Here is a 130,981-nt window from a genome sequence, read left to right as displayed (position 1 = left end):
ACATTGGCAGAGGGAGAACCAGGTTCCCTGCGGGGAGCCCAATGCAAGACTCAATTCCAGGACCCTGGGATCATGACCTGAGTCAAAGGCAGATGCTAAACCACTGAGCCGCCCAGGTGCCCCTGTATCTCTCCTTTTCACAGTCAAGTTTCTAAAAAGGGTTCTGTTCATTCACTGTCCCTATTCTTTCCTTTCTACCCCTAACATTCCAGTGACTAAGTTCACCAGTGACTTAGTAACTACTAAATCCCTCCCAAATGTATTAGTTATGTGACATATTGGTAGAATCTGACATTTTCTCTTCTTTGTAGGCTCTCTATTGTTAGTCAATAATTATCTATCTCTCCCGCGAGTATGATCACTCACTTTATTTTCTCTGTGGGCTTTGCATCTTAAAAATATTGATCCAACCAGAGTTCTATCATTTTGCTTCTTTTCTTTGGCTTCAAATATAGTAGGAGTTCTAACATGATCTGATGAATAGATTAATTCTAATTTGTTCATCCTATTTGTCAGAATAACATAAGCAAGCATTTATTGAGCACTAATTACATGCCAGACACCTTACTGAGTGCTTTAAATACATTCTCATTTAATTTAATTCTTTCTTGGCTTATGGGAAATATTTTTAACATTGCTTTTCAGATTTAGACAACTTGAGGAAGTCAGTGAGAGAAAAATTGGATTCAAAGCTGGTTATTTTGACAGATAGCTTATACCCTTAACCGTGATACTTTTAATGCCCATGACTTTTTACTGTCATCTTTTTTTTTTTTAAGATTTTATTTATTTATTCATGAGAGACACAGAGAGAGGCAGAGACATAGGCAGAGGGAGGAGAAGCAGGCTCCATGAAGGAGCCCAATGTGGGACTTGATCTTGGAACTCCAGGATCACATCCTGAACCAAAGGCAGATGCTCAACCGCTGAGCCACCCAGGCATCCCTTTACTGTCATCTTTGTGATTCTTATATATCTCTCCAGACTTTTCTCCTGAGTCCCAGACCTGTAGCTTCAACTTACCAGCTCCTCCAAGTCACCATGCACAAATCTGAACTCATAATCTTTGCTACAAGTCTTTCCTCTTTAGGTGTTCCCTATCTTTGTGAATAGCACTGTCATATACTCTTCCCCAATCAGAAACTTCAAAATCATCTGCCCTTCTATCCCTCACACTGTCTCTGTCCTCTAAACTTCACTCACCATATCATGTCAATTTTACCTCCTTTAAGCTCTCTGTCCATCACCGCTTTCATCTCTCCTGCCTTTGCCCCAAATCAGGCCATTCATGACTGCCTTTATAGTCTCCCTGTGTTTAGCCTCACTGCCCTGCCCCCAATTCATCCTGCACATTATTGCCAGCAAGCACATAAGAAGCTCATCGTGCTACCCTCCCTATTAAAAATACTTCAGAGGTTCCTCATTGCTTACAGAGTAAGATTTAAGTTCCTTGCTCAGATGTCTGAGGCCCTTCAGTAGCTCTCTCTACCCACCTATTTGGCCTCCTGCTCTGATGGCTCCTCCTTCCCATCCTTCCTCCCTTTTTCCTCTCCCCACTCCTCCCTCTCTTCCTCCTCCCCTTACACCGCATGCTTCATTAGTATTACAATGGCCTAAACAGGCCACATTTCTTATACCTTATTCCCTCTGATTGGAATGTCCTCTCTCCTTTTCTTTGTTTGTGTGACCACCTTTCCTTCAACAACCAGGTCAAGTATTGACCACTTTTGTGAAGCCTTTACTGAATTTCCCAGGGTAGGTGTCCCTTGCTCCTCTGTGCCCAGTTGCAATTTGCATGCAATTCCACCATAGCTTAAAATGAATTAAACGTGTTTGTACTTACTTGTTTCCTCATTTGATTCTAAAGAGATGGATCCTGTATTTTTACATGCATATTGTAGATTTTTCTTATACATGCTTCCCCTACTGCCTGGCACAGAGTCTCAATAAATATTTCTTGATTAACAATTGACAATTTCATAAACAAAGAAAACAAAACTTTCTTTTGAAAATGACTCTTGGGACGCCTGGGTGATTCAGTGGTTGAGCATCTGCTTTTGGCTCAGAGGGATCCAGTCTGGGACTGGGATCCAGTCCAATATCTGGCTCCCCACAGGGAGCTTGTTTCTCCCTCTGCCTATTTCTCTGCCTCTCTCTGTGTGTCTTTTATGAGTAAATAAATAAAATCTTTAAAAAAAAAGAAAATGACTTTTAATGACCAAAACACATTCAATAATAGAACTAGATTGAGCAGGAATCATATATTTATATAATTTGAATATATTTCCACTGCAAAAAAATGCAACATCATAGACTTAGAAGCTAATCATTTTGAACATTTTATTCATCATTCAAAATATATATTAGTCAAAACACTTGTCAATGTCCAGAGAAAATTTTTGTATCTTATTTCTTTTGTATTAACAAAGTCACAAGTGGTAAATAAAGAAAATGAGTTGTCACTCTGAAGGTGAATAAAGATGATAACCAAGTGGTGATGCTGCCTAGATAGAACAATCTTCTTGCTTTCTAAGCAAGTTGGGGCAGGGGTAGGGAAGAAAGACCAGGTCCGTATAGGTAAAGAGAGAAATTGACAGTATACAATTGTCAGGGATAAATATGTTAGGCATTTTTGCAAGTCAAGGGTTTAAAACATAATCATTATGTGGAGAAATCACTGTTCTTAACATACGACAGTACTGGGTATCTGTTAATTCTATGGGGAACATGGTAAGAAAGGGACTTAAAGTCCTTTTCCCTAAATTTTGCCCTTGATACCCTTCTCAGTTTTCATAAATTTCTCAAAAGCAATAACTGCTAAAGAAATAGTTTGTCTTTTCAAAATTAATCCATTAGGTGGCAAATATTTATGTGGGTAGAAGAAAACATAACTTTTCAATATTGAAATGCTCAAAAACTAAGACTGAGAAGAATAACCACTTTTGCTGTTCCTCTTTCTGGAGTCAGCATTTCTTCAGCTAATTTGCTACCAAAATAGTGCAGGTCTTTATCTTCATCTTCATATTTCTTTAAACCAAGGCTACAACTGAAGCAAACAATATGCTCTTCCTGCTTCCTTAGTGTAGCAAAACATTGTTCCAAGGAGGTTTCTTCTCTGGGCATGCTCTGTCACTCTCTCCTGTGAGGTCAGGTTTCATTTTTTTATCATTCTCCTTTTCCTTTAGCTATTTTCATTTCCTTCCAAAGATATGTTTTCCAAGGCCAACTCCTGATATTTCTCTCATTTGCCTGTTGCTGTTGTTCCATGATATTATTCACTCTTTTTTCGACAAATGGGTTCTTAATTTTCTCACTCTCCAGTTCTTGTTCCTATAGTTCCTGGTTCACAGCATCTACTAAATTTGAATTAATAATAACTCCTATTCTGTTCTGAAAGACATTATGTTGATATTTTACCTATTATGAAAAGGATCCTAGTTGTAGTTGCTACAGAACTCTTCGTGTTACAAAAAGTCTTTTCTTTTTGTCATCAATAATAGTTGCCTCTGTTCTCTTGATTTTAAAGACATGTGAGTCTGCCCTTAATTAGAAATATAGGACATCAATACTCCAAAACCACCTCAGGCAGCAAAACCATAATTTTTTGCTACTCAGCTACTCTCAAACCCAGTAAGAAATGTGAAATTTAGAAAAGTTTTCAATGGAAATGCTCCCCATTGAAACCCCTAGGTAACCTAACTTTTATTTTGGCATGAAATTAGATCCCTGGAAGGCTACAGAGTTGTACCACATTAACTTAAACCACTTGTGGGATCAGAATACACTAAGTTATAGTTCCAAAAGCACTATGTTATAGTTTAAAAACTATTGACTTCAATAGAGGATTGTTATAACAAAAACTATTATGAATTCACTTTCATATTGATTATAAAATTATTGTTTGGGATGTTTTCCTTAAGTACTATGAGTTTAACAGGCTCTCTTTAAAAGTGCTTACTGAGAAATTTCATTTAGAATTTAGTTGCAGAAAATAGGCTCCCCAAAAGTGTTGACATAATTGCTCTTTTCTGATAATAGCTGTAAAATAATGTATTTCTACCCTATCCCCCAAAGCCCCACCTGCTCCACTCAGGCTAGTAGGATACTCAGAGGAAAATTTGATATCATATGAACACTCAGTGTTTTCAAAATTTCCAACATTTGCCTGATACCTTTGAGATGTTTGCCATCTCCTTACCCTCCCACAAGAATTTATAATCTCACTTTAATCAGATCTTCTTTTTTTCTTTTGCTTTAACAAATGTATTTTAAAAGAACACTTGGGTTTGATACACTAGCTATCACACTAAAATATTAAGCTGTTACAATAAAAAGTTACTCTATGCATCATGCTTAAAATCATCTCACACACTACTGGTGGTATAATTTTATCCATTGGAAAACATTGAACTGCTTTAACTTTTAGGATTGGCTTATTTTGGTTCTGATTTTCTATTAATAACCTCATTGTATATATTTTTTGCTGCCTCAAAATAACTTGCTAAAAGGGACCCAACTGCAAGTGATAGAATTCTAAGTGCAACGGGCTCATGCAAAAAAAAAAAAAAAAAAAAAAAGAGAGAGAGAGAGAAAAGATTGGATTTATTGGTTCTCATAATTGAAAAGATCAAGACAGACTTCTTTTTTTTTATTTTTTATTTTTTTTTTTAATTTTTATTTATTTATGATAGTTACAGAGAGAGAGAGAGGCAGAGACACAGGCAGAGGGAGAAGCAGGCTCCATGCACCGGGAGCCTGACGTGGGATTCGATCCCGGGTCTCCAGGATCGCGCCCTGGGCCAAAGGCAGGCACCAAACCGCTGCGCCACCCAGGGATCCCAAGACAGACTTCTTAAGGTGTAGGTGGATTTAGAGCTCATTGATGACGGTAGGTCCCAGCCCTTCATTCTCCACATTTCATCTTTATTCTATGTAGCTACAGTTCCTGGGCAGGTTCTATCCATGTGTTGGCTCACCGAAGCTCTAGGACTTAGCACCTACCGGCTTAGCAATTTAAGAAAATCTGCACTGCTCTTTTCCCCCAATCTGAGCAAAAGTCTTCAGTCTGTCTCTCATTGTCCCCATGGTCACATGTTCCTTACTTACCACTGTGGCATGCAGTGTGCAGTGTTCTAACAGGGAAAGGTTGGATCATGCACCTAGGGAGACGGATCAGTTCCACCCACACCACATATGCTTGTAGCAAGGTAGATAGTTTCTAAAGTAAAAGAGGGGTAGTGGTAAAAGAGCTGCTATGGACTCCATGTTTGTGTTGGCTTATCCCAAGAAACTTTAGAGCTAAAATGGCCTTGTAGAATATTTCCAAGATGATGTCAAAGAGTCACAGGATGTGACAAAAAGTCCATGATTTTGAGTGAGGTGGCTCTTTATATTTGGAGCAATCCCTTTAGAGGCCGGCAGCTGAAAGCTGTTGGCCAATAGCCCTTCCAGGAGCTGGGGTAACAAGTCCTCCTGAGATGGGGACCAGAGTGACTCATCACAATGTCCACCACAGTTAACCATCTCAAAGTTATAAGATGCAAATATCTGTCTACTTCATAATTTATATAGTCCTTTTGCAAATAATCTCATGGTGTATAACAGCTATCACAAAACCACAAGGGAATGAGATTTGAAGGGAAAAAGGTGACCATTTACTAATATAAGATAAAGTGACATAGGCAGATTTTTGGATTTCATAGACCAATGAAATTGCCCTTAAAAATTGAGATGACAAACATAAGGTTACCAGATTTTATATTTGCCAAGTAAGAATTTTTTTTTAATATGATCACTAAAGAAACAGTGTATTTTAAACTAAAAGTTAGGATGGACACAATACCAGAATAAAGGACTACTTAAGTTTAAATAAATATACCTTCATAAAAATGTACTGTATTGTTTTTTGTCTTATCATGGACAGGAGAAAAGTATGTCACCAATAGTGTGACTGTGAACTGGTATTAGGAATCATTACCATACATGACATAAAACAATCAGACAAAATGAACAACCAACTTCAGAAGTTCCATGTAGGATACCAGGAAAAACTTTGTAGGAAAGGTGACATTTAAATCTGGACAGTTCTGGAAAGCTATGTAGCATGATGAATCAGGGAAGAGGTTTCAAGTTAAGTGAAGAATGTAGGCAAAGACATGGAGATTGAAAAGATAGGGTGTAATCACATAATGAAATGTAGTAATCCTGCTCAGGAGGGACATTAGTCATATAGAAGAGTGTTGAGCAATGAAACTAAAGTATGTTGGGACTTGATTATTCAGTAAGCAATAGAGAAATATTAGAGGTTTTTGAGCTAGGAATGTACATGATTATATTTGTGCCTTAAGAAAAATAACTTCTTAGTAAATAGCTTTTATTCATGAAATATGCTTAAAATGGATTATATGGTGGAGATTCTGTGTCTTGTTATAAAGCTATTGTTGTAGTCGGCGAAAGGTAAAAGGAAGCCACAGATTAGGAATGTGGCATTGAGAATATTAAGAAGGAAATGGATGTGGAAATAGAATAGAAACGGAATCAACAGGATTTGGCCATGTATTGAATATAAGAGCCTAACGAGAAGGAAGAGAAAGATAGTGGGTAGTTCCATTAATGGAAAAATGAAAGTGGGCAAGAGACAGATTTTGAAAAAAGATAAAACGTTCAGTTGCAGGCATCATGAACTTAAATAATTTGCTTTAGGAAGAGTAGGCTGGAGAGAAAGTCTATTTCTAAAAATGCTTTTTCTTGTTTGCTATTATACTGTGAATTGTTTGGCTTCACCCAACAACTAAATAAAGGTAGTCTTTGCTGTGATATGAATCTTGTTCGTATCAGAACCATTTCCTCACTCCTCACTGAGATCAAATCTCAGTCAACATGGTACCATGCAAAATGAGAGCTGCCTGTAGGTAGATTTCAATAACTATATCAGGGTTGCTGTACCTCAGCACTTGGTGTTTTGAACTGGATAATTCTTTTCTTGGAGGGCTATCCTATACATATCTTTTGTATGATGTTTGGCAGCATCCATGTCCTCTACCCACTGAATGCCAGTAGCATCCTCCATTGTGACAGTCAAAAAATATTCCCAGATATTGCTAAATATTGCCTTCTGAGTAAAAATAGCCCTAATGGAGAACCACTGTGATACATGCACAAGTAGGTATAGATGTACAAATATAAATTGACCTTTATAGTGAGAGATGAACCTCCTTATTTTTGATCCATGTTGTAATTGATGGTAAAATGCCCAGTTGACAGTATGACGACCACTCCATGACAACATTTCTGTCCTCATTACGTCTACACAAAGACTAAACTTTGTTGAACGACCACTGATGAAATGTATTGAATTTATTGCTCATACTTCTGTGTCTTTACTCATGGATTCATCGGTATTTGCTCTAAAAAGGAGAGAAACCAATGTTTTTGAACATCAGGAGGATCTGTCAGCTGCTCCTCTCACAAACACTTCTACAGCCATTACTTATATTTGAAATTGTATTTGATTTCAGTCTACCCAAGTTGCTATTCTCTTTACCTCATCGTCCATGGATGTTTGTAATCCTGTATTTTTCCCCCATATAAATTCAAGAGTTAGGCTATAATGCTTCACCTTTCTGCTAGTATAGTAGTTGCAATTTAGAAACCTTTGGTTGTTATAATACTTTGGCATTTCTGTTATGGGTACTTTGTACGTGATACCAATTACTTGGATTTGGAGAGAAGTCGCTAAGACCAGAAGCAGAGTGGTTAGTAGGTACAATCCATGGTAACAGCAACATCCAGTTAGAGGTCAGGCAACAGTGGGTACCAACATCTAAAAGTGGGGCATCTCGATGGGTGGCAAGAACATAATCAGATATGTGATACTCTGACATCTAGATGCAGTTGCCATTTGAGAGGCTGATGCACAAATAATACACCTTCCAACCATTATAATGTTGTTTCTGGTACAAAATTTCGAACCCAGAGGCTGAAGTGGTGGAAATGAGCAACTAGGCAAAACAATGGGACTGAAACTAAGAATTTCAGTGGTTTGAACTATATGGTAAAAACTGTCATTTACGGAATGGTAAATGAAACCAGAAGTACGATATCTTTGGAACAAAATTATAGAAGATTGGCTTAAAACCAAGCTTAGCCTTATGAAAATTGTTCACTGCCTAAAATCAGAAGAAAGTGCCATGGGGTGGGCAGATCAAAGGGCCCAGAGGACTATCTATCAACTGATGACCCACAGAAGCTGATTAGCTGATATTACAGTTAAAAAACTAGATTAGACAGCAAGCTACACAACACCCATGAAAAAAGAATGAATTCCAACTATTGGTGACACACCATGATGTCTCCTAAGATTCACTGGTTGTCTTGATTTGGTTTTCTTTTTTTCTATGACATTAAAACCTATATTCTCTCAGTAAAATATTTTTATGATGGATTAAATCTATTCTTAACTATGGAAGCTACTGGACATCTTTAGTCTTTTTTCCTGATTCTTGCTTAGACTTATTCTTTGTTTCTTCAGATTTTATAATCAATTAAGAAGTTTTTGCTGTTAATAGAAAAAATGGCCCATGTGCTCTTCTTGGATGAGTTTCTCTTTGTTAGGAAAGAACTATGAAAAGAACTATGCAAATTGTGATTTATCAGATTTCAGTCTAGTTTTACATTTTGAAAAATTAGATATTTACTATTTTAGTAATTTAGTAATTGTATTTAGGAATAATAAGTTTGCTTTGTTATTCTTTTTAATTCTTTCCCTCTTTTTTTAAAATTTTATTTATTTATTCACGAGAGACACAGAGAGAGAGAGAGGGAGGCAGAGACACAGGCAGAGGGAGAAGCAGGCTCCATGCAGGGAGCCCGACGTGAGACTCGATCCTGGGACTCCAGGATCGCGCCCCAGGTCAAAGGCAGGCGCTAAACCGCTGAGCCACCCAGGGATCCCCTCTTTCCCTCTTTTTAATGGAAAATTAAGATACATATAACCTGATCACTACATGAGATTACATTATTGGTTTATAAATTTCATATAATTTGTATTAGTTCAATTTTATACTAGTTCAAAAAAAAAAAAAGGATAACCACAGTGGATGTTATATGCTCTTGGGGTAAATTTCATCACAGAGAATGTTTTTAGGTAGCATGCATTTCTCTCATGGTATTAGCTTTCAACAACTCAGTTTTACCAGTGTATATGTGTTCTTTATATCAACCAACTCATTGTTTGAGTCAGATCTTTATTGTTTGCTTTAAGTCCCTCAAGCTTGTGATTCAGAGTTCACAGAAATCTTAATCTAGATGAGAATTTTTAATTGTTCAAATTGAATTTCCTTCTTTTTTAGCAATATTCATTCTTTGTTTTAACCTCTCCCCTCAAGTTCTCTGCTTTTTCAAAAAATTTATTCATGAAGGACACAGAGAGAGAGGCAGAGACATAGGCAGAGGGAGAAGCAGGCTCCCTCCAGGGAGCCTGAGGCAAGACTTGATCCCGGGACTTGATCCCAGGATCATGCTCTGAGCCAAAGGTAGATGCTCAACCACTGAGTCACCCAGGTGCCCCCCTCTGCTTTTTATTAATGAATTCATTTAGTCAATCAATAAATCTAAATTCATCCATCCATTCATCAAACACTTGTCTCACCCTGTGTCATGCATGGCAGTTAGCTAGGCAGAGGACAATCAAGGGGAATGAGACATGGCCTCGCAAGCCGGATTCTTGCCCCTCTGCTTTGCTTGCTCGGTGGCTTGCCCTTCAATTGGTGAGCAAATTCTGTCAATTCTGCCACTTTTCCTGCTAAATCTGTCCCTTGTTGCTCCTACCAGTCTCCATTAACATCACCCTCGATCAGGTGTCTTTATCATTTCTCATCGGGAGAAACGCAACGGCTAATTACTGAAAACGCTCTTTCTCTGATTCATATTCAACTCTGCAGTCCTAGGATCTTCCTGAAATGCCAGTCAGATCTTGTCACAAGATACTCAAAACCCCATCAGTATCTTCTGGTCCCCTTACAATGACATCCCAATCTTTAATTCTTTTCCTGATCTGGCTCACATATATCTCATCTGTCTGATGCCTTGGCACTCTTCCCTAAAACTCTGCAGTAACCTGAACATGTGCTATTTCATCTTTGGGTCTTCTGATGAGCTTTCCCTTCTGACTCTTCACCTTGACATTCTTTATCTCCCCACCTCCTTCACCACCCTTTCCCTAGCTAATTCCAACTCATATTTAATGTCTCAGCTTTGCTATCTCTACTTCCAGGTAGCTTTCTCTGGGTCCGGTATCTCTTCTATGTGTACCTTTACCAGGGACAGTATTGAAATTGATTCTCATCTTTTCCTGTTGTCCTTTATATCCCTGCCTTCTTGTTTTTATGTCTCATCTTGTCTTTGTAAGAGACGGGGAAATGTCTATGTCACTCCATATATCCGGAAACTAGCTTAGTGCTTGTTACATTGTGTGGGATAAATAAGTACTTGTTGAATGAATGAATGAATGAATGAATGAATGATAGATCAAGAGAACACCCCAAACAAACATTTCAAATATTTTAAGAAAATACTTACAGGGAAGCTTGGCTGGCTCAGTCGGTGGAGTGTAAAACTCTTGATCTCAGGGTTGTGAGTTTGAGCCCCACATTAGGTGTAGAGATTTACTCTTAAAAATTTTTTTTAAATACTTTAAAAAGAGAATATATATAAATCTTTTAAAAATGCCATTAGTGTCCATTTTCTATACTCCATACTAGGACAATAAATAGAAAATAACCAATAATAACATGGTTGTTAGTTCTCACATCTGAAATAACACAAAAAAGTAAATACAGGAACAGAGTCACTATGCTTTGTGTCATATATAAAATGCTGAATGCAGCCCATTTGTGACAGGGACTTAGATTTAGACTTCTTAATTCTAGTCTCTGGATTTTGTTTTCTTTTTTCTCCCCATTAAGTGACCCACAAAAAGACCCTCTCCCTTTTGAAAAATCATTCTCTATACAAATCTCTAAAATAGTAAACTTCCCTAGGCAACTGATAAAATGGAAAGCCACTCAACCAGGAGTGGAAGATTCACACCAATACAGAAATATAGAGGGGACCACATCTATCTCAAGTGTAGGTGCATACCTGTCAGGTCACTTGATTTATCTAGAAAATTAGAGGAGTTGGATCACCTAATACTTACTGCTCTATAGTACATTTTAAATAGGAATTAACCTACAAGTTTTCAACACATATAAAAGTTTCATGAAAATATCTACTTCATAAAGTAAGATATATTTATATATGTATCTGCATTTGAATTACTGTAAATTGTGGGTAAATCCTTCTATGACAGGAATGTCAGCTTTAAACTGGACAGGGTCCACTGTTGGAACTTTTGAAAACTAGTAGGGCAGGCCTAAGAAGAATCTGGTTTTTATGGGTGGGTTGCCATGAGGATTTTTGTTTTGCACTATAGGAAGTCTGAGGAAGTTTTATGCCTGGGTCCCTGGGAGCTAGAAACAAATGTTTCGGGCGCAACCTGTCTCTTGATTCACCTCTTACTGAATCCGAGCCTCTTGGAGAGAAGGGCTTTGAGTGGAAGCTGAAGGAGCATTTTCATGAGATAAGACAAGGTTTGGGAGAGGAACATTTTCTACATTTTGGAGGACACTTTGCCACCTAGGCATAATGAGTTTTTACCGGAATGTGGTACCATTTTTGATCCTTCAGCTTAAGATTTGGGATGCACTGGGAGACACAGCTTTTGACAGTGACCATATGTCCCTTCAACCGGCTTTTCAAGGGAGGTTGAAAAAGGGATTGGTGTGAACACAGGCAAGACACCCCTGGAGACTTTGAAAAAAATACTGTGAAGAATTTTGCAACAGACAGTTGTCCCATGAAGTACAAAGGAAAACAAGCTCATTAAATTTGATTAATTGCTATTAATAACAACTCCTTTGTATCCCAAGATGATGAGACTGAGGAAAATTTGGGTTAAATTTACAAAAAGGTCACGTGGATGCAGTGTCTAAGGCCTTAGTACACTGCCTGGTGCTATTTTTATGGAAGAAATTCTCCCCCATTCTCCCATCACCTTCCCATGCTCTGTGCAAAATTGTAGCCACAGGCCATAGCGGTCTATTGTGTACTTGAAATGTGGCTGATCTGAATTGATCATGTAAAATACATGCTGATTTCTGAGGCTTGGTATGCTTCTTTTTACTTTTTTAAATGTAACCACAGGAAAATTAAAAATTATATATATATATATATATATATATATATATATATATATATATGGCTTACATTATTTTTCCATTAGATAAGACTACAATAATGAATATTTGGACACTAAATCATATGCCATTTATCTTATTTTTTTGTTGTTGTTTCAAGTTTTTACTTAAATTTTAGTTAATTAACATGTAGTATAACATTGGTTTCAGGAGTAGAATTTAGTGATTCATCACTTACATACAACATCCAGTGCTCATCACAACAAGCGCTGTCCTTAATCTCCATCACCCATTAACCCATCCCCCTCCCCTCCCCTCCCCTCCAGCTATGTTCAGTTTGTTCTTTATAGTTAAGAGTCTCTCTTATGGTTTGCCTCGATCTCTCTCTTTTTTCATTTATTTTACTTTTTAATTCATTCATGAAAAATTTTTTAGCTTGATAAAATTATAAGGTCCTGGAGGATAGGTTCTAAATTTCTATTTTTTCATTTTTCCACATACTTAAAGCACTGATAGCATGTGATAGTTTTTACTGTACCCTTATGAATTTAAATTGATTTAAAAGACTATCCATTTATTTCCATAAATCTGTGAGCTACTTTTAGATTGTGTCCCAGATAAGCGTATTTTGATCATAAACAGAACTTTGTGTTGTTATAAAAAGTATTCAGTTCAGAAAATGTGCTAATGAATAACAGAATTATTTTAATTCCATCATGAACTCATTTTTCCATCTCTTGCTTTATACTCTAAAACAGGAATTTTAAGAAAGAAATTAGGGCAATTTTCTTTATTAATGTGTTTATTTCTATAAGCCTTTGATAATTTGATATAAGTGGGAGGATGTTAGCTAAATTTCTAAAATTCCAAATTATGATTTTTATTTTTAAATATTTATTTGGAAATAATTTTCCTACAGAAGATTTATAAGAATAGCATAACCTTCAGTTAGATTCATCATTTATATTTTGCCACATTTGCTTTAATACTCCATATCTATCATCTATCTATCCATATTTTTTTATTTTTTCATGAATCACATAAGGTAGTTGCAGACATTTTCTTTCTTTATCCCCAAAATACTTCAGTTAGTATTTCCTGAGAACAAGGATATTCTCCTATAAAAATCATAGCACAATGATCAAATTCATGAAATTTAACATAATTCAATGTAATTATCTATTATATAATACATATTTATATTTCACCAATTTTCTCTATGTTATTCCCTGCTATCCTCCTCATCTAGGATCTGATTCAGGAACATGCATTGTATTTAACTGCCATGTCTTTTTTAGCTGCCTTTAATTTGGAACTATTCTCTGGCCTTTTTTGTTTTTTAATTTCATAACAACGATATTTTTAAGAGCCTGAGCTAATTGTTTTGTACTGCATCCTTTGATATGAGTTTGCAAGTGATTATAAGCAGGTTATGAATCTTTTGACAGGAGTACAACATAAGTGATGCTGTGACTTTCTCATCTTAGGCACCACATCAGGAGAACATATCAGTTTCCCATTTTGGTGATACATTGATAAATGTGGTGTCCACTAGGCTTTTCCACTGTAAAGTTACAAATGCAATCACAAAAAATTTACAACTTTTAAAATTAATTTGTAATTCATAAATAATTAGGACAGATACTTTAACTAACTAAATACCTATTCCACCCATATTTTTAGCCTATGTTGATGATTCTTTTTTTTTTTTTTTAAGATTTTATTTACTATTCATGAGAGATACAGAGAGAAAGGCAAAAACATAGGCAGAGGGAGAAGCAGGCTCCATGCAGGAAGCCTGACATGGAACTCCATCCCGGGTCTCTAGGATCACACCCTGGGCCAAAGGTGGCACTAAACCGCTGAGCCTGGGCTGCCCTATATTGATGATTCTTATCTGAACTAACTCTACTTCATATTCAAGCAAAACAATATACCTCAGTAGAGTAAATGCAGAAAAAGATATGAGAATCCAGATGAATTCTATCAAGCAGACAGTAAGAGATTTGTGAAAATGTAGAATAATGCTACTCTTCTCCACTAGTTTATTTATGGTTTGGAGAATTAAGTTATTTCCATACAAATATGTTATTCATGTTAATGAGTTATAGGTTTATGATTCCACATTTCAACTAACCTTTATTATTTTAAAATGAATTAAATACATTTTTTAATTTCTCACTATTAATTTCTGACATAGTAAATATCAATAAATATAACTCATATAAACCAAAGCTCTGTGAGATCCTCTGTAAGTTTGAGCGTGTAAAGGTGCCTTGAGAACAGAAAGCTTGAAGACCATTGTCTAAGACCAAATGACATGCTGATATCAGTGCTATATTCTGGAAATTTCTTAGGAAAGTGTCCATGACATGGAACTGAAACTAAAATTCTAGGAGTAAGTTTACCTTTTAGACAAAAGTATCTTCAGTATAGGCCTGAGTTTTTCCACAGAAAATTCTTATCTTTTAGAGGTATGTAATGTAATATTAAGAGGTAAAATAATATGATGTCTGAAATTGGTTTTAAAATAATACAAATGATGATAATGGTAGCTGTGGTAGTGTTGGTGGCAGTGCTAATGGCGTGGCAGGGGGGATGGCAGCGGTGGCGGCGGTGGTGGCAATTGGCAGCAGCAGTGGTGGCATGGTGGTGGATGTGGTGGTAAGGAGGGTATAGATGAAATAAAATTGTGTGGTTAACCACTGAAGCTGTGCAATTGCTACCTGGAGGTTCATTATAAAATCCTATTTTGAGTTGGTTTGAAGATTTTCAAAGCAAAAGTTGTTTTAAAGTCTTCATCTCTAGATAAGCTTTTTAGTGGTATAGGCTTAGGAGAGACTCAAGCTTAATTGCCTGAAATGTCATAATTATTTAAAACATGTTAATTATAGTTTCATGGATTTATGTAATACCTTTCTTCGGAAGAGTTCAAACTGACTAACCTTGGCTGGTTTTTTAAACATGAATACTCATTATCTATTTCTTTGACATTTTGAACCCCTTAAAGAAGTTTGCAAAGTAAGAACAAACACGTTGAGTACACAGCAAAAACGATCATTCAATAAGTAGTATTGTGTTTTTGGAATTAGTTGCAATAAACTAATTGATGCTTGCATGCAGATTGTGTTGTTCTTTAAAAAAGTGTAGATCCTAAAATCAGATAGATCTGAGTTTGATTCCTGTTTCTGCTACTTTACAATACTTACAATAACATTAACAATAATAGAAATAATATACTAACAAAGCCAACATTTATTGTGCTTAATATGTTACAGGTTTTGTGCTAAATCCTTACATTAGTTTAGTCATTGAAGCCTTACAACAATACTATAAGTCACTTTTGTTTTAAAGTTTATTTATCTTTTTCCAGTAATCCTCTACTCAAAGTGGGGCTTGAACTCACAATCCTGAAATCATGACCTAAATGGAAACCAAGAGTTCAACACTTAACTGACTGAGCCACCCATGTGCCCCAGTTTAGTTTTTCTTTTTTTGAAAGTGTATTCCAAAAGAAAACTAATCCTATAAGATTAGGGTGACCGACCATACATCCTGGATTGCCTGGCATAATCCCAGTTTACAACTATTATCCTGGCATAATTAACAGCTCTCTCTTTTGTTCCCAAAATTGTCCCAGTTTAGGCAACAAATTACATGGTCACCCTTTATGTAAGATCTTTGCTGATGGAACAATTCCTTGGTCAAATAAGTTTGGGAAATGAATCTATCCTGCTCTTAGAGATTTATAACACATACTAGCATTTGAGAAGTCATATAAGACAGAAACTTTGTTTAAATCAATGTTTGCTTAATTTACTTCATTATGGAGTTCCTTTTGTTCCTATAGAACATATTAACATCCCACAGAACATACTTAAAGCTAATTTAGTCATATTCAGAATTTTTCAAAGCCAGATTTTTGACTAATAGTTGCATTACTTTTTATCATATATAAATAAATACAAAAAAGTTTTTAGATTTATTTATTCCAGAGAGAGATGTTGGGTGAAGAGGGGCAGAGAGAGAGAGGGAGACAAGCAGACTCCCTGATGAGCAGGCAGGGAGCAGGCTTTATTCCAAGACCCTGAGATCATGACCTGAGTTGAAACCAAGAGTCAGGTGCTTAACCAACTGGGCTCCCCAGGCACCCATAAATATACGATTTTTATATAATCAAACTCTCTGCCTTTTTCTAGAGTATAGCAGTAACATGAACAGATACCTACTTAAATATTTTTCTTTTATTCATGATCAGAAAATCTGAATTTCAGCTCTGAAATTCTGATTCACTTCGGTAAATACTTATCATATGTCTTTTCTACATCAAATGCTAGCCTAACGCTGATAATCCAAAGATGAATCAGACATGATCATTATCCTCAAATTGCACATAAATAAATGGATTGATTTGCCTCCTCTATGCAGGGACTTTTCTATTTTTGGTTGGTTGGTTGTTTTTTAAAATTGTATTTCTAGTTAGTTCTTGCCAAAGATTTCCAAAATCCTATAAATGTTAGTGGGGTTAATCTAGCAGTAAAGTACAGATGATTGCATTAGGTGCTATTTGCTTGAAACGGAAGTATATGCAAAATGACTTCCAAAGGCTGAAGGAGCTGGAGAACCAAACAAAAAGGCTAAGAAGTACAGCTTGACAGGAAATATTTTATTAAGGGGACTTATGAACAGAGGCATGTCTTGTGGGGCCACAAGATGAGATCTCCACAACCCCACCTCCCATAAGACCTGCTTTTATAGCCCTACAGATTAGCGAGTACATGCTGGGGGACCACCCTGGAGGGGAATGCTTGAGAATACATATGTGTCACAGTCATATCTCCAGAGTAGATCAAGGACATTATGCCTTAAGTATGTACTTAAGGGTGTGGTTAAACAAAAGAAAAGAATGGTGGGGGGGGGGGGAACGCTGTGTTCAGGAAGGCTTCAGGTCATGAAGCAGTCATGGCAGATTTATCCAGGATGGTGTTAATCTGGTTCACATAACAGGTATAAACAAAGTGACATTAAAACACAGTACCAAAACAAAAACAAAAACAAAAACAAAAACACAGTACCTGCTCACCTCTACCCAATGTCACTGAAAAGGATTTTACTGAGGAGGTGCTATGTGAGCAGAGAAGATTAAAATGACAGGCAGAGGTAGAAGTATTTCCAGGCAAAGAGAATTGTTTGTAGAAAGAAGAAATACCAGAAAAACCCATGATTCACATTGCTGGGAGTAGGCAAGGGTGCTGAGGGGACAAATAGAAATTTAAAGATAATTGGGAACAAAATATGAAGGCTCTTTAAATAGTAGTTAAGGATTTTGAGGAAATTACCTATGATTCCCATGACTATGACTTTATGACACAAGTGAGTACACTTCAGTGTTAGAGGGCTAATTCTTTAAGATCCTGAAAAGGAACTTTCACAGGTATGTTAAAGTTCTACCAGTGAGATAAAATACAGTGAATCACCACTGTGCACAATAGCATTTGACCACTCTCTTTCAATACAGTAATTGTCATAAACTATGTTTATAAGCTAATCTTTTTTTTTTTTAAAGATTTTATTTATTCATGAGAGATAAAGAGAAAGAGGCAGAGGGAGAAGCAGGCTCCCCACAGGGAGCCTGATACGGACTTGATCCTAGAACCCTGGTATTACAACCTGAGCCAAAGGCAGATGCTCAACCCCTGAGCCACCCAGGAGCCCCAGGCTAATCTTGTTATTTTAGCAAGAACTTTCCAGGTATCTGGCTGCTGTGTATATGTGACTGTGTCCATGTAACAGCAGCAGAGTATATTTGTAAAAGAGGGTTTAATTCTGTGGTTTAAATGTTATTTACTTTAGTCTCCCATCTGTATCATAAATAATTATACTGGTATTTTCAAGTATGTCCAGTTTTGATTTTTTTCAAATTCTTTAATTTCAGTCTATTTATTAAAATAACAAGGAAAAAAACTAAAAGAAAGCACACACACACAATGAAAAAATAAAATTAAAATGTTGCCAGATGAATGATTTCAACATATTAGTCAGAAATTTAGCACACTTGCTGTGTACTACATAAATAGCAATAGTAATTGAGAATCTTATATTTTTCACCAGTTGAAAAGCTGCTTAATTCAATTACAAAGTGTGACATAACCCCCACACTGACCTCACTTAATGACTAACCAAATAAAAACAGAAGTTTAGAGGTTTCACAGCTGCTGACTGAGTCCGTGGAAAGAATTATTTTGGAATATTCTTACTGTTGCTAAAGAAGGGAATTAAAGAGGTCAGAAATAAGAAACCAGGAAGAAAACAAGCCTGTCAGCATTCAAAACTGATTACTAGGGAATTACTTTGTGGTTAAAAATCCACAGTGTTTCAGCAACTTTGTTTAGGAATGTTTATCCCAGAGGACTTTCCTTGCATGTATTTTGCTACAAATAACTTTGCTTACCTTAACTCTATCAAGAGCCTTATAAGCCACAACTGCTTAGATTTGAATTTGCCAATTTTCACAACAGCTACCCACTCCATTGAAAACCAAGAGACTTTCAGGATGTGGGAGGGGCCCTGGCAATCACTGGGTCCAATTATGTGGTTGTCCCTTTTGTTATGATTCACATCTTAGGAGTCAGATCATGAGCCACAGTGTCCACCATTTGCAACTAGGAGCCTGTTAATTGTGTAGAGGACTTTTATGTTGAGTGTAACAAAGGGAAAGATGGTGTTTTTCTAACCTAAACCAGTTACTTTACTTTCATCCTTTCAGTTGCTTTAATATTTGTGGAATAAACAATTACTGAAACATTTAATATATTGATTTCTTTGAACAAATGAAAGACTCACTTGGATTGGACAGCCACGTGCCTGTTTTGGGGGATGGGGTGGGTAGCGGGGCAGCACATCAACTGAGATTCAGGGGACCTACACTCCATTTTCTACTTATTTACTATCAGATTACCCTTGTCTAAGATAAGTTAATTTCCTCAGTAGTAGCTTCATAATCTTTAAAATGGAGGTGATGATGCCTCATAATGATGTGGAGATCAAGAGAGACCGTGTATGCCCAAGCAGTTCATTAAAATAATAATTTGCTATATTGCATCAATTCCTCTCCTTCCCATAAACACATTTTAAGTTCTCAAAGTGCCTTGAACTCAGAGTTAGATTAAGGCATGGCATGGACAAATCCAGCCCAGTGCCAACCTATAAAAGTGCTGCACAGCCCTGGATTATGTTGGTAATACGTTGCCAGATAATGCAGGCTTTGACCTGTCATCCTTGGCCAAACTTCATTTCTGCCAAAAGAGGCAAGCCCTTCAGTGGAAATAAAAATCTAAAACAAAACTCCCCTTGCTAGAATTAGCTATCTATGCTGAACTTTCTTGCAAACAAGCAGTTACAAACAGCCACAATTCCAAGGTCCACAATGCAGGTCACAATACTACTTACTGGGGACATAATCTTTTTATTTAAAATTGTAATCTAAGGATCTGTATCCAACTAAGTGGTCACATTCTTTCAGAACATTGACCATGCTCTGACCAATAGATGTCAATCAGTAAAGGAATTTATTTCTATGTCAAATTTTTATTAATATAATTTTCCATACCCTCTAAATAAATGCCCAACAAGTAGTTTTTATATATTAGTTAAAAGAGATGCCAAATCATTCCCTTGCCAATAATGCTCAGGTTTTCTTGCACTGCTGTGTTTTCCCACATATTTCCATCTACACACATGCTGTCTTTACTTCATTTTGTTCACTACTCATCTTTTTTTTTCTTTTAAAGATTTTATTTATTTATTTATTCATGACAGACACAGAAAGAGAGAGGCAAAGACATAGGCAGAGGGAGAAGCAGGCTCCATGCAGGGAGCCCGATGTGGGACTCGATCCAGGTACTCCAGGATCATACCCTGAGCCAAAGGCAGATGCGCTTAACCGCTGAGCCACGCATGAGTCCCTACTACTCGTCTTTTGAATCAATCAAAAAATCAATTCTATATGGTGCTTTCCTTTCTCCCTCTTAGCTCCCTAGCGGATTTTGATATTTTCTTGATTCTAAGGTATCAGCTTTTTTGCTAAATCAAAGCACACAAGTAGAATATTAAAGATATGCATCAGTTTAAGACATGTGACATTTAAGACATTTCCAATACGAAAATGTTAAAGTGATCAAACACATTTTAAAAGCTAGAAAATACCGTAGTTGCTTACTACTATGAGCACATAGTATCCACTCTATTTTAGTAGTTATCACACCATATGTGTTATAAGGGATACAAATTTGCCACATGAGACGTGGACAAAACAAAAGTTGTATTACCTTATTATAAAAAATCAAAATAAGTTGCACCTGGGTGGCTCAGTTGGTTAAGTGTCCAACTCTTAATCTCAGCTCAGGTCTTGATCTCAGGGTTGTAAGTTCAAGCCCCATGTTAAAAAAAAAATAAATCAAAATAAATCTTGTCTGAATTCCCTTGTCAACATATCGGTTTGTTTGTTTCTTTGTTTGTTTATTTATTTATTTATTTATTTATTTATTTATTTATTTAACTATTTTATTTATTTATTCATGAGAGACACAGAGAGAGAGGCAGACATAGGCAGAGGGAGAAGCAAGCTCCTCACAGGGAGCCCGATATGGGATTCAATCCCCACCCTGAGCCGAAGGCAGACGCTCAACCTCTGAGCCACCCAGGCGTCCCAACACCTTTAATATTAATCACTAGAGAGTCCTTCTTTGAGGTTGTTCATGATTCCCCAGGAGTATTATATAGTTCAATTCTACATCATCATGGAGAAAGGATTCTTGACTTGAGCTCATTCTTGTCGCCCAGTTGTCATGTCCATTGCTCAAGCCCATGTGGCCTACTGGAAGGTAGGCTACTCCGTTGCTTGTGTAGTGCCCTTTCTACAACTCAGACTCAGGGCTTGCAAGGCTATAGCTGTAGAGACTGAACCACCAGCCACTGATGTGCGCTCCTTACCACCGGTCATTCCACCTACTGGGATTCTGATTGGATATAGGACCCTTGTCCTTACCCACTTCAGGAATTCAATTCCAAACAATAATTCAATTTCTCTATCCACTCTCCTTCTGAGATAATTCAATATAATCTTCCTCAATGGGCCTGAATCCCAAACAGTTAAATTTTCTGAATTGTTCTGTTTGTGTATTTTGGGTGAGGGAGGGGCAGCTGCCATATAAAGAGAAAATAGACCTTATCTTTTCAGGTACAAGTTAGGAAAGGAGACCATTTATTTTACTATGACAAACTGACTAAATTTGCAGGGAAAATTAAAATGATATTAAACAAAAATAAAGATTTACCAGTTGGTGTTTGTGTCTACTCCCATAAACAGTGGTCTCTTTGAGGGTAGGGGCTAGATGTTGGATCTTTAGCATTCAACATAGTGCTACTATATGTTATCAATCAATCAAAATTGGATCAATGAACACAGTATACTGTGGATTATTATTCTTATCTTCTAGAGTGATTCTGGTTTTAGGATTTTTAGGTGCATTAAAATGTAAAACTAGTTGAATAGAACTGAAGAACAAATCTCTATCCTCCAGTCATACCATTTTGATGAGCTTTCCCCCAAGGTACAAGGAATATTGGATGTCAAACACATTGAATTAGAATTTTAAAATTCTTCGATCTAAAATAGATTTCAGCTCTGCTTTTTTCCCCTAAGAAGTCATTGTATCTCTGTGATACTGTGTCTATTTACGTAATGTGAAGTTAGTAAAGTGTTCCAAATTTGGATGGAAAGTACACATTGTTCATTGGGGGCACAGAAATATCTTTGAAAGTGAAATATTTGATAAGTACACAGACATTTGTACTTTGCTTTTGTTACAATTTTAGCAGTGAGTTTATATCACTGATAAATATCAGGAACATGTCATGGGAGAACAAGGAAGTACCTTGATTACTGTATAGTCACCAGAGTACACTTCAAAGCCTGTGCGATTTTACTACCTCTGTTCACAAAATTCCCTCACTTAAAATGTCATTTTAAGCCAACTCTCAAACTCAAAGCTAAAGCCCAGGCTGCTACTGTTCATTCCTTTACTACCTAATAAATGCTTACCACCAGACCACTACCATACATAAAAGGTTACAGTCACTCTGATAGAAGTTTCTTTTAGGACTTGCTATTGTACAAATTAGAGAGAATAACTTAAAGCCCAGAAACCAAAATGACCCAAAAGTTTATTTATTCACCATGTATTTATCAAGACATCCTAGGCAAGGACCTGGAGCAGGCTCTGATGAAAACACTGATTTATCAGTAACTGTTACCTTCAAGAAGACTTTTTGTCAGGGTGGGAACAACAGAAACACACACAAACTATAATTCTGGACATAAAGTGATGAATACTAAAAGAGGAACAGAGTTCAATGGAGGTTGTAACCACTTTCAACTAGAGGCATTGGGCATTTCAGTACAGAAGGGTCATTGAACTGGGCCTGAAAGAATAGGTCACCTCCCATCTGGACAAAGGATGACTGGGAAGGCAGGTATTTCTAATGCAGGGAATGTCTTGAGCAAAGACACACATTCAGTCCCCAAAGGCAGATCTGCTACCCCAGATAATACCAAACATTCTTGTTTCATCCTATTTCCTATGTGGGTATATTAAGTGTGCATATTTCACAGATATAATGGAAGGTATTATTATGAAATACACTCTGTATTTGCTCCATATTAATTTATTCTGTCTGGGAAGCCCCGTGGGTGAACTATGCCTGCACTCATTTCATTCTCACAACTCTTCTCTTATCCCTAGGTTGCTGATCTTATGCTTCTCTTTCCTTCTGGACAGTAGAGAAAAATCCTTTAGGGTCCCATGATCAGAGATACTTCAACAGTTAAGCCCCTTAGGTCCCTGCCTTCTGCTTTCATTGCCTATTCAAGCTGAGGGAGAGAAGGGAAATGTCAGGGAAGATCAAGCACAGCCTCTTGCTGCCACTACTCCTTCTGACATTTGGGCAAACTACCAGCTCAGGCTTGTTCTTCCATAGCTTTCCATAGGTTCTGAGGTCCCTGTCTCCAGACCAACCTCCTTTGGGGGATTCCAGTTCCATAGACTGATTTCTGGATGCCTGAATACAACATGTGAACCAGGTTTGAGCACTCTTTTACAGATCCTGGGAGCATGCAAAACAAGATGTACGTCTGGGCATCTGTTTCAGTCCTTGGGAGCATTCTGTGATGGTCACAAAGCTCCTGGAACATTCTGTCACCCAAAGCTGTGTTATCAGGGGCATACAGAGGACCTTATGTCATGCTCCGACTTTGACCTACTCTAAAATATTCCTTAAAGCAACTAGTGTCTGCTACATGGTAAGCTACTAGTAAACATAATTCCCCTTTGTCTTCTTTGCCAAAGAATAATTTGATATATTTGGTGGATAGTTAGCTATAAAATATATTTGATCTTTATGCCAACCTAACTGTTTTTGTAGGGAAAAAAAAATCTGTGAGCCAGAATCCTCTGGGTCGTGTTAAACAGAGCATCTCAGGACTTGAGAGCTTACTATCAATGTAGCCTACACAATTATAAGCATGATTGGGTTTTATTTTGTTTTGTTTTGTTAAGATTTTACTTATTTATTCATGAGAGACACAGAGAGAGAGGCAGAGAAAAAGGCAGAGGGAAAAGCAGGCTCTTCGCAGGGAGCCCGATGTAGAACTCCATTCGCAGACCCTGGAATCATGCCCTTAGCCGAAGGCATACACCCAACCACTGAGCCACCCAGACATCCCGCATGACTGGCTTAATCAGAAAAACTATTAGTAGAATGTATAATAGTTACCAGGGAAGAGACATGGCCCCATACCATGTTGAGAGCCATTTCAGTTTGGACCCCAAGAAGCAAATGGAGAAGAATAAAATGAGTTCCTCCGGTGCCATGTGACAGAGACACATAGGGTAGGATGCTCAGGTTAAGAGTAAAGAGCCAAGAAAATAAATAAAAACCTTCCCCACAGTTTATAAGTAAATCAGGAAGTCAACTGTTTGCAAACTATATTGCAGGGAAATGAAGCCTCTATAAAGCTTGTATTAAAGTGAATTTTGAACTTTTGCCAATGCAAAGAATAAATACTATTTAAAACCCTGTAAGACACTGAAGAAAAGATGTAACAATTCAAATAGGGAATGGTATGGAGGTAGACATCATGGGAGAACAGAAAATGATTGGCAGAGCTGGGACAGTTGAGGAAGAAGTATCCAGATCTGACCAAACCTGAGAATATTCCTTATGTCATTCTGGTTTAAAGATTCTCACAAAATCTTTAAAGAAGAAAATCTGGGAATTAATTTTAAAAATCCACTTAGGTGATGTTTATGGATATATTATGAGTCTTTCACATTGTTATTTGTTTAATCTTTAAAACAACCACATGAAGTACTATTGGTGCCACTTTATAGATAAACAAACTGAGGCATAACTTGCCCCAAAACACAGGGCAAGGAACAGAGAATTAAAAAATCAGGTAGTCTTGATTAAAGACAGAGTTATCATATGATGTAGTAATTTCACTCCCAGGGCCTACTAACTCTGTTCCAAGAGAAATGAAAACATATCCACATAAAAATGTGTGCACTAATATTTATAGCTGCATTATTAATAATAGCCAAAAGATGGAAATAATTCAAAAGTCCAAGGACGCCTGGGTGGCTCAGTGGTTGAGCATCTGCCTTTGGCCTGGAGCATGATCCTGGGATCCTGGGTTTGTGTCCTTCATCAGGCTCCCCACAGGGAGTCTGCTTCTCCCTCTGCCTATGTCTCTGCATCTCTCTCTCTGTCTCTCATGAATAAATAAATAAATCTTAAAAAAATAATTCAAAAGTTCATGCTGGGGGAATGGATGAACAAAATGTAGTATATCCATACAAAGGAAATTATTCAGCATAAAACAATGAAGTGCTGATATGTACTATAACATGGATGAACTTTGGAAACATAATGCTAAGAGAAAGAAGCCAGTTATAGAGATCACTTATTGTATTATTCCATTTGTATGAAATGTCCAAAATAGGCAACTCTGTAGAGACAGAAAGTAAATTAGTAGTTGCTTAGGGTGAAAGGCATGGGAATTAGAAGTGAGAGCTGAGGGATAATAGAATCTCAGAAAATTGGGAATCTGGTAAAAGAGTCTGGGCTTTCAACCTTTGGGCTATGCCATCTCTCTTGACCACAGAAGCCTGCTGACCAGAAATTTTGGCTATATATACTCAGATACTTTAAAATACACATGGTTTGGGGGCACCTGGGTGGCTCAGTTGGTTAAGTGTCTGCCTTCAGCTCAAGTTAATGATCCCACATGGGGTCCTAGGATTGAGCCCTAAGTCTGGCTCCCTGCTCAGTGGGGAGTCTGCTTCTCCTTCTCCCTCTGTGCTCTCTCTCTTGTTCCCTCTCTTAAGTAAATAAACAAAATCTTAAAAAAAATATATATATGGGGGCATCTGCATGGCTCAGTCAGTTGAGTGTCTGCTGGGATTGAGCCCTGCATTTGACTCCCTGCTCAGCGGGGAATCTGCTTCTCCCTCTCCCTTTGACGGTCCTCACTGCTTGTTCTCTCTCTCTCTCTCTCTCTCTCTCTCTCTCTCTCTCTCTCTCAAGTGAATAAGTGAAATCCTTAGGAAAAAAAATACAACATATGGTTTTGAGATGCATGGAGGAAAAGTCAACTAAAAAGAAATCTTAAAGAAGTCTGGCTTGATAAGGCTCAATGATAAATGAGTGGATAGCTTGTACCCTTCCCTTCCTATGTAAAATGTCTACTATTCTCTTTTTGCTGCTGAACATCACAGAAAATATGAGATAAAAGTATCAGGGTAGAATTCCAGATCAGATTTATTACATTGTTGCTCTATTTAACGAAGTTAACCTTTCAAAAATGGCCAAATTGAACTCCAAACTTAATCTCGCAAGGAAGCAATCTTCAAGTTGTGAAAAAATGTCAGCTAAGTAAATGGATACTTCAGAACTGAAAAGCTGAAAACTTTTTTATTTCTCTTGCCTTTGTCAAAAAAAGAAAAATTTAACAATTATTTCTGGTACTGACCAATAAACAGGTATGAAGAAAGGCTCCCTGTTGGCGCTTTACTAATAATTGGAAGCCAGTACTCAGTGTCTGGGCCTGGCATGTGTAAACTGTCTAAAATTACCAAGATACTAGGCTCTTTGATGCTAATAGTCTCAGGTTGTAAATAACCCTCTCATCATCACCAAGGCTGCTTTAATTGACCTGCGTTTCATGTGAACAAACATCAGTCAGAAATGGTAATACGAAAGGGCACATACCATGCATTTGTCCCTGTTTTCTCAGATGAGGATTTGATTCCTCAGGTCTCAATTCTAAAGCTCCCAAAAAGTCTCATTTGAAAACCTGATTATGTCTATGGCAATAATAATTTTAAAAAGCACCCGCAATACGCATTCAGTGATTCTCCACATTCTTTCTTTCTTACCCACCAGATGGTGCTACTTCCTTACATTTCCTAAATATATCAATTTCTTATTACGTTAGGTTTTAGGGTACCCCATGTTCATATTCAAATTTGCACATTTCTCTTATTCCACATTCTGTAATGTAATAAGGAATTCTGTAAATGGAAACCTGTCAGTGTAAGTGAAAAGCTGGGCGCTTGACTTTTTAAGTCACTCTTTTATATTTAAACCAGTAGAAAGGCCAAGTAAGTGGTCACAAGCGAGTAGTGGTGACAGAAACCATACAATCACTAGAGACCCTACGTTTCTACTTGCATGGGTATCTTATTCCCAACATGGGTAAGAATAGATGTGTTCTCATCACATAAACACTACTTCATTAAAAGCAAAATAGAAGGCAGCTCCTGTGGCCCAGCGGTTTAGCGCCACCTTCAGCCAGGGGTGTGATCCTGGAGATCCTGAATCGTGGCCCACGTCGGGCTCCCTGCATGGAGCCTGCTTCTCCCACTACCTGTGTCTTTTTCTGTATCTGTCGTGAATAAATAAATAAAATCTTAAAAAAAAAAAAATAGATTACCTGCAACGACCTTAGAACTGTAACTTGGTCTTTTTTTTTAAGATTTTTTTTTTTTTTTTAATTCATGAGAGACACAGAGAGAGGGGCAGAGACACAGGCAGAGGGAGAAGCAGGCTCCATGCAGGGAACCCAGTGTGGGATTCCATCCCAGGACCGGGATGACAACCTGAGCCGAAGGCAGACGTTCAACTACTGAACTGCCCAGGCGTCCCATGTAATTTTACCTTTAATAAAGATTTACAAAGCTCTTGAAATATTCTTCCCCAGTCACAAAATGTAAAGCAGTCTCTAAAACAAGGATAATATTTATTCTGAACCTAAAAGCAACCTTGGAAATGAAAGATCTGAAATTAGGATTTCAGATCCTAATTAGGGAAATTTCCTTTCCCTAAGCTGAATGTGTGGATCAGGGTTCACAGGGCTGTGACAGAGACAGAGCAAACATTCCATTTGCTCTCCTACTCTCCCTGGCTCCCTTGCAATTGGGTGAGTATAAAGGACTTGTTCTGACCAGTGAAATCTTAGTGGACATAAGTGTGTTATTTGCAGGCTGAGAAAGTCAAAAGCCCATGAGAGTTTCTCAAGTATCTTTCTTCCCCTGATGAAATACTAAGGAAGGTGCATGCCCAGGATGGTGAAGCTAACAAAATGGTGGCAGCTTCATCTCTGTGTAGATCTCTGTGTGGACCAGAAAGTCTGTCAACTCAAATGGGAGATGTAATGGAAACAGAAAATAAATTTTTGTTCTATTAAGCTACTGAGATTTTGGGTTGATCATAACGCTTGAGCATTTGCCCAGAACAATGCCAGCTTGCTTCCTGCTCTGTGGCTTTCTTACATCATTCCTAAGCAATATATTAACTTGATTCTGTTTCAGATTATTTGCTTTTTTGGGCTTTTGTTAGAATGTAAATTTTTAAGTTGATCTGTCTTCATCCATGTTACATACTGGAATCCTTGACTTTTATTTTCCTTTCTTTGTAAGTATTAACTACAAAAATTTCAAGAGAAAGCATTTTAGCATGAGTTTTGTAGACAGAATGGTTGGAGTCCCAATAATGTAATTTGATAATTTGTATTATAAATTAAAAAGTAAAAATATCTTCATAAGTATCAGTTTCTTCCCTAAAATAGAAGTAATAAGATCACTGGACATATAAATTTGATGTGAAGATTGATTGACTCAAATAGTAATTATGAGTACTTTAAAAAAATTGAGAATATAATTTTCTTTTTTGCTTTTCTGAGCTCATGACTTTCATCTTGGTTTTAAGGAAGCTTCCCTTTGTGTAAGATGAATTTAAAATTTGTTATAGTAGCAATGCAAATGGAATAAATTAAGATTCGAGGCACCTGGGTGGCTTAGTGGTTGAGCATCTGCCTTCGGCTCAGGTCGTGATCCCAGGGTCCTGGGATCGAGTCCTGCAGCTGGCTCCCCACAGGGAGCCTGCTTCTCCCTCTGCCTATGTCTCTGCCTCTCTCTCTGTGTCTCTCGTGAATAAATAAATGAAATCTTGAAAAAGAATAAATAAATTAAAATTCTGCTTTTCATATGTAAATATGAATTGTGCAGCAAGATAATAGCCATGTTAGCTTGAAGGATATTTGGCTAAGCAGTTCTCCAGCAATAGAGAGATGCCACTCCTACCTATGATTGCCAGGCCTTCTCTGGGATAAGATACATTCCTTTTTGAACTAAGGAGAATAATGGGAAGAAGAAGAGAGTAAGAAAATAAGATTGAGGGGAGCAGATGTCTCTGTACTTTTCCCTCTGTGGGTTTTGGCTCTGGCCTAGAGCAAGCATTCTTTAAGTGAGAAGAACACTGAGAGCAGAGGAGTACTTTTCCCTCCTATTCACCATTTGAGATTCTGGAAGGAAGCAAACATGCTGGCTGCCATACACCAATTTTAAGCAGAGCCATCTAAAAATGAACTATGGTCACGTAGCTTTCCTGGGCTGCCTCTGATTCTATGTGGTACGCATTGACCCCAAGTTATTGAGCGTCAGACTGGAGAGCATGCCAGAAGGAGTCACCTTAGCAGAGCAACAGGCCTAGTGGCCAGGATGTTAGAAGAGACTCGGATCAAATAGAAAGCACAGCCAGATCTAGAGCAGGGACCTGGACCAGCGGGACATAATGATATTTAGCCACCCAGGAGTTATTACCATGAAACTAGACAAACCAAATGACAGCTGCGCCCAACTTAAACTTCAGCCTTAAATACCTCCAAAGGTAGGCAATATCCTGGTAGATAAAGAATATTATATTACAAACCAGAAGAAGCAAAAGACCTTACACTCCAGATCTTTGCTTTTTTTCCTGCTGCCATGAGGTTATTTAAGCTCCCCTTATGTACCCCTACATGAAAGGATACCACTCTTGTTGAGAGATGTAGAAAAATGAAGGAGGCCATAGAAAGATTGAGCACTTTTATTCTATAGAAAGAAACATAATACTTTTAAAGATGTTGGATTTGATTGCATTTAAATGGAATTAAACAGTTAATTTGTTTTTTTAATTCAGAACTAGAGGGGTTAAACTGAAGACCAAAATAGTTGTAGACAAAATCAATGAATCCAGGCATCGCCCCCCCCCCATCCATTCTTTTACAGAAACCAATGAAAAATTTAAAAACATAAAAGAAATCCAGGCAATCCCCTGGTTAAAATCCTTTCATGACTTTTCTCTACCTTTTTAGAATAAAATCTAAACCTGTCACCTTCAACAACAAAGCCCTACATGGTTTGGTCTCTGCTTGGCGCTGTAACTTCATCTCTCACCTTTCTTCTTCCCCCGGTACAAACCATACAGGACTCCTTGCTACTTCTCAGTCATGCCAGGACTTTCGCACATGTCCCCTGTCTGAAATTCTCTTTCTCTGGATCTTTGCAAAACTAGCTCCTTTATAGTCTAAATACATCTCATCTCAAATATCACTTTCAAAAGACTTTTCTGACTATCCCAGGTATTCTTTATCAAATGTTTATCTTCATTATAATATTTATCACAATATATAACTATTTTGATTTTGAAATTCTGCTTACCTGTTTATTGCCAGTGTTCTCCCAGTAGGCTCTGTGGGAGGCAAGAATCTTTTCTATTCACTGTTGTATCCCTATTACCTAGAGCCATTAGCTATACATAGAAGGGTTCAACAAATATTTGCTGAAAGAAGAAAGAGGGAAGGAAGGAAGGAAGGAAGGAAGGAAGGAAGGAAGGAAGGAAGGAAGGAAGGAAGGAAGGAAGGAAGATATGAAATGCTCCCAAGTCCAAACCACTAATAAAGTTCATTATGATTAATGTAATATATCTTAACCTATTTTTTTTTTTTAGATTTTATTTATTTATTCATGAGAGACACAGATAGAGAGGCAGAGACTTAGGCAGAGGGAGAAACAGGCTCGCTGCAGGGAGCCTGATGTGGGACTTGATCCCAGAACTGCATGATCACACCCTGAGCCAAGGTAGACACTCAACTGGGGAGCCACCCAGGCGTCTCCTTTAACCTATTTTTCTACTATATAAGTCAAGATTAAGCCATTTATTATTTATAATGAAACTGGAACTTACTTGCTTTTTACAGTCATTGTATATTCTGAACTAATTTCACATGAAATTTTATTAATCTTGGTTATTGAATTGATTTATCAAATGCAGTAGTGCTATTTGTCAAATATTTTCAGGTTCCTGCCTTCAGATAAATGGTAGGAGTATACTTTTGGTCCCTTTTTCGGTTGGGTGGGGCCAGGTGACTAGTTCTAGCTAATAAGTAATGAACAGTGATGGAAGTGGTGTGTGTCATCCTCAAGCTGGAGCGTATAATTACTGATACAAGATGTTTCAAAGATTTCTTTTCTTCTGCCATAGGTTCACCAGAAAAAGTTGCAGTCTTTATGCTACTTTTATTTTTATATGTTCTTTAAATGTTTTTCCCCAATTAAATTTTGATGAAAGTATATATTTTCGCTGCATTTTGTAAAGCCACTATTTCAATATGTCTTGGAAATATATATATTTAAAATTTTTATTGTTAAAATATAGTTGACATATCATATATTAGTTTCAGGTGTACAACATAGTGATTTGGTAACTCTATATATTATGCAATGCTAATCACAGTTAGAGATAGACAATAAATGTGATATTTAAGTAAATTATATAGTATGTTGCAAGGTAATAAATACCATGGAAAAGAGAAAATGTAAGGAGAATGAGAAGTCTGGGATTGGGAAGAGGTGGTCAGGGTAGGCCTTACCAGGATAGTAAAGTACAAGCAAAGTATTGAAGAAGGAATAGGACTGAGCTGGGCAGATATCTGAGGCCAGGCTACCCCAGGCTGGAGTGGATTCACGAGAGGCATGATTCTCAATGCTTTAGTCTCAGGACTCTTTTATACTCTTAAAATATGTTAAAGACCCCAAAGATCTTTCATTTTATTGTTGACCATTCATTTTATTGTTGACCATTGAGATCGCATGAAAAGATCCTGAGGACTTACAGGGATCCCTAGGTCATCCTTTGAGAACCACTGAGCTGCAGCAAAGTCCCTGAGGGTGTGGCCTGGTCTGTTGCCGGGACTTCAAGGATGCTGATGTGACCAGAGAGAGGTCTTTGGGGGAGATGGGAGAGGAGTCAGAGAGGAAACTGTGACCAAATCATATAGGGCTTACTAGGATGCTATAAAACCTTAATCTACTCTGAGGGGCATGGAGGCCATTGAAAAATTATGAGCAGAAGAAGAGTGGCATGATCTGACAAGTTTTTAGCAGGACGCTGTGGTTGCTGTGTTGCAACTAGACTGGACAAAGCAAGAGAACAAGGTGAGAGACTGGTAAGAGGCTGCTGCAATAGTTCAATGAGGGTGCCCTCATTGGTCAGTCAGCTCTGAATGCATCAGCAAACTCATCACAAGCTCCTTTAGTACCCGTTATATTAATGCTATTTCCCTTTGATCCTCATTCAATGTACTATTCTCTCCTCTTCCTTTCCCTAAGCCTTATGTAGACACTGTTGTTCCTTAATTGCACATTTCCTTTAATTTTCTTGTTAAAAGGCAATGCAGAAAAAATTATTTATTTTTATAGCTCCTTTTTAGCCAATATTTTCAATTCCCTATTCTTTTATCAGTAGGATCATTTTTCTAGGTCTTTTAAAAAAATACAATACTTTCAAAGGCAATTATGAATCCTTTTGTTAACACTTTTGTTAATCATTTCCCATTTATTCATTTGACTCCATGCTTTTTGTTCATTTTGTTCTTTTTATCAGACATATTTTTCTACAAACAAGGGTCTTGTATTTTAAACTAGGTCTGTCTTTGATTTCAATTCTAGTATAAACTTTTTTCTCAATATATTTATTGGTATGTGAATTCATTATAAAGTAAAAACAGAAGTTCCTTCTCTTTTGGTACTTAAAAATCAAGTAAGTCTATCATCTGCTATGATTCAATTAGAATGTAGTCACTATTTCTCTGCATTTAAAAAATTCTTTCTAGTGTAATACTCATTTTTAATGTCAATGTTATTTTGAAATATCGTTCATTATGCCACATTGTTTTTTATGCCTATTTCATCCACTAGATTGTAAACTTCTTGAAAAAATAGGCTTCACTAATCTTCCTTTACCTATTACCTATTTATTTCCTTACGCTTTGTTGGCTTATAAGAATATACTCAATTATGGCATTTGTTCATATTATTTCTCATTTCATTTTTGGTTTCCATACTGAAGCACTTGGAAAAAAAATTTTTTTTAAAGTAATCTCTATGCCCAATGTGGGGCTTGAACTCATAACCCCTAGATCAAGAGTTGCATGCTGCACAGATGGAAACTACCAGGGGCCCCCGCACTTGAAAAAAATTTATAAAACTTATTAAAAATTTCTAAAACTTAATTATTAAAAGTCTTTTTCAAATTTAAGTGGAAATAAGTGGAGGTGGGAGTAGTATTGGGAGTTATTAATCCAGGAAAGAAATTTTGGTCCATTTTCTATCTGTGGACCTTAATAGTGTCACAAAAATAGATGAGATATTTCAGTGCACGCATTAGCTTCAACTAATGACTATATGGGACCTTTTCCCTCCTGGGAACAAAGAGTAAAAAAGTATAAATCACTTAATTGAAGATGACTAACAATTCTACCCTTTTGTTATTTAAAAATATGTATTTAAAAATATGTAAAATATGTAAAAACTGCGTATTCCTGGGGTGCCTGGGCGGCTCAGTCAGTTAAGTGTCTGCTTTGGGTTCAGGTCATGATCTCAGGGTTCTGGGATCTGGTCTTGAGATCGAGCCCCACCTGGGGCTCTCTATTGATGGGGGTGGGAGGTTCTGCTTCTTTTCGCTCTTTCTTTCTTTCTTTCTTTCTTTCTTTCTTTCTTTCTTTCTTTCTTCTTTCTTCCTTCCTTCCTTCCTTCCTTCCTTCCTTCCTTCCTTCCTTCCTTCCTTCCTTTCTTTCTTTCTTTCTTTCTTTCTTTCTTTCTTTCTTTCTCTTTTCTCTCTTGCACTTGCTCTCTCTCAAATAAATTAAATATTTTTAAAACCCTGCTTATTCCTACTCAGTTTAACTCATATATAAAGTTAATCAAAGTATCATATATAATTGACATCAATTTTATTGCGTGTTTGATTTTATGATTTTTTTTTTTTGCAATTTCAATTCCTCCATTTTGTAGGCTAAGTAGAAAGTTTTAAATAACTTTTCTTCCTTCCTTCCTTCCTTCCTTCCTTCCTTCCTTCCTTCCTTCCTTCCTTCCATTTCCTCATCTGCATCCTCCCTCTCTTGCTCCCCCGAAGGAAGAGAAGAAATAACCAATATCAATGGTGAATGGCGTTGCAGAAGCAAACACTAAAAACCAGCTTCACAGTCTGGAGAGATGCTGCGCCTCCTCCCGGTAGTTTCCGGTGCTCTACACATTGAGAGAAACTTCTCTAGTAACAAATTGTAGAAATGATCCTTGAAAGTATAGTCTTTAAAATTTTTAAAGCTATTCTTTTTTTTTTTTTTTTTTTAATTTATTTATGATAGTCACAGAGAGAGAGAGAGAGAGGCAGAGACACAGGCAGAGGGAGAAGCAGGCTCCATGCACCGGGAGCCTGATGTGGGATTCGATCCCGGGTCTCCAGGATCGCGCCCCGGGCCAAAGGCAGGCGCCAAACCGCTGCGCCACCCAGGGATCCCAGTCTTTAAAATTTTTATTTTAGGTATTGTGTGTCTCCTGAGTATACATAGGGCAATTGCTACATATGTAGGGTGTCTATAAAATTTATTGTCTGAATTGGGAAGTTTTGAGAATTAAAAGGTGGCACTGCTATTAACCACCTGGGAATAATGAGTATAAACCATGACTGTGCCCAGCAAACCAGAATGTGTGGTCACCCTATAGACAGACGAGGTGTTAGGCTTTTATGTCCTTGAGGGGAAGGAGTTTTCTAGAATAGTATGGAAAAGAAACCACCTTTATCCTTTCCCTCATCCCTCCCAAGGAGAGGAGGAGTGATTTTGCTGATTGATGAGTTTGGGAGAAGAAACAGAGTATGTAATCTCCAAGTATAACTACTGCCAAAGCAACCAATGTAATGCTTTATACCTCTAAAAATAAAGATTTCTCCAGATGCTTACTGCAGAAGTTTCTGACATTATATAAAATAATATTTTTTTTTGCTTGATAATTCTAATTTTAAATGTCCATATGGACTTTTGGAAAACTAAATTTAAGCATATCCCTTTCTTTACCGTAGCTCCCTCTACTGTAAATCTTTTCATATGTTCAGGTAATATGTTCTTCAGGAAAGCTTTCCTATTTTTACACATCACCCAAGAATGCCTTCTCTGTTTCAGAGAATCCTGTTTAATTAAATTTAAATTGAACTCTTATCTTTTTGCATCCACTAGCTTTTTGATTTAGCTAATAAATCAGGTTTAATCTACTTTATTTTGTGTATTATTGAGCTACATTTATTAGTAATCTAAAATTTTTTTAAAAGATTTTTTTTTAAGTAATCTCTACACCCAACGTGGGGTTCGAATTTACAACTCTGAGATCAAAAGTCACATGCCCTACGGACTGAGCCAGTCAGGCACCCCATATTATTAATCAACATTATAAAATTTAAACTAAATCATAGAGATCAAGTTGGGGTGATCTCTTTTTTTCTTTTTTATTTATTTTTTTTTCAAAGATTTTATTTATTTATTCATGAGAGACACAGAGAGAGAAGCAGAGACACACAGGCAGGGAGAGAAGCAAGCTCCCCAAAGGGAGCCTGATGCAGGACTCGATCCTGGGACCCTGGGATCACACCCCGAGCCAAAGGCAGTTGCTCAACCAGTGAGTCACCCAGATGTCTTTTTTTCTTTCTTTCTTTTTTTTTTAAGACTTCCCTGGGAAGGAGTATAGCTTGTTTGTTACTTTTGAGCATGGTATAGATCTTTCTATGATACTGAATCTTTAATGTTAAAGATAAAATCAAAAGACACCAAAGGCAAAACTAAAGAATAACAAATACCTATTTCTCAACTGCTTGCAAAGATGAGAGTGGTTTAATAAATAATCATGAAAGAAGCCGTGCTATTCCACATATATCTTTTATATTAGGGACATCTACAGTTGTTTAGTGCTCTCTTACGCCTCTCTCTTAAATCTCTCAAAACCAGCCTTTCTGTTACTTCAGGACAAAAAGACACCAAGTTCCATGCACCTAACTATTTACTAGGACTTCAAATTGAGTGTCAATCTCTTCCTTTAGCTCTTCAGGAGTATATTGAGTTGAGTACCCCGACATTGAGAAGCCTGTACCAATTAGGCATTCCTTCTTGAGAATGGCTCCCCCTCCACTCCAGCTGAAAGCGCTTGAGTGGGAGATATTGAGAGGTCACAGGGAAACTATACTCAAGTCTAAGGAACAATACTGCTTTCACTCAATTAATTTCCTCATAAACCCCTTCATATTTTGAAACTAGTCAACATCTAACTGCCTCAGCAAGTTGCCTTTCCCTGGTGTTCATCTTCTACCTTCCTTCCTTAAATAACAAGGCCCCTCATTTTTAGGTACACTACTGTCCTCCAAAATTCTGTGATTTTTGTTTTTTCTTTCTGTTGTTGAATATTTTCTCCCTTTGATTTTGAGATTATCCTCAAAATTCTGTCTTCAGGTCTCATCTCTTTTCTGTAGATATTTCCCTCCTTTGTGTTAACCACCATGTCAATGCAGAAGACTGCCAATTCTACACCCCTAGAAAAATTCCTAACTGCTTGCCAGATGTCACCATCTTAAGATATCTACACCTCAAAAAGCAATGTCTGTTACCATTTGTATGTGCCCTTTGTCTTCCTTCCTCTGTATCTTTCTTCTTGTGATTCCCTCCATCTGGAGTCCCTTTGCAATTTCAGCCTGTTCAAATTCTGCTGGCAAGTTAAGCCTTAAGTATCATCTCCAGCACAAAGCTTATCCAGTTTTCCTTCTTTTTTTTTTTTTTTTTTTTTTTAAGATTTTATTTATTTAATTAGAGAGAGAGAGCATGCATGGGGAATGGCAACAGGGAGGAATAGGGACAAACAGACTCCAAGCTAATCATGAAGCCTGATGTGGGGCTCGATCCTAAGACTCTGAGATCAGGACTCAAGCTGAAACCAAGAATCAGACGCTAACCAACTGTGCCACCCAAGTGTCCCTTATCCAGATTTCTTTAACCACATCTGATGTCTTCATGTTTTGAATTCATGTGGCATTCCAGGTATGTCTAACTTAGAGAACTGGATTTTATTCCACATAATTTGTAGGTTATTTATATAATCACCTTATACTATAATTCATAAGTTAGTCCTACTATATACTATATACATGTTAGTATAGCTTTCCTCCATCTATAGCTAAGCTGATTATCCTCACAAGCTACCATCTGCCTGATGTGAATAAAGCACAGAAGTAAATGGCATATATGACATGACATTGTTTTTCTAAAGAAATGTATGATAGTAGGGTTATGCACATATTTTTCCTGACTTCATCTACCACTGAGGATAGATGTTTCACATGTGAAATAATACACAGAACCCCAGGGCTCTGATATCCCTCATGTGGATGATCATTTCATTCTGATTGCCCTCTCCAATTTTTACCTTGTGGATTCCTAGAGGAAGGGAGAAGAGTCTCACTTAATCAGCCCTTCACATTCCTTCTGTTCAAGCATCATATGCTCTTACATTGTGACCTAGTTTGCTCAAGGGTCTGGTCCCTGCCCTTTCCTGCATGGTCACCAATCTATTCCAGACCACTACAAACTGATCCTTTTATCTCTATCCTGGTAGGTGAGAATCTTGTCTGAATTCCACAGGAGAACTATAGGTCCCTACAATGGTGGGAAACAGGGCTTTTGAGTAAAGGACAGGAAGGGCTAGGTAGGGAGAGACAGGTAGGGGTCTATGGGATCAGGCTCACAGAAATCATAAATGCAGACGTGTAAGAAAACCAGAGGTATGGGAACACACTAGATCACCCTGCCCTGTGTGTCAAGGGAGGGGTGGTGGTAGTCTTTTTTAGGACAGTCACTTGTGACCAACAAAGAATAACCAGATGCTAAAAAGAAAGTAAGGCATTAAAGATGTTATTACTAGTCCTTACTCAAACCAAGACATCATAAGAATAAAGCCACAGGCTCCTTGGTCAATTCTAAATAAGACTGTCAGTGGAGGCCCACATTAGAAATCCTGTTGGGACCTCTCTCAATCCTGAGAGCTTTTTCTGTATCTTTGCTTAATAAAACTGTTGCTTTACTCACTCTCCTTTGTCCATGAGATTCACTCTTCGACTCTGGAGACAAGAACCTTACTCTCCTGCCTTACTTTCTCCTATCTCACAACTCCTATATCCAGAGCATGCAGGCTTCTGAAGGAGCCAAGAAGAGCTCGAGAGATGGTCAAGCCCAATCTCACACAATCATTGTACCTGTTCCCTCCAATCTTTGGATGCTGAAGTTCAATCTACCTAGCCCTCAAGACTATTATACCTTCTGGGGCACATGACTGACTCAGTCAGAAGAGTGTGAGACTCTTGATCTTGGGATCTTAAGTTCAAAACCCATGTTGGGCTAGAGCTTACTTAAAGAGAAAAAAAGAAGGAGAAAGAAGAAAGAGAGGAAAGAAAGGAGAAAAGAAAGAAGAGAAGAAAGAAAAGAAAGAAGAAAAGAAAGAAAGAAAGAAAGAAAGAAGAAAGGAAAGAAGAGAAAGAAGACTAATGGAAGAATGAAGTAGGAAGGAAGGAAGACATAAAGACATAAACGAATCCCCCCCCATCAACCATCCATACCCCCCCCCACGCCCCCCTCTCCTCTTATACCTCCCTTGTATTTCCCTCCAGGACTCTCCCTCTAGCCATCTCTTTCAGGGAACCTGAATTAATCTAACTGAATTTACACATTAGAAGCCTATCTACAAGGGAGATTCATGTTTTCTTCCACAGTCCTGGGCTTCATAAAAATCAGAAATCATGTCTTCTGGACTTCTGTTCCAGTGTCCCTATCTCTGATATTAAGTGTCTGCTCTACCAGGAGCTCACAGAGAGCCCAGATATCCAGACTGCCTGATGCTACACTCTAGTGGAACAGAGTCTCTGCTCATACAAATGTGGACTAACATTTAGAGAAATCTCTGTAAAAGTGCACAGAAAAATATTACTTTGAGGGTAATGTAAATACAATCAATCCGAATTTTTCTTTATATACTTCCATATTCAGTACAATAATAATTAATTTTATAAGAAAGCAGCTGTTTTTTAAAAAGAAAAAAGTTAGCACTTGTGTCTTTCTGCCTGGTATTTTAATTGAGATGTATATTTCCCTAGCCTCCCCTATTCCCAGTCTATGCACACACACACGCACACATCTGTATATATATACACAGGTCCCCACACACATTAGCCTGAGTTCTTGGACCTAAGAGACAATTTGAATCAACTTTTAACATCAAGCATGGTGTTGTGAATGTGGTAAACTGTCAAAATTCATCAAATCCAAACGTTAGTATCTCTATAAACTTTGGTGCAATGAACCAAATGTTTGCATACCCCTAAAATACATAGATTAAAATCCTAATCATTAATGTGATGGTATTAGGAGGTAAAACCTGCTAATTCATGGGTGGAGCTCTCATGAATGGGATTAGTGTCCTTATAAAAGGGACCCCAGAGAGTTTTCTCACCTTTTTTTTTTTTTTAAGATTTTATTTTTATTTATTCATGAGAGACACAGAGAGAGAGAGAGAGACAGAGACACAGGCAGAGGGAGAAGCAGGCTCCATGCAGGGAGCCTGACGTGGGATTTGATCCCCAGTCTCCAGGATCAGGCCCTGGGCTGAAGGTAGCGCTAAACCGCTGAGCACCCCCACCCCCACCCCGGGCTGCCCTTTTCTCACCTTCTTTTTGCTGTGTAAGGCTACAATGAGAAATTGGCATTCTACAGCCTGGAAAAGGAACTTCACTGCAACCTGAGGGTGCTTGTATTCTGATCTCAGAGTTTCAGCCTCCAGAACCGTGAGAAAAAAAAAAATCTCTGTTGATAAACCACCTAGTCTATGACATTTTGTTATTGCAGCCAGAACTCACTAAGATATTTGGCCATAGCTGAGACATTATTGATCTCTTTATGTTAGTGAACTTTTACCAGACCTTATAATTTTTTGCCTTAAGCATAATAATTTCACAGATTAGGAATATAATCTATTCTCATGTCCAGAGGTGAGGGTGGGTTTTCCTAACCAGGATCTCAGAGACAAGTCTCCTCCTCCTCCTCCTCCTCCTCCTCTTCCTCCTCCTCCTCCTCCTCCTCCTCCTCCTCCTCCTTCTTCTTCTTCTTCTTCTTCTTCTTCTTCTTCTTCTTCTTCTTCTTCTTCTTCGTGCTTTTATTTATTTATTTATTTATTTTAATTTGGGAGAGAGAACAGAGCACAAGTGGGAGAGAGGGGCAGATGGAGAGGAAGAAGCAGAATCCCTGCAGGGCAGAGATACCAGTGCAGGAGGACTCCATCACAGAACCCTGAGATCATGACCTGAGCCAAAGGCCGAGGTCTAACTGACAAAGCCACTCAGAGACAAGTCCCTTCTTAATCTCTGGCCTCTCTTCCCCAAGTAGTTTGGGAAGGTGGAGACAGCATGAGTCAGTAGATGCACTGTTATGTAGTAAATGGCAAGGGTAGAGAAATCACAAGTCCATTTATTTGGGTCTCTGATAATATATCTCAATGCAGATTAATAACTTTTATTTGTAGCAGTCTTACACAAGTTTTCAATCTTTAATTACATTCTCTAGCTATTTCCTTCTGGTGAATAGAAATACACCAGACTTATATATTAATCTTATATCCAGCTACCTGTTAAACTCTGCTATTTTTTTTTTTCAATTCTTTGTGGATCCTTTTGAGTTTTCTACATAAGCAGTAATGTCTGAATATGGCAGTTTTACTTTCCTATTATGTCTGTAAAAGCAGGGGAGTGAATAAATAGAATTATACTGTTGTTGTAAAGTTATTACATTTGTGGAGCGTGGAGTATAAAATGTCAAGTGGAAAGTGAGAATTGAAAAATGGGAAACAGAAACTGTCAGGTATAAAAGGTCAAGTGTGAATAGTGATAATATTGACAGTAAATAGACATTGATGAGCTAAGTAATCCTATTGTTAGTTGTAGAACAAACATCAGCAACATAATAAGAAGAGATATGGCTAAGAAGCCAGTAGATAAAATGGAATGAGAAAAAAAAATATTCAGGTAATCCAAAAGAAGGCAAGAAAGGCCTAACAGATCAACAAAAAAGAGAAGATGTAGAATGAAAATAAGTAGCCATATTAGAGACTTAAATCAACTATGCTGAGAATTACATTATGTGCAAATGGACTAAACACATCAGTTAAAAGGCAGAAATTGTTGGACTGTGTTAAAAAAAAAAAAGCAAGTCTCAACTGTGTGCTACCTACAGGAGAAACACTATATATATATATATATATATATATATATATATATATATATATATATATTTAGATTTTATTTACTTATTTGAGAGAGAAAGACAGACAGCATGTGCAGGAGAGGCAGAGGGGAGAGGGAGAAAGAGAATCTCAAGCAGACTCCACGTTGAGGGTGGAGCCTGAGATAGGGCTGGATCCTAGAACCCTGAGATCAGGATCTGAGCAGAAATCAAGGGTGGACACTTAACTGACTGCACTACCCAGATGCCCCAGGAAAAACATTTTAGATAAAAAGATACAGACAGCCTGGAAGTAAGAGGAAGGGAAAAGATACGGTGCTATGAAAACAGTAAGCATAAGAAAACTGGAGAAGCTATATTAATATCAAAATAGACTTCCTGACAGAGTACTGTAAAAGATAAAGAGGTTATTACATAAAATAAAAGGAACAAAAAATAGGAAGACATAGCAATGTAAAATATGCATCCACCTGTTATATTACGATTTATAGTAAGAAATGTTATTGATCTTTGGTTGTCATTGCCCTTTTTGGCCAGAACTGCTAAAACCCTTGCAATTTCCCTTGAGGAGAGGATGAAAGGTGTCTCTTGTTATGGTAATGAGGTGACTTTGGAGGCACCTAAGGTTACCAGGGGAACCAGTCAGTAATGAGAGGGTTGGAGTATTCAGTCCCACAAGTTTAGAGAGCAGTTCTCAAGGATTCAGCTTGGTATAAAAGCCTCAGCCCAGTGTTCCTTGTGTTTAAGAAACGGGAAGGGACAACATAGTCCAGCTATTCCATATGAAGTCCTTTTGTTGCTGATGCTATGGTTGTTCTACAGTTACCCCTGCTCTGGACATTTTTTGGGGAAAATAATGTTGTTCTGAAGTGGCTCTAAAACCATAATGGCCTGCATAAGTAAATCCAAGTTTATGCTTCAAGATGACAAAATTGAGATCTAAGGACAACCAATCACAAACAGCCAACTAGGCCTTTAAGCTATAGCCAATCAATAATTGCCTTGCTTTACTTTCACCTTCACCCCATAAAAGTCTTTCCCAGAGCTCCTATCAGAGTTCTTTTAAGCACTTCTAGTTTGGTGCTGCCCAATTCTAATTGGTTTTTGTTCAAAAGAACTCTTAAAAATTTAAATATGCCTCAGTTTCTCTCTTAACAGTTCACATAATTTCTTTTACCCAAATTTAAAGCCTATATGATAAATAGCAACTTCCCTACTTATTTCTGGGGAAAGTATAAATCTCATAAGCTTTTCAGAGAATTTTGTTATTTCCCTCTTTTTTGGTACAGAAATTTAAATAACTTGAATTTGACTTAGGTTGTCATTTCATTAGAAATTGGAAATATGGGTGAATTTGAGCAAAATACTCTATTGAATCAAATCTGCTTTAATCAATCTTTCTCTTCTTTTTCGTTTTACAGAACTATAGCTCTTTCTCTGAGAAAATAAAAACCATAAATAACCGGCAGGTAAGAAAAATAAGTACAAAACCTATTCTAAATGCTTTCAACAGGGCTCCAATTTTCACTCAAACAAGACCTCAGCTTGAGAGAAAATTTCATCTTTGCCCGAATGGCCCACAGTGTATTTTAAGAGGTTCTAAAGAATAGTCACAAACTTTTTTTTTTAAACTGGATGCCTGCCCTCAGGCCAATGCTTTATTTTATTTTGTTTTTAATACTTTATTTATTTATTTGAGATAGAGCAAGAGAGCATGTGCAGGGGTAGGGGAGCGGTAGGAGAGGGAGAGGGAGAAGCAGGCTCCTCACTGAGCAGGGAGCCTGATGAAGAGTGGGGATCAAGCCCTGAGCTGAAGGCACTTAACTGACTGAACCACCCAGGTCCCTCTCATTTCTTTTTTTAATTTAAAATAATCTCTATACCTAACCTGGGGCTTGAACTCAGGACCAAGGATCAAGAGTCACATGTACTGCTGACTGAGTTAGCCAGGTGCCCCTAAACTTTTGTTGGTTTAAAATTATAAACCCCAGAGAGATTTTTTACTGGATCCTAAGTTAATAATGTATTATCATAACAAGCTTAGTGATTAGTCATTTTATCATGTGTAAAAAAAATACATCTCTCTGGGAGACATCACAAGATTTGCTATCATTGAGTGGAAAGAATAAAATCCCCAATCATAATGAATTTGGACTCTAATATATGTACACATACACACCTATATTTAGAACCATCTTAATAAGTCCACATTTCAGTTGAAGAAAATGTATAACAAAAGCATGGTAAAACCGTATCTTTCTCACCTTTGACACAGTTCTTGGCAGAATTGAAAACAGAGACCACAGAACTCTGAATGCTATTGGCAAAATGACCCCCTGTCCCCCTACTTCTCACTGCAAATACCTAAGATACCAATAACAAGTAGGTTTTCATTGGAACTGATTATTAACCTCCCTTTAAAAGCCCATCAGAACTCATTCCGTCATGCCTTTAATGCATAAAACCCAAACTCCCAGGTTATTTTTATCACTTGTATTTTCCTCTCTGTATCTTCTCATTGAGCCAAATTCACATCACTCCCTGGTCTGGCAAAACTGTCCGTTATATCCTCTGTAACTGAGAATCTGCAATCAAGAAAATCTCCTACATCATACAAAGGATTCAGGCAGCGACACAGCTTTTCTCCCCCGAGTCCAGACCTTAAGCCACAGTTTTTACAGTCAGGGGCATGGTGGTAAGGTCAAAGGGCAGTTATCTAAAGTGGTACCACCTGCACATCATAGGCTCTCTACTAGTTATCTAATGTGGAGCCTTCTAGGCACCATTTAGGGAGATTAGAACAAGTCTTCCCATGTTCCAGGCAGGGCTTACATTAACTTCCATGGGGCCTGGAACAATAGCCCCAAAGGAGGCATGAACAAGATGGAGGACCAGAGATGGAGTCAGTGTCATCAGCACTCCTACAGATTCGTTGAACAAAAAACAAAGTGCATGTAGGTATGTGTATATGTGCATGGATGTAGGTTAAAAGTCAGAAAATTTCGATCTGGCTTTATATTCTGAGTAATAAAAATCGCTAAAAAATGGAATAAAATCTCAGTAAGCATCATGGGGAAAGAATTAATTATATTTAAAAATTCATTGTTTAATAATGCATAATTTTGTTTCTATAATAGAAGTTAATTACAAAATGCATGCCAGGGCCCAAGATAATGCCAAAGTCTTTACAAACTAAGGTGCTATTTTGCCAGAGTCAACATATGATTTTGGCTGGCATCATTTCTTGCATTTAATATATTAAATAAAGACAGCAAGAACTACACAAGATGTATGACTCTCAAAAAGATACTGAGTCTAATTACATCAGAGAAAAATCTGTGATTCCTTTATGTAAAACTATACATGATAAAATAATTTTGATATATAACTTCAACTCTACTGCTTTCTAAATGAGATCTCATTGGCTGGAATGTGTCATTTATTAGGCAGTCTTCATATTCTGGGAAGATTCTTTGGCAGTTTTTGGTCAACTGACTATTTAGAAGGGATTTTAAAGAGCAAAGTTTCATTGGGATTTAACTGCTGAAAAGACAGTCTAATATCTTGATGAGAAAACCATGAATTTAAAGAACTAATACATGTTTTAAGGCTTATTTATGTTCCTGAGAGAAGACAGCACCAAATCCATAGTCAATAGCAGGTAAATGTCATGTCTGTTTTGTATTCTAGCCTGTGCTAAATCCAAGGGTGATTGCTTTCTTTTATAAACAAAACAGATAAAGAAGTAGACAAATCTTTGAGGCCAGTGCATTTCAAATAGCAAGAAAAGTATTGCTTATTGCTGATATTAGTTCTTTTTAATTCTAATTAATAGTTGTTAAAATGTCAATATTTGTTAATTTTTAACAGGGCATATTCTTGGTCACTTTTCCAGTAATCAAGGAGCTATGGCAAACCATTCATACTTTTATTTCCTAGTTTCCCTTACAACCAAAGTTTTGTCTATACAGGATGATTTATATCAATGTAGTCAAGAATAATAGGAAATTAAAACCAGAATACCTCACAGGTAGAGTTGACATAACTGAGAATTTGTGTGAAGATTTTTACTTTAGTTTTTATTCATTGGATTTTGCTTTCACATTTCTAGTGTTAAAAAAAAAAGTTTCATTTTCTCTCCCCTTGTTCAAATGAAACTATAAATTAGGCCTAGATATCAATAAACCTCATAAATCTATAAAAAAATTGGTCTATCATTTAAAGAATAGCTTGAACACCACTGTGAGTTTACTTCATTTGCTACTCACTGTGTAATATGAAACTAAAGGGGCATTTGACTCCATCACATCTAATGATTTTTCCTTTTCTTATTTTTAAGGAGACTGCTGTAATGGTGAAAAAATGTGTAACCCATGGGTAGCATGGTTAGGAGTGCTGTTGCCCTTGATCAAGTTCACTCATTCAGTCCTCAAACCAGCACTGCCTCCAGTGATCAAGAACCAACCTTTCAACATTTTCTGGGCTGTCCCAACAATGCAGTGTCAACATTTCTTCAACGTGGATTTGAATCTCCAGTTATTTAATATTATATCAAATCCTTTAGAGACTCAGAAGGGATCAACAATTGCCATATTTTATCCAAATGAATTAGGGTATTATCCTTATTTCTCTCAAGATGGAAAACCCTTTAATGGAGGGATACCACAGAATATAAGTATTCCTAAACACCTCAAGAAGACAACTGATGACATTGCAAAAGTTGTCTCTTGGTGGAGATCAGAAGGTCTTATTATCATTGACTGGGAGAGCTGGAAACCTCAATGGGATAGAAATTGGGGCAATAGACTAATATATAAAAACCACTCCTTAGCCTTCACTAGAAACCTCCATCCTGACTGGTCAGAAATGAAAGTGAAAACAGTTGCCCAACAGGAATTTGAAAATTCTGGGAAGAATCTTATGAGCACCACTCTCACACTGGCTTTAGAAATGAGACCAAAGTGCTTATGGGGCTTTTATCTTTACCCAGACTGCTACAATTATGATTATAGGATAAATCCACAAATGTACACAGGTAAATGCCCAAATGATGAAATTTTACGCAATGACCAACTCCAGTGGCTTTGGGAAAAAAGCACAGCACTTTATACTTCAATATATTTGGATAAAATATTGAAGTCAAGTTTAAATGCTCTGAAATTTGTTCATTATCGAGTTAGGGAAGCCATGAGGATTGCTGAAATGGCTAGACATGACTATGTTTTGCCAGTTTTTATTTTTTCCAGACCATTTTATGTGCATAGTATTGAAACTTTGTCACAGGTAAGAAAAAGTACAGTCATTCACCTAAAAATAGAAATTTAGTACAATGACTATATAAAATCTGTGAAAAAATGTTTTAGTATAATTATTTCCCTTAATAATAGAACACTATTTTATTATTAAAGGTATATATTTCTTCAAATGTCAAGCTAATTCTGAAATAGTATCACTGACAATTAGATGTTTACTTGGTTTTAAGATGATGATTCTTATCAGCTTAGCATTTTCAGGGTTTTCCTGCAGAACAGTTGTTAGGCTTGAGTTAAATGATGCAACAGATTAATTTTAGCCCTGCAGAAATTTCAGAATCAGCTTTTTATTGTGAAATAGTAGCAGCAATTTTTCAAATCTAAAGCATACAGAATAAACCTTGGGTAAATTATTAAGCAATTAGTTTCTGTTATAATGCCTTTTTATGTTTTAATTGTTCATTGCAAAATAGTAGATTCTATTGATTTTATGTTTAAGAGTCTACAAAGTGATCTAGTGGCCAGTGTCAAGGTGTTAAAAATGGTTTATGAAATAGATATTTAGTCCTTAGACTTGACACAGAGTAGGAAGCATAAAGAGGTTGGAATGAGCTGGTTTGGAAGATAATGGTTTGAAGACACTTAGAAGTATTCAAGCTTTAGCTAATTGTCATTTAGATAGAACATTGTTATAGGACTTCAATCATTGGATAAATAGATAAGAAAAGCTTGAAATCTCCATCCATACCTGTGAGACCACAGCTCTCTTATCCCACTACCCAACACTATCCAATGGCAGGGCCATTGGATAGACTTCCTAGACCACTTGTCTGAAATGAGGAAACCTAAAAGCAGTATCAATTCTTCCTCAAATATTTCAGAATAAATATCTATTGACCCAAATGCTATTGGTTAGACTTGACATTTCTATCATTGAAGGATTACTCATTAGTGGGATGTTCATTCAATAAGTTTAGGAGGAAAAGAATCACAGCATTTTGACAAAAAGCTGGAGGATCTCAGAAGTATCTAATCCACCTCTCACCCAAACATGGATTCTTACCTGGCCTCTGCTTCAGCACTTTTTAATGGGGCTCTCCCTATTCCAGAAGAAAAACTGCCATTTGGGGACAATGTTAATTCACAGAAAGTTCTTGAGTATGTTCAGTCTACTCTGCCCCTGGAAAACTTCATACCATTAATTCTACTTCTACCTTCCGGTGCAATCTAGAATACATAAATCCTTTTTTCAAAAGTCAGGTCCCCAGGTATTTGAATACATCAGTTATACCTACCCAAGTCTTCTCAATAAGTTGTTCCTCAAGTAATGGGTCTCAACTCAAGTCACTTTCTGAAATCCTTTTAGGAAAAAGACTGGGTTATATTTATTATTCCAAAATTATTTATTGAGTGACTATACTGTGTTATTATATTATTAATAATAACAGTAATAATATTATTAATGTTAATAATAAAAATGGTAGAAACTGGGATCCCTGGGTGGCGCAGCGGTTTGGCGCCTGCCTTTGGCCCAGGGCGCGATCCTGGAGGCCCGGGATCGAATCCCACGTCGGGCTTCCGGTGCATGGAGCCTGCTTCTCCCTCTGCCTGTGTCTCTGCCTCTCTCTCTCTCTCTCACTGTGTGCCTATCATAAATAAATAAAAAATTAAAAAAAAAATTAAAAAAAAAATGGTAGAAACTAATAATAGTCCATATAGTTAGATAGTTTGTCTTGATAGAAAATGACAGAATGAGGGTGCCTGGGTGGCTCAGTTGGTTAAGTGTCTGCCTTCAGCTCAGGTCATGATCCCAGAGTCCTAAGGTAGAGTTCCTCATCAGGCTTCTTGCTCGGGTGGGAGCCTGCTTCTCTCTCTCCCTCTGCCTGCCTCTCTCCTTGCTTATGCTCTCTCTCTCTCTCTCTCTCTCTCTGTCAAATAAATGAATAAAATCTTAAGAAAAGAAAGACAATGAGAGAATGATATGAGCCACATTTTAATGAAAGTCTTGTTCATAACCTTTTCTTTTCTTTTCTTTTTTTTTTTTTTTTTTTGTGCTATTAGACTTCTGATGTAAATTACGGGCCAAGTATCACCTCTGAGCTCTACTTCAGGAATCAATAGACCACATAATCTACTCACTAAAAACCAAAGAATTAATCTGAGTATTATAATGAAACATTTTCATACTATGCTATTGCCTTCATCAATCAACAAATGATATGGGTCTTCTTTCCCTATTGTCTAAATAACGTAACTTTTCAATGAAATAATTTAAAATACCAACTTTGTTTGATATTTTCTTTCAGAAGTGTCTCAATTTAAGTGAGAGACTTGATTTACATTTAAGGAATGTGATACTAGCTAGTAAAATAAAAGGATGGTTTCCTTTCTTGTTGTATTACCTATATAAATTACAGAAAATAAGCTCTAGTATTACTGGAGACATCCCAAAATGCCAGGATGCTTTGTAGTGGCATGGCCGTTTTCTCATCCTAATTTTTGAACATTGTGTCTTTGCACCAGATCTCTGGTTCTCCATACCTTGGAGGGAGGGGAACAATGAAGATTCCTTCATCTATCATCTTCTCTGTTCCATCTCCCCTTATTCCTTGCTTCTTTGTTCTTAATCTATAATCATAAACATAATGTCCTCAAGTCTTGGTAAATTATAATCTACTTAATCACTCAGCTTGAGAGTCATTTGTATCCTCTCTTCTTTTTCCATTATCCAATAGATAACAAAATCTTAATTTTCAAATCACTTTCAGCCTGTCCCCTCTGCTTTATAAGGACTGACATTGCCTTTGTTGAGACCCTCATCATTTCTCATTGAGCAGTGTCCATCACTTCCTAATAGGTGTCCCTTGCTACCATGTTGACTTCCTCCTCCAATACATGTTTTATGTGACAGCCAAAAACATCTATCGAAGTTGCAAATTTGTGGCTTTCTGGTACTAAAATTTTTTTCATAGTCCTAACAATTTAAAATAGCATAAAATAATTCTTTGTATTTGGATCCTACTTATATACAAAGATTTAGATTCCTTCACTTCTTCCCAAATCCCCTGTGCTTTACCATAAGAGTTACTGGCAGCTCTCTGAGTTGATTGTATTTTTCTACATTGGAAACTCTGCCCTTATTATTCCTACTGTACACAAAATTCTGCTCTCTCTAATCAGTCTTACAAATTTTTACTAATTTCCAAAGACATATCTGAAATCTGAACTCCTGAAGAAAGCTTTACCAGACTCCTCCATATAGCATTAGCAGTACCTCTAATCTATATGTCTAGTGGGACAATATAGAATTTAATTTATTACACTATAATTACTTGTTTTTTTTATCACAGCAAACTTTGTTCTCTTTATTATTATTATTATTATTATTATTATTATTATTCAGTGTTAGAGGTAGTATAACATCAAAGTTAAGAGTTCCAGCAAATTAGGGGCGCCTGGGTGGCTCAGAGTTGGAGCGTGGGCCTTTGGCTCAAGGTGTGATCCTCGGATCCAGGATCGAGTCCCACATCCGGTTCCTAGCAGGGAGCCTGCTTCTCCCTCTGCCTATGTCTCTGCCTCTCTGCCTATGTCTCTGCCTCTCTCTCTGTTTCTCATAAATAAATAAATAAAATATTAAAAAAAAAGAGTTCCAGCAAATTATAATTACTTGTTTATATGTCTGCTTCAACCATCACACTAAGAGCTCCGTTGAGGACAGGAACTGGAATCTATTTCATTTTTATATTCTCGGTGTCTAGAAAACTGCCTGGAACATTATAAATATTTATCAAATCAAACTAAGTATCCAAGGCAGAATTACTTTTTCTAATTCTGCTCTACAGACCATCATTTCAAAAACAAGGATAACATTATCAGTGTGTTTTTCACCACTATTGATGGGTTGAGTCTTATCACTGAAATGTCAATGCCTAAATTTAGTTTGGCAGAAACTATTTGTGGTACTTCTCTTTTTTAGGAAGATTTAGTACATACAATTGGTGAGAGTGCCGCATTGGGGGCAGCAGGAGTAATATTGTGGGGAGGATTTGAATATTCTGATTCAAAGGTAAGCCGTGATTTCTCTGTCAGCATCGTGAATATATGCTAGATATTGTTTTTTGTTTTAATTTTTCACATCAGAGGCAAATAGTTATCTGCTCTCATGACTTTAAGTTTAAGGAATATAGGGACTAACATTGCTTGAGCACCAGTTCTGTACCAACCACTCTGTTTAGCAGTAGCATGGAAAGAGCACAGGTTTTCCATTCAGACACCCCTAAAGGAGAACTCAATTTTCATGTTCTAGAAGTGTAATCTTGGGCAAATCAATTAACCTTGCTGAGTCTCAGTTTCTCCACCTAAAAATAATACCTACTCTGCAGGGATTTCAGTAAATGCAATGATATAATTTATATGTGACAAAGAGAAAGAATACTAAATTTAAAAAATATTATTTCATCTACACTAAGGAGGATGGCTTTTCTAAAAATGGCTCTTTATTGCCTGATTAATCATGATAGAAATGCTTGTGGGAGGAAAAATTGTATGTATACAAAGGTTTATTAACAATCTGCTCTTGAGAGTAGTACATACACAAAATAACTATTATTTTCCACAACTGACTTTGAACATGTTCTATTGGTTACCTGTCGCACTGCCTAAGTGAAAATTCTGAGCCACAGCTTTTCCTCACTTCAAGGTATGAACAGATAGTCTCATTTTCAGATATTAAAACATCCAGTCTCATAAAACATAAAAACAGCCAGCATTTTTCATTCAGCATGACATGAATCAGAATCAGCATGGTGGAGCTGGTAAGAGTAGGAGGCCTGAGGTTGGGTTGCTTGGGGTCCAGTGCTTGCTTTTTGTCACCTGCTAGCCATGTGACCTTGAGCAACTCGTTGACTCTACAATTTCTTTATCCGTAAAATAGGGAAAGTAATAGTATCTGTCTCATTGGGCCATTATGAGAATTGCATCATAACATATATAAAGCACTTAAAACAGTGCCTGGGGTGGCATATGTGCCAGGTATGTGTTGGCTATTATTATCTGGATTAACATTTCCAGTCCTTTGTCCACACACCCCACACTTAGGTCCTAGGTATGGGGAAGAGGAATATGGGGCAATTTCTTTGTCCATTGCTTTAAGGATGGGTGTGAGAGACTGGGTTGGGGAGGAGACAAAGCGGGCAATGTGATTTTTATTTATTTGGAGGCATTTATAACTATTTTTGTTTTTCGAAGTTCTTCTCCCACATGGGGTCTAGCTCTTTCTCTCATGAGAGGTCACTGCGGTTTGGTTAGAGACACCCCCAGTTTGCACACAACACCCCCCCCCCCCAGGGCTTTGGTCCTGAGGCACTGGAAAGAGGAAACTGGCATATTCTCAGATGGGGAAGGCTGCCAGAGTTGCAGGCTGGCAAGAGGATCAGGAGATCAGATTGGAGCGTAAGTTTGAAATGCTTGTGAAGCATGCAGGTGGAGATGTCACATAGGTAGGTGGGTATGCAATTGGTTCAGGGATAAAGTCTGGGAAATACACATTTGGGAGTTCTATTTAAAGCAAGGATATAGGGTGGAAATATCCAGAGAAGTACAGCTAGAGAAGAGAAGGGGTCTAAGAATTAAGCCTAAAGTACTCCTGTGCTCAGAGGCAGGAAAGATGAGCAGGTGCTAGTAGAGGGCACTATGAAGAAACATTCAGTGAGGTAGAAAAAAACCAGGAGGGTATGACGTTCTGGAAGTTGGGACAGAACAGGAGATGCCTAAGTTGAACTGGATTGTATTTACCTGTGTTCTCTGCTCTCCGTGATTACAGTCTTCCCCCAATCTTTTTCTCTCTCCCTTTTTTATTCAATGGTTTGCTTGTTTTTATTTTATTCCATCTGTCCTGAAAAACTCCTCAGATAAGGAGTCTTATTTTGATTAAAAATAGCATTTTACCCTAAATATAACATGAAGCTAGCTTAGATTGATGTCCCTGGACCAAAAAACATTACACACCGGATTTTCAGCACTTGTTCCTGCCCAAAGTGATACCTTGTTTAACCACCTGTCTTTAGGAGCTTTATTCTGCTTATGCCTTTCCACTGGAACCCTGTAAGTCCTTAGGAGATGCATTCACAGTGCTGGTGCCTCTTCTCATTGAGAAAACATCCCACTGTTTTACATTAATTGGACTTTAATTATGGGCCAGTGTTCATATTGATCAAAATAATTGAAGTGCTAACAGAGAATTCAATGTATTTTATTAATAGATCTACCAGGATTTTCCCAAGGTTCTTTCGATATGGATCAAGGCAGGAATTTATCAAGGTTCTAGCCAGATTCTTTTGGGCTAGCTGATGATATCATGTCAATTAGTCCAGGTTATCCTAGCAAGATCAACAGGAGAAAATGTATCCTAAAGTCACATCAGTGACATGTAATGGCAACTTGTGAGAAGACTACCTTCCTCACTATCATTGGACCCTATATGCTAATACAGGTGACTTGGACATTTGGTTATAAATAATGATCTTTTATATTGTACCTACTAAACCCTGACTGATAGATAAAGTATGCTGTATTTATACCATAAATACCGAATTACAGCTAAAATGAAAAAACAGACCTATATATATCAACATGAAACAAAAATCTTGAAAATGTTAGGTTTAAAAGGCAAGTTACAGAAAATAAAAATCTCTAATGATATAAATTTATGTGAAAGTTTAAAAACAAGATAATATTATAACTGCTCATAATTACATATATGTGTGAAGATTATATATATATATATATATATAAAAGTTATAAAAACATGGATGCAAAGACGACTACCCCCCCTTGACTTCAGGAGGACTGTTACATCGGTTGAGGTAGGGAGATGAATGGCATAACTTGGCAGTCTTAGAAAAATCTGACCTATAATATTAATGTATATTAAGTATTGGTACTGAAGATATTTCACAATTAAAGTTAAATTTAAAATAATCCTACCATATTAGTGATGATCTTTTCAAAGTGTTACTACAACTATCTCTTTATATTAATTCCCAGTTAAAGACCTGGGTCTTCCTCCTCAGCTCTACCAAATACAGGTTTCAGGTATGAGTACTACCTGCATAACAGAATCACATTTTGAGAGTGATGTAAATGGATCTCTGTTTTTCCTACAGGAGACCTGCTTATCTGTGCAAAAGTCCATCCAAGGGCCATTGGGCCATTATGCTGTTAATGTGACATCTGCAGCCAAATTCTGCAGTCAAAGTCTATGTAACAATAATGGAAGGTGTATCCGAAAAACACCTGAATCCTCCTCCTATCTGCATATGCCTGAAAGTAGCACTAAGAAATACATCCTAAATAAGAGTTTCAGATTCATCATTTCTTCAACCAGTAAACTGAAGACAACAAAGGTCATGAAGAATGGATTTGTGTGTCATTGCTATTATGGCTGGCAGGGAGAATCTTGTCAGCAACCCTCTTCAGATATCTTGAGAGGGAAGAATAAGGCTCCAAGGACTAGCTTTATTGTACCAGTTTTTCTCAGCACGACCTTATCTGTGATTCTATGGAATGTTATCACCTCCTCTTAACAACGTCAATTTTTCCTTGAAATACTGAAGAGTAAAAAAGGCTGCTTTTCTTTCCTTTAACGTTAAGATACTCCTAAAATATTATTGGCTTTGAAGTAAAAATAATTTTTTAAAGGGATCATTGGCTCCATTCCTTGCTAGAGGGATTATTTTATTGGGCACTTCTTTCATGCTAGGCACTAGGGATGGGGAAGTGAGTGCACGGAAGTCCCCACCCCTGGGGAACTGAGATTTGCGGGAGAAACTGAACAATAATAAGTAAACAATAAATAAATACATATATATTCAATGAAGGTAAGTGGGTGGAAAATAATAAAGCAGGGTGAAAGGAGAAGGGGTGTGTGGAGGAGCACTGGAAATTATATGTAGACAAATAAGCCCCCTGTGAGAGGACCTGAAGACAGAGGCAGATCGCTAATTACATCCATGTTCTTGGAATGGGGAATATGGAAGAGCAAAGGCAAAAACCAGTAAGTGGGGGACGCCTGGATGGCTTAGCGGTTGAGTGTCTGCCTTCAGCTCAGGGCCTGATCCTACTCAGAAGACTGAGTCGCCAATTGGGCTCCCTCCAAGGAGCCTACTTTTACCTCTGCCTATGTCTCTGCCTCACTCTGTATGCCTCATGAATAAATAAATGAATAGAATCTAAATAAAACAAAAAACAAACAAAAAAACAAAACAAAAAACAAACAAACAAAAAAACCCAAAACAAAAAACCATTAAGTGGGAGCAGAAGTGGAGTAATTCTGGACATCAAGAAGGCCAGTGTGGCTGCTGCAGGAGGAAGAAGAGGGGAAGTGGAGAGTAAGGTCATTAACTTTGTAAGAGCTAAGAGTCTGAGCAAAGGTACCTTTTTTTTTTTTTTTTTTTTTTAATAAAGACAAATTTCTGGAGGAAAGCTGGTCAAATAAGATATAATATCTACATTTAAAAAATAAAGACACACAAGTTGGATAGAAACAAGAGCATCTTTTAGGAGTAGATGGGTATTGTTACAATGTTCTTGAGACTCCCAATCATTTATAACAAATTGGAAACTTTAAATTAGGTCATATGGAATATGGCACACACAATAAGCTAAAGAAGGCAAACAGTATGTTCTAGCTACTTGTGCTCCAAGGATTGGGAATTTCTAAGTAATTCTAGTGACCTCAGGATACCAAGTCATAGGGCAAGAGGGAATCTATGCTGAATTCTGTTGGGTTCAATTTTATCAGAAGTATCACTAGAGCTCTTAGAAATTGATTTGGCAATCATCCTTATCAGAAGGTAAATCTTAGTAGACTCCTATAAAATGGAATTTGTATAAGAAATTCTTTGATATTTGTTGCTTTCTTAAAGTATACTATATCTAAGCAATTCATTTCCTTTTAACTCTTGATGCATGGTAAATGATTTGAAAAATTCATTTGGTCACTTGGGCTGACCCAGTTATAATCCAGATTAATGTCTTTTATAAAGGCTCAAAAGAGATTAATAGTATTAATAAGTCTGACACTTTCCAAATATTGCATTTTCACATGTATGAAATGTGGCATATATAGAGAGTGTGGATAGGTCGATCATACTCAGATTTGGACTTCATTTATTCATTTGTTCATTCATTTTCAGGAGAAGTAGAAATTGAGGCAGTGAAATAGAGTAAATCGGATTGAGAGCTATTTGTTAAATTCCTCTATTTTGTTAGTATTCTGCTACACCAAGGCTGAAATTACAACCATTCAATCCCTTTACCCAAACAGGAAATGGTTGTTTTTTTTGTTTGTTTTTTGTTTTGTTTTGTTTTTTTTTTTTGAAATGACTATCAAAGTTGGTACTAAGGCATGATAAGTGAAAAGGAATGGCTCTTATCCTTACAATGATGTTTTAAACTTTTATCTATCAAGGTTTTGATATGCAATGAATCCCCCTAAAGCAGGAAAAGGCAAATATTAATAAGTTTTGAAAAATATTTTATTTATTTATTCATGAGAGACAGAGAGAGAGGCAGAGACACAGGCAGAGGGAGAAGCAGGCTCCACGCATGGAGCCCAGTGTGGGACTCGATCCTGGGACTCCAGGATCAAGCCCTAGGTGGAAGGTAGGCACTAAACCGCTGAGCCACCCAGGGATCCCCTATTAATAAGTTTTATCACCAGTTTGAAGAAGAAGAAAGTAAGATAAGGAGAGAATAAAAGGTATAGCCAATTTTACCTACTAATCAAGAAATAAAAAGTAAGGATACACATCACTGCTCTCTACTGTTTAAACTTACAGTGCTTCCAAAGTAATCTGGGAATAAAAATTAAGGTAGATGAAAGAGAAAGGGAAAACATATAGAAAATACATTGAAAAAAACAGGAAATATCCCAAATCTATAACTCACAGAAAATCATTTTTCTCTGAATACAGAATGTTAAATTTTATGCCAGTTAAAATTATTTTAAATATTTTATTTATTCATGAGATATACAGAGAGAGAGGCAGAGACATAGGCAGAGGGAGAAGTATGAGCCCCATGCAGGACCCGATTCCGAGGACCCCAGGATCACGAGCGAGCCAAAGGCAGACACTCAACAACTGAGTCACCCAAGAGTCCCGTTATGTCACTTAAATTTAATAGCAAGCAAAAGAAACTAAGACCCAAGGAACTACCATATTTCTAATAACCGATTCTTCAAAATTTTGTTTTGTAAAAAAAAAAAAAAAAATTGCTCAAGTTAAAAACAAACTATAATATTTTGCTTTGTTGTAATTTATTTTGACTTACATAATTTTGGGTTTCCAAACTATAATACTTAGTCAACTATCTCATAAAGATGGGAAGTCATCAATTATGTCCAATCCAAAGACAAACATGCACCTCTCTATTTTCCTTGTAAAAGATCAAAATTTAACTCTATTCCTATGCTATGATAATTCATCAAGAGACATTAATAAAGGATACAGCAATAAAAATAGCTTATAAGTACTACAAATCACTTTAGTAAATGAAACATATTTTCCCAGATGATAAGTAGTCCCCATTAGAAACCCAAAAAGCATCCATCTCTCTCCTGAATAGCCTGAACAATGACACTTTGTCTCTTCAGGGAAGTGTTGTTTCTTACCACTCATTAATCGTTCAAAAATCACAGTACCTTTTCTTTGAACACAAACTTTTTGATCACATTCTTGTTTTTTTTCCAGTGTCTTAATTGTTTCACACCACAATTGGATGGAATGTGTGTCTTCATCTCAGAAACAGAATGTTGTCATTATACTTTCTGGTCCTCAGTAAATTCACGTCATCATCTTCATTTTAAATTAGAGATATTCTTTCAAGGCCTTGTAGCTTTCCCTTTTAATTTAGACTCTTATCTTTAGCTCAGGATAATTTTCTTGCATTATTTTTCCATGGTTTCCTTTCTTCCATTCTCTCTATCCATTTATGAAAGTACTATTAGATGGATCTTAGGTCCAGATCTACACTAGATGTTGTTTTCCTTTCCAGGATTCTGAGTCTTTGTCTTTTTTCCTTTGTATTATAGATTCACCCACCTTTTCTTCTAGGATATTAGTTAAGTTTCATCATACTTTTAATTCCAAAGAACTCTTTATTGGGGGTGGAAGGAAATCACTCCTTTTTCATAATAGCCTTGTTTTGGTTTGTGGATTTGATAGCTTCCTGAATCTCTCTGAGAATATCAATTGGAATTTTTTTTAAATTGTAGCTGTTGTTAAGTGTAATATTCTGTTCCACTGTCTCTAAGATCAGTTGTTCCCTTTATTCATTTCTTCTCTTCCATACTGTTCATGTGTATTGAATGTTTGGCGATCCTTGGTCATCTATTTCTATTTATGAAGGACCAGCATGATAAAAAATACTGTCACAGGGATTTCCCATCCCCCCATTTCTCTGGGCATATTTACTTAACAAGATTCTTATGTGGGATAGGAGAATGGACTGCATGTGGACAGTGAAAGGGGCTGAGGCATGTTCAGAATCTGACAAATCAGATTCTGTCTGGAGCATGTAATTAGAAAGTAGGCAAGTCTGGAAGGAACCCTCATAATTATCAAGGTAAAGAGAAACTTATCCTGGATGAAGAGTATAATTCTTTAGGGGCTGAATAGCCTTTCTTTTTTTATCCCCTTCAGGCCCAGTAGGGAGACCAGTTCATCTCTGCTTTTGTAGTTGGTCCAATTGCTAAACTCTGAATTCTACCTAGGAAGATCTTTATATTTAAATGTCCTGGGGTCATGGGGCACCTGGCTGGCTCTGTCAGAAGAACATTCGACTCTTGATCTCTGTGTTGTGAGTTCAAGCCCCACATGGGGTGTAGAGATCACTAAAAGAAATAAGTAAATAAATAAAATAAAAATAAATGTCTTGAGGTCAAACACCTTTGCTACTTGTCATTCTACATACTCTGTGAAGTTGAATGGTCTGACTGGCTCTGCTACACCAGAAGAAATATTTAATTGATTGCTCTGATAATGAGTCCTGAACATACTTCATCTTTGGGATCTCTTATCTCTGCACTTAGGATTTCTCTCTCCAAAGGAAGGAATAGTTCATACCTCTGCAATTAAATTTTTTTTTAAAATTTAAATTTCTGATTCAATTTCATGTTTTCAGTCTTTGGATCATCTCACCACTTCTTGTTTCAGGTTTATATTATATTCTTTTCTAAGGGCATATGCTGAAAATGATGCAGTAAACACATGTGCTTAGTTCTAGTAAATTAATGTTATATTTACTCAGGATGATGGCTAATGCCTTGTTAAGGGTTAAGACAGCTCATTAGAATCTATTTTTTAAATAATATATATTGTAGTACACATAGATTTGACCTCCTTTTTTCTCTTTAATCTGGAAATCTTTTAAATATAGTTTTCTTTACCTCTCTATTTTCCAACTAAAGTCTCAATCAAAGTTTTCTTTCTTTCTTAAGTCAGTGAATTTAAGTTGGGTGTTTTCAGAAAGCAATTGTCACTTCTACCAATATGCTTTCAAGAGAGTCTGAGTTTGGTTTTAAAGAGATTTAATGCAAGCCTCCAGTTTAACTTGGAGGACTGAGTCACCCTTGTAATGACATGTTTCTCTGAACCACCACAGGGCATCCTTTGCCACTCAATCTCTGCCTGGCATCAGGTGACTAAAGAGCCAGCAGGAGAACAAAAGAAAGGTAAAATATACTTTCTATCCTGTTGGGAAAAATTTAAGGACTATTTTTAGAAATATGCTCTCTTAGGGGAGTTAGAAGGAAACTTACTTTGTTCCTTGGAATACCCCAATTTCTTTTCTGGACTAACTTATTTACTTCTTATATACTTTACTTTTCAAAATGTGAGCTTGCTTTTATGAACCTAGCACTCTACAAAATATATCTGTCACTGATAGTTTAAGTTAAATTTCAGTTAGTTTTTTATTTGTTGTAAATTTATATTTGAAAATGATTCTTATTAAAGACTTATTTCTCTTCTACATGCACAATTTCTTTGAAAAGTAGCTTTTTGCAGTATGTTGGGTTATTATAACCTAATAACTTACCTTTTCATAATATCAGAATGTATTCCCTGAAGTAGATTAGAAAACTAACTGTAAATAAGCCACAGAAGAGACACTATTTTTAAAATATTTTTAATAACATAGCTGTGAGGAATTCCTCAAGCTAACTTTATATACCTAAATATTTTCTTTAGAACATAAGTGCATTTCTTGATTGGATAAAATCGATTTTATTTTTGCTCAATTTTTAATGAAGGATATTTTTAAAGATATGTTCCATAGTTATTATCATAACTACCATGATGGGCAATATTAGAAGACTGTTATTTAGAAAAGGAAATTCAGTTTTTAGGAAATATATGGCATTTAAAAGGGTTCAAAAAATGGATTTTTTTTTTTTTTTTGGTTACACAAATGGGTTTTAAGTTTTGTTTTCAAATACTAATAATGGGATGAATACTTAGAGATGACAATCAACAGCACTTCAAATAAGAAAATCTCTCAGTAATTGGGAAGAAGATATATACATAGATAAGTAGATTTAGATTTCCAGAAAAGAAAGAACAAATGCCAAAATGATAAAAGAAGATAAATCTTAAACCATTTGATCCAGAGACAGGAAATCTTAAAGTCAAGAAATCTCCTAATGATGGGGAAAAAAAGTTGTCTACTTCAGTGGCTACATATATCAAAGGTAAGGTGAAAGATTTGAAAAATTATGAGTTGAATAAGGTAATGTAGGCAATAAAATTGGTGTCTCTAAAACCTTTGCCAGTTCCTGAATAATTAACTTAAGTCTAGAACCATTGTTAATTGAGGTACTTATCTTACAGGTAGCTACTCACATTGTAGTGATAGCTAAGAAAGTTTAGTTACATGATTTATTTCAGCCTTGTTTGTAAATTCAGTTTGATGACGGAGGAAAGATATCTTGCTGAAGTATTCACAGATTCTTAACATTTAAGTGGAGTCCCAAGCAAAGAATTGAAATGGTGTTAAATGGAGAAAGTTAAGAAAAACTAGAAAATAAGTTATAAAAAATTCATGTGCAAAGATTCAGGTTTCATATTCTTTATGATTTTTTTTGAGAATTATAATGTATACCATATTGTCTTAGCAATAAGCTTCTTTGTTGGAAAAATCTTTATCAAGTTCAGTAGAGTTATATTTATACTTACATCATCATCTATAATTACTTGTTTGTTGAAATATTAGTGTCCTTGGTTTTAGCACATTCCTTGACTTTTTCTATGTATAATAGAAGTGTAAATGCTGTGAATTTCTAACAGGAACAGTTTCCAGTTGTCTTTTTGACAGAACAAAGCCTTTCACCTGAGCACCGGTCTAGTGTTCATTATAGGTCCAAATGAATGAATTCCATTTTCCCTCTTATCAAGTATATTTGAAAAATCCTACTCTTCAAGGAGCACTATATCTTAGACATATTCTACTGGATGGCTCCAGAATTGGCTCTTATTCTAGGCTGGCACTGCTCTGCCTCCGTCATAGGCATTCCAGAACAACCTTGCTGCATCCTTAGTCTAACCCAGAACCTGCAAGTGGAACATTTCTGCAGTTCCCCATTCATAGGAGACCCTCTCAAGGTTACATTTGGAAATTAAAATCTATTTCCTAATATTTTCAAGGTATATGGTTTGCATAATTAGATTGCATGCAATTATGGCCTTGAGTAAATAGCCTTATTTTTTAAAAATTAAAGTCTGTGTATGAAAAAGTACTTATGCCATATTTATTGTTAACTTGCATGACTGCGAAACTCAGTTAACTTTTTGTTATTGTTTGCTATTGTTTTGTTATTGAAAGTTATTGTTAACTTTCATGACTGCAGAAACTCAGCTTTCTTTATTAATCTCCAAATGTAACAGAGTTCTCATCTCTTATGAATGGGCAACCAAAGTAGAGAACACGTTCTCTAATGATCTGTTTAAAATATATGCAAATTGTTGATTAGTTATATACTATCTTTGGTGTTTCAACAGTTTATAATTATTTTATTAAGAAACAAAGCATAATCCACTTGGTTGCACAACAATACGTATTATTTATTATTCAAACTTGATGGAAATTAGCCTAACTGGCAGGGTCAGTTGCAATCAAGAGCGCATCATTCATCCAGCAGGTGTACCTGGAGTGAAAGCCCTAGCCTTAGAAGGAGCTATGAGATAGCTCTGTAGCTCCTTATACAAGATCCAAACCTAAAGAGTGAAAAAAATACAGGTGAACATGACTTCACCGGCTCTTATTTTTATTATATGCCACAATCTTTTCAGATAACTTAATTTTGATGAGCTTGACAGTTTATCATAAAGTTTAGCAACAGTTGATGGAGATATTTCAGGTAGGAAACATTAGTTGCAATGCCAAAGGGCACTGCAAACTCAGGTGTAATTCAGTTGAATACCAGAAGATTAGACCATAGTGATGATATGTCCGAGAGCAATCCAATTCAGAGAGATAGGCATATTGAATAGAAAATCTGTCCTGTGTGAAAATGCCAGCAAGAGGGCTAGAGTTGCAGCGAGGCATGGGGAAGGGTGATGGGCAATATTCTATCCCATATTCATACATTTTAAAGATTAAAATGAAATTTTAATTTTCAACAGCCAAGACTTCAGCTCATTGGCAGAGAATAGACATCTATATTGTGTTTGGATTTATAAAATGCTATCATTACTTATCATCACTACTCCCCCCAAAAGACAGTATTGTGACACACAGGAAAGGCTATTAGAAACAATAAAAATTAAAATTAAATAGGTAAGACCATGAAACTTTTTCTAGTGTGTTGGATGGTAACTAGCCCTGGAGTCTAAGTTTTTATCTTTCTTTTTTTTTTTTTTTAAAGATTTTATTTATTTATTCATGAGAGATAGAGAGAGAGAGAGCGAGAGAGAGAGAGGCAGAGACACAGGCAGAGGGAGAAGCAGGCTCCATGCAGGGAGCCCAATGCGGTACTCGATCCCAGGACTCCAAGATAAGGCCCTGGGCTGAAGGCAGCGCTAAACCTCTGAGCCACCCATGCTGCCCATGGAGTCTAAGATTTTAAACTCTGCTACATACTGGCTTCTGTTATATTACACTGAAATTTCCTTATTTTGTCTTGTAAAATAACACAAAAGGATAGCTGAGCAGAATTTTTTAAAAGCAGTAAGAGTTGAGAAAGGATTTATTACAGGAAAGTGTGAGGAAGAATAAAAAGAAATAAAAAATAATGCCGTGAACATCTGAAGAATTAAAAAACTGTCAGAATTTAAGCTTTGTCAAAAAAGTCTAATTGGATAAAATATAATGGAATTGAAGTGCTTAGGAAAATTCAAGGAAAAATGATCTGAAGTTGAATAGGTAAAATGCAGCTACCTGAGTTTTAATTTAAAATTATGCTAGATAAATAATTGAAACTAATACATAGTCAAGGAAGTAAGGAGAACCAAAGCATCTTTTTCATATTCAATTTCTCCAGGCACTTTTATTGTTCTAACTAGAATTTTGCATTGTTTACAATCAGACAAGGCCTATTACTCTACAGCATATTTTTCTACTTGTAATAAGTAACAAACTCATGTTGTGTACCACATTTTGTGGTGCGTAATAATACTAATCATTTTCTTCAAGCCTATCTTCTGTGTTTCTACTGAGCATCTCCTAAACCATTAACCCCATTAGTTTTTCATTACTATAGATAATTAACCAAACTGTAATTAGCCACATGTCAGAATAGAGTGGTAACTTAAAACTGGATGATGGTATTCACTTCCACTACAAAAAAAAAAAAAAAAAAAAAAGGAGGAGGGGGCTTTCTTATTTCCTGAAAAGGGCATTTCTTGCCAGATTTCAGCAGATCATAGCATTTTCTCAAATAACTTTATAAAGAAATAATCTTTGTAATAAAAGCCAACTCAGATGTTACCTTTTTAGGAAGGCAAGCCTGATTCCTTAAAGTCAGAATCAATTTGTATCTTCCTTTTTTGTTTGTTTCAAGAGAACTTTACTAGTTTTTTAATTCAAACAATGGTTTTGAATAACTGGTACATTAACATAGGACAAAATCCCAACAGAAGTTGCCGCTCAAAGAAATTTCACCTACTCTTTCCCTCTACCACCAGCTATCCTTCCTAGAGGCAAGCAACATAATTCTTGAGTGTGCCTCCAGATGCATTCCTTAGTACTCAAATTACATGCATATGCATGCACAAATAAATATAAACACATTCCTTTCTCAGAAAAATAATGGCGGCATTCTATACACATCTCGCTTTTTAAAAATGTTAAATATGTGTACGGATATGTATATAAAACAAAATATACCTTAAAGAATAATTATGGTATCATGAATATCCATATCAATATGTAGAAGCAACTTCATCTTTTGCTATAATTGCATAGTATTCCATTATGTGGAAATCCACAGTTTAACCACTTCCTTAATAATGGCCATCTGTTCTCAACTTAATAATTATAGGCAATGCTACTATGAATAACATAGAAGCAGAATTTCTAAGTAAAAAGTTTTATGCATTTGTAATTCAGACAGAAATTTCCAGTTATCTGTTTCCATCGGGAATACATCATAGTTCTTTACTCTTTCCTCATTACAAACAGTTTGGAGTCTATGCCTGCATATTTCACCTTGCTCAGATTTTTACCTGGCTGAAATATGTATGCCGTACAGAGAGATGGGTGCCAGCTGGAAAGCCAGGCCAACCCTAATTTCCCCCAAGGTATTGCTGTCAGGACTCAGAATATGAAATTACGCCATTAAATTAAATCAAAATTTTGTGATCTGGCTACAACCTCTGGCCTCTCGTGTGCCTGTCCTTCCACTCCAGCCCTGTACCCTGACATTCCCATCTAGTATCTGGAGAACGCAGATCAAACTCTCCTGTGTAAATATGGCTCAGGTCCTCAGGCCTGAGGTTGGGCCTCCGCTCCCAGTTCCTGTGTACCCTGTCTGGTCTGCCACCCAGCTCTTCCAGTCAGTGGCTTGGCTCATATCTTGGGAGGAAGGAGGTGTTTTCAAATATCATCTTGACTATGGACACAGAAAGGACTTAAGTTAACATTTCACAAACCATTAGATTGCTTTACAGTTCAAAAACTTTAATTAGAAAGCTGAAGATTCAAATCAACCTAATGTTATTTTAAGGAGCTTAGTTAAAAACAGGTTGACAGAGAGAACATTTTATTCAAAATGTGGTCCTAAGACTTTGTGTGCTTTTCCAAGAAAGCTGTTGATCTTGGCTGCAAGAAATTTCAAGTCCTAAAGGAAAGTAATAACTTTTTGACAAAGACTAAGTATATACTCTTGCATAAGGACAATTACATTCTCTTTCAGATCACATTTCTCAAAACAGAAATTGTTCTTGCTTCATAAAAAATATGGCCTTCCCCCCCGAAGGGTGAATTTTCCATTAGCACGAGTGACACTGAAATAGTCGTTTTTATGTACTTAACAGAATTTAAGCTTATATTTTAGGAAGACTGGCAGGGAAGCAGTTTCATACAATCAAGATAATCCAGGAGTTTTAAAATTTGTTCTGATGGAGGGATATCGTGCTCTTTGATAAAGGCATGAAATAGAGTTGTAATAAAATGAGTACATAATGATGAATTTGGGGACTTAAAGAGACATTATCACATAGTGGATTCTATTATAAACCAAGTTTATAAGATATTGGCACCAAGTTTTTAAGATAAATGTATGGGGAAAACTTAAGTGAGAAACTTCTATCCATTACAGTATATTTTTTTCTTCTGCTGGAACATCCAGCTTTCACAGTATTGATATTTCACAATACTGATGAGAGAAGAACTTAATCATTAGGAGAAGACACTGATTGACAATCTAAGTCAATTGACAATGACTAAGGCAGTAACATCCTTTAAAGGAAAGAATAGATGCCTATTATTGGTTTTGCTTTAATGAGATTTTATTAGAAAGCAGGTCAGCAATTAGCTCTACAGAGCTGAGGGTACAGCTTTGAACTAAGTGGTTCTGCTGTATCTTCCATTCTTTTTTTTTTTTTTTTTAAGATTTATTTATTTATTCATGAGAGACACAGAGAGAGGCAGAGACACAGGCAGAGGGAGAAGCAGGTTCCTCACAGGAAGCCTGATGTGGGACTCGATCCTGGATTCTGGGATCATGACCTGAGCCCAACCGCTGAGCCACCCCGGCGTCCCTATATCTTCCATTCTGATAAATATTTATGCATATATTTGTATTACTAGCAACAAAATTTCACTTTGGTCAAACCTTTCCTGAAAGGCTTGGAAATAAAACACTGCATTTTTAAATTTCTCCCCAAAATGGGGTTCACTGGGATCCCCGCTTAGGGATCATGACCTTCAGGATACTCTTTTAAATCTTACTGATTGGGGGGGGATCCCTGGGTGACCCAGCGGTTTGGCGCCTGCCTTTGGCCCAGGGCGCGATCCTGGAGTCTCAGGATTGAGTCCCGTGTCAGGCTCCCAGTGTGGGGCCTGCTTCTCCCTCTGCCTGTGTCTCTGCCTCTCTCTCTCTCTCTGAATAAATTTAAAAAATAAATAAATAAATCTTACTGATTTAGGGGCAGACACTTGGCATCTTAAAGTTTTGATAACAAAATCTCAATATCATGAAAAAAAGAAACAAGAGTTGTAGATCTGGAAAATTAATTCCTCCTACCAATACATTGAGATGGGTGTGGGTATGTATATGTTTAGAAGCCTTCCCAGAGTCTTCCATCTATTTAGAATTTAGAGTTGCAGTCAAAATTAAAACAAAACTAGCAGGATTAATTTATAGATTTATAATATTATTATATTTCTCTTCTGGTGATTGATACAAATACTGTAAAATTCTGAATATCTGGGTTGCAGCACTCTCATCTCTATCCTGGATTATTGCAAGAGCCTCCTGTTGGGCTTCCTGCTGCTTCTCTTTTGTGCTCTTTCCCTTCTGGGCTTGCCTAACACAGCAGCCAGAGGAATCCAGTTAAACCCAATTCAGACCAGGTCATTCTTCTCTCAAAACCTTCTAATTCTTTCCCATCTCACTTAGAAGGAAAGCCAGAGTCCCAGCAAAGCTCTACAAGACCCTCACACTTACTTCTCTCTTTTACCTGGCCACCAGTTTCTTTGAAGTTCTACAAACATGGCAGGCATCCTCCTGCCTCAGGGCCTTTGCACCTACGTGCCTCCCATGCTTTCTCAGACATCCTTCAGGCTTACTTCTTTTCTCTTGTAGATCAGTGAGGCCTTCCCATCTACAATGAATCCCTGCTTTTTTTTTTTTCCATTACAACTTTCCAATGTACTCATTTTTTATGTACTCATCATGTTTATCATTTGTCTCCCCTGAAAAGGTTTAAACCTTAGAGGGCAGGGTTTTTTGTTTGCTTTGTTCACTATTGTATTCCTAGTACTTACCGTGGGAAGCCTGGTATATAGGTGCTCAATAAATATTTCTTGAACACTAACTACTGCCTTCACACAGGTGTCAATGCCCCGAAGACTACCTGGACCACACCCACAGTTGAATGAGTTGGGTTTATTACATGTTACAGCAAGGGAAAATGCGCAGCATGAGGAACTGTGAGGTTTCTCAGTAAGAGGGTATCAGCAAGAGCCTGGGAATAGAACTTCAGTTTTAGTTGGGTCATCCGGCAGAGGGTCTAAGAAAATGGATGTTTGGTCCATTGGATGCTGTCAAAAAGCCGGAGCATATCTATAATTGGGTAAAGAACAGCAGTTGTTCATTCAGCAAGAGAGAGGGATGTTCGATATCGTATGGGGGGCACGCTGACCTTGTTTTATAATTTTTTTAAAATTTTTATTTATTTATGATAGAGAGAGAGAGAGAGGCAGAGACACAGGCAGAGGGAGAAGCAGGCTCCATGCACCGGGAGCCCGACGTGGGATTCGATCCCGGGTCTCCAGGATCGCGCCCTGGGCCAAAGGCAGGCGCCAAACCGCTGCGCCACCCAGGGATCCCCTGACCTTGTTTTTATCTGTGCTTGGGCAAAATGAAAACGTGGCCTTGCTTTGTTTCATTTTGTCACAGCCTGAGATCAAACTTGTTTGAGGTTGGTATTCTGTGAAATTGTTAGTCTGACAGGAGAATAACACGGCATGGCTCTAAGTGCCTCCAGCTTCTGAAATCTGGATGTTGCTTTTGTTTTTCCCCCTTAAATGTATCACAAGCAGCTACACACTTGTGGGGAAGGAGTGACTGGAGAAATAGGTGTAAGGAGAGGATAGAAACTTCTCTGTTCTCTGCAGACTCTTGTATGTCCACATGTCGGGCCTGTCTCACAGGGGACCCCCCTTTTTCACCATCCTCCACGTCGGAGTGGGGTGAGGACTGAGGCCTGCTCAATGTAAGGCAGTCCCCCCTTTTCTGTTATCTTTGTCACATTCCCCACTAGTGGGCTAAACAAGTCAGAGCAGTTTCAGCTAAGCCTTCCTCATGGTGGCTCTTCTTTCTACTGCGGGAGGGGTTTGAGGAGAAAGCTACCTCCCTTTCCTCTCGGGTTTTCAGGATTGTGAGACTTTGCTGGGAGTCATTTGTTCAGGGGCTTTCAAAATACCTTCACAGAACTTTCCATGGTGAAGGAAGGGAACTAGTCCTTCGTATATGTTCCCAGAACAAACCCTATTCCCACAAAGAGAAAACTAGGTGATAAAATCTAGGGGTGACGTCCAAGTGAAACTCCTCACTTATCCCCACCTCCGATATCTTGCCCCCAACGCTTCCTAAAATTCCACCAATTAGATTTGCTTAAAGAAGCAAACCTTCCCAGGATGATTGTAAGGAAGCAAAGAAGGGTGTTGCTACTGGTGACTCCTGGTTCAGTGTAACTGCGCAGACAAGAGACAGGTGGAGCTGGGCGGTGAGGATTTGAGTGGTTCACAGCGGTCCTGAGGCCAAGGGCACGTTCGGAAGGGCAGGCATGGGGAGGTTCCCTGATGCAGAAAGGAGGGTGGGAGAAGCAGCCAGCCAATGATTGCACAGTGCAGGCAGGGGACCCCAAAACTTGCTGACAGGTGCCGAGTGAAGGGATCTCCTCTCAGCGAGCTGTGTTTAATTAGGTGAATGACAGAAGGTGCACCAGCACCCTGTCCTGCACGCGCAGGAAGCAGAAAGCTGAGACCAAACAGGTGACGCAGGCACTGAATTGCCCTTTTTTTTTTTTTGCTTGTATTTGTTGTGTAAAGCTGCACATTTTATTAGGAGTTCTAGGGACACCTGGGTGGCTCAGTGGTTTAGCACCGCCTTCAGCTCAGGTCGTGATCCTGGGGTCCTGGGATCGAGCCCGCATGGGGCTCCCTGCCAGCAGCTTGCTTCTTTCTCTGCCTGTGTCTCTGCCTTTCTCTCTGTGTCTCTCATGAATAAATAAATAAAATCTTAAACAAAAAAAAGGAGTTCTGCCTACCACCTGCCATGGAAAGTGCACCTCCCATCCATCCACCAGAATCTGGGGAATAAGGAGGAGAGAATCGCTTGGTAACTTTGTAATGAATGGGCGAGGATTTCTGAGGCAGTAATGAGGGGGTTGACCAAAGGGAAAACAGTAATCAGTGGAAAGCAATGTTTTGAATAAAACTCAAAGCAGAAAGTGTTCTGATAGGTTAGATTTTTATATATACATATATAGCCTTCTCTAACATAAAGTGAATTTTAACTTTAGCAAAAGCTTTTTCTCCCCTATTGATGAACACATGTGCAGATAAATCCATTTTTCTTATCTTGAGGCAGACTATAAAAAAAATCAAAGATAAGGAACACTTTTAAGGACCATGATTCTTATCGTATTCATAAAATTATATTCCCTTTAAAATACCATTCTCCTGGGGCGCGTGGGTGGTGAAGCTGGTTAAACATCTGCCTTCTGCTCAGGTAGTGATCCCGGGGTCCTGGGATCACCCGGCATCAGGCTCCCTGCTCAGTGGGGAGCCTACTTCTCCCTCTCCCTCTGTGCATCCCCCTGCTTGTGTTCTCTCTCTCTCTGTGTCAAATAAATAAAATCTTTTAAAAAGAAAATACCATTCTTTTCAAATCATAATTTATACCTTCAGTATAACATATATGTTGATAAGCGAGGTAATCTTACCCATCTTTGTGCTATGGAGGAATACAGATATCTATTCAATTTATGGATGAAGAAAATATCTACCTCCATAGCACTTGAAAACTGATATTTTTGTATCTATCCATTTACTTAGTACTCCTTAAATGTCTTTGAATAAAGCTTTTCATATTATTTTAGTAATTGGTCTGTTCAGATTTTCTAGTTTTCATAAATTATTTTATTTATTTATTTTTTCGTAAAGTATTTTAAATTTTGGTTTTACCTCCGTGTTCTAGACCTAAAAAATGTTATACAGTTTAGCTGGTGACATCTAGTGGTGAAAAATGTTGATTACATACAACATGCAGCGCTTGCAGCTTTGCTGATACTCAAAAGCCACAGATTCCATGGAAAAAAAACCTATGTCAGTCGAAGTTTCTAGTTGTAACCAATCAAAACAAAATCTCACTGATTTGAGCCAAAAAGTGCTGTCCCAGGAGGACAATGTTGCCACTTAACACCAACACCATGGATATGTGGTTCTGGATGCCCCAACAGGAGCTGCCACTCCTGGACATGGGAATTTCTGGCACCACCACCTTTCAGGTTCTTTGGTTCTTAAGATGTCAATTCAAAGTCTAGGGTAGGAAGAAAGGCACACACACACACACACACACACACACACACACACAAGGTCTAGAGTAGGATGGATCTTGGCCACTAACACATATGGGTACCCTAGCTGCAAGGGAGCCTATGTAAGCATCTGGACGTTTGCGCTTACTTAATGAAACAATAAAAAGTTATTATAAGATTAAATGAGATGACTATTTGATAAAGTATTTAATCTTGGTGCCCAGAATTTGATGAGTTTTCCAGAATGATAGTTGATATAATTCTACATTTTTATTCAATCGTGAGCTTTTTTTGAGGGTAAGGACCACATCTTGTTCATTTTATATTCTGGACATAGGGCATGAAGTTCTGTGAGTGTTTTTCTTTTTTTTTTTTTTTAGATTTTTAAAATTTATTCATGAGAGACACAGAGAGACAGAGAACATAGACAGAGGGAGAAGCTGGGAGCCTGATATGGGACTCGATTCCAGAAACCCAGGATCACTACCTGAGCTGAAGGCATACGCTCAATCACTGAGCCACCCAGGCATCCCAGTTCCATGAATATTTATTAAATTGCACTGCTTGCCTCTGAATAGAAGCAAGCTTCTATTCTACCCTTGCTTCTATATCTCAATTTATGTATAGTCCTCTTTCAAACCTTTAAAGAAAAAGCACTTTAAAATAGAAATATATACCAATAATAATAATATCCATCCAGTATTTGAAATTTTTTCCTCCAAATTATCACTAATAGAAAATTACATCTCCCTACAGGTCTTCCACAGTACATTAATGCAGAAGATAAGATTTTATCTTATGAAAGTATTATCTGATGGACAATTAAGGCTTTGTGTTGTTCAACCAATACATCTCACATCATGGCTGCTCATATTCTTCATTCTGAAGTCTATCTCCTCTCTAAAACCTGCCCGGCTTCCAATTTATCAAAGGAAACCTTTTATAGCTGCTTGGAATGCCCCAACGGATCAGTGTTTGATAAAATACAATATAGGATTAAATTTGAAAATGTTTCAGGTTATTGGAAGCCCACTGGCCAAGGCCAGGGGGCAAAATATCACTATATTTTATGTCAACAGATTGGGATACTATCCATGGTATACATCACAGGGGGTTCCCATTAATGGGGGTCTCCCCCAGAACATAAGTTTGCAAGTGCATCTAGAAAAAGCTGACCAAGATATTAATTATTACATCCCTGCTGAAGATTTCAATGGACTGGCTGTTATAGACTGGGAATACTGGCGACCTCAGTGGGCCCGTAACTGGAACACAAAAGATGTCTACAGACAGAAGTCAAGAAAGCTGATTTCTGACATGCAAGAGAATGTATCAGCTACTGATATTGAATATTTAGCCAAAGCAACCTTTGAAGAAAGTGCAAAAGCTTTCATGAAGGAAACCATCGAATTGGGAATTAAGAGTAGACCAAAGGGCCTCTGGGGTTATTATTTATATCCTGATTGCCACAATTATAATGTTTATGCCCCAAATTATACTGGGTCATGCCCAGAAGAGGAAGTTTTGAGAAACAATGAGCTCTCTTGGCTCTGGAATAGTAGTGCTGCTTTATATCCTTCTATTGGTGTCAGAAAATCTCTTGAAGACAATGAAAACATTTTGCGCTTCTCGCGATTTCGAGTGCATGAATCCCTGAGGATCTCCACCATGACATCCCATGATTATGCTCTGCCTATATTTGTCTACACAAGGCTAGGCTACAGAAATGAGCCCTTATTTTTTCTTTCTAAGGTAAGACATCCCTTGCAAAGATGGGGAGATTTCCATCCTGTTCTTAAAAGAGACTTTTTTTTTTTCTTCAAAAATTTATTTTATCTATCTATTTATCTATTTATTTGAGAGACAGAGAGCACAAGCAGGGAGAGGTGCAGAAGGAGAGGGAGAAGCAGACTCCTGCTGAGCAGGGAACCCCATACAGGGTTGATTGCAGAACCCTGATGTCATGACCTTAGCCAGAGGCTGATGCTTAGCCTACTGAGCCACCAAGATACCCCTAAAACAGACATTTCTTTGTTAATTCTCTTCTTTGAAGAATTCCCAATTATGCTCTTTCCTAAGAGCGTAATTGTTCCTTTAACTACCATCCACTTAGACTCTTTATTTATGCCAACTGAATCTTAATTATTTATCATTCTTTTAAGGAACATGGTATGGAAGGAAGGTTAGAAGGCAATAAGAACAACTCCTCCCCACTTTCCTCCCCAATTGATGGTGCTCCCTCATGATTGGCCTTTATTGGGAGCAGGTTGTGGTGGACCAGCTGGAAAGTCAGAGAGGGGATTTTAAAATGGAGTAGTTTGCTCACACATGTGAAAGTGTAATTGGAAGTGTTCTTGCTTCTGGCCTCACCATCTAATATCAAGAGGAAAATATTTTCTTTTTAATGTTTTTAATGTTTTAATGTTATTAATGTTATTTAATACCGGTTTTGATAAAAGGTACAAGAGAGGCACAACAATGTGAACACATGTAACACTACTGAACTATACACTTAGAAATGGTGAAGGTAGTAAATTTTATGTCTTTTTACCACAATTAAATAGTTCTTAAAAATTAAAAAAAAATTTTTTTTAAAAGGCATAGGGGCATTACAAATCTGCAAAAAGTAGGTGGATCTATAGATTTAGCCATCTGGTTTATTCTTGACTCTATGACCATAGCTAATGGAAAGTGGGTAAGAATGGTGCAAGTTTTTAAATTCAATCATAAATTCATCACCAGTCCATGATTTTGCAATCCTAGGTTAAAACTTACAAATACAAGTTTTAGTCTATTTATTTTACTATTGTATCCAAAGACCTCCCATAAACCACAAGCGTAACTTTTAAAATAGATGAACTTTTGGCCCAATTATCTCTCCCTTCTTCTCCCCTTGCTACTCTACTCACTCAGATGGAAACTTCTAGAAATAAAAACTTAGGGATCCCTGGGTGGCGCAGCGGTTTGGCGCCTGCCTTTGGCCCAGGGCGCGATCCTGGAGACCCGGGATCGAATCCCACGTCAGGCTCCCGGTGCATGGAGCCTGCTTCTCCCTCTGCCTGTGTCTCTGCCTCTCTCTCTCTCTCTCTCTCTCTGTATGACTATCATAAATCAATAAAAAAAAAATAGAAATAAAAACTTAAAAGCAGATGACACTCTAGTGGTTAGACTTGGATAATTATGTGTAAACTTACTATGTTAAGAAGAGTTGAGACTTGTTCAGGCTTTCACATGGATGGTATAGTGGTATTTTAAGATATTATTGGATACTATGGGCTTATCACATTTCTTCCTTCTCCACCATTACAAGTTTCAATTCATCAGTGTGTCTTAAAATATAAAGATGTTCTGACTGTGAGGCACCCAAGGGAGAAGGCTCAGGAAACATCCAGATGAGGATGTTAGTATGACCAGTAGGTATCTATGGAGCATATAGGGAGTACAGCTTAATCCTCAGAGGAAGAAAAGGCACAGATGTATCGGGATTTGGTAAATGCTAAGCCTTGGACACCATTGATGAGGTCAGTAAGAAAAAAAGTCTTTATTGTGAACTGATATTTGTACTTCCAGAAAAGTCAGCAACAAATGATTAATAATGATAGGAAATCAATACTACCCAGGAGGTTTAAAAAGTTCTCTAGAACTGCTTGACCCTGGAACTGAAAGTTAAATACTACTTCCTTCTATGAAACTTCTTTACATTTTATATTTGGCTTAAACAAGTTTCTATCTTTGATGATAATACATTTACTTTTGAAAGAAATAAACTTTAAAGGATGAAGTGTTCATATTGAAAGATTAGACTACTGGTACATTGTGCACATTCTATAAACCTAGATAAGCTTCCTTGAGTAGCTATAACCTCAGAAATGTTTCTGTTCTAAGGAAATAAGGAACAAAGGTTAGGGTCTCATTAAGAAACAGCTCTCAGGCAGCCCTGGTGGCTTAGCCGTTTAGCGCCACCGTCAGCCCAGGGTGTGATCCTGCAGACCTGGGATCGAGTCCCGTGTCAGGCTCCCAGCATGGAGCCTGCTTCTCTCTCTGTATCTCTAATAAATAAAAAATATTAAAAAAAAAAAAAAAAGAGAAGAAGAAGCAGCTCTCTTTGACAGGCCCAGGAATCATTCTGTAACATTCTGAAAACTTTCTGAATGGGAAGGTATTTCCAAATATTTCAAACCATCAGTTCAGCCACCATTTTACTATACCCTCTGTAAAAATATGCCCACAAAATTTTTGAAACCTGATATTCATTTACACCAAATCATAAATGACAAATAATGGCTTCCATTTCTAATCTTCCCCAAGATAGCTGCACTTTATTTTTAAGATATTTTTATTTTTAAGTAATCTCTATACCCAATGTGGGGCTCGAACTTAACAAACCTGAAATCAAGAGTCATATGTTTCACTGGCTGAGCCAGCCAGCACCCTGATATCTGCACTTTAGAGTAGTCGTGTATGTGTGTGTTTGCACAAGTATATACAAACACATATAGTTAGGATTACAAAAATGATTTAACAGTAAGTAGCAAATTTCCTCACCTATCCAGACCTCAGTACCTCAGTGTCTTAAGATATACAATGAGGCACTATTACCTGCCCTACCTACCTAGCTGTAATATTATGAAAATCAAATGAGAAAATTTGAGACGCTACAAAAATATATGTAATATAGAGTTTCTGATTCAGCATGGTAAGAAGCCTGGACATTGCCACTCCATCCTAACAAGTGAAAAACTAAACAGACTGAAAAATCAAAGCTTCATAAAAAAAAGAAAAAAGAAAAATCAACTATTTTTAGATTCATGAGGACACAAGACAAATTCCTGCCCTCAAAATTTGAGAGGCAGACAGGTGAATACAGAGAATCACAACTTACTAGATCAGAAATCTCTGTGGGAACCACTGCCAGAGTAGGGAAATCTGAATTACAATTGATGAGTTGCTAGAGACTCAGTGAGGACAAGTCTGAGAAATAAAAACTCCAGGGGACTCAATCATGGGTGGGTATGTACTTTTGTGAGTTTTCCCTCTAAAAGCTTATCAGGTGCTCACAATGAATATCAGAGAAAAATCTTCTTATGCATCTAGCAAGGGGCAAGAGAAAAAGAACTGTTTTGAATACTCAAGAACATTCTGTTCTTCTTAACAAGGTCTGCCCTCAGGAGAAACTATTTAACCAGAGCCAAACCTACTGGGGACTTAGCAGAGCCTAAGTGAAGGGGGCAGGGGGAGGGAAATACTCAACTCCAGTTGGCTCTGGTCTCCCACTTGCAAGGGAAATGCCCTGCTCTAGCCCCATCTAGCCAGCCTATCTCACCTAAGAAGGGGTTAGACCAAATTAGAGCCTGCAGGGCCTTAACACTGTATTGCTTTGCCTCGTCCTGGGATCCAAATGACACAAACCCCCTCCGGGTCCCTGTGGAGGCAAAGTCCTCAGGGGAGTGTTGCAAACAGGGAAGAGAATTTAGCTAAGAGGAATGCAAGGTATTCTTCACATTCGGAGAAGAAAAATTTCTGGGTCATGTACGGATGGCTGGTTTGTGTGCATGTGGCCTTAGTTGACTTTGATTAAACAGCTTCTGTTGGCTATTTCTAGGCTGTCATCAAAATAATATCCTGTTTGGAAAAATTCAAGCTTTTCCTTAAAAATATTTAGTATGCTCTTCCATGTGAATATGGAGTATAACTTTGAGCCTTGGTTTGTTCAATATCTATTTTACTCTGAGAACTAAAGAATCATCCTATTATATTGAACTCAACCTCGAATCCTAATCCCTGGCATGCTGTTTTATAGCCAAATGAATAATGAACTCTATTGTCTTCAATCTAGCAAGATCTAATCAGTACTATTGGAGAAAGTGCTGCCTTGGGAGCTGCAGGCATTGTTATCTGGGGAGACATGAATTTAACTTCATCTGAGGTAAGGCAGTACCTTGAAGGTATAGTTAATATTATTTAAAGTATTTGCTCTTTTCTTTTATAGCTAACTCCAGTCGGAGCTCTCATGACTCCCACAATAAACCAGCTTTAGACTTCAAGTCCAAATCAGTGCCTAATACATAGAAGGAGCTCAATAGTATTATTAACTTTTGTTAAGATAGTAATCATATTACTGACATTTGTAGACTATTATGTGCTGGGATTGTGTGCTAATTGCTTTTTGTTTTGGATGTGCTCACTTACTGGTCATAATAACCCTAATGCGGTAGGGTTATTTATTTATAAATGAAACAAAAGAGGAAATCCAACTAGGGTAAATTAACTACAGTTTGACTGGAGCCCTTGCATTTAACTACTACATACAATGTGTCATATCCTATTTTGAGAAGAAGAAGAAGAAACATATGGTAACTTTTTAATCTCTGCATTGAATCTATTTTTTCTTTATGGAGAAGTTAGCTGAAAATTAATAGCATTTAAAATGAGACCTATATAGTTCTTTTCAAATTTCTCCCAGCTCAGATATTATTTACCCTAATAAGTCTTTCTAGTTTTCCCCAATCCACATTAGTCACAGCCTCTTCTGTATTTCCAGATGCTGTTTGTTTATATCTCTATAATACGATATGTTTGCCTGGAATTGTAATGCTCATATCCTCAACACTTTTTGTTAAATTGAATTTTTTGCAAGTTCATGATGATATGACATTATTCTTAGGATTGCACAGGCTCAATTTGTTGCTGTCAAGGTATCTGTCATGAAACTGTGACAATATAAGGTTAAAGTTTCCTCTGTCTAATATAAGAATTTGGTAGAAGTAGGGAGAATCAATTCCTGACCCTCTAGGTGTGACATTCCCTCCCCCAGCCCATGCGGCTCAAGAGAGGAGCTCCATCAGGAAGCTGAGTGCACAAACCAGGTGGCCTCTGTTTAGAACACATAATCGGAACCACAAAAAAATGACCCAGTCAGCCTTCCAGGCTTTCCTGTGTTTCAATTGTGTACAGATGTCCAGAATCCAGGGCAGTTGATATTTGAACATAATTAACAGGAAAATCTAGGAAGCTACAGGTTGCCACTTAACAATTAACTGGTAGAATATGAGAATTCAGGTTCCTACACAACCCTGAAAGGTGGCCAGAGGACAGCAACTCTGGCATGATTTCTAATTTGGGTTTGTTCTTTTTTTCACATTCCATTAATGTGGGGGGCCAGAAGGAGAAAAAAAGATGTAAATGGAAAGAAGGCAAGGTCATCATATGCTGACTCTGGGACCCATTGACAAGTTCAGTTGCTTAGCCCTAGTGTAACCTATTCTCCATCTCCTGCCTCTTGGACTTGCTTCCTTTCTTTTTTCTTTTTTCTTTTTCCCTTGGAAGGATTATATTTATTCATGAGAGAGAGGCAGAGACATAGGCAGAGGGAGAAGCAGACTCCCTGTGGGAAGCCTGATGTGGGACTCCATCCCAGGACTCTGGGGTCACACCCTGGGCTGAAGGCAGATGCTCAATAACTGAGCCACCCAGGTGCCTCCTTGCAGCTTTCCTGATCAGGTTCCCTGTGTTGCAGCATCTGAGCCTAAGAGATCAACAACAGGAGCCAAATGTTAGGTTTCACTCAGGTCCAAAGAACTGCCTCGTGGGCCCAAATGCTCTAATCCTATTAGTGCCAAAACCCACTAAAACCCATTTGTTTCTACATTTCTAGGGCAACTGTACAAAGGTGAAGCAGTATGTGAGTTCTGACTTAGGACACTACATAGTCAATGTGACCAGAGCGGCTGAGGTGTGCAGCCTTCACCTGTGCAGGAGTAATGGGAGATGCATAAGGAAGGTATGGAAAGCTCCTGATTACCTGCACTTGAACCCTGCAAGTTACCACATAGAGGCCTCCAAGGATGGAGAATTTATTGTGAAAGGAAAAGCATCTGATATGGACCTGGAAGCGTTGGAGGAGAAGTTTTCCTGTCACTGTTATCAGGGATACGAAGGAGCCGACTGTAGAGGAACAAAGACGGCTGACGGCTGCTCTGGGGTTTTCTCTTTTTCTAGCTCACTAATAACACTATGCCTGCTGGTTTTAGCAGGTTATCAGAGTATCCGGTCATGACATAATTGAATTTAAATGGAACTGTGTGCCCTGTAGAGTAGTCACTTAAAGAAAAGATGAAACTTAGGACCTTTTTTTTTTCTCTTATGAAATACATTGAAAAGGTAGCATAAGCAGACATTATGTATGTCACTTAACATAAACAAGAGCATATTGCTTTATTTGGCCCTGATTTGGCTAAGAAACCAGATCCAGGAATAAAATCAGTGCAGTCCTCTTCCTTACTGGAATGTTTAAGTTGTATTCAAACTAGACCTGTATATTTTAGTCTTTATATGAACATATGTGTATGTACATCTACATATTAAATTATTGATTTCAAAGCCTGTGGGTGTTTTTGTTTGTTTGTTTTGCCTAGAAATGTATTAAGGACAGATTGCTAAGCAATTATCTGAATCAATGGAAGAAGTCACCTCAGGGTATGAACTGGTCACTCGATCTACTGAAAAGGACCAAATGCAAAGTTCCTTGTCCCAGCCTAAGGTTCACACTGGGCTTCTGTTCCCCACCTGAGCTCACTGAGTGCAAAACTAGGTCCTGATGTGGCTTCTCATGGGAGGTGCAGAGACTGAGGCAAATGGAACTGTTCTTAACTCATTGCAAAGCCATCTATTCCAATATGGTCCTTCTCTTACCCACTATGAGTCCTTCTTTCACAGACCTTGGCAATTTAAACATCGTAAAAGGCTTCAGGATAGTAGTCACGTTTGCCTAGGCTGACATTGCTCTAAATCCAGAAATTGATGTCATGCTAATAAAAATGTAGTTTGTGTCTTTTGCAACAAAAATCATCACTAAAAATATATTTAATAAACACTTAAGGGACCCAGAAGTGCCATTGAGAAGGGGTTCTACCAAAAATATTTGATATTTTGGTTCCCACATGTAAGTTTTAAGCAGTGGTTTAGAGTCAGTTTGAATCTAATTTGAATCATGCTTTCATTATTCAACTGGATGTGCAACTCTAGCTAAGTTATTTATATTTCCCATTTTCTCATCTGAAATTTGGTAATACAGTTCTCAGCTCAGTGGATTCTCAAAAGTAAATGGAATAGCACATCCCGTGTATACTTTGGCTCTTATACATGTTGCTAATCTTCAACTATCTTCCCTTAATCATCAAAGTAACAGAAACACTTAGAATAAAACAAAGTCTTGGCCAATTTCCTCGTTCTTCTTCTTCTTCTTCTTTTTTTTTGAAGTTTTTTTTATTTCTTCATGAGAGACCCAGAGAGAGACAGAGACCCAGGCAGAGGGAGAAGCAGGCTACATGCAGGGAGCCCAATGCGGAACTTGACCCCAGGACCCTGGAATTACAACCTGAGCCAAAGGCAGATGCTCAACCACTATGCCAGCCAGGCGTCCCCAATTTCCTCTTTCTGATGTTATGTTTTCTTTTTTTTAAAGATTTTATTTATTTAGTCATGAGAGACACACAGAGAGAGAGAGAAAGAGAGGCAGGCTCCATGCAGGGATCCCGACGCGGGACTTGATTCTGGGACTCCAGGGTCACACCCTGGGCCAAAGGCAGGTGCTAAACTGTTGAGCCATCCAGGGATCCCCATTATGTTCTATTTATAAACCACTTATGCGTTGTTGAGAGGCATGTTCTACCCCTGGAGAAAATTTACTTAGAAGGTAAACCCTAGATACATATAATGCTATAATAGAAGGCATCTTTTCTCTTTTCTAGGAAACCTTTCAATCCAAGTGTGCTGTTTTTAGCTCTGGGTCCAGCTTGTCAGACTATTGGACATGGTTAAGGTCTAATTTCTAAATGTGAAATACAAGTGAAAACAAAAAACTTTTATAATACTATGAATGAGAGGTATCATTGCATAAACTTTTACAAATTTTATTTTTTATATCAAAGATGATATAATCACATAGAAAACTTAGAAAATAGAAAAATAAGGAAAGTCACAAATAATCACTCTTGACATATTGGTCTATTGGTAACTTTTGGTGTATTTCTAGCCTTCTAAAGAGTTTTTTTTTTTACATGATTGTAATAAAAATTCATGCATAATTTTGTGTCCTGTGTTTTTCACTTAACCATGCTATAAGCAGACTTCGTACTATTTCATAATCTTCATAAATGTCATTTGAATGTCATCTTTAAAGCCACATAAGAATCTATCGACTGGATGGAGCAAAATTTCATCAACAATTTTCCATAAGTTTGTTTGTTTGTTTGTTTATTTATTTATTTATTTATTTATTTGAAAGAGGAGGCAAGGGGCAGAGGGAGAAGGAGAGGGTGAATCCCAAGCACATTCCCTGCTGACCAGGGAGCCTGATGTGGTTCTCCATCTCATGACTCCAAGACCATTACCTGAGCCAAAATCAAGAGTAGGAAGCTTAGGACTGAGCCACCCAGGTGCCCCCCATAAATTTTAATTTTTAAATGTCAAGCTTTTACCGTTTAGTCACTTCATCAGAGAATACTTTCCAGATCACCCTCCTAATTCATTCATTCACCTAATAATCAGTTTTTACATTCATCAATTTATTAAGCATTACTTCTTATCAGGCACTGTTGAAATGTATGCGTGAACAAAACAGAGGTTTGTCTTCCCAGAATTTACATTTTAGCTGGAAGAGACAGATATTAAATATACAAATAAGCAATTTATATCAAATATTAGCTCTTTTTATCTTTCGGCCTGTAGTATTTATTATCATCTGACATGGTGTATATTACATATTTGTTTATTTCTGTCTTCCCTTACTAGAATGTAAACTAGAAAAATGAGGACTTCATTATATTCAGTATTTGCTAGAATACTACTTGCTATAGTGCCTAGCACATAGTATGTGTCCTAAGTATTTTGAATGAATGAGTCATTCAATGGTTCAGTAACTTGAATCAATGGCAGCTACATTATTTATGATAAGGGTTGTTTTTTTTTTAAATTCTACACATTAATAGTAAGATATTGCCAAACCATACTCAAATACTCAAGCATTAGTGTTCTATTCTAATCCTAGAACAATAGCTCTTGAAATCTGTAGTTTAACTCCTCTGTTGAAGAACTCAGGCCTAAAGAGAATGAATCACTTGGCAAAGTCAAAGAGCCAGTTTGTAAAAGAACCCAATCTGGTGGTGGGGGATGGGTGAAGCAGGTAATGAGCATTAAAGACTACATTTATCATGATGAGCACTAATTGTTGAATCACTATATTGTACCCCTGAAACTAATACAACACTGTATTTTAACTATAGTGGAATTAAAATAAAAAGCTTAAAAAAAAAAATACTCCTCTCACTCCCCCCACCCACCTCCCCACCCCCTGGCAAAAGGAAAAGTTTTCTTTTCTTTTTGGAAAGGAAAGAGTTTGGAGTTGCTGAATTTTCTTTCCACCCTAACTGGTTATAATAGAATCCAAATATATTCTTTCAGCTTTTGACCATGAATGTAATGCATTTTTAAAATTTAATTTGGCCTACTATTTCTAATCATGTTCAATCAAACTCCAGATATTCCAGTCGTAGATTCTCTGTTTAATTTGGCTCACTTCTGCTGGAAAGGAAATCTACTTCCTGAGCTGCTTAATGACCATAGCTTCTTTAGATTGTCCTAACTTCCCTTTATGGAAACAGCAAGGTACTTATCCTCTCTAATCTGCAATATTCTATTTTATAAAAGGGAGATAATAATGGTTTCTTTTGTCCTTTTATCCTGACTTAATGAAATCAAGTAGGTAAAATACTTAGCATAAAACCTGGCATATAAAAAACCCCTAACAAATGTTAACTATTATTATCAAGTACTTTCAATATGGGTCTTCATAAAAGCTGTGACAGGCAATATTATCTCTATTTTGAAGAAAAAGTTACGTATGATTCAGAGTATTGAAATGACTACTTAATATTGCAAAGAAGTATCCAGGCCTTGAGCCCTTTTTTGGGAAACTTGTTTTTCTTTTTAAGATATTTTATTTATTCATTTGAGAGAGACAGAGAGAGAGAGAGGGCACAAAAAGGGGGGAGCGCCAGAAGAGGGAGAAGCAGACTCCCCACTGAGCAGGGTGCCCAATGCAGATGCAGGGCTCAATCCCAGGACGCAGGACCCCAGGATCATGACCTGAGTGAAAGGCAGATGCTTAACCAACTGAGACACCAGGTGCCCCTTTTTGGGGCATTTAAGAAACTTAAATTAGTTATCTTTTCATCAGATCTCAGCAGAATACAGGAGATTTATTTGTACCAAATTTCTTTATACTAATCTATAGATATATAATCTACAAATATACTGATTCTGGTATCAGGTATTCAGTGCTTTTTTTGACCCCATGTAAGAAAAATGGTTAAATTAATCTACTAGCAATGTACCCTTAGCTTGCATACTCTAAATATCATTTACATATAAAAGAAACCAAGTTCTCTTAAGTAAATGTCCGATTTTAGGTCTAAGAAGGAAATGTACGCAATAATCAGAAATATCTTGTTATACCATTAAGCAGGGATGCTATCAAACATCACTAGAATTGTATCAAAAATACTCACTAGTCAACTTAGAGTCTTCTGCTGCCAAATGTGGGAAAATTCAAGAGTCATTAAAGAAGTGCAATCCATGAAGTCAAAATGATATTAAAGAAAAACCTTCATTGATCACCTTTGAAGAATATTAAGGAACCAACTTATTACTTTGAAAACTGTTAAATACAAGGGAAAAACCAACCATTTATTATCCATATTGTATATGAACTCTATACACCTCAGGGTAACCAAATAGTGGAGTAAGGAAATATTCAAGGGAATAAATGAAGAAAGTATGAGACTATTGGAATATAACTATTTTGCAATTCCTAATGAATTAATGAATAAGGCACAGATCATCATGGCTGCTAACATCATGATAAAAGATGAAGCCAGACATTACATACCACCTAACCAAAGTATGTAACACTAGCTAAGGATAAATCCTTCTAGAAATCAGCAGAAATCTGATCAGGTATCTTCAAATTCACAGGAAACATTAGGAACAAAGGAAAATGCAGAACAACATGACAGGGATATAATAATCAAAATTCAGCTTTTAAGGAGCTTTATAGCACAAATAATCAGTTTTATCAACAAATAAATTGCAAAAAAATAAATAATGGAGAATGAACCCACCTGTATATCAACATAGGGCTTGTTAAGTGAATTATAGCAGATCTAGACAATGGGATAAGATTCAGCTCTAAAAGGGAATGAGGAAGTTCTCTGTATGCTGTCAAAGGATCTCTAAAATACAACTGTCTTGTTTGGGTTTCATTTTCACTTCTATCTAATCATATTGGAGGCAACTCATGACCTTATACATTAGAAATGTATTTCCAAAAAGAAAAAGAAAAAAAGAAATGTATTTCCATCATGTTTTAGATACACTTTCTGGGTATAGCTAAACTAATCTAAAATTTCTTAAGATCTAGTGGTTATGGGACTCTGAAAAGGATCCAAATACAAAAGCCAAAATTGACCAACTAACCAACATAAGCCATTATTAAGTCATATACCTCAAATATAAAGTAATATATAGGTTCTATTCAATATTTTTTAGAAATTTGCTTATTCTAAATCTTGGGCAGCAGCTCTATTATTAGAATTTAAAATGATAGAATAAAATTCAATAATGGGAAAAATAAATGTATCAAAGTGAATCTTAATATTGTGCTTTGTGTTTCTACTAGAGAACTAAATGTATAAACTTACTGCTTCCTCTGTCTTTAATGCTAATTTTAAGAACTTGGAAAATTTTTAATATTGCTGAACATTTGTTTATGAACTTGACACTTTGTTATTCTCTGCAGATCCAGGAACCATCAATTTTTCACTTCAATGAAATTCACTTCAAATCCCTTTTGTTATGGAAACTTAGAACAGAGTACATACTCCATTCTTTGTATTTGGAAAATAAAAATCTTAGGTCACCATTGAGACTGCTTATTGCATTCTGTTCTAATAAGATACTAAGAGAAGTAATTTTCTGCAATCAAATTTATTGCTACACCCAAAATAACACAATTCCTTTGTCAAGGAAAAAATAAATAATAAATATTATTTTTCTACCATATTGCCTATTGTACTGTTTATACATCTAAGTGTACAAGGATGCTATACTCTTTCACCTAGGAGCACTTATTGATTTTAAATTAATTTGTTTGTATTTTTAGAATCTATATTTCCCTCTGGGCATATGAAATCTGTCTTTACTCTCTTTAAAAAATATTAATTTATTTTGCCCTTTGGAGGTAGACAGTGCAAGATTCTCTTCCACAAAGAACACAGGGACTAAATATTGTCAAACTCACTACCTGATCATCTCAAGATGGTGCATGACATTCTAGCTATTGCCTCTGAATTCCAGGCAGCACAATGGAAGAAAGTCCAAATAAAGCAAACACAATAAATCTCTGTTAGTTTATATTCCCAGAAACTGTCTGGGGAAATAATGCATTAGTTTATATCCTTTGGTAGAATTTGATCACTCAACTCCATTTAGCTGCAAGGAAGACTGGCAAATGTGGTCTTTATTATTCCTGACAGCCATTTGGCTAGACCATTAAAAAATGGAACAGGAGATTGGGAAATAATGAATAATCTATGCAACTACTACATCCTGCACAGTGGACACTTTTTTCATTTAATTTTTTCCTTCTGCTACTCACTAAAATTTCCTGAAAAGTAGGGACATCTTATTCACCATTGTATCTCTAGACCAAACTCAGACCAGGCACACAGGAAGTACCTGAAAAATGTTTGTTAAAACAATAAATAATAACTTGCTAGCCAGAGACGCATATTAAAATCATTTGGGGAGCCAACCCAAAACAAGCATTCTTGGGCCTTCTAGCTACTGTGGTGTCAAAAGTCTTGAACTTACATGCATATTCTGATAAAGGTCCCCAATCAACTCTCATGTGTATTCCCAGTGAGAAAAACATTAAGCTAAATAATAAGAGAAGAAAAAGTAATGTAATCTTTTAAAAAACATTAATTGGAGTTCTGCTTCACAACCTAAGTGGTACTGACCGCAAACAGATTGTTCTTAAGAATTGTGAAAGCCATAATGTGGGAATGCTTTCCTCTCTCTACTTCTCCCTTCTTTCTTCTTTTCTTTCTCCTTTCCTTCTTTCCTTCCTTCCTTCCTTCCTTCCTTCCTTCCTTCCTTCCTTCCTTCCTTCCTTCCTTCCTTCCTGTTAAATTGCATTTCTGTCCAGTATTTTACTTCTTTTCATTTTAATTTCCCAAATTAAACATGATTACTATTTTTATTATATATAGACACTTTAGCTTTACTTACACATTTACCTTTGATTCCCTCATTTTACATTTTTATATATCAAATTTCTGTCTAGGATCACTTTCCTTTTTACTGAGGGTCATCTTTTATAGTTCCATTAGTGAAAGTCTACTGGGGGAGAACTCTCTATGTTTTTAATTTGATAATTTCTTAATTTTACCCTTAATTTAGAAAGTTAGTCTCAGTGGGTATAAATGTATAGATTGATGGTTATTTTCCCTTAGCATTTTGTAGATCCTTATCATATTTTCCTAGGTTTTTGGTGATAAAACTGCTTTCTTTCTTTCTTTCTTTTTTTTTTTTTTTTGATAAAACTGCTTTCTATCTAATTGCCTTCCTTTGTAAGTAATCTGGCCCATTTTACAAGTCTAATTTTGGAGTTTTGTAGTTTTGGTTTAGGGTCTAAATGGTTTTTTTTCTGCTTATCCTGCTTATCATTTGATAGTCTTTTGCTTAATCATTTTTATTATTCCATATTGCTACTTTTTAGCCTTTTATACATAGATATTTAATATTTTATATTTGATATTTATAATTCTTGAACATTAGGAGATTGTATATTTAATGTTTCTTATTCTTGCTAACCTTAATAATAAGACCATATTTGTTTGTGTGTTTAGCAATTTTTCATAATGAATTCATATTTTCTTGATTTTAATCTGTGAGAATTCTAAGTGTCAAAAATTTGGGTTGCTTTCTTATACAGAGGATTTTTAAAAAATTGTACAACTTAATTGAGATATAATTCACATATTATATAATTCATCAAAGTATTCATTTCAGTGGTTTTTACTATATTCACAGAGTTGTGCATTCATTACCCCATTAAATTTTAGAATATTTTTATCACTCCCCCCAAAACTACAAACCCTTTAGCAGTCACTCTTCATTATTCCCCAATTCCCCCATCTAATCCTAGGGAATCACTCATCTACATACATGACATGCCTGAAAGTGACAGGTGGAAGAAGTCAGCCCCAGAGTTAATGCTCTGTTCTAGAAAAGTCTTCACCATTAAACGAGTCATAAGAGTTTTTCAAATGCTCTCAGCTTGATTCTTATAAGATAAAATTTTACTTCACAAGAGGATTAAGAATGACATTTCCTCCTGTTTGTATTCTCTCATTTTCTCATATAAAGAAATAAATAAAATCTTTAAGAAAAAAAATAACATTTCCTTTGTGGAGCCTATATCCTCCAAGAAAAAATAGTCTGAGATGCTGATGAGAGTCAATATCAGGGGCTATTTTCCAGTTGCTCCAGAAATACAGCAAAGATGTTCTTTATTAGCAATAGTACAAGGTTAAATCTTGTATTCCTTAGCCAAGACCAAGCATCCCCTTTTCAATCTATCACCTCTTTTCATAGACTTCCAAAGTTTAACCTATAGTTATTTACTTGGCTTTCAACTTATTCAAAACTGACTTTCTCCAAAACTTTGTCACCATCGAGGTTGATTGTCAAAATCCAGGAAGAGGTAAGGGAGAGGAGAAAACAAATTGTACATGAGTAATCACTAGTGACTAGGTCAGGGTGAACTAAATTGTCCTGACTGTGTAGATTGTTTCTGTTGCCTAGTTTAATAATTAATCACAAGTAAATAATAAGATTTCCACACTGAAATCAAATGTTGCTTTTGAACTTCCCTATTCTTTCTGTTCATTGGTCCTTGAACCATATATTATTAACAGACACTGGCACCGCTCACACAGGTCCCCCTAGGTCCCTTATATAATCTGTTGTGTATCTTGTTCCCAGAGTTAGTGTGCCATTCACTGTGGTTTTGCTTCCCGCAGCCCTTACCTGGATCCCTTGAGTGAGCAAGCTTATGCTGCCCTCCTCAGGACCTTATTGAAATTGCATCATTTCTTGGCTACATCTCCTTCTGCTTCTTTTATTCTCCTTAAGCGTTTTTTTCCTGAGAAAACTTCCTTAATAAATCACTACACATGAAACTTTATCTTAAGTTAGCTGCTAGGGAACCTCACCCAAAATTCTTTTGTTCTCCAAATATTTAGAGACAAGCATAAAGAAGGAAGCTTACCTTTTATGTGGATATAATATCACAGCAAGTTAAAACACTAATTGGAGAACACATTAGAACATGTGACAAAGTGCTAGTTGTTCTATATAAAGAACTCTTAAACAGATCAATTCAAAACAATGCAAACCGGGACGCCTGGGTGGCTCAGCGGTTGAGCGCCTGCCTTCCCCCCGGGGTGTTATCCTGGAGTTATGTGATCGAGTCCCACATCGTGCTCCCTGTATGGAGCCTGCTTCTCTCTCGGCCTATGTCTTTGCCTCTCCTTCTCTGCGTCTCTCATGAATAAATAAATAATCTTAAAAAAAAAAGATGTAAATCTCACATGGGAAAAGGACATAGAAAATCACAGCAAAGAAACTATGAAATGGCCCAATTTCTTAAATAAAAGAAATTGTGATTAAAATGACAATGAGATGCCATTTTTACATCACCTAGGTTGGCAAAGTCTTTATAAAGTATAACAATACAATGTTAGTTTGGATATGGGGAAATCAGGCTTCTCAATTCTTGGAGAGAGTGTTAACTGATATAATCTCTTTAAGAGTCAACATGGCATATTTCACTTAAACGTGGACAAGGCTTACCTTTTCAACCCCCATTGCTATCTTTCTCATTCTTCTTTCAGGTTTTATAATAGCATTTGCTATAGTCTCAATATTTGTGTCCTCTCAAAATTCATAAGTTGAAATCCCAAGGTAGTGGTATTAGGAAGTGGAGTCCTTGGGAGGTGCTTAGGGCATGAGGGTGGAGTCTTCATGGATGGGATTACTGCCCTTATGAAAAAGCCCACACAGAGCTTATTAGCCTTCTTCCACTATGTAAGGATACAAAGAGAAGTCTGCAACCCGGAAGAGAGCCAACACCTAACTATACTGGCACCTCGACCTTAGACTTCCTAGCCTTGACAACCGTAAGAAATAAATTTCTGTTGTATATAAGTGACTTAGTCTGTGCTATTTTGTTATAGCAATCCAAATGGATTAAAACAGCATTTATCATTCTGAAATCATTTGCTTGTTTACTTGCTTATTGTCTCCTCACACTAAAGCTCTACAAGAGCAGAGACTGGCCTAAGTGGTGTCCTCCATGCCTGTGCTTAACTTGTAATAAATGCTCCATTTAAGATAGTTGAATCAGGGTGCCTGACTGGCTCAGTTGGTGGAGTGTGTGACTCTTAATCTCAGGGTTGAAAGTTCAAACTCCACAATGGATGTGGAGATTAAAAATAAAATCTTTTAAAAAATAAAATAATTACTTAATTTATTAAGTATTACTTAATTTATTGATTCAACTAAGTAATCAGCACCTATGGTATAGCTGGAGATGCCCCAGTGAATCTAGAACATCTCAATATTCTTCTGTAGTATCTAAAATTCTCACTTAGGCAAATAATTAAGACACTAGGGAGCTTATTAAACTAAAAAAATCTAAATAGAAGTAAATTGACTAAGGAATCGGAGCAATAGAGAAGTTGTAACTGAGGTTGTGAGCCAGGTAAGATCAGAATCATGAGGTAATCTTAATTTATTGCAAGCAAGTAGATGGCAGACCTTGGCAGTAGTGTCAGAAGCTTTACTTGGGTTGCAGAGCTTATAGCCAAGAGATGTTTTAAGATAAAGTACAAAGGAGAAACCAGAATTAAAACCAAAGCAGGCAGAGTGCTACAGTGTTCACACTGTAGCAGAGAGGTGTTCTAAGCAGAGAGGTGAAAACCAGGGCACAGGAGAATATCCTTCAGGCATCAGAACAAAGCAAGCGATGAAAAGCTGTGGGGTACAGCCAGAGCCTATGGAGGGCAGCCCATGAGTGCAGGCATAGAAGAGTTAAGGGGAATATATGACATTATTTCTAGATGAAGAGAGAGGCATTAGAGGTGCCAGCAAATTTAGGCAGATTATGACAAAAATAATGGAGACCCTCCTTTTTGCCACAGGTAGGAATATGGAAAGGGGCTGGGCTGAGGTGTGGAACAATTCTGTCGCTTCATACACTATCTTATATTTGACTACAGACACCAGTGCTGCAAGACTGAACCTCCAGCCATGACTCTTTGGGCTGTTTCTGGAGTTCTCTCCCTGAAAATTTAAAATTTGAGTCTAAATCTTTGAAGATAGTCAGAAACTTTTCGCATGTCACCCTTTTTTAATGAAACAAATCTCATGAACTGAAGAAGGCACCTGGGCCACACAGGAACTGGTTTATTTTCCTCATCTGAACTGCTGACGTAAGGCCCTCCAGGACTTTGGCAATGTAGAATATTGGTTCTGAAATCTGAATCTAAGGGATTCAACTGAAACTTGCCTGTCTGAAGTAAAAAATAAAGTTGAGTAGCATGTATAAAACAGACAAAACTTGTGCCTACCTCTGAGGGTTATTATTGGGAAGAAATGTGTTAATATGTGTACAGTGTCTAGAGAGAGAAGGGAAGAAGGGAAAGGGAGGGAAGGAAAGGAAGAAAATTAAAATGTTAGTGACTATTCAACTCTCTTCTTAGATTTGGGACTGAAGCTAGACTCAAGCCAGTGCCGTTTGTCCTCTGTTATCTCAGTGTGCTTTATATGACAAAGATGTAGGCTCAGTGCTGATGGGCACAGACTTCACCCTCTCTACATTGTACTTTTCTGAGAAAGTTATATGACAAGGCTGTATTTTATCACTGTTGGCAAAGTTAGAAGGTAATATACATTAACCAGGAAATAAAAGACCCCCATAAATAGTTCAAATATACTTCTAATTTAGATTAAGTATTAGTCTTTTAGTTTAAAGGATTTCTTATTCTAACTTCTCAGGTCCCATAATGTGGAAAGTTAGTAACTATGAACACAGCATTTCCACTTACCTGTTCAAAACTGAGTAAATGAAGTCAAAACATAAAACATAATTTGCTACCTTCATACAACGTATCATTCAGAGTGAATGAACAAAAAACAATAGTTGTGCAAAAAAATTAATAGAAAGGGTAAAGTTGTCTAAACCCAAAGCAGACAAGTGGTTTAGGAGTAAGAGCACTGCAAATGGGGCCTAACTGCACACCTTTTTTTTTTTTTTTTGAAGATTTTATTTATTTATTCATGAAAAACACAGAGAGATAGAGAGAGGCAGAGACATAGGCAAAGGGAGAAGCAGACTCCTTGCAGGGAGCCTGATGTGGGACTTTATCCCAGGACCCTGGGATCACGACCTGAGCCAAAGGCAGATGCTCAACCATTGAGCCACCTACATACCCCTAACTGCACACCTTTTCATGTCTATAATAATAGTGACTTGTCCAGTAGAGGACGTTGTAAAGAGCAAGATCTTCAGAATTAGCTAGAACTCTGTTGGTGGGCAAGTTATCTAATTTTTGCTAATGCTTACTTCCTCATTTAGAAAATGAGGATGATAATTCTTACCCCAGAGTGTTACGGAGATGTTCAAATACGATAATTAATTGTTAACTAAAAATCATTAGATGGCTTCATAATTACTTGTTGATTGTCTGATTTTAAAGATTGCTTGAAAGAAATTGCTTTTCTGTAAACAGTCTCTTAATGACATTTTGCTGAAAGGCTTGCTGTATTCATGTTAACATTTAATATATAACAAATATTGCACATTTGTGTAAAGCAGTTTAGGTGACCAATAAATATTACTTATATCTTGGATTTTTAAAACTGTAGCTATTGCTTGTTAAGAATTAAAAGCAAATAAGCGATACACAATTGAATAAAAACAATATTTTTTCTTAAAATTATAAACATTCATTAAGTAACTAAAGTACTAATTAGATTCAACCTCGAGAGACTCACTGCCCTATAATTATGTTGACAAGTGAACACGTGCCTTGGAAGTTTCTTCTTAAATCTTTGAAGTTATCTTGTTATCTACTGTTTTGTGCTTGTTTGTTTTGGTAGCAAAATACTAGGTTTTATAAAGATCTTATCCCCATCCACTAAACTCATACTTGGTCCATCCCCCACCTTCATAGTTGGTCCAAACTCTTCAAAAGTTCTAAAGCAGAATTTCTGCTCCAGAAATTCTGATTTCCCCATTCTCTCAGAATTCCTTTTTTTCTTGAGCTCTCTCCCAGTAGGTGAGTCTTAGGGACACTCCCATCCCGTCATAAATTAGCCAGATCCTAGTTGTTCGTCACTCTGAGTTCCTGTTTCCCTTGTCTCAGGTGAGAATCATAGGGTACTTCTGCTCTCCTCTGATCTTGGTGAAGAGACAAGTACAACTGCCTGCTCTTCTCATTTTACAAGGGTAAATGTGCTCAGGCTTTTATGGAATAGTGTACGGGGGCAGAAATAACTATAAATATTAATGGATCTTTACAATGTTATTAGAAGATTGACTTTGTAGTTAAGTTTTCTTTTTGGATAGCATCTGTCACACATTTTGATATATGTGATATGTTAGATGTATTGCTTATTTTAATAACAACAGTAATGATTATTTGTATTTGTAGACGTAATAAGCATGCTAATAGCCAAAAGAAATTTGATACTGAGAAATAATTTTGTTAACTATTGTATCTTTGAGTTTTGGTAACTGCTCTTTTTCTTTTATGAAATGGAAGCGGAGCCACCTCATTTGGCCAAACTAATATATAATCACCCAACATTATAGAGATATCTGAATCCTACATTAATAATTTTTGCCATTATTCATTTTAAATGTTATTTATTTGCCACTTACTTATTCCACTAATCCAATATAAAGGCTGAAAACTGTCTGGATAATCACATTTGACAAGCTAGAAAAATATTTCCATCAGGCTGAAAGAAGAGTTTGAAGTCTGAGCTTGAAGAGGTTGCTTTCTTAGTGGACTCCTCCATAAGATGCCAGGAAGTAGTCACAGCCAAATTAATGCAAGGCACACTAAGGCTAGAGCCAGTCTGATCTGCTGATAGAGTCATGATCCATGAGGACTTTCTCATGTAGGTTTCCTCTCAGATCATGCTATGTGCTGATGAATGCCTTTGGTAGGCACAGCAACATCATCAGATCTGGCTCCATGGAGGTATGAATTTGTTGAGTATCTCACTTCCACCAGAATAAATCCATAATGCTTTTTTATTTAGAGTAAAAAAAAATATATATATATATATATATATATTTTTTTAATTTCCTAGGGAAGCTTTAAAACTAGCAGGCTTATGAATCATGAAATAGTCTTGGACTTTGCCTCCGTTTGTCATGCTTTTCCCTGCCTTTCACACAAAAGAGGGTGGAGGCAAGGGATAATATTATTAATAACAACAGGAACAACTTACGTTTATTTGGTATTTACTCTGTGTCAGGTATATGGTAGAAAGAAGAACTTGCCTTTACCCTGTTAGATTCTGCACCTGGAGCCTGTGAGTTGAGCTGACAAAAGACAGATTAACAGGAGAAAAATATATAGACTTTAACATTTTTACAGGCACATGGAAGCTGTTATGGTAGTTTAGTCATTTATGGACATTAAAGAGTCTTCAAAGGGATCAGAATTCTATACTGGGTGCTGAAGAGATTAAATTATTGAGATTTGAGAACTTGACTAAGGCCCACTCAATAAGAAAGGGCTTGTTCTCGATATTAAAAACCCAGGTGCATCAGACTCCAAGGCTTCTGCCATCTGAGTGGCTTGAACTGTTCCACGGTAAAAAATACATTTTATGTTATGACCAAGGGGACAAATTTGTAAATATATAACTGACACATATGGTTCATAAAATAATATGTTTTACTGCATGTGATGATTGGTATTCTCTTGCTTCCAATTCTGTCCTGCCCTGTTCTATCCTAGCTTAGCCATTCCACTATATGATAATTGATTTCACTTTTTTTTTAAAAAGTGCTCATTACAATCAGTTAAATCAGTTTTATGCCTCACCAATAGTCCATGGTCTGAACTTTAGGGGAAAAAAATCCTAGGAATAGGCCTATCGAACATCACTTTCTTGGATAATCAGTAGTTCACAACTACTCTCCATTTTTGCCCAAAATGCATCTAAAATACTGGGATGATGTTTAGCCCTTGCTCTGCAGTGCTCTTTTTCCTTGAACTAGAAGCATGTGATCTCCTTGGAGGTCAAACAGCAGCAACCTCCCAAACTGTAGGTGAAGATAAGGGGGCACTTTGACTGTAAATACAACTTTTACTGAGTTTCTACAATTTGAAGTAAATTTTGCAGCTATGATTCTTCCTCTTCCTTTCTGCCTTTTTCACTGACCACAATCTTTATTTTTTTAATTTTAAAATATTTTACTTATTTATTCATGAGAGACACAGAGAGAGAGAGAGAGAGGCAGAGACACAGACAGAGGGAGAAACAGGCTCCATGCAGGGAGCCCGACGTGGGACTCGATCCTGGGTCTCCAGGATCACGCCCTGGGCTGAAGGTGGCACTAAACCGCTGAACCACCAGGACTGCCCACTGACCACAATCTTTAAAGGATAGTTAGAGTCTGGCTATTTCCCCCAAACTTGTCCATATCATCTAAAAATTTCAGTATCTGCAGTAAACATTTCTTTGGTGTTCTTGGACTAGGAATTCACAATCCCTAATTTTTTTTTAGAGGTAGTCCTAGTCTAATTACATATTTTGACTTTTCCAATTGCTAGAAGTCAAAAACAACTGACACCTTGCACCTTACTTTAGATGTCATTCTTATAGTCTGGGATAAATGCAAATGAACCATCACAAGGAAGATTTCATAATATAAATAGTGCACTCTATATTTGTATAGCTTCTTGTAAAAAATACTTCATAGGTATCATTTCACATATTATCCCCGCATCCCTGCGAGTGAGATTGATCCAGGTACCACCAATATATTTCTAAAGAGTTAATACCTAAAGATTGAATAATTTGAATCTTCCAGCTATCCAGTGCTTATCCCATCAAGTGCCCTCCTTAGCGCCCTTCTCCCAGTTACTCCCCCCACTCTCCTCCCCTTCTGCCACTCTGTTTGTTTCCCAGAATTAGGATTCTCTTATGGTTTGTCTTTCTCTCTAATTTTAACCCACTCAAGATCTGAGCTCCTTAATCCCTTTAGCTGTGAGTGTCTCCATCCTTCAGGTCCCACTGGCAGATGGAAGACTCAGTTAAGATAGAGAGAAAAAATTAAAAGTGAATGTATGAAGAGGAGAGAAGAGTCAACTGCCAAAAGAGACACCACTAAATGTTACTAGTGATACTCTGTGGCATATTTGTTCTACTCTTGAGCTATAGCACATCATTAATTGGACAGAATGGTAGCAGTTGGGGACCATCCTGAGAGGATGGGATTAGACTTGAATTAGTAATATTAAAAATCCCTGCTAATTATAATCTCTAGGATAAATGTTACTATTCATACCACAATGTGAGGTCAAAAGTAGCCATTGTTACTTCTTTAACTCTTGTAACTCCTTATCTTGTTAATGTTTAAGATAAAATAAATTGGATTTTATCCAATAGGTAAATCTGTGCTTTGGAAGAATAATAGGAAATTAAAAATAATTTAGTGAAACTGGAAAAAAGGAAAAAATAATTTGATCAAAGAATTAATTGATGGATAGATTCACTCATTCACCCATACAGTTGAGTACTTATGGACCTTCTACTATGTATCAGATACAGTACTGGGAACTGGGGACATAGTAGTGAGCTCATAGTTTAGTGAGAAAGATATTTGTTTCAAATGTGAATAAAAACTGTGACTGGTACTAAGAAATGAGTACAATTTTTCTGAGAGCCTGAACACATTTACACTCACCTTGGTGGCAATCAGAAATGAACACTTCAATAGTCAGATGTGTTTGGAATGGCTACACAGTGGGAGCAGTCATTGAGAGAGGTATCTCTAGGCTCAGAATAAATTTTTAATGATCCAGGGTAAAAAGACTTATACAAGACATGCAAGGCAGGATCCCATTAGAATGAAACATGTATAATTCTCATATGGAATTCATACTGCCCATAAGAAATGTCACCACAAAACTCTCCTTGTGGATTTTCATGTGGATAATTAAAGATTTGAGTTTTATTTTACTTTAGATCCTGGCTAAAAAGCTGGCCTAGACTGAATTATCACACATTCCTCAGAAGTGGAGAAAAAGATGAATAGCTTGGGAAGACATTTGCTTGCTTGAAACTTCAACCATAGTTTTGCTTTCACAAAATGTGCATTCTTAAGGTAGACTGTAGAACATGTATTTTTAGGAAGAAAGGTATCAAATCACTTAAAACTCTGACAAGATTTTTGAACCAGTCTTCTTCTCAAGAAAAAAAAAAAAATCAGTCTGCATCCTAAGAGCCTAGTATCTCTATAGGCACCAAATATCGTAAATTGATAAGAAGTAAAACACCTTGTACTGTCTTTGAAATTGAGCTCATATGTTTTTCTTCAATGACATTTATCTTCAGCATTTGCAAATGTGCTTAATCACATTTGATGCAATTGGATCCCTATTGCCTTTACTTTTATGAGCAAATAGGTGCTCTCTGTATTAGACTATAGTGGCCATTTGGATCTTTAATATAATCCCACATGTAGATTTAGTAACTATGACTTTAATAATTCAGAGAAATAAAACCCAAAAAGTCATCTGGCTGATCAAGGAAAGAGAATCATTAGTTTGCTAACAGAAGACCAATTGTAAACTCCTAGCTCGTGTTATAACTGGCATACCTTCGTGAATTTCATTGTGCACAGCACTGGTTATCATGGAGGTGCTTGTTACTCCTAAACTTTGACTTGAGCGGTACTAAGGCCTTTTGCCAATTTGTGCTAGGCAGCTGAGACACCGTAATTACAGAAGAACTAGGATTGGTCTCAGGTTTATGATGGGGGGATGTGGGGTTGACTGGAAGTCATTTACTTGCATTACTAAGCTCAGTCTGGGGCTTGACAAATGGCATTGCAGAAAGTAACCCCAGCGAAGCTATTGTGTTTTTAACTAGCTCAAATTTAGAGACTCCTTAAGACTTTATTCAATTATTCAAGTAGTTAGTTTTGTCATATCTGGGTGTGTCGGTGCTTCATGTTTGGCTATAGAAGACATAATTGTCTTCTGAGTAATGTTTGAACTCTGTGGCTTCTGGACGCTTTTATTTGAACATTTTCATCTTAAAGTGATGCCATAAGCCATGATTTTGAGTTTCCTGAAGTTCAGAGTACATTGGGTTCATTTACCTAATTATATTATTAACTCATCCAGGGTACACAATAGTGGGGACTGACAAAGATTCTCTATTGACCGTGACAATCAGGCTGGTTGACCTCTCTTTCTGACAAATCCTCAAATGGTGGGCTTCTGTATCCTTCCTGTAGAATCTAGTTCTGGCAGGAACCCTGGTAAGTCAGTTTAGCAAGGAGTCCCATCCTCTATATCTGGTCATCTTGGAAATCTGATTAGGTTTCCTGTCTTCCACTGTTCCCCTAGTGCTTGCCTCATCACCCTGGCCTGACTTCAGCAAGAATCCTGTTAGGTCAGCTTAGCCAAATTTTCCCTTGCCCCTGATGTTCCCTCTTAGCAATTTTCTATCCACAGACCCTCCACTTTGCTCTTTGGCTATAAAGTCCCACTTTTTCTTTTTGTATTTGGAATTGAGTTCAGTTCTACATTGCAGTCTCTTTCCCTTACTGCTCTGGTTTTTCTTTGACAGCTCTGTGGATTCTGGATGGTGTGTTTTGGTTTTTGTTCAAGCACTTTCTTTTTAAAATGTCCCTATTAGCTGTAACTTTGAGTTTACTGGAATTTAAAGTATATCAAGCTCATTCATTCAATTAATGAAGTAACTCACGTATGTATCTATTGAGCATAAGTCAAGTGACTTGGAAATTTGAAAAACAGCCCTATCCTCAGATTAAGGGTATAATGTATACATTCTATTATAAGGCCTCTGGTGTCTACAGAGATATTATAGACACAGAATGTTATTACAGGCACATTCACCTTCTTTCCAAAGGAATTTTCTTCTAAGACTAGGATGAATTGTTTTCTTATTTTCAATTAAACACTCTTGCTATTGAACTATTTTGCATTTTCAAAAGCTGAAATATTAATATCTTTCACAATATATCAATATAACTTGCTTAAGGCCTCAAAATCTAGAATTCATGTTTAATAATCCTATGGTTTTCTAGCTTCTTAGATCTATGACTTTCTAATTATATCATGGCCCAACAGGACAAAATTTTATTGCATAACATCAACATGTATAAATTACATCTCTATGTTCTACTACAGCAATTAAATAAAGTTTAATTTTGGGAACTGCTTTCGAAGGATTTTATTTGTTTGGTTCTTTTTTTTTTTTTTTTTTTAAATCTCCCCTCTCCTTTCCTACCTTAGGGGATTCAGAAAATTAGGATTTTTCTCTAACAAATGTCAAACCCGGCTTTCTTAATCACTTTGAAAATATAAATTCTTTTTAATTTTGTGAGGAGAAATTACTTTTACAGCAAATGCTGTGGACTTCCTTGAAACCAGTTCATTCTTCATCTCTATTATACTACAGAAATCTTTTGTTAATTTAACAAAATGCTTTAGCAATCAAAACAGCTGCAATTAGGACTTGTTTTACCTGGGTTCTTAAAATTTATAGCATTTTTTGTTAATATGACATCTTTACCAATCTTTTTTGCTACTATAAGGCTCTTGAATTTGCGAGGATGCAAAGCTCAAGTATACACACAGTAACATCTCAAAAGATTAAGTCTTCCCTTAATTGACTGGGCAAAGAGCTGTCTTTTCCCACCCAACACGTTGAATACTGATGAGCAATTATCTGGAGCAATTTCTGGAGCAGATCTGATATTTCAGAGGAAACTTTTACAATTCTGCCTCAGCAATAAGTTGTCTTTTTTTCTTTCTACTGCATAGTGTGATAGGGAAAATCAAATATGGGTATCTGTGAAAAAGAATGAGAAGTTCTATAATGTGCCATGTTTTTAAATCTACCTCTTTAGTGGAAATTGTTTGGCACTTAGTGGTTAGTAGTAGATATACAGATTAAGAATGAGCAACTTCTTTTTCTTTTTTTTTTTTTAAGATTTTATTTTTAAGTAATCTCTACACCCAACATGGGACTCAAATTTACAACCCCAAGATCAAGGGTCACATACTCTAAGGACTGAGCCAGCCAGGAGCCCCAAGAATGAGCAATTTCTTTAGCCTTGAGGAGCTCCAGACTGTGCAAAAACTATCTGTGGGAGACACTGACAAAGTTAAGAATGAAGCAAAAGGAACAAAGTAGAGTAATAATAATGATAATAATAACAAAGGAAAAGGAGAAGGAAGAAGGAGTTGATGGAACGCCACCAAAAATAGTATTAACTTCTCTTGTTTAATCAAGTTTATCATCATATCCATTTCTGGCCAAGTTATTTATAAAACATCATAGCTTAATAAGAAATTTCCTACAAAAAAAAAAAAAAAAAAAAAAGAAAACTTGCTTGAAGGCTCTTTTCTTTCCTGTAAGCATGAATAAATTTTTGCTTTAAGAGAAGAAAATTGTACATGGATTTTTCTGCTTTGGGGACTATTATGCTGGTTTCTTACTTTAAGTTTGCTCAGAACTCAGCTGAGATCCAGTATAACTTGTAATTGGAGGTAGAAGTCAGCCTTTGAGTTGAAATTAGAGACCAAGTAATACTTCAGAAATGAAACATAGCCTACCAAATGTAATTAGTATACAAGGGTTACAAAGGTAATAAATTTGGGGCTGGCTGCTCACTTGAAGTTTTTGTTTTCTTATTTTTTGATATTCAAGAATGATTCCCAAAGTATTTATGGAGGTAATCTAGATACATTAAAGTTACCTTTAGCATCCTGAGGCTAGAGGCTATTTGGTGAATATTGTAACTGTAACCTTTATCATGCTCAGTTGTTCTGAGGCCAGTAGGGTAAGTAACAGGGACCTAAGAAGTGCTGTGGAACATCTTCAACCTTGGGACTCTCCACTCTGGCCCTCCCTTCAGTCCTAATTTAGCTCTCACTAAAGTTATAATCTTGGCTTTATCAATTTTTGTACACATTTCTGAATTTCACTTTGACATTGATAATAATAATTTATATTCAAAATCTATAATAGTAAGAGGATAGTATATGAATTCAGTTCTTAATTCCATTGAGGTAATATATACATAGACTCCTTCTAGGAAATGAGAATAGCAGAAGAGTGGGTTCTGAAGACAGTCCTATGACTTGACTTCTCCATCTGTTAATTATGATTTTCTAGAAATAAAGCATTTGCAGTAGAAAAGAAGAGGCTAGAATTAAACCAAGAAATTTAGCTGTTTTGTTTGGCTTTTTCTGTCTTGATTGTCCTTACCTCAAAAATCCCAACCACAGCTCCTTTGAAAAGTAAAATGAGGGGCGCCTAGGCAGCTTAGCTGGTCAAGTGAGCAACTCATGATTTTGGCTCAGGTTGTGATCTCATGGGTCATTAGATTGAGCCTCATCAGGCTCCACTCATTCAGGAGTCTGCTTAGGATACTCTCTCTCTCTCTCTTCTTCTGCCTCTCCCACTGAGTGAGCAATTAGGCACTTGTGTGTATGCTCTCACTCTCTTCCTCTCTCTCTCTCTCTCTCTCTAAAAGAAGAAAAAAAAAGTTAAAACAAAAACACCCCGAACAAGCATCCTAATGAATAAACAATAAGAAGGTGGATGATTATATTCCTCTTCCCACTAAGGAGAAGTTGAACTTCAAATCTCTTTTGGCAAGCAAAAGGCTAGCCTTAAGTTTTATTTTTCTCCTCAGTTTTTATTTGAGAAACTATATGGTAGCTGAATGAAAGAAAATTAGAAGATCAAAAACATGTAATGGATCCTCAGGAAATATGAATATTCTTTTACATCCCTGGATATTCTTTAATTCCTTAAGCATGTGCTTATGTTTCTGTATATCTCAAAAAACTGCTTGTTTTCAGTAACATCAAGGCAAGGAGCTAGTTGGTCCCTAGTACTTTAGGCAAGCATCTTTACATGTTATTTAGCGATCTTTATAACTAGCTCTGATGCTGCACAAATTCCTTCAGGCTAAAATACTGTATTTATTTAAGCATCTCATCATTGGGTGGTGAAGTTGCTTTTAGTATTTTCTAGTCATAGATGCTACAATACATAGTGGTGAATGACACATTTTAAGTATCTATATCTATATCATTTTTATTACAAAATAATTTAGAACAAATTCTCAGATAAAACATTCCTGTTTCAAAGGTTCTAGCTAATGTGTTGTAATGATAAAATTTCTTTATAAGAGTAAGAGTTAATTAAATAAGATTTTGGATGTCTTCAAATCTTGAGCTTTTAAATTTATTCTGAGGTAAAACAATCTTTTTTTTAAGGAATGTTAATGACTTGCCAGTGCTCTAGGAAGATGTTAAAACCAACAGGCAGTGTGCCTGGGTGGCTCAGTCGATTAAGCATCTACCTTTAGCTGGGGTCATCATCCTAGGGTCCTAGGATTGAGTCCTATACTGGGCTCCCTGCTCAGCAGCAAGTTTTTATTCACCTTCTGCCCCTCGCCCCTGCTCATGCTTTCTCTCTCTCTCTCTCTCTCTCTCTTTCTCTCTCTCAAATAAATAAATACAAATCTTAAAAAAAAAAAAAAAAAAGCCAACAGGCTTCTGGCCTGGGCACCACTGAAGACAAGCTGAGTGGTTGGACCCTGAAAGGACTTCTGGGCAAATACTATTGTTAGGAATTGGGAAGATACTAAAGGCTTAGCAGGAGGACTTTAGGAAGCATTTATCCAGACAATGGGCAAGAAGGACACTTGCAAAGCAACCTAGTTGATCTAAATTGAGAACAAACGTTATACACACTACTGGAGAGATGTTAATCATATGGAATTAAGTCAGGTAAGATTTTCTAGGGAGATGAGATTCTTGTGTAAAGTCTCTAGTAGATCCTCTCAATGAGGATGCCTTTCTAGATGCTAACCCAGGTCTGCCCCCAATTCTGTGCCCCAAGACTTTGTCTAAAGATGTATTAAGAAGAGATACTTTGTTTCATAAAAATATTTACATATTTTTTGTGCCTATACATAAGTTTTGTGTACGTATATATAGAGATACAGATATCTATAAGTATAGTGCATATTTTACTTATCTTTTACTCCATTACTTTGAGATATGATGGAGCACTATTCCAAATAACACTTAAACTTGTTCCTCAGTAGGAGATTTGGGTTAATTCAATAGTTTTGAACACACTTTTGATATATTACGTCTGGTAGAAGTGACTTTTGCTTCCTCCTCTAGGTGCCCCCCTTCAAAAAAAAAAAGATGAAATCTCATAATTCTATGATAGGTTATTTTCAATTTTTGGCATGCTACTATAAAATGGTCTTTCAAGTAATAACAAACAAAAACGAGAGGTTCAACTGGAATTTTATTTAACAGGTCATTGGCGCAGCATCCTACAGAAGCAGAAAGGAAAAGGGAAAAAATAGCCACATTCACCTCTCTGTAGTCTCAGTAATGATTTGGAAAGATGAGACAAATGTTAGCTATAACATGATTTGTATCACACAGAGGGGAAAATAATTTTATTGATTCAAACACAGGAGTTCTCCAGCTTTAAAAATTGAATTTAACTCCTACACTTAAAGTTGAAAACTTGGTAAAGTTTAAAGTCTTGATACAGAAACATAGTGTAACAATATATTCTATTTATTATTTTTTTCCACTTACAGATGAAGCAACTTGCAAAATATTCTTGAAACATGAAGTAAGAAGAATAATATTTAAAAGTAACACGATCGTTATACCTCTTTATCTATCAAAGTGGCCTCATTCCACTATCTCTCTTCTGTGCATGAAATATTGGATAAGCCAAAGCGGGAAGAAATCTTCATAGTCATTAATCTTTGCAATGGGAGTTCTCAGGTTCCAGAATATCTTCTTTAGGAGCTTTTTGGGGTCCAGTGGAACAACCCAAGCACTGTTCATCTTCCTTCTGATTCCATGTTGCTTGACTCAAGAGTTCAGAGCACCCCCTTTCATCCCAGGTGTTTCTTTCCTCTGGGGCTGGAATGCCCCCACTGAACTTTGTGCTAAAAGGTTTAATGTGCAGCTAGATCTGAATCTTTTCTCTCTGATAGGAAGCCCTCTAAAAGGCGTCATAGGACAAGGCATTGCATTATTTTATTCTGACAGACTGGGCTACTATCCCCACATAAATAAAACGACTGGCAAAATTGTGAATGGAGGAATCCCCCAATTGGGATCCTTAAAAAAGCACTTGGACAAAGCCAAGAAAGATATTTCCCATTACATAGAAACAGACAGCGTGGGCTTGGCTGTCATTGACTGGGACTGCTGGAGGCCTAACTGGGAAAGAAACTGGAGACCTAAACATATATACAAGGAACAGTCTATTGACTTGGCTCAGCAACAACATATACACCTTAATCTCACAGAGGTCACCAAGATAGCCAAGGCAGATTTTGAAAAGGCAGGAAAATGTTTCATGCAAGAGACTTTAAAGTTGGGAAAGTTCCTTCGGCCAAACTATTTATGGGGTTTCTATCTTTATCCTGATTGCTACAATTATAATTATAAAAGTCCCAATTACAATGGAAGTTGCTTTGATATAGAACAGAGAAGAAATGATGAGATCAACTGGTTGTGGAAGGAAAGCACAGCCCTTTTCCCATCCATTTATTTGAACAGCAAATTAAAATCTTCTCCATTCGCTGCTCTTTATGTCCGCAATCGTGTTTTGGAAGCCATTAGGGTTTCTAAAGTAAAAAATGTTAAACATCCACTTCCGATCTTTGTATATGCCCGTCCAGTTTTTACTGATGTGTTGTTGAAATATCTTACAGAGGTGAGTAAATCAAGGCATGAGGCCTATGAACTAGTGTCCACAAAAGGTGTTTAGTGGAATCCAACATCATTTTCAAAGGGAGTGAGATTTAGCTTTTAATATCCTTTAGGAATATTCACATTGGTGACTGTACACTGTTATACGCATATGAAAAAGAATATATTTCATTTTAATGTAATCATATAATCTCTTAAGAACAATAAAAAACTAGGTAGAGTAGACAATATAGTAACTCAGTTCCTTTTTTTGCTTTCATGGGTTTTGCTCTTTTATCAATAGAAGCAATTAAAACAATAACAGAAAAATCTGTAATTTGTTATAGTAGCATAGTGGTGGCAACAAGGATAGAAATAAATAGTGGGGAAGACTTAAATTATTATTGTTGAGCCAGAATTCTTAGCTTTGGTGTTATTTTGTTATGCATAGTATTTCTATTTTATTTGTTAACTCTTTTTGTCACATTCGCCAGGAGGATCTTGTGAATACAATCGGTGAATCAGTTTCTCTAGGTGTCTCTGGAATGGTAATGTGGGGAAGCCTCAATTTAACCCAAAATGTGGTAAGTTGAATTGATAGGAAATAGATGAAAACATTTCCACTTTTAATGTGTTTGAGGATTGTTGTGAGTACTGAATAATAAAATAAGTACTATGCTTGGCACATAGTGGTAGGTGCTTAATTAATACTGGTTGCATTAAACTATCCTTCCTTTGTGTGGTTATGTTATAAGGCAGAAAATTTTGTACCTGTTATCCAATGAGGAAACAGAAATTCAGTGAAATTGACTGAAATTCTCTAGGCTATCTGGCTAGTAAGTGGCAAAAAACAGGACTACAACCTCAGTTTTCTGACACGATGTTTGTTTTTTTGTGATATGTCTCATCTTAAAAAGCCTATGAACTAGCCAATGAAAGAATAGTCAATTCTTTTATTCATTCAATTACTATTTATTAAGCACTTACTTTACTTATTCATTTAGTTATTCAGTGGAAGTTTATTACAAGGGCCAGCAATGATGGCCATGGGCCAAATCTGACCTACTTGCTTTTGTACAGCTCATGGGCTAAGAATGATTTTACCTTTTTAAATAGATGAGGAAAAGCCCCAAAATGATAGTATTTAAAATACGTGAGAATTCTGTAAGATTTAAATTTCAGCGTCTATTAGTAAAGTTCTATTGGAGTATAGGCATGCTCCTTAGTTTCAGTGTCTATGGCTGCTTTTGCAGTATAAAGAAATAATTGAATAGTTATGGCAGAGACTGTATCATTCAAAACCCCAAAATATTTACTGTCTGCCCCTTTACAGAAAATGTTTGCTGACACTCGGTTTATTGAACATCTCTTTTGATTAAGTGCCAGATAATTCTGTAAGTGCTAAAAAATGTAGCAGTGAACAAAGCAAAGTCCCATCACCATGAAGCTCCATCTTTACAAGTGGAAATGCAACATATACGGATAGGATATATTAGGTAGTGATAAGTGCAATAGAGAGCAATGAAGCAGTGTAGGCAGGATAAAGAGAGATAAAATGGTGATACTTAAGATAGGGCAGTCACAGAAGGCCTCTCTGATGAGGTGCTGTTGGAACAGAGACCTGATGGAAATCAGGGACCAAGATGATAAGTGCAATAGCCTTCAGGCTGGAATGTGCTTGTCAAGAAAGACCGAGGAGGTCAGCATGACTGGAATACAGTAAGCAAGGAAGACAGGGGTAAGAGGTGTGGTCTGCAAGAAGACAGAGGGTCAGATGTAGGACTTCATGGGCCACCAGGGGGCTTTCACTCTGACATGGAAGGCCACGAGGAGATCTGAGAGGAAGAGTTGCAATCTCAAACATTTCTTATTTAGCTGAGCTGAAGATCCCTGGTGGAGGGGCAAGAGCAGAAGCAGGAAGAGAAAGCAGTTGATGGTTTAGACCATAGGTGCTGGTATGTGAATATAACCCAAAAGTAGAACTGAGAGGACTGACTGAGGGATTGGATGAGTAGGTTGGATAAAAGAAGTGTTTAAGATGACTGAGGCTTTTGGTTTGAAGGGCTTGCCTCTGAGATGGGAAAGACTTTAGGAGAAATGGTTTGGTGGGGTTGGGCAGGGAGGAAGCAAAAAGAGCCAGGCAGGAGTGGGGAAGGGGTGAATAGGCAACTGGGAATTTTTTGAAATATTACTAAATTGTTCAAAATTTCTCTAAGGGAGATGAAAAGGAATGCTTCTTTATTTTCCACAGGTTATATTTAGTATTATCTATTTTAAGTAAAATTTTGAATAAAACTTGTTTTGTTAGGGAAAAAATGGTAATTTTTTTTCTGTATAGATGACTTGCTTTTATTTTCACATAATGCACTTTCTTTAGCTCAAAAAGATTTTAAGTATCACCCCCTAGTCCTTTCCCTCTTCCTTCATTTTCTTCCTTGTTTAGTTCTCTATAACAGGTCTTTCTTCCTCACCTCTTCAATCTTCTTGATTCAAACAAGAGTAAAGCTGTTACATGGCCACTACTGAATTGGAGCTCCACTTTTGCTTCTCTAACAGATGTGGAAATACTAGTGAGTTAGGTGCCATTGAGAATATCCTATGAAGCTCATGGTCCAGGGGTCTTATCCTAGGACCTATAGAGAAGACACTTCATACAACACTCTAAGACCAGAAGAGACCTTTTGTCTCTTGTCCTTCAATAGACTCATTGTATTGTTAACTCATTTCTAAAAGTACTCAGCAGTAGTCCTCATTATGAGATTCTTCCAAGTAATCTGAGTCCTACTACTTATTGGTAGAACTCTATTATCTCTGGCTTGATCACCAATAAAGAGAAATAACATAAAATAGAAGTTAGGAGAAAGGGATATGTCCCTTTTGCAAAATCTTTCATGTCAGAAAATCAATTAAAAATTATAATTCTCCTGAATATATTCCTGATTATCATTCACTGTTTCTCAAATATGTAAACACTCTTCTCAAGGGTCTTGTAATTCTTTAATGGAATAATTTTAAATTCTCCATACTACTTCCTTTTTTATTTTTTTCCAGAACTGAGAACTCCACCCTTATTCTGATGAGGAATGAATCAGGCATTCCCCAATTAGTAGTATGGTGTGACATACTATTTCATTGTCACATATGGTCTTTCTTTTGCACTTTAATCTTAAATTTACCTTCTTCTCTCATTACTCTCAGATAATCTTTAGCATTGTTCATGCAGGGACAGTTCTTCAATTTAAATATGGCTATTGTCTACCTAATGACACTATCTTGAAATTGCCCCCTGTGGCCTCTGTTTTATATATTTCTGCTACTTTTGAATGCTAGTTCTATCATTGCTTCCCCCTTTTTCTATGTCATTTGTAATCAATAGAATCATGGATTACTCATCTTATTTCCTCTGATTCGTTGACAACTTGAGAAGCTGGTAACTACAGGTTTAAAGACTGAAATTGACTTAAAACAATGGTTATCCAATGTAAGCAAACTATTTACACCCATTCCATTTTATTAGATCCATTGATGTGACGAGCAGCTTCTACTGGTCCCAGCTCATGAGACCTGATTGTTGAATATTTGGAAATTTTGTGAGCTGGTTGTTAAACACAACCATTATTAAAACTTAAATTACAAAAACTTAGAATGGAATAAATACTGTTAAAAACAGAAGTAATAAATACTCAAAATGTATTCGTTATGTACTTTACTACTATCCATAATCTTGAGGTTATGTATATCTAGTGTATCTATATAAGTGGAAATAGTATGTAATGATGTGCTTCTCCATACCATACTACCATTATGAGTTCTTGATTCCCAATCACTCAGTGATGTTAAGTTGACAGCTTAAAATTGACCATGGCAGATGTATTTGCACAATGGATATTGACAAACATTGTAAACCAGGCCTTATCTTTAAGAAAGCCAGTTTCATATCCTTCCAAAGACTACATCTTGTATAGGCTAATCATTCTCAAACCATACTCATCCTTTACTCCTCTTTCTGCCCAGCTCTTGTCCCTGTGGTCACCCAGATTGTCATCTGAACTTCGTATAAATTCTCATATTGTGGCCCTGGGGATACACTGTTGAAGAATATTGACAAAGTCTCTGCAGTCATGGAGTTTATATTAATATTGGCTGGATAGAAAAAAAATATAGGCTGGATAGAAAAAATAAACAAGAGAAATATTTGATGTGATAAGTACTACGCAGAGAATTAAAATAGAAAGATGTGAGAAAGTAGATAGGAAAGGTGTCTGAGGTTTAATTAAAGCTGCAGTCTGAATGACAAGGTAAAGTGACTATGTTAAAAATTAGAGGAAAGAACATTCCAAGCAGGGAAACAAGTAAGTGCAGTTTGAAATGAACTTGCCATGCTTAAGAAACAACTACTAGGCATAGTGGGTAAGGGAGGGGTGTTCAAGAGGAAGGAAGGGTTACCTCACATGAGGCTGTATTAAAATCAGGAGAAATGGAATTTTGTTATAAACACTATGTAAAACTAGGATTAAGAAGAGGTTTTCGGGATGCCTGGGTGGCTCATTGGTTGAGCGTCTGCCTTCGGCTCAGGGCGTGATCCCAGGACTCTGGGATAGTTCTGTAGTTTAGAAGTCTGGCATGGGTCTTATTGGGCTAAAATAAAAATGTTGGTAGGGTTGCATTCCTTTCCACGGGATGATCTTCTCTTACCTATTTGGGTTGTTGGTAGAATTCATTTCCTTGTGGTGGTAGCAACAAGATGTCTGTTTTCTGGCAGGCTATGGCTAAGGTCATTTCTGCTTCTAGAGGTCACTGCATTCTTTAGTTCTTGGCCCTCCCTTCTAGCTTCAAAGCCAGCAATGCTAGATTGAGTCTCCTTTACCTTTGAATTTGTTATCTTTCTTCCATCTCATTTTTTTTTTTTAAATCCCAGCCAGAAAAGTTTCTACATTTCTAAAGGACTCACAAGATTAGGTTGAGCCCAGCCAGATAACTCAAGATAATCTCTCCATCTGAAGATCCATACTCTTATCTGTAATAATATGTGTAATATTCTTTTTGCCATGCAAGGTAGCATAGTCATGGGTTCTGGGGCATTAGGGAATGGACATTCTCGGAAGGCCCTATTCTTCTTACCATCAATGGTGTCACCTCAAGGAATATAACGAGATAGATTCAAGTGTAAGCTGCCAAGATTCCTCTACTTGCCTTCTGATCTACTACCACCTTCCTCTGGTTTGCTGGAGGATTAGCACAGCCATCTCACTCAATGGAACTATGGATTATGAAAGAAAGGGAGTGACTATCTTCTGTGTTGTTAAAAAGACAGCATCCCAGTTTTAGAATGCACCAGTATTGAGATGAATCATTTTAGTTATTCATCACTCAAGCTTTGCCGAATAAGTACATTTGTAAAAGAGTTGTCATAATTCACCCATGACTTAAACTATACATAACATTTAACATAAAGGATACTCAGTTGAACCTGTGTAGTTATTTTGAGCTAGAAGTTGAGAAATCTTTCTCACGCTGTTTAAACTTATCCTACAAAATGATTCTTATTACCTTAATTTATAATTTCTTGAGGGCTAGCCAATGGTATGCTGGGCCCTGTGCTATAAACACTTTTATATACATTGTATCTTTTCATCTCACAACAACCCTATGAGGTAAGTGCTATAATTATCCATATTTTTACAAATGATGAAACTGAAGCATAACCAAGTTAATTGACTTGCCCAAGGTCACCCAGATAAGAAACTAAGACTCAGAAAGCTTGTAAGATTCCCAAGGGTCACAGAGCTAGTCATCAATGGAACTGTGACCAATCTGTGTGCAGATGGGCCCCAGAGACCATTCTCTAACCACTGTATCATTCTGTCTTATTAGTTTATGAGTTATTGAAGAAGCCCAAGGCTAGGTTGAAATTAAGGTTCAACTGGTCAATTATTCAGTGGCATGAAATGACATGTGAAACTTACTTACAAATGTTACAAAAACAGAATAATCTTGCTAGATAAATTTTAAAAAGGTAAACTGTTTCCTATCTCTTGCTGGGTTCTGTTTTATCATGCTTCCTTAGAAATTGCATATCATAGTGAATTAATTCACATACTTGTCTCTTGATATTCTAACCTTCTTATACTCTTACAGCAAATTTGCACAGAGCTAGACGCTTACATAAAGAATAAGCTGAATCCTTACATAATCAACGTCACTCTAGCAGCCAAAATGTGTAGCCAAGTGCTTTGCCAGGATCAAGGAGTGTGTATAAGGAAACATTGGAATTCAAATGACTATCTTCACCTGAACCCAGTGAATTTTGCTATTCAACTTGAGAGAAGTGGAAGATACACAGTACAAGGGAAACCCACACTTGAAGACCTGCAGCTATTTTCCAAAAAATTTTATTGCGCTTGTTATGCTAATACACAGTGTAAAGAAAGAGTCGACCTGACTGACATTCATACTGTTAAAGTATGCGTGGGTGAAGATGTTTGTATAGATGTCTATCTAAACTCAGTACCCAGTGGTCACCCCTCTGACTGGAAGGGGAAATATGTCACTTCCAGCAATATCTTCTCTGCCATGCCACCACCGGCTACAGGGCCTCCATGTGTTCCTGGTAGAGATCTCAACAGGTGCCTCAAAGCCAGATTTATAGTAGAAGATAACTCCAAAACCACTCAAACGGGCTATCAGAGTATACATATTAAAAATAAGAAACAATAAACCTATTCAAGTATAAGTTGTGTTTATTAAATTTTCTAATTACATTGTTTTAATATCTTTTGCATTTCTATATTTAATAGTTTAGCTAGCTTAGATTTTTCTTAGGCAAGTAATAATAACTATACACTTGAAGATTTATTTTTGAGATGTGAATCAAAACTCATGGCTGAGATAGTATTTTGATTTTTGAGCACAGATTGCATTTTCATGATCAAATTGAATTTGAGATGATTATTAATTGATACACAAAAGATGTTGGCTAGGACTTTTAATTTTCAAAATTGTAGTCAGGAAAGTGTTACTCTTCTGAGTAATGAAATGAAATAGTAATGAATGAATGAATAGTAATGAAATCTATTGATACTACATTTTGCTTTTGAAAATCAAATAGAATATTATTAATATTGCATAGAATTAGTTTCGTAAGATGATATCTAATTTTGTATTTTCTCATTGCCATGAGCCTTTAGCAAATATCTCACATGCCATGAGGTATATACAGAACTAATAGGTATCTGCTATATTCTTGGTTTTATCTATAAAAGACTGATTGTAAGGTCTATAACACTTAGAGATCTAGTTTTCTTCTGAGAAAAGTAAAGATTTAAATAATTCTAGTTTACTGCAAATGAATGTCCTTATAAGTAGTTCTTAATTTGCAACAAAAACATCATGAAATTATTATGGTAATAAAGCTTATCTTTTAAAATATAATATCCCAAGTGTACCTGTCTGGCTGAGTACAGAACTATAGGTTTCAGGGATTTCATCTTGATAATTCAAGTTATGTTTTATAAAAAGGTAACCTTTAAAAAGTGATTAGCCTGTCAACCCTGTACATGGTTTAAAGGTATTCCAAATAAATATTAAAAAAATAGTCCAGTTTTTCTTACACCTTTGATGGTCTTTGACAACCTTGTGTCCTCAAACTGCCTTATTTTATCTGAGCACCCATTCACATCCTTCATCAAGTATTTATTCAGTGTTCACTCTCTGCTAGGCTCAGTATTAACTGTCACAGATTCAAGGTGACGTTACCATGGTTCTTGTCTCAGTGAGTTTATTTGTATATTTGAAGAAGACAGAAATTTGAAAATGACAATGTGATATAAATGCTATTATAGAAGTTCAGCCTGTTCTGGCATACAAATAAGAATTTGGAGGTGTCAGAGAAAATTTCAAGGATGCCATGAAAGAGATGATGTGTCCACTACTCAGAAGACTGAATAGCAATTAGTGCAGAGACACAAGACAAAGGGAACTTCAGAAAGATGGAACATTGAGTGTGGTCTTTATAGTGGTATACAGTAGATGATGGGCCAAATGGTGAAAGCTTTGTTCCACCATACTAAGAAGTTTGGAGTTTACGAGGAAGACACTCCCAAACTTTTTAACCTGCCCTATTTTCCCATTCATACCTGTCACAACATGACTCATTTATCTATTTTTACTCCCCATCAGCTTCCTATAATGTAAGCATCATGAGGACAGTTGTCGGGTCTATTTTACTTGCTGCCATATCCACAGTGTGATAAACAGTATCTGGGACTTAATAGGAGCCTACTAATTATTTACTAAGCAAATAAAAGCCAAGAGGGAGCCACAAAAGAATTGTAAGTGAGAGTCGTCATGGCCACTTTTTATAATTGGGGTCCTCTTGGATCAATGCTGCCTTTTTCCTTAGCTCTGTCCTTTGTTCTCTGCTCCAATCACAATTCTATGGTCAAAGCCGTGTTTTCATAAGTAAGCCATGAAAAGAGACAATTTGATAATGATCTGGAAAGGATACTATATATGGACTAGTTTAGTTTACTTAGAATACATAAATGGCTGTCAAGTGACCAGGACTTAGAAATAATAGAAGCTGCAAGGCAAACTGGAAAAGGCATGGATTCTGGAGTTTGACAGCTTTAAGGGCAAATCCCAGTCCCCAACAGTTATGAGCTATTCAAGCCTGAGAGAAGTAACCTTCTATATAACAGCAAAAATACATACTTTTTAGGGTTCTTGGGAGGATTGACTAATATAACACATGGAAAGCATTTGACTTTAGAAGTAACTCTGTAAACATCTGTAGGAGAAAGGAGATGGATATGTTTTTATTGGGTGTGAGATGTTACCTGTATTGCTGTCATCTGGTGAAATATCAAAACAGTAGACTTGCACCATGGCAGACTTGGCCATGAACCCAATTAAGAAATGAGACTACTAAATAGAAAAAGAGAATTGGCACAAATAATTTATATAATACACAACTTTATATACCATCAAGTTTACAAAAACAAAGTTGGATTTCCATTTAGATCCAATATTTTCACCAGGGATCATGTTTGTATCTGAGATACAAGAATAATTTGGTATCCCTGCTCTTCAGGAGCTTGCACATTGATAAAGATGATATATTAACCAAAACTGTGCACAGAATGAGACATATGCAGAAATTGTAAAAAATGAAGAACTATAAGAAACATAGTTTCATCCTGTTAACACAACATACTAAAAGAATTGAGCATTTTAGCTTCAAAAGATATGGAATTCATTTGTTAGATACAGACTGCACCCTAAACTCTCAAGTGTCATACAAAATATCTCCCTGGTACAGCAGAAGGCTCAGCTCCAAAGGTGTTAATGAAGATAACTGCTTCTATTTTTGAAAGTAAATTTGAAAGAAGTATAGATATAGACTATTGAGTTTATTATATAAATACATTAAATGTTGTTGGAAGAAAATAGATGTTTACTAAGAGATCATGAATAATCATTTAAGCATACCTACTGAGTAGTGATAAAGACATAGAATTAAAAAAAAAAGCTCTTGTCAGTGAAGTTGGATATATATACGCATTTGGGAATATTAAGTATTGGATTCTTAATATAGCAAACATTACACTGACAAAAGTGACTAACAGGAAAATGATAGCCCATAGGAATACAAGGACAAAATGGAGAGCAGAAGTCCACAAAATTAGAAATATTTCCAAAATGTTAACCTTTATTTGGTAATTAAGTAATAGTGAAAGAAATTTCTCAGACGTTTCTATAAATTGGCTTCTGGCAAAGTAATAGTGATATTTACATGGTGTCTGACCTACTGAGGAAGAGGATAGGTAGGCACATTTTATTTTGTAACTAGATATTTCAGAACTGTGAGGACATTTATTTGCAATGTAACTTCACACTCCAATGAAAGCGCAATGATTTCTGGTTTATATCCTTTCCACTCCACTCCCAGAGAAGCTCAGTGAAGGCACAGCTGTGTGCTTGGATTCTATGACATAGCACAATTCTTGGCACAGAGTAGGTGCTCAGAAAAAGTCGAAAAAAATGTTGCAATGACTTGAGCAAAATTGCTATTGGTTGAAAGTGAATTTGATAAATTCCTAATTCAGTTGGTTAGCTACTGTGATTGAATGTATTTTTTTCCATTTGCTTGAAGATATTTATTTTTGAAACACTTCATTTGAAATTATTTTTGACTTTGGAAATGCTCCCCATCACGTTCCTCTGTTTCTTTGGGTATACGTCAACAATGATCTTACTCCTAAATTTCTGCCTGATAAGTCCAAGGTAATAGTGTGTTAATTATGTTTTTTTATTTTCTGTATATTAGGATGTTTTGACATCTTAACATACCTGTCAGGGGAGAGACTGCCCCCGTCCCCAGGGAGAGATAATTCTTAGAGATCACAAAGGGCATGTTATTTGATAAGCAAACCAACCATGCCATAGCCCTACCTCCTCTATCTGGTCCATATACCCCAGAAGGCAATATTCCCTTGTTTTTATCATCCCAGGACTAGGTCTCTAGGCAACTAGAGATCACCTCTATAGCCCTGTTGGGGTTCAGGACACATTACTCCAAAATATGGCTCCTTGGCATATTGAATATTTTAAGCTAAAGGATTTTGAGAAAGTGGCAGAAGCAGAAAGTTCACTCTGATCTCCTCTCACCTTGCCCTTCTTACCATAAAACCCTCATGTGAAAGATGTCTTCCGTATACCTGGACAAAAGGATCATCCTTGTCTCCAAAGACAAAGAGATGCCAAGAAGAATCCAAACCAACAGGCTTTGCTAAGTTTCCTCTAGTTTCCATAATTAGCACATTCTCGTTATCGTCTTATTTCCATACTACTTCCCATCCTTCATCAAACCTATAATGAAAATACACAGGTCTAACTTTTTTGGGGTCTTTTCCTTATGAAGGCTCCTGTGTCCCATAAATCTTTTTTTTTTTCATAAATCTTATATTAAATTAATTTGTATGCTTTGCTCCTGTAATCTGTCAGTTTAATTTTCAGATCCAGTCAAGGACTCTACAAGAATAGAGAATTTTTTCCTCTCTGCAGTCCAAGGCCTGCTAAATTTATTCAAGCTAGCCAGTAACTGTTCAACCTACCCTTGAACACAAACCTATGCCTTGTAGTTCTCAAGGACACTCCAATAAAGGCTTTCCCCTCTCTCCTGGTCTGCTTCCTGTCCAAAATCTGGTGTTCCTCATATGTTCCTCTGTGTCACCTTTATTTTTACATTTTTAAAAAGATTTTATTTATTTGCGAGAAAGAGAAAGAGCATGCGCACGTGTGCAGGAATGGGGGAGGGGCAGAGAGAGAGGGAGAAGCAGACCTCCACTGAGTAGGTTGCCCAATGTGGGTCTCCATCCCAGGACCCTGGGATCACAACCTGAGCAGAAACCAGATGCTTTGCTGACTGAGCCGCCCAGATGCCCCCTCTGTGTCACCTTTATAAATTAAGACGCCAGCACAGAACAAATGGGAAAGTAGAAATGCTTTTCTCTTTGTTCATATTTGTTTTTTACCATGAGTTCTTCTGTAGTAAGTTCATACTCTACATATTAACTGAAATGAGCAATATGTCCATTAAAGTGTGTTTTTTGGACTAACTGTGAAGGAGCATCTTCACAGTTAGTAATTTTTGGAAAGGACTTTTTGAATTATGGTACCTAATGGATGGCAGCTTCCTTTGAACTCGGCAAATACTGCAATCTTGACCTTGGGTGTAGGGTTCATATTCCAGAACTCAGAGGCTTACCTACCAGTGTTCCCCAGGTAAGAATACCAGGCTTCACATTATGTTTCACTTGCAAAACTGCCAGGATTGCTTCCACACAATCATTCTGCACAAGATACTAACATTTTGATGACACTGAAATTTGACATGGTGTGATTAAAGAATTTGAAAATCCACATCAAACCATCCATAAAATTGAAAACCTGGATACTGCACTCTTCTCTTTCTTCCTCTGCTTGCAATCCAAGAGAGAGGGAAGGAAGGAGGTAGGGAGAGAAGGTAGAGGAAAAGGAAAAACACTCACTGCCCAGATGTCACAAATATCACAAGTGTCACTTCCTCCTCCTTCTCCCCTTGCCTCAGATTCCCTTTTTTTTTTTTTAATTTATTTATTTATGATAGTCACAGAGAGAGAGAGAGAGAGGCAGAGACACAGGCAGAGGAAGAAGCAGGCTCCATGCACCGGGAGCCTGATGTGGGACTCGATCCCGGGTCTCCAGGATCACGCCCTGGGCCAAAGGCAGGCGCCAAACCGCTGCGCCACCCAGGGATCCTGCCTCAGATTCCCTTTAAGAAGCAAAGCAGATGAAGCAAAATGGCAGTATTGTTTGGGATGTGCCAAATCCAGTCTGCTATGTACCTACAGGTTATGATACAAAGTCACTAAGATCTTAAGGTCAACTCTTCAAGGCATTAAATTTCCTGTGAGGAACAGGGATAATGTTTTGTTTAGATCTTCCTTCTCTATGTCTGTAAAAGCACTCAAACTGATTAAAATAATTATTGTACATTTTTAAGCTCTAATAACTTTTTTTTGAAAGCCATAGACCGTCTATCTTCCTATACATCAGAAGGGAAAAAAATGAAAGAATCCATTGGTAGGAAGTCTTCTAGGGTCTGGCATTTGATGAGACAGATATTTAGTTACTGGGCATTTCCATTGTTTTTCCATGGCAGCACATACTGCAGAGACTTGGGAGCACACATGCCTGACACCAGGTTACTCTTATGTTCCAGAACTATGTTCCTTGCAGAGCTGTTGTTGCCACAGTAGTTAACTGTACCCCAGACAAGTGGGGTTGCTGGTCTGTTCCTACAGATCTTTATCTCAGTTTTCATCCAAAGGAGGACACTGCCATGTGCTTTCAGGAACAGGTTTTTGTCCAAGGTTCCTGGTTCTGTTGGCAACATCCTGCTCAACAAAACTTTTATCATAAACAGCTTGAGATATGATGACTGATTTTGACCAGAGGAACATGGTAGCAAGCATTGAAAGGACAAGTAGTCATTTTGCTTTGACAACAGGATGATTCTTTCTGCACTTGATAAGATGATAAGGAAACCTGGCAGCCCTGATCTGGTGGTTTTTATCATAGTGGCATTGTAATAACTTTGGGTTATTTCATAACCCAAAGTTATTACAATGGGTCCAGGGAATCAATGTAATTTTCTTCCATGTTGGAAATGAAGAAACAAAACCAAGTGCTCTGTGGAGACACACTCTCCCCACAATCATTTCTCCCCACATCTTGGCCCCTGACGTTAGTTAGGGCATGGGACTCCCATTTCCTGTGACTCCAATAATTTTTTAAATGTAAACACTTGTCTAACCTTTTATATTAGGTTGGTTTAAAATCTATTTTGTTCTTATCAAGTCATTGCTACTCATGGTGAAATAATGCAAAGTTACACAGTGGGAAACTAAAAGTCCTCTTCCCTCCTCCCTCTGCCAGTGATAATCCCTGGTTATAGTTTCTTGTATGTTATTCCAGAAATTTCCTAGTCATGTGGAAGCAAATGTTTGTGCATATTGTTAAAAGATAAACTGAGGTATATTAGAATTTTTAAGAGCTTATTTGAGCAAAAACTATTTCAAATCATGTAGCACCAAGCCAGAAGTGATGAAGAGTGCCCCACAGACAGGGAAAAGGCTTATACAGAGAAAGAAGGGAAGCAAAAAAAGGAACTTATTGACTGGTCAAAGCTTTGAGCATAGTTGGCTGTTTGTGATTGGTTGTACTTAGTATTTTGATTTTTAACTTTGAGGCATTTATAGGTTTAGATTTTGGTTTGCCTCTATAAGCTGCCACAGCAATAGAGCCACATCAGTCAGTCTAAGTGGCCCTTTGTTTAATTAGTGTAACAGTATATTTAACACAAATAGGGCTATGGTGTTAACTTGCTTTTCCCACATGACAATATATTTGGAATATATGTAGTTAACCACACTGTACTCCACTGTGCCCTCTACGACAATTTTTTTAAAGTTCTTATTGATGAAAATGTCCTTTTCTGAAGATTTTTTTCTCTGTCAAAAATGTTGGAGTTAGCATTTGTATGTATGTATGTACATGTGTGTATATGTATGTATATGTATATATGTGTGTGTATGTGTGTATATATATATGCACACTTTTGCCAGGATGAAATGGAATTGCTAATGGAAAGTATATATACATTTCAATTCAGATACACATTGCGGAATTGTCTTCTAAAAAAGTTTGTTCCAATTAAGGATCTCAGCAATTTCATTTTGGGGAATATGATATTCAGTAAGATGTATTTATAATAGTTCTTTACTTAAAAAGAATAAGTAAGTTTAATTTGATTGAAAACAAATTATCTACTTCTGGCGCAATGCACAATGTGTTGCACTGGTAACAAACATTATCAAAATAAAGTTAATACCTCTGGGGGTTTCTGTCTTGTGCCTGATATGCCATGCTTCTTATTAGACTCCACAAAATTCTAACACATTGTAGTAATACAACTATGTTCACTTACTTGGTTTCCAATTATTTCATTATAGCACATCTTTAATAACAAACATCAGATTAGGAGGTAGAACATACAGTTTTTACTGAAAGATATTTCTTCCCCCAAACCAACCTGCTAATGTTAAATAATAGATATAGAGACAAGGATGGGCTTGGGTTAACATACAATTATGTAATTTTGGGAGAACAAATCATAATGGATAGTTTCATTTTTCTCTTATAGGTTTTAATTGAAGATCAGAGGTAAAAAAAGATTTCTGGATTAATCATTTTATAAAAGTAGCAACAATCACGAAGTTTGTGATACGTAGTATACAAATATTTTTGAAAGTTGAGAAGCCAAAAGTATACTTTTTGCATCATACAGAAAACATTAGTCCTTAAATGGTGAAAGACGATTTTAGTGACTAATAATTTTAGTGATGTCATGTCCCATATGAAATTGAGAACTACCCTTGCTGAAATTGTCAATCACTGCCTTAGAAGCCTTCATAAATAAGAAGAGATTCCATTTGTCACCCAACATTTGTGTGTTTTATATACAACTTCCCACTTAATTTTTTTCTCCAATGAAGAAACAGCCTTAGATTAAGTGACTTCCCAAGGTCACATAAGTACAGCTGCAAAGAAGGCCCTAGTGCTTTGACTTCCAACCCTGTTATTTTTTACCATTCTACCATGTTCTACCATTACAAAATACTTCCCTCCCATAAGGTTATGAGATGAGATAACATGGCACATAGACCTTAGAACTACTTCGGATTTCTTCTTTTTACCCCATAGCAGCATCTGACCATGAGTCTCTGCCAACTACTGAGAACTTTTCTGACTGCTAGACCCAGGGTGCAGGTGATCAAGGGCCACTTAATTTCATATATATTTTAAATATATAGTTTTCATGAATTAAAGGAGAAACTGTCATTCAAAGAAAAAGGAAGCCCCAGTATCAGGACACACAGCGATAAACTTTCCATTTACACCAGCAGGGGGCAGTAGAATAACAGTGTCAATCCCAAGGCTTTTTCAACAATACCGTCTCTGTCCTTGAAGCCTTTCAGTTTCAGCAAACAGAAATGGTAACTGGTCACATGCTAGCCCATTATGTCACCAGAAGAAAATCAGTCGTCTTATCTTTCCACTAAAACATGGGGTATTTAGATGGCTAAAAACAGAGTATAAATAATTGCTGGTTTGTGGTTACTTTAGAATTTTTGTCTTTGAGTGATGATGCTTTAAAAATTTGCTTACTTATAAAACTGATTGAAAAGGGATTTTTTACCCTCAAGCAACAAATTTTTTGGTGGATATTTTGGCAGTGAGGAAAATGGTGGGTGGGGAAAGTAAGTGATTATATCTTTCCCGCAATTGCTTTATGTATTCTTAATAGATAAGCTGAATGATTTTTTTTTAAACATAGATTCTGATATACTAGCTGTGAAACAACATTTGAGAGAGACCTAAAGAGAGACAGAGACAGAGAGAAAGAGAGGCAGAGATGGAAGGTGACTGAGATGAAGAGAGCACCAAGGAATTGCTCAAGTACAGGGAGGTGTGGAATTCGGTGGAAGGGGAGTTAAGGCTGGAGAGGTAGACAGGAGTCATATATGAGGGTCTTCTGGGCTATGTTAATGAACTCCAAATTAATCTTTTAGGCAGGCCTGAAATGGTCAGGTTTGTGTTTTAAATCTGTGGAGAAGTTAAGGTGAGGAGATGAGCCTGGAAAACTAGTTAAACAAGGCTGTTGCTATTATCTAGAGCAGAGATGATGATGTCCTGAATGAAGCAAGTATGAAGGATGGAAAAAGGTGGGTAGAAATAAAAATCAATAGATTGCTGGGGTTTTCGAGGGTTAGGAAAAACAAGGAACCTAATGTGACACCAGGTTTCTTCCTGGACAATATCATCCACTCCTGAGAAGAGAGGGGGAGGGCAGCAGTGTGGGGGGCTCATTTGAGCATGTTGTATCAGAGGTGACTGGGGAATCCAGATAGTTTTCTGTCGTTGTTTTTATTTTTGTTTTTAAGCCATATGATTTGGATGCATAAGAGAGAAAGTAGGACTGGTGTCATTAATAATAAATAATAATAGTTGGAGAGACATAGTATGCCTAATAGTTTGAGAAGATAGTTATCTGGAAGCAGACTACCTGAGTTCGAGTTCCAGGTCCATCATTTGCTGACTGTGAGTTTGAGCAAATTACATAACTTCTCTCTTAGTTTCCTCATTTGTTTTAAGAATTAAGTAAGTTAATTCATGTAAAGCTTTTAGATCCGAACATGGCAGGTGTTAAGCACCATATGCCAATTTGTTATATTGTTGTTATTTTTATTTCATTTCTCATTTATGGGACACCCGCTCTGGGCTCTGGGCCCTAGCTGTGCTAAGGGCTAATAGGCAATTTCTCACCTAACTCTCGGTAACACCCTGTGATGGTGATACACTTAACTCTCGGTAACACCCTGTGATGATGATACTGTTGGGACCTTAAGAAACTCAGAGCTCAGGAAGGCTGATGAGATTTTCCAAAGCAATCCACTGGGAAATAAAGGGTGGAGCCAGGATGCAAACTCAATCCTAAAGGACAACAGGAGTCCAAGCCCATTAAGATGATACTTGAAATCATAAAAGTGTGTAAAGGGAGAGGAGCCAGAAAACCCATCATTCCTCCATAGCTGGGGATAAGGGCAGAAAAAGGCAACTAAAGACTCATAGTGCAAGAAGCAGAAACAGGTTAGTCAAGTCGATTGTAGCTGGAGCCCAGTAAGGTAAGGATTTATTTTTCAGGCTGCTCTCATAATTCCTCCTCTGCCTCTATCCCTAATATTGAGATTTTACATTTTACACTTCTGTGCGTGAAAAAAAATTACTAAGTAGACACACGAATCTTGACTCCTGTACCAGAGGCCTCACATTATCCAATAGACTCAAAGTATGATGAAGGCACTTAAAACTTTGAAGCTCAGAGCTGCTGATCTATGTTAGGTCCTAAGAGCTTTCTCCTTCCCTAGGCAGTGGTTACAGGGATTAATAATCATATCTGCTTCTATGTCCCAGCTTAGTGTTACTTCCAGGATGTATTCCAGCCTATATTCACTGTCTTTGCCTGGAGGTCCTGGGACTTATCCTATATATATGTGCTAGTTTGCTAGGGCTTGCCACAACAAAGTACCATGGACTGGGCAGTTTTAACTACAGAAATTTATTTTATCACAGTTCTGAAGGATAGAAGTCCAAGGTCAAGGTGTCAGCAGAGTTGGTTCCTTCCAAGGGGCATAGGGACAAGATCTGTTCCAGGTCTCTCTCCTTGGCTGGTAGGTGGCCATCTCCTCTCCTTGTCTTCCATCTGTCCCTGTATACGTCCAAATTTCCTCTTCGTATAAGGATACTAGTCATATTGGATTAGAAGCCACCCTAATGACCTCATTTTAACTTGATTACCTCTGTAAATATCTTGTCTACAAATAAAGTCACATTCTGAGGTACTAGGAGTAGAACTTCAATATGAATTTTGAAGGAACATAATTTGGCCCATAACAATATCAATACCCTAATGATTTTAACTTTAATTGTTACAGACTTTGACTTTGAATCCAGTATGGAAATGCAGTACAAGGAACATTCTACTCCACCGTTTTGAGATATCAACAAAAGGAAACAAATTTTCATTTTACATCCTCCCAGTCAGATCTTCCTTTTCCAATTCATAAGATATTTAATAAAGTAGCTTTCAGGGCACCTGGGTGGTGCTGTGGTTGGACTCTTGGTCTTGGCTCAGGTCATAATCTCAAAGTCGTGAGATCAAGACCTGTGTCAGGCTCCACACTCAGCACAGAGTCTGCTTAAGATGCTCTTTCCTCTGCCCCCCCACCCACCTGCACTCTCTCTCTCTCTCAAAATAAATAAATACAACCTTTTTTAAAAAAAAAAAAAAGAGGAAGAAGAAGCTTTCTTTGTTCTCTTGATTAAGGAAAAAGATTTGCACTCATTTTAAAATAAAAAATCATGAGTTTACATGCTCATTCAGCCTTTTCTGTCTCTTGTAGTCAACATCCTTTAGGGAATGGGACAGCCATGACTACCACGACCAACATACTAGGTATTAAGTGCAGTCACTCTCCCAGATGCTGTGGAAAGAGAGGTGGGTTACAAAGATTCTCTGACCTCAAGATATTTATAATTTCATGCTATTAATTTTAACCCTCCTTGCATCATAGAGGCTTGGTAATCCAGTAAAAGCTAGAGCTTCTCTTCCTAGAGATATTTATATATAATGATAAACAAAAGTATATATACAGCTGATTTTGTTGCATTAGATCAAAATACTTTCATATGCAGAATTGTGCTTTTTTCATCATTCTTTGCATGTAAAATTAATTTAAGGCAACATTCTTTAAAAATAGGAAGCAGGAAAGAAAGAAATCCAATGTATGCAAATAAAATTAAACCATAAACTTTGTCTTTGTTAAAAAATAAATTTCAATGAAAAGGCATGTCTCCCTTGGCTTAATGAGAAGCTAAAATTACTGAGTGGTCTCTGGCATGGTCTCTACACATATACTTTCCTGTACACTTTGTTTTGATGGTAACATACACTAAAAAGCTGAGCTCACAACAGCGTGTGGTAGCAAACAGAATCAGTTCATGTTCACAGATAACACAATGGGCTTATGACAAGAGAACACCAAGATATTCCAAGATTATCTGATATGGACAGTGGATTTATGTGGTTTAATTTCTGTTGGCTTCACATCACTGAAGTTTCATCTTCAGCAAGGGGATGCTGTTGATGTCAGCAAAGGGAAGATTAAGAATTCATGTTTCAATTTTCAGGTTGTCTGATCAGAAGTACTTTAAGAGTTGCAGAGTTTCAAGTTGTCTGCATATTTCTGTATCACAGATTTGTAAAAGGGAAGAAGTTCATATTCTGCTTTCATTTCATGAGAAAACATTTTGAAAAGGCGATGATTCAAGGTGCTGGTGGAAACAAATTGATACCTTGCAGACCCAGAGAAAGGAACGGGTGTAGAGCTTCTAGCATCAAGATATGTCCTCTAAGCTGTGTTACCAAGCACCACAGGTGTTCCATCTATTCACAAAGTGCCCAATGAGTTACATTTGCTGAATAAACTTTTCAGCATTTCAAAGACATCAATGGACTTAAAATTTCTGAAGGGACTTTCTAAATAGGAATTTATTTTTGAAGGCATCAGCTGGCTGCATAAAGAAGCTTCCAATTCCTCCATCATATGCCTCAAAATATTTTTAAAAAGTCAACCATCATGGAATAATTTCATATTTTGGAGGCACAGCTTTAACTTGTCTCTTCTGCTCCAAACCATACCCTTAACTTGACCATTTCTGGGGTACTCAGATTTTACCATTTACTTTGTTGCTATTTTAAGAGTAGGCTGACTCATCAGGGCAGACTAAATTTTGGGAAAGTCTTGCCTTTTCAACTCTAGTCTTCTTAGAAAAGATCTACACTAGTAAATTTTTGGAACAAAAATTATGAGACACTTCTTCAGCATTTTTGGCTTCATGCTTCTTTCACTGACAAGAATGGTGTCATGCAAAAGGACCAGGGCTTTGGTGTTCTATCACACACAGTGAGAACCAAAGCCAAAAGATATTTGACATTTCTTCCTTATTATTTTCTTTGACATTTTCTAATTTAAGTCAATCCTGAAGTAAACAAAGACAGATGCTCATCATCATAATGATGGCACATATTTTTTAATTTCTACCAATAGAAAGCTGTTCTGACATATGACAACACTGATGACTACAGTGCATGTGTATAGGAGCAGCCACAATAGACATTGAAAAAATGGATTCACCAAGGTATTTTGGAGGAATCACATAAAAAATTACTGTTGTAGATGTATGTATGCATTTCTGTCCCCATGTATGTTCACACACACATCCATATGCCTGATTCACAGACCTCCCTCTAATGCCCTCCTGTGGAGCACTGGTAGAAATGAGTGGACAGTATCTTCAACAAAACCCAAATTCCAGTGTGACTACAGAAGGATGTGAGCCCAATGGTGGGAGAGACCACTTTCCTGGTAGTGTTAGAAAAGAAAAGACCTCGATAAGATAACATTGGAGCAACAACTTAAAGACTGAGTAGAAGATCTTTAGGTTGAGAGGAGGACAAAGGACAGAAACTGAAAATGGAGATGCCATAACCAAGGAACTTCCAGTACTGTGGGTGGGCAGCTCTAAGAAGCTAAGAGTTATGTTGGAAATGTTTAACTATCAAGACAGAGAAAATTACATAGGCTTGAATTTTAACTCTGCTGTTTTTCTGTGTAACCTAGATAAGTTTCATAAAGTCCTTTTACCTCTGTTCCCTCATTTTTAATGATGGCAGTTTAAAGTCAAATTGTGCTGGGATCTTATATTTGTCCAAATAAGATTTCTTTAAACCCTCCTTGCCATACCAAGTACATGAATACCCTATGAAAGTGGATACAGCCACCCTCCCCTTCATTTAGGGTCAATAGCAATAGCGATAATAAGGAGTAGAAGGAGTCTGTACTCTGTGCAAGTGTTGTATTAAGTGTTTTACATGTATCATCATGTTTTGCTTCATAACACTTGATGCAGAAGCTCTCACTGTGTCTGTGATGCGGAACCAGGTTAAAATAGTTTAAAAGGCATAGCCAAAATTTCTTAGAGAGCAGCTGTAGAGCCAGCCCTTAAATCAGGCTCTTTGCTCTACCTCTTCTGCCTTAAATGTCCTATAGCTAGTCTTCTTCAATTGTCTCCAATGATCACCATGCCTGGATTCACCTTCTCTGGCCAGGCCCTCAGGTTGATGCTTCCTTTGAATGGTCTGTTCATATTTGATTGACTTCTTTCCATGAGGCTGCTTCTCAGACCATCCTGGGTGCTCACGTGTCTGTGTGCAGGTGACACATGCCACCACTTCACCTGGATTCGAGGGACACGCATCTGCCAGGGCCCCATACTGCAGGTCCCTGTATTTCTGTGAAAGGGAATTGCGTGCACTATTGAGTTACTGTCAGGCCCATCTTAAATGCTTTCTCCTTGAATATGCTAGAAATGAGTGCCCCTGTTACCTCTGAGTGACATAAAATCATATTGAGCAGGAGTGGTGACTGCTCTGCGTCTTACTTATATGTTCAGAAAACTGACCCTGGGGAGGGCAGAGAACAAGAGGAAGAAAAAGGAACACCAAAAAAATAAAACACATTTTCTAAAAAGGTGCTCATGGAGTGGAGGCTAGGTGTTTCTCTGGGATCTGTACAAACACATGCTGGGTTTCTTTTCATTTCTTCTAAGGAATTTTGTCAGGTTATCAACCATGGAGTTTGTTCTGCCTGAGGGAAATGACTCCAGCTGGATCTAGCTTGATTGAACTGTTTACATTTCTGAATTTCCTCCCTTATATCTTCCTCTGTCAAACAAGGAAACTCAAAGTTAGAAGAAGAAAGTATCTTAGTTGATATTTTAGTCTGTTTGGGCTGCTATAATAAAATTCCACAGATGGGGTAGCTTATAAACAACAGGAATGTATTGCCCCCAGCTCTGGAGGCTGGGAAGTCTAAGATCAATCCACCAGCATGATCGTATTTTGGTGAAGGCTTCTTCTTGACTCACACCTTGCACTTTCTCACTGTCTCTACGTGTGGAAGGGCTAAGAGATCTCTCTGGAGCCTCTTTTGTAAGAACACTAATTTCAGTCATGAGGGCTCCACCCTCATGACCTAAGCAACTCCTAAAGGCTCTACTACCTGATATCATCATCTGTGGGAATTAGGATTTCTTCATCTGAATTCGAGGGGGACACAAACATTGAAGCTGTGCCAGTTAATTTCTGCCATTTTTGTTCATTTAGGTTGATTCTGTGAAGTAACAAGGGAAAGACAATAAGGAATAGAAGCAGAAGATTAATCTCGAGACTTGTCAAGTTCAACTTCCTGCCCACCCCACCAGTCTCAAGATTTGGAGTAAGTGTACTGTCATCCACAGCCCCGTAAACTTCCCAGATTGCTTTCTGATGCCAATTTGAAAACAGTGTCTCATGCTCTCTGCCACAGTGGATTTAATCCTTCCTCCTGCTTTAGATAGTACGTTGTAAGTCACCCAGATGGACCCTCTGGGTAGCATCATCTGCTTTTCTTAGTGTCCCTCACCCACATTTTGACTAGACAATATATTTTGAGCTACATTGTATGTCACAAGCATATTTAGAGGTATAAATTAGCAACTGATTTCTTTCAACCAAATAACCTAAGAGAAACTTTTGCCTGAAATCTCAAAGATTACTTCTTTATTGTAAAAAAATAATATTCACACACATTCTGGCATATATTAACCATTGGGTCTCCTCCATGAAAGCCTCCAACTGAGAAAGTCAGAATAAAGAAAATGCTACATTTATATTCAATGCATTGTGGACACAAGAAAGAGCACAGTGCTAATAGCTCCTTGCATTATGGCTGCATCTGAAGTGACAGCTGACCACACTGCAGTTGAATTTCAGTCCATTCCTACCTCAAGGAAGTTGTAGCAAAAGCCCAGTCCTAAGAGCTTGTTATGAGATGCCATGTTTACAATAAAAATGTGCAGCCATGCTGTCAAGGCTGCTTCCTCTGCCTGAGACCAGACAGGTTCTCAAAACACTTCAGGAGCTTTTAATGAGTCCTCACAAATCCCCTGTGAAGTGGAACATTTTTCATCTGCCTCCAAGCAGGAGGTAAAACATTTGTTTGACTTGCTTAAGGTCACAGAGAAATAAAGAGGCAGAGAGAGCCAGAGCAGATAGAAAGAAGAACTGAGCTGGATGTTGAAACAATCTGTATTATTCCCAGAGTCAAAGAGGTGGGCACAGGTGGGATGCAGCAAGGCTATGGGTGTTTTTCACAATGTCATTACTGCAACTCAGGGGGATGCTGAAAGTATGCCATGTGCCTTTCCTTGCACTGAGAAGGCACCAGAGAATGAGGTGAGAGGAGGAAGGGGCAGCATGGGGATAGAGGAAGAAAGAAGGATCTTTCTTCTTGGGTACAGGGCAGGTAGAGACAAGGGCTGAATGTAAAGTGATAGGGATGGGGGCTGCCAAGTAGGAAAAAAGGCAGGGAAAGGTTTGTTTTGTGTCTGGGTCTTCATTTATGCAGGTGACTGAGTGACTATATGGAGAGGTCAATACCACTGAGAGAAAAGGTTAATGTGATTCAGTTCTACTAGGAACAAGAGGCACAGCTTACCACACATGGACACATGAGGAACTGCAGGTTTTTGTTGGGAAGCAGAGGGAGGAGTAGGTGTGGTGGGGGCGAGGGTAGCACCTAGGTTATGCCTTTGGGGTTTCTGTGGAAAAGTCAAGGCAGGGCAGGGTAAATAGTTTGGGATTGGCTAGTTTGAATACTTTTGGTAGGCTTGGGGTTATAGGGGTGGTCTCTAATTGCCTGGTACCTAGTCCTGGGATGATTAAGACAGGGGAATATTGACTCCTGGGGTGTCCAGAGAAGATAGAGGAAGTAGGACTCTACATTGATTCATTTGCATATCATATAGCATGCCCTCTGCTATCTCTAAGGATTAGCTTGCCCTGGGAGGAGCAGTCTCCCCAGCCAGAAAGGTGTTTTAAGATGTCAAAACATAATAATATACAGAAAATTAAAAAACATGATTAATTCACCATTACCTTGGATTTATCAGGCAGGAATTACTTCATATTTATAAGAATTTCTTCTCTAATATAAGAATGTTAATAAATGTCTATGTGACACATATGATTATCATGAGAACAAAATAACGTAAGGGACAATAGACGAGAAAACACTTATGTTTTGACATAGGCTGCAGGGTCTCCCAGAGAGTCTTCCTCCTCCACTCTCTGCTGTCATCAGGAGGCTCTGCCCAAGAAAAAGGAGCCCTTTGGTAACCACACATGGCACCTGGAAGAGTGACCACCGTGAGCCAAATCAATGCCACCCATCTTAAGATGTGTTATGGCAGTTCACAAGTCCATCAGATGAAGATATATATCAAAATGGAGCAAACTGTGAAGAAAAGATAGACGTATGTCTAACTTCATCATTCTTGCCACATAACTAGCTAGCATGGATGTGAATCAGGCAGATGTGGGTTTAAGATCTGGATGCACATTTCTGAGCCATGGACCCAGGGTTAATGTTAACTCCTCCCTGAGCCTCCTTCACCCATACAATCAGGAAATTGTGATGAGGATTACATGAGATAGAGCATGAAAGACTTTAGTCAGGTTAAAAAAAAAAGAATTTAGTGAGATGCATGGCATAGAGGAAGTGCTTCTTGATTATAATAATATTAATAATTTATTAATAATCACAAAAAGTAACTCATTAGCTGACTTATTATTATTACTAGTGTTATTCTTGAGTTTGTATATAATTTCTGCCTTATCACTGCTAATAATGTCCTCAGTTATATTTCCTGGGTGAAGTTTGTTATCCCCATTTAATAAACACTGAGTGTTTTAGGATTAAAGATGTGTATTTCAAGATGAGTGAGAGACCTTGAAATTACTATTGCCTGTGACAGGGGTACGATTACTCTTTCTCCCAAAGTATCAGCTCCCAGAGTGTGGAGAGAAGCTGCCAGCCATCCCCTAAATGTTGATGAGAATGTCATCCACACTAGGAATCTGCTCAACTACATCCCATTCTCTGAGAAAATTATTCCATTGGAAATACATTCTCAATATTAGATCTGTTGCTTTTTCAGAGATCATTTCTATCTTGATAGCTGACTAGTTGTCCCTCCAGTGATCCGACAGCAATGACACTCTACAAAGTAGGTTCCTCAAAAAGGATGTCCCTTGGCCCATCTTCATACCACTGAGGGGCCTCTGAAGAGTAACATTTGAACAAGGAATGCCTTTGTTATTGGCCAACATGCTTGTGAAGCCTGTTTTATTTTTCCATCAAACTCAAATGAGGATGCAGTAATACATATTCCCTAGAGAGATGAGATCAAAACAGTAAGTTCCACAACCTGTTGAACATATGAAGCACTAAATTTTTCATTTTAGACTCAAAGAAGACCATAGAATATAATTCCTACTAAAAAGTGTAATGTTAGAAAATCAAGCAATAAAAACCAACTCTGAAGAAAAGATGCAATTCATCAAATTTGTTTAGGTTATAGAAGTAAGGTAAATAAAAAAATAAGGATGATACATTTAAAAATGATATATGATAAATGGAGTAATGAAAATTACCTTTAAAAAACAGCAAATTTTATCTGGAAAAGACTGGTATGCTAATAAATGTCCTGCCTAATCAGAAATATGTAGAGTTAAGTCCGGTAATTATCTTAGCTGAAATTCAGTGATTTTTTGGATTATCTAGCTTACAGCTCTATTAATTCCTTTTTTTCTAATCAATTCCTAATCAATTTCACAATTGATGACTATTACTGGAATTTTTTTTCCTTTTTATAATAATTGTCTTTTGAAGTATAACAATACATTCAGAAAGAGATACAGATCATACATCGACAGTTCAAAGCATTCTCATATTGAAACACTTTAGTGTTTCTAATTTTAATGTAGCCTGATTTATTAGTCTTTTTCTCTCAGGTAGTGCTTTTTCTGTACTGCTTAAGAAATCTTTGCCTAGACCAGGGTCATTAATAAATTCTATGTTATTCTAGGAATGGCCTGGGTGGTTCAGTCAGTTGAGCATCCAACTCTTGATTTTGGCTCTGGTTATGATCTTGGGGTTGTGAGATTGAGCCTCATGTTGGGCTCCATGCTGAACATGGAGTCTGCTTGGGATTGTTTCCCTCCTTCTTTCTCTGCCCCTCCCCCCATGCTCTCTGTCTCTCTGTCTCTCTCTCTCTCAAAGGAAAAGTCTACAGTTATCCTCTAGAAATTCTATTGTTTTACCTCTTAGATTTCGACCTGCCATCTATTTAGAATTTATTATTTTCTATGGTGAAAGGTAGAGTCAAGGTTCATTGGTTATCCTTTTTAGATGTCTGATTTTACCAGTACCATTTGTTAAGGCCATTGTTGTTCTTCAGTGTCACTTTATACAACTTGTTTTAAATAGTCCTAATCAAATAGAGTAAAGCCTGAGAAGAATGTTTTCTTTTCCACCACATATGCATCTTTTTGTTATGTACCTGGAATCCATGATAAAAGATTTCTCTAATTTTGTTGTTGTTGTTATTAAAGCAGACTTTTTTTAAAGATGCATTTTAATGATCTTTAAGCCAAGACCACCACAAGACTCCACCACAGTCTTGGATTTTTGCCATAGTCTTGAGTAAGCAACTTAAATTGGTTTTTGCTCTGCTTTTGTTTCTTTTTAAATAATTGTCAGGAAATGAAAGGGATAATGCTTGAGGTCAAACTTCTTTCCCAAGATAAATATTTTTGCTGAAAAAAATCTGTACTTCCATAAAAAGAAAAAAAAAACCAGACTTCTCAGTGAAACATAACTGGAGGATTTTGTTCTTTAGGTTATGGAAAAATTTGATATACAAAGCAATCTTGATTTTCAAGGTTAAAGAAAATCACACACTTTGCTTAGGTGCCAAGGGAGGTAGCCTGATAGAGTGACAGAGTTGAAAGAGCACTGGACTCAGAGCCATGCTCCTGGTTTCCCATTCCTGCTCTATAACTAGATATTTTTCCTACTCTCCTTAATTTCCTTCTTTCATATAATTAAGGGTTCCTGGTCAGTACTTTTTTTTTCCCTTGCTGTGACTGTCACATGTGTTTCATTGTGCAACCTACACTGATGTGTATGCCTGTCACTTCGTCACTGTCTGGTCTCCGTTTATTACTTTCGTTACCTCCTATTCAGGAAGCTTTCCTGAAGACAAGAAAATAAAAAAACTTTATCCTCTGTAACTTATTAAGCATAATTTTCAAGTTACCATTATTAAAAACTCACTTGTAACCACATGAAGCTGAGAACTTGTAATAGTCTATAATTCCTCATGGACCCTGCTCATTTTTTTTCTCAATTTTTGTTACCAAAAATCC

At 37.1% G+C, this 130,981-nt stretch overlaps 3 protein-coding genes, 1 long non-coding RNA gene, 1 other non-coding gene and 1 pseudogene across 8 annotated transcripts; 3 read left to right on the top strand and 3 right to left on the bottom strand.

Moving 5' to 3' along the window:
* Positions 1-34,051: 34,051 nt before the first annotated feature.
* Positions 34,052-34,265, bottom strand: LOC112675138 (small nucleolar RNA U3). The gene has a single exon (XR_003145774.1). It is a non-coding gene; the product is annotated as a small nucleolar RNA U3 (small nucleolar RNA).
* An 8,421-nt stretch (positions 34,266-42,686) lies between these two features.
* Positions 42,687-54,224, top strand: LOC112675016 (hyaluronidase-1-like). 3 transcript variants are annotated; one of them, XM_035698481.2, is made up of 4 exons: positions 42,687-42,740; positions 45,611-46,554; positions 50,500-50,589; positions 53,687-54,224. In XM_035698481.2, the coding sequence occupies exons 2-4, from the start codon at positions 45,634-45,636 to the stop codon at positions 54,104-54,106; spliced, it is 1,431 nt and encodes a 476-aa protein (XP_035554374.2). In that variant the 5' UTR covers positions 42,687-42,740; positions 45,611-45,633; the 3' UTR covers positions 54,107-54,224. The 3 variants fall into 3 exon arrangements, with proteins under 3 accessions (XP_035554374.2, XP_025327306.3, XP_025327307.3); XM_025471521.3 differs by lacking the exon at positions 42,687-42,740 and adding an exon at positions 44,731-44,932; XM_025471522.3 differs by lacking the exons at positions 42,687-42,740; positions 50,500-50,589 and adding an exon at positions 44,731-44,932.
* A 4,584-nt stretch (positions 54,225-58,808) lies between these two features.
* HYAL4 (hyaluronidase 4) lies at positions 58,809-78,664 on the top strand. The gene is made up of 4 exons (XM_025471523.3): positions 58,809-59,256; positions 71,042-72,037; positions 76,122-76,211; positions 77,940-78,664. The coding sequence occupies exons 2-4, from the start codon at positions 71,060-71,062 to the stop codon at positions 78,339-78,341; spliced, it is 1,470 nt and encodes a 489-aa protein (XP_025327308.3). The 5' UTR covers positions 58,809-59,256; positions 71,042-71,059; the 3' UTR covers positions 78,342-78,664.
* Positions 78,665-80,296: 1,632 nt separating this feature from the next.
* LOC125752474 (uncharacterized) lies at positions 80,297-85,424 on the bottom strand. The gene is made up of 3 exons (XR_007402038.1): positions 82,852-85,424; positions 80,764-80,936; positions 80,297-80,676 (listed from the first exon to the last, which is right to left on the bottom strand). It is a non-coding gene; the product is annotated as an uncharacterized LOC125752474 (long non-coding RNA).
* Positions 85,425-91,704: 6,280 nt separating this feature from the next.
* Positions 91,705-111,040, top strand: SPAM1 (sperm adhesion molecule 1). Of its 2 annotated transcripts, none has more exons than XM_025471524.3 (4): positions 91,705-91,836; positions 102,336-103,471; positions 103,941-104,030; positions 109,585-111,040. In XM_025471524.3, exons 2-4 carry the CDS (start codon positions 102,515-102,517, stop codon positions 110,161-110,163), a joined length of 1,626 nt encoding a protein of 541 aa, XP_025327309.1. In that variant the 5' UTR covers positions 91,705-91,836; positions 102,336-102,514; the 3' UTR covers positions 110,164-111,040. The 2 variants fall into 2 exon arrangements, with proteins under 2 accessions (XP_025327309.1, XP_025327311.1); XM_025471526.3 differs by having other exon boundaries at positions 91,750-91,919.
* Positions 111,041-116,116: 5,076 nt separating this feature from the next.
* Positions 116,117-126,549, bottom strand: LOC112674792 (gametocyte-specific factor 1-like; annotated as a pseudogene).
* Between the last annotated feature and the right edge of the window lie 4,432 nt (positions 126,550-130,981).

This window comes from Canis lupus, chromosome 14 (assembly GCF_003254725.2).
Source record: "Canis lupus dingo isolate Sandy chromosome 14, ASM325472v2, whole genome shotgun sequence".
Taxonomy (NCBI): Eukaryota; Metazoa; Chordata; class Mammalia; order Carnivora; family Canidae; genus Canis; species Canis lupus.
The sequence above is the reverse complement of the archived record's forward strand: the minus strand, read 5'-3'. Positions and strand labels throughout refer to the sequence as shown.

Coding starts and splice junctions, on each gene's coding strand:
- HYAL4 (XM_025471523.3), top strand. CDS start 71,060: ATGCAGAAGATAAGATTTTATCTTATGAAAGTATTATCTGATGGACAA. Junction 72,038..76,121: donor CCTTATTTTTTCTTTCTAAG/GTAAGACATCCC, acceptor TCTTCAATCTAG/CAAGATCTAATCAGTACTAT. Junction 76,212..77,939: donor TGAATTTAACTTCATCTGAG/GTAAGGCAGTAC, acceptor CTACATTTCTAG/GGCAACTGTACAAAGGTGAA.
- SPAM1 (XM_025471524.3), top strand. CDS start 102,515: ATGGGAGTTCTCAGGTTCCAGAATATCTTCTTTAGGAGCTTTTTGGGG. Junction 103,472..103,940: donor TGTTGAAATATCTTACAGAG/GTGAGTAAATCA, acceptor CACATTCGCCAG/GAGGATCTTGTGAATACAAT. Junction 104,031..109,584: donor TCAATTTAACCCAAAATGTG/GTAAGTTGAATT, acceptor ATACTCTTACAG/CAAATTTGCACAGAGCTAGA.
- LOC112675016 (XM_035698481.2), top strand. CDS start 45,634: ATGTGTAACCCATGGGTAGCATGGTTAGGAGTGCTGTTGCCCTTGATC. Junction 46,555..50,499: donor GTATTGAAACTTTGTCACAG/GTAAGAAAAAGT, acceptor TCTCTTTTTTAG/GAAGATTTAGTACATACAAT. Junction 50,590..53,686: donor TTGAATATTCTGATTCAAAG/GTAAGCCGTGAT, acceptor TTTTTCCTACAG/GAGACCTGCTTATCTGTGCA.